The sequence below is a fragment of the Castor canadensis genome, chromosome 15 (assembly GCF_047511655.1).
Source record: "Castor canadensis chromosome 15, mCasCan1.hap1v2, whole genome shotgun sequence".
Classification (NCBI taxonomy): Eukaryota; Metazoa; Chordata; class Mammalia; order Rodentia; family Castoridae; genus Castor; species Castor canadensis.
Window position 1 is genome coordinate 102,453,368 of NC_133400.1, and position 144,179 is coordinate 102,597,546.

At 44.6% G+C, this 144,179-nt stretch overlaps 1 protein-coding gene, 1 long non-coding RNA gene and 1 pseudogene across 3 annotated transcripts; 2 read left to right on the forward strand and 1 right to left on the reverse strand.

Moving 5' to 3' along the window:
* Positions 1–5,378: 5,378 nt before the first annotated feature.
* Positions 5,379–62,093, forward strand: LOC141417583 (uncharacterized). Of its 2 annotated transcripts, none has more exons than XR_012442253.1 (4): positions 5,379–6,695; positions 26,546–26,753; positions 27,705–27,867; positions 36,251–44,608. It is a non-coding gene; the product is annotated as an uncharacterized lncRNA (long non-coding RNA). The 2 variants fall into 2 exon arrangements; XR_012442252.1 differs by lacking the exon at positions 36,251–44,608 and adding an exon at positions 60,992–62,093 and having other exon boundaries at positions 5,385–6,695.
* Positions 62,094–87,700: 25,607 nt separating this feature from the next.
* Rhou (ras homolog family member U) lies at positions 87,701–96,630 on the reverse strand. Its single transcript, XM_020162540.2, has 3 exons — positions 96,235–96,630; positions 94,803–94,861; positions 87,701–91,154 (listed from the first exon to the last, which is right to left on the reverse strand). Exons 1-3 carry the CDS (start codon positions 96,488–96,490, stop codon positions 90,699–90,701), a joined length of 771 nt encoding a protein of 256 aa, XP_020018129.1. The 5' UTR covers positions 96,491–96,630; the 3' UTR covers positions 87,701–90,698.
* A 15,571-nt stretch (positions 96,631–112,201) lies between these two features.
* LOC109685619 (large ribosomal subunit protein uL30-like) lies at positions 112,202–113,073 on the forward strand (annotated as a pseudogene).
* Positions 113,074–144,179: the final 31,106 nt, after the last annotated feature.

Sequence of the window (144,179 nt, forward strand, 5' to 3'; positions counted from 1 at the left end):
TTAATCAGCATCCAGCAGGACTTGTGGAAACTGACAAGCTGATTCTATAACTGATACAGAAATGTATGGAGCTGAGAACTGCTAAGAGAGATTTGAAGAAAAGTTTGCAGATTATTCACTAGTGATATCAAGACACAAGATATCAAGATGTAAGGAGAACATATGGATCAGAATAGCTTTTAAGCAAAAAAAGTTGTGTTCATTGGGCATCTAAACAATATATATATATATATATATATATATTTTTTTTTTTTTTTTTTTTTGAGATAGGGTCTCATTATGTTGGCCACACTGGCCCTGAACTCCTGGACTCTAACAATCCTCCAATCCTCCCACCTCAGCCTTCGGAAGAGCTGGGACCACAGGTGCCACCATGCCCAGCACAAAAATAACAATCTTGGCCTTCATTTTGCACAGAAAGCAATTTTAGCATGTCAAGGGTGAAGATGAATAACAAGGCACATGTAATACAGCAGTGTTGACTATCTCCCTGTGGAGGGGGAGAGGTTCAGAGCACAGACACAAAGGAAAGACTTACATGGGGCTGTATTAAAATTTATAGCTTCTATTCATCAAAATCTGCCACTGGAAGAATGAAAAGATGTCTGCCACAGGCTCGTGTGGAGAAGATACAAAGAACTCCAACAGATCAAGTAAAAAAGGACAGACAGCCTAGTAGACAAAATGCAGAAGACCTTGCTAAGACTTTGCAAATGAGAGGCTCTAAATAGCTAGTGAACACATGAAAGGGGTTAAGCCCATGGACCATTAGAGAAATTCAAATTAAAACCCTAGTGAGACTCCACCTCACTACCACCAGAACAGGGATGTGAAAATACTGAAAAAACCAGTCAGCTAGATGCAGAGCAGCAGGAATTCTACCATGTTGGTGGAGTGTCCATTAACACAATGCTTAATTGCCAGGAGCCAGACACACTTACCCTACCACACACCCTGCAGCCCAGCGATTTGCTCCTGCTCTATCTGCTCCTCTCTCCCCATACACACAAAGAGCTTTTTGTGGTAGGTAGCTCAAGCCCGGACTTACCTGCATGTCCCTCTGGTGCTCTGTTCATTGATGGATCCTGAGCAGCTGTGAAGGTGCTGTAGGTGAGTGTGGGCAAGTCACATAAACAGAATGGAACAGAACACACAGCAACAGAAGGGTGCACACTGTTTGATTTCATTCACATGTAGGCAAACTGCCCAAAGCTGTAGAAGTGAGGCTGGTGGACATTGGGGAGGAAGAGGCTCTGGGCAGGGGGCTGGGAGAACTCCAGCATGCATATGCTGCTCCCTGTATGTGTCTGTGTAGGTGACATGGGTGTGTTCACTGTGGAAATGCATGGGTTGCAAGCTTACGGCTGGTCATGTTTTGCTGTTCCTGTCATGTGTCTACAAAAGTTTATTTATTTATTTTTTAAAATGAAGGCTGGGATGAAGAAGAATGAAATCTTATCGTTTGCAGGTAAATGGATGGAATTGGAGAACATCATCCTGAGCGAGGTTAGCCAGGCCCAGAAGACCAAAAATCGTATGTTCTCCCTATATTCGGATTTTAGATCAAGGGCAAAGACAACAAGGGGATTGGACTTTGATCACATGATGAGGTGAGAGCACACAAGGGAGGTTTGGGGATAGGCAAGAAACCCCCCCCAAAAAAAACAAAAAAAAAAACCAAGATAGCATTTGATGTCCTCAATGCAAAGGAACTAATGCAGAAACTTTAAAGCAACAGAGGCCAATAGGAGAAGGGGACCAAGAACTACAGAAAAGGTTAGTTCAACCCACAGAGTGGGAGAAAATATTTGCCAACTATACATCAGACAAAGGACTGATAACCAGAACATACAGGGAACTTAAAAAACTAAATTCTCCCAAAACTAATGAACCAATAAAGAAATGGGCACGTGAACTAAACAGAACTTTCTCAAAAGAAGAAATTCAAATGGCCAGAAAACACATGAAAAAATGCTCATCATCTCTAGCCATAAAGGAAATGCAAATTAAAACCACGCTAAGATTCCACCTACCCCTGTTAGAATAGCCATCATCAGCAACACCACCAACAACAGGTGTTGGCGAGGATGTGGGGAAAAAGGAACCCTCTTATACTGCTGGTGGGAATGTAGACTAGTACAACCACTCTGAAAAAAAATTTGGAGGCTACTTAAAAAGATAGACATTGATCTACCATTTGATCCAGCAATACCACTCCTGGGGATATACCCAAAAGACTGTGACACAGGTTACTCCAGAGGCACCTGCACACCCATGTTTATTGTGGCACTATTCACAATAGCCAAGTTATGGAAACAGCCAAGATGCCCCAGCACTGACGAATGGATTAAGAAAATGTGGTATCTATACACAATGGAATTTTATGCAGCCATGAAGAAGAACGAAATGTTATCATTCGCTGGTAAATGGATGGAATTGGAGAACATCATTCTGAGTGAGGTTAGCCTGGCCCAAAAGACCAAAAATCGTATGTTCTCCCTCATATGTGGACATTAGATCAAGGGCAAACACAACAAGGGGATTGGACTATGAGCACATGATAAAAGCGAGAGCACACAAGGGAGGGGTGAGGATAGGTAAGACACCTAAAAAATTAGCTAGCATTTTCTGCCCTTAATGCAGAGAAACTAAAGAAGATACCTTAAAAGCAACTGAGGCCAATAGGAAAAGGAGACCAGGAACTAGAGAAAAGGTGAGATCAAAAAGAATTAACCTAGAAGGTAACACACACGCACAGGAAATCAATGTGAGTCAACTCCCTGTATAGCTATCCTTATCTCAACCAGCAAAAACCCTTGTTCCTTCCTATTATGGCTTATACTCTCTCTTCAACAAAATTAGAGATAAGGGCAAAATAGTTTCTGCTGGGTATTGAGGGGGTGGGGGGAGAGGGAGGGAGTGGAGTGGGTGCTAAGGGAGGGGGTGGGGTAGGGGGGAGAAATGACCCAAGCCCTGTATGCACATATGAATAATAAAATAAAAAAAAAAGAAAAGGTTAGTTCAAGAAGAATTAACTTGGAAGGTAACACACATTACAGGAAATCAATGCGAGTCAACTCCTTGTATAGCTATCCTTATCTCAACTAGCAAAAACCCTTGGTCCTTCCTATTATTGCTTATACTCTCTCTTCAACAAAATTAGAGATAAGGGCAAAATAAATTTCTGCCAGGTAGTGAGGGGGTGGGGGGGAGAGGAAGGGGATTGGGGGAGAAGGAGGGGGCAGGGGGAAGAGGGGAGAAATGACACAAACATTGTATGCACATATGAATAAAATAAATAAAAAAAATGAAGGCTGGGGTTGGTAGCGGGCTCCTGGGGTGTGTCTATGGGGTGGGGGGTGGTTTGTTTAGCTTCAGAACTTCTCAGCACTCAGTGAAGTGCAGTTCAGCATGGGAAAAACTTTTTTTTTAACCTGTACCAAAAAATTGTTTATTGCACAAAATTTAAGGGATCCCAAGCATGTTTAGATTCATAAAAAATCAACATGGGTAGAACTTTATTTTATTTATTTTTAATTTTTAATTTTAATGTATGCAATGAAATAATGTATTTTTGGTTTTCTTTTTTTTTTTAACTTTGTTAGAAATGGGTTTTATTAACTTGACAAATACATATGGGGTATGTATACATACATACATTTGTTTTTTTTAATCACTTTTTAAAATTTCTTTTATTCATATGTGCATACAATGTTTGGGTCACTTCTCCCCCCTTCCCCCCGCCTCCTCCCTTTCCCTCCACCCCCTCTCTTTCCCCCCATCCCCTCGCTACCCGGCAGAAACTATTTTGCCCTTATCTCTAATTTTGTTGAAGAGAGAGTATAAGCCATAATAGGAAGGAACAAGGGTTTTTGCTGGTTGAGATAAGGATAGCTATACAGGGAGTTGACTCACATTGATTTCCTGTGCGTGTGTGTTACCTTCTAGGTTAATTCTTTTTGATCTCACCTTTTCTCTAGTTCCTGGTCTCCTTTTCCTATTGGCCTCAGTTGCTTTTAAGGTATCTGCTTTAGTTTCTCTGCGTTAAGGGCAGAAAATGCTAGCTAATTTTTTAGGTGTCTTACCTATCCTCACCCCTCCCTTGTGTGCTCTCGCTTTTATCATGTGCTCAAAGTCCAATCCCCTTGTTGTGTTTGCCCTTGATCTAATGTCCACATATGAGGGAGAACATACGATTTTTGGTCTTTTGGGCCAGGCTAACCTCACTCAGAATGATGTTCTCCAATTCCATCCATTTACCAGCGAATGATAACATTTCGTTCTTCTTCATGGCTGCATAAAATTCCATTGTGTATAGATACCACATTTTCTTAATCCATTTGTCAGTGCTGGGGCATCTTGGCTGTTTCCATAACTTGGCTATTGTGAATAGTGCCACAATAAACATGGGTGTGCAGGTGCCTCTGGAGTAACCTGTGTCACAGTCTTTTGGGTATATCCCCAGGAGTGGTATTGCTGGATCAAATGGTAGATCAATGTTTAGCTTTTTAAGTAGCCTCCAAATTTTTTTCCAGAGTGGTTGTACTAGTTTACATTCCCACCATCGGTGTAAGAGGGTTCCTTTTTCCCCGCATCCTCGCCAACACCTGTTGGTGGTGGTGGTGTTCAGCAGACTTTTATGGAGAGGGAGGCCAGCACTGGCTGGTACACAAACCTCACACTAGGCTCCTGTGGTCCTGGAGTCTCCATGCATCTCTCTGTCTTCTAGTTCTCCTATATTATCAAAGAAGGAAAGTCTCACACAATTGCTTATTTATTTATTTAATACTAGGGATTGAACCCAGAGTCTTGTGCACACTAGGCAAGTGCTCTGTCACTTGAACTATAACACCAGCCCCTACATTTAAGAAAAAAATTTTTTTTTTTTTTTGTGATTAGGGGACTTGAATTTGCTAGGCAGGCACTCACCACTTGAGCCCCATGCCTTCGCCTTTTTATTTTTTGAAGCAGGGTCTCAGTACCTTTGTCTAGGCTGGCCTTGAAATCACCACTCTACCTCCAGGGCAGCTGAGATTATAGCTGTGAACCACCATGCCCACCTGCAATTGCCATGCTTTGACGCTCATGGAAATATACATGTATAAACCTAGACTGTTACCAGGAATAGGAACATGCATACACACACTCCATCTGAGGCAGGGTCACTGAAAATATGGTGTGCCTTAAATTTTCACATTCAACAAGTCCATAGTTTCTACCACTCCCCACACCACAATGACAGTGTGAATCACGTTATTTACAAATACAAATGCCTAACTTCTGATGTGAGGTCAAGGCCAGCAGTGCTACTTCCCTCTACTGGTCACACCCTATGCCCTGAGAGTCCACAGAGGCAAATCTGTTCACTGTAAACAGCTGCAAGAGAGGACATGTCTACTCTGGATGAGTGGCACCTCCTCTCTTTTCTCTCTAACCCTCCAGGATCCAAATGCATAGAGCAAGCATGGCTCCTCCCCCTGGGAAGGCAGCTGCTCAGGGTTGGGTACACCTCTTCATTTTCTTTTCTTTCTTACAGTGCACTGTGTAGTCTGAAGCTGAGATCAGTAGCTTGGAGAACTCACCCAGGGCCACAGGAGGTTTGCTTCAGCTCTTGGACTTCAGCTCATACACCTCCTTCTGTCTCATTTGGAAGACCTGAACTGGACAGACCCACATTCCTTTTTGGTGAGATACCGAGTTCCACACGATGAAAGCAGTTTGCAAAGAAATATGCTTGGAGAACAAATGGCTGGTACTTGAAGGAATGGGAAGTGGGGTGAAATTAGAGAGAGGATTGCTCCAGTCACCAGCAGGGATTCCTGAATTCCGTATCTGGCACATAAGCATTTTTTTTAATAGTAGAAAAAGTCACTCTAGGGGAGAGAAGTGACCTCCACTTCTGGGACTTGCTCAGCCCAAACCTCGCTCTTCCTGACACCCACAATCTTCCCTGTCCTGAGCTCTAACTTGGCCCGTGGCATCAACTGAGAGGAAAGTCTCTGTGACTTGAGCCAGCCCTGCCTGTCCCAGCCCTGCTCATCTCTCATGTGCCCTGCTGTCCACCGACACAGTCTCTTTGGGGTGTCGAGACATCAGGTCACTTATTTGCTCTATAGCCCTTCTCCCTTCACTCCTATCCAAGGATGCCAAAGACCCAGGGAGGTGTCAAATGGGGAGAGAAAAGAGAGCCACCCACAGGATCTTCGCCTCTTCCCGCACACTGTCGCTGTGCAGTAACAATCTTTGCTGTATAGACAGTGTCCTGGCCTGATGACCAGACATGGCCTCTCCAGGTCTCTGTCCTAATGTTTCCCTGACCTCTGCCAGCCAGACTGTGTGGCTGCAGGCTGGAGCACAGCCTCCCTCAGTCCCTCTGTTCCAGAGCTGCTCAGGCTGAAGGCCCCAGGCCTCTAGGACCTTGACTGGGTGGACAATGAGGTGCGGTGTGGTGAGAAAAATGATGTCACCCTCTGTGCCTTGGGTGCCTCACCTGTGATGCAAGCAGGCTGGAGACAACACCTGTGACCAGTGAAGAAAACACTGAGATCAGAGCCTGGGCCGGCCCCTGGGATCCACTCTGTGAATGCTGGCCTTCCCTACTGGATACAGAGGAGGCCCTCATACCACCAGCTGTGACCACCAAAAACCAGAGGAGTTCGGCTGGCATCATCCTAGAATCTCTGGCTCACCTGCTGGTAGGTGTCTTCCCAAGCCAATTACGCCCTCGCCTCCAGCTTTCCTCTCCCCCAGCTTCCCTCTGCCCAGTGTGCCGGTTGGGTTAGGGTAAGACAGACTTGGGACAGTGTGGCCACATGTGTCAGCTTGGAGGGGCAGCGATGTGGGAACAGGGCACAGCCCAATGTGAGTGGGTTCAGGGTGGGAGCCTTCTCAGGTCTGCATGGAGCATCGTGCTGGTCCCCTATCCACAGTGTGTGCATCTGTGAAGGGGAGGAGAAGGAGGCTGGAACGACACTTGTGGTCTCTTTCTACGTGTCAGTGTCATTCTCCACCATACATAGTCCTATTCTGGACAAATATGAAGGTTTTTGGTTTTTTTTTTTAAATTTTACTGCCTCCCTTCTTGGAGGTGAGTAAGCTAGTAAGACAAACAAAAGCAAATGTGAGAATAATTTTTTTAAAGAAAGAAAAGAAAACTTAAAGCAATCCAACAATTAACCTTGGCTTGGAATAGTGAATATTTTTATATTTCCACATGCTATTTTTATTTTTATAATGGAAAAAGTTGGTTATATATCATGCAGTACATATATGAACAGTTCTATGTCTCATCAGTACATCTATATGCTAGATTTCGTAATGGCCCCTCACCAGTGCACTGCTGTGACTAGAATCATAACTGAGCAGAAGGACACTCCAGCTGTTTCCCAGAAGGAGCCAAAGAGCAGATCCCAGCCTGCGAGGCCAGGAGGCACACACTGCTGCTCTTCCATGGCTCCATCTCTCGTTCTCAGGCTCCCTAGTCCCGCAGCTCTGGCTTTCTGAGGCTATTTTCTGAAGGTCAGACTTGGTGATGTGAGATGGAAAAAAACTGAGCCAGGGTGCTGGGCCCTGGAACACACGATGTTTGAAGCCTCTGCACTACCCTCGAGTTCTTGCTTGGCCTGTAGGTCCCAGAATATAGCTAGGCTTGACTGAAGGAAGTGCCTGTCCTGACCTGCTCTGTCCTAGTGCACCAACACAAGCACAGTGCCTTAGCCTTGGGTCTTGGGCTCAGAGTTGCGTCCTGCAGGTCACACAGCTTCCTGCTATGTGCCTGCACCCTTCCAGTCTCAAGGGTCCTTGGGGGCCGACTCTAGACCCGGAGGTGTTACTTCTTAATCATTCGGAAGGAAAAAAATCTCTTCATTTTGTCAATTTAAATAAGGATCACTACATTTCAATGTCCCCAAACCAAATGCATGTCTCAAACATTTTCCATGCTTCAGGATATTTTATTATAGCTACAGATATCTTCTACAGTTTTTTAAACTGAGGCAAAATACACCCCACTTAAAATTCTCCACTTAACTGTTTTTAAGTGTCCAGTTTTGTGGGATGAGGTACATTCACATTGTTTGTGACCACCGTCCATGTCCAGAACTTTCTATCTTCCCAAATTGAAACTCTGTTCCCATTAGACAGCTCCTCCATCCCATCCCTAGCCCCTGAGAAACCACTTTCTACTTTGTGTCTCTGTGAATTTGGTTACTCCAAGTGCAGTCATACAGTGCTTGTCTTCTTCTGACTGCCTTCCTCCTTAGCATAATGTCTGTCCCTCGAGGTTCATCCATGTTGTAGCATGTAACAGGATTTTCTCCCCTTTCCAGGCTGAGTAATACTCCATTGTGTGAGGACCATAGGGGTTTATCCATTTACCCATCAGTGGCACTTACTTCTTTTGCATTTGTAAAACACCTATTTCCCATCAGCCTCATTTCCTTTCAAGTAAAATTTTCAGAAAATTTTGTTCCATTAGTACATAAAATATATCAGGAGAATTACATTTTTTTCTCATTTTGATTTTTAAGAGTGAAATGCAACTGAAAGAGCCTTTTTACAGCAGGCTTCCTGAGCAGAAGTCAGACTGAGAGAACTGAGTCAATTGCCTGCTTGGTAGAGATAAGAAGCTGTTTCTAGATTGTTAAATTAGTTTTTCCTAAAACCACCCCAGTTTAGTAGCCCCTCCCATGGCCTGGGAACCTGGTGCAGAGTCAGCCTGCCTCCCAGTCTTTCATACACTGTCTGTCTGGGAAACACGTGTGCTGCCTGGGTCCTGGAAGCCCAGAGGAGAAATCTCATTTGTCTGCATAAGGGAGACCTCCCTGAACAGCAGACGGTGGTGACCTCATGCATTCTCAATGGCCTCTTGCTCTTAGCGCCTTCCTCCCACCAGAGCCCCTGGAACAAAGGGAAGTGAAGGCCCCTTCCCTTGGCCCTCTAAAGCTTTCACCCACAGCTTGGCTCCTCCCAGCCACAGGGGAGCAGCTGGAGGAAGGGCTGAGTGCTGGGGGATCTCAGAGGTGGGCTGGATTTTGGTGACAATCACCATGATCACTATGACAGTGAAAGGGAAGGGTGAACAATAGAAAGCTGTATTTTCAAGGACTAAAGGTCAGCTGGATCCCTTGGACAGCAGAGTGAGGAGGGCAGTTTGTCGAGACATGCCTCACCCAGCTGTGGGGAACTGCCAGGCATTTTCATGCATGTCTTTTGAAGCATATTTAGCAATGCGGGAATATTTCTGGAATGGGGTTCCCGCATCACCCTGCATCTGCTAAACTTCTTTGTAGATACTGTGAGCCAACCAAAGGATTCATCTAAGGACGGTGTGACACTCTTTGACTTTGAAACACAAACACAAACACAAAGGGAAAACAATACACAGTCCCACTCTCCCAATTGGTAACATGGCCAAGGGGCCTATGACAACTTGTGTAATTGGCACCAAAGTGATGGACAGCCACCTGCCACACAATGACAATTCAGTCAACCACAGACTGTGTACACGATGACCTCACAGAAGTACGATGCAGCTGTGGACTTGTGGACTATCAACAGGGCTGAGGTAACAGCATAGCCATGTGTGTCACACTTGTGATCATGATGCTGGTGTGAGCAAAACTACTGTGTGGGCAGAGGTGTGAAAGTGTTCACGTACAATGATACCCCACACCCAACACTTGACAATGGTGACAGCTGGCTGTTACTGATTTATGTATTTACTACTTATTGGATTTTTGGTGATACTGGGATTTGAACCTAGGGCCTTGTATTTGCTAGACAGGTTCTCTGACCAGTGTTCTCCCACTTAAGCCATGCCTCCAGCTCTTTTTGTTTTATTATTTTTTGAGTGAGGTCTTGCATTTATTCCCAGGCAGGCCTGGACTGAAATCATCCTATTTATGTTTTCTGCATAGCTGGAATTACAGATGTGTACCACCACACCCCAGCCTTTCACTGGTTGAGATGGAGTCTCTTGAACTTTTTGTCCAGGATGGACTTGAACCTCAATCTCCTCCATCTCAGCTTCTTGAGTAGCTGGGATTATAGGTATGAACCACCACACCTGTAATTTCAATCGGTTTTTTAGAGTGTGCTCTTCCCACTTAGGACAATGAATATCATTGTAAGACAGTCTGCTGTGTGAGGCCTACAGCAGCCTCACATGTCTCCTGTTCACTGTGTCTCCTGATACCATGTCCAGTGAGCCATGTGCACTAGGCAGGTTTGTGTGAGTCACTTAGGGCATTCACCCAGTGATCTCAAATTTTCCCTGGTATTGTGACACAGGACTGTAACTGACACTAAATATTATAGATCCAAAGTCACAGGCTGCAAGAGCATGTGACATCAGTGAAGATGGCCTCTAGAGGACAGATGGCCTTGGCCACTGAGCCCTCTCTTTCTCGACGCCATTCTGGGTGATAGTTCTGCACTTGGCTCCTCTCTGTAGAGATCTGTCCCTACCTTCGATTCTTGTCCACACGGACAAGGCCTGGTGGCCTATGAACTAAGCACTGCAAAGTAGAAAACCGATAAAATCATGATTAAGTAGAGATTCTTTTAAAGGAAATTTTAGCCAAGTTATTAGAACCCCCACCCCGGACACACACACAGGTAAGGACACATTTGAAATGTGTCCTTCACAAAATCAAACAGCTGACAAAATAGTGAGGAACTTTCAGGCTGACGCCTATGGTAAGGAGGAGAGCCCAGGCTGCTCTGTTCAAGGACCTCTGGGAAGCTCAGACAGACGAGGGACAGATGTCAAGGCCAGTGCTGAGCCAAGAGGGCACCTTGCACCTGTGTTGGACTCTGAGGCTGTGACTGCAGGGTGAAGGGGATTCTGACACAAAGCTACCCCTACATTCTGTCTTTCCAAGATTTAGGCAGGCATCTTGGTGTGAGCTGAGTAAGGAAAAAAGAAAAAGAATCAACAATGGCCTCAAGAAGTTGTGGTCACTAGCTGACTCCCTCAAGGTCCTGCTTCATGGCCTACATCACCTGGGAGGTTGGGAAACCTGGATCTACACGCTTGTTGTAAAGTCACCCCTGCCAGGCAGGGCCCAGGTACCTGGGGAACCAACCACAACTCTCTCATGGATGAATGTTTCCTCAACATAGAGCCACAAATATTTTCATGAAAGTCCTTGTAAAGTAATAAAAAAACAACCAAAAACACAAGGAAACAGGGCAACATGTGCAAAACAACAACAACAGAAATAAACAGAAGGAATATGACTGTAATATCAAACAATGGCGCTCACTATGCTTAAAGAAATAAAGCAGACTGGAAAAAATGACCCTGCTTTTGACAAAGAATGAACAGAACTCCTATAATACATAAAAGGTGAAACCCCTTTTACAGGGTTAATAGTTAACTAACAGAACCATTTCGTATTTCATAAACTCTAAGATAGCTTTTTTTAAAATTAGAAATCTTACCGGAAAACATTCCCAAACTTCTTTGCAGCCAGGTCTAGTTTGTCTAAATTCTTTGAACACAAAGCCATGCTTTTTTCACTCAATGTTGGGGTGTAACATTTCTCCAAGTGTACCCATGACCGCTTCTAGGATCTGCTTCTGAGATGCCAGCCCCGCCTGCCGGTGTTACACTGACCTGTTTGTGCTCTCCTGACCTGTCCACTAAAGCCCAAATCCATGGAAAGGTTTTTGCTGTCAGCCAACTCCTTCCCTTCCTCCCTCAGCTTGTGCTTGTCTGTTCATTGAAACATCAGAGCTGCAGTTGCTCAATCAAGTGCCATGAATAACAGCCCTGCTCTCTTCTGGGTCACAAACCCAGCTTTCTGACCCTTCTTTGTGAGAAGAGGCACAGACAGTATCTGCAGGGCTAAGGCCTCTGTCCCTGTCCCCAGGACTGCTCATCGGGATGCGTGCTTAGTTGTGACAACAGTGTGAGAGGGCATAAACCCACTCATAATGTCCTTGGTCATGTTTGAGGTAGTGTCTTTGGTCTGAGCAATGTAACTAGTGGATCCAATCAAAACGATCAAAAGGGCATTTTGATTACAGTATGTTTTCTTGCAGCAGATGCTCTTTGGGTCCTGCTGTCCACCCAGACAGAAATCGTGAGGAGCGGAGGACAAGCTCTTCTAGTGTTGGCAGTCCCAGGCCTTTCAGTTCTGAAGACCTAGAAGCTGAACTGGCGGACCCAGGGGCTCACGAGCCCTGAGAGCTGCTCTAGGCTTTAGCAGCCAGAGGCTTATGCCTCTAGATTCTCAGACTGCAGGCCTTTTGCTCGGGGTGTTAACCCCCAGTGACCTCAGCACCTGGCAGGGCAGCAGCAGCAGCAGCACACTCAGGGGCTGCCAGTGTTACAGCTCTGGAATGGCCTTGCTGATGTTGGGACCTTAGCACCGACAGCAACTAGAGTTACAACTCTTGGGCCTGCAGTGTCAACATCCTCAGTTTTTGATAGTGACTAGTGTCAAAAGCTCTTCTGCCTAGGGTGTCAGGACCCTTGGCTCTTAGGGCTTAGTAGCTTCCTGGAACTCTTCCAGTGACTAGGACCCACGGTTTCTCATTTCTGGCTCTTCACAGTCTTTTATCTTCAGTGTAGCTCTCGGCTCTCTCTCTACTTCTGTTGTCCCTCTTTGTCTCCACCGTCTGCTCCCTGCTGTTTCTGTTGCTGCTACTCTCTGGAACTCTTCAGCTGCTCTCTTGTTGCTCCTGCTGCTGTAACTGCTGCCTCTGCGACTGCTGCTGCTGTCTTTGCTGTTGCAATGGTTCTGCTACTGCTTCCACCATCTTCTTTTCATGTCACCATCTCAACCCACTCTACTTACAATAAAGATCAAATGAAGGCAAGAAAAGACAACTCAAGTGAAGCCTTTTATTGGGCCTCATATTGCAACACCAGGGGACAGCACAGGAGGGGGTGTCCCTCTGCCAAGTGAGCCAGAAAGGGGTGTGGCAAGGGTGTTTGCACAAATGCAAAATTCTTTCATGCAAATAAAGGATCATGTTTGTGCCAATCACAGGCCTTCTCCTGGGCCACCAGGGGGTGTGCTTCCCCTCTGGCCTATGTGAAAATGGCTGTTAGAATTTGCCAAGGCCTGCAATGGCAAAAACTTTCATAACAGCCTGTTTGAAACAGTGGTGACTGGTGTAGTTGTGCTTCACCAGCAGGCAGCTGCAGTTGTAGTTCAGTTTCCTCAAGGTGTCCATGGAGTGTTCAAAGCAGCATGGCTGCTATGAGACTGATAAGTCTCTGCTCAAGACAGCTGGGGCACCAAGGAAGGGTGTAAACAACTGTCAATTAGGGAGTTAAATCACCCCCAACATCTTAGCTTATTTAAAGGAAAAATAATATTAAAGGGGTAGGTACTTACAAGCCAGGTACTGGTGGCTCACATCTGTAATCATAGTTTTTTGGGAAACTGAGATTGGGAAGATTGTGGTTTGAGGCCAGCCTGGGTAAAAACGTTTGTGAGACCCCATCTCAATAAAAAAAAGCTGGGCATGGTAGTGTGTGTATGTCATCCCAGCTATGGCAGGAAACGTAAATAGGTCTAGGCTGGTCTGGGCAAAAAGCAAGACCCTGTCTCCAAAAACCCCAGAGCAAAAAAAAGGCTGGAGGTGTAGCTCAAGCAATAGAGCACCTGCCTAGCAAGTGTGAAGCCCTGAGTTCAAGCCCCAGCAACACCTAAAAGAGGGGAGGCTACTTACAATAAATGTCTACCACTAGCATCAACAGTGCTTTAACAGTATTTAACTGTGCTCTGCTCTTAACAGAAGGCTAAGAGAGCTGGGTCCTTTATCTGACTCCATACAGGCTGTGTATGGAGCTGTGGAGAATTCTTCCTTCTCTTTCTAGTTTCTAAGGCTGCCCACCTCCACAGCTGGACCCAGCCCCTTCTCCAGAGCCAGAAGGTGGCATTTCTCTGCACCTCTCTTCTCTAAAGGCATTTCCCTCCGTTCTCTTCTGCCTCCTTCTTTCGCTTTTAGGAGCCCACATTATTACTCTGGTCCCACCTGTCTGGTCTAATCTAACCTCCCTGTGTGAAGGCCAGCTTATTAACAACATCCATCATGGTCACAGCTTCTAGGGACTGGACACAGGGCTTGTGTGGGGATTAGCTGGGTAAAATGAGAACTGGCCAGATTCATGAAGACAGCAGCCATTCAGAACATGTTCCCAACCTGAGTGCAGCCCACAGGGAATACGAATTTCTCTTGGGAATCTGCAGATCACCATGGACTGACACCAGGGGCCAGGTTGTTTTCTCCTTGCCCACCAGTTTCTAGACCCTCCTGGTTCCCACATATATTTCTTACCCCCACCCCCACCCAGGTTTTTTTTGTTTTGTTTTGGGTTTTTTTTTTGAGAGAGAGAGAGAGCCTTACTATGTCTCCCAGGCTGGCCTGGAACTCTCAATTCTTCTTCTGCTGAGATCACAGGCACATACCCAACTCTGAGGACATTTCCTTTTCAAACACACATACCCAGCTTTATATGCCTTGCACTTTTAGCATAGTTTAAAGTGTAGGCGGCACCCTCTGGGTCTCCAAGGGGTAAGTATTGGGGTCAGTGAGAATTGCTGAGACTGAGAAGGTTGAAAACCATGAATTTTCCTTTGTTTTTATGTTTTGCTTTAATCTAGCAACTTACCCAGTTTGCCTCCAGTCTCCACACCATCCTATGTGTCTGTTGATCTGCACAGAGTAGCAGAGAAGACACCAGTCCTTCAGAGTAAGCAGAGGTTTGTTTAGGGTTTTAAATGGTTTCCATAATCGTTGGGAGAGGCAACGAGTAAGATTTGAGGCTCAGATTCTAGAAGTGACACCGAGGCCACAGGGTGAGCTGTTGTCCAAGTTGCCGCAGCTCCTGTAGTGTGGCGCGTGCACGGGAGGTGCGGTGCCCCTTTCCAGCTCCCAGTTGCACGATGCTACTGCAGCTCTCAGAACACAGCACTGGTCTCTGCTGTAGTCTCGGGTGCTCCAGCCCCTGGTCTCCCTGACTCAGCTCTGAGGTTAGCACCTCTGAGAAGGATTAGCTGGGCAGGAGCTAGGCCTGGGAAACATGGGTTAGCTTTCTGGACAGGAGAGAGAAGTTCAGGATGTTGGGGACCAGCCTACTGTGCCACCATCATCAGCTATGGGGATTTTACCAAAGCCCAAAGTGCCACTGGGAAGGAAGACAGTTACCCAGTGAGGCTCCAGGATGGAGCATGGGCTGGATGGCCAAGCCTTGCTCCTTTCAACTGTCCTTTGACAGCACTCCTGGGCTCGGTGTTAGGCTGGCCTCTGTTCCAGTGGCACGAGCTCACTCACCTGTTCAGCATTCCCATGTACAGCTCCCTGGCTGACTCATGAGTTTGGGAATAAATGATCACACCTAAATGCTGGCGTGGCTGGGGTTGCCTCACAGTAAACAGTCTCCGGTAGCAAGCAAAAAAGGATAGAAATGCCCAACCATGGCACCTCACCCTGCATCTGATGGTTCAAGGCCAGGACTACACAAGAGTACAGGGATTTCTGCTGTTTAGAAACAACCCTTTTATGTAGCTTTTTCTAGTAGCCCCTTTGGTTGTAACCCTCACCATTTGGTGGTGCTAGTGGGAGAGGACACAGGCATCTCAGCCCATGTTTTGCTGATTCCCATGTGTTTAGTAGCAAATCTTCAGCATCCAGCCCAGGCGACATAGATGAAGGGAGAGAAGGAAGGGGGATAGATGGAAACAATAGATACATAAGTGATAGATGGATTGACAGATAAATGGATAGATGTAGAGATAGATGACAGATGTGATAGATGATTGATAGATGAATGGATGACAGATGATAAAAAGAGGTGTTAGATGATGGATGGATGATAGATGGACAGATGACAAGTAGATAGAAGTGATAGATGATAGTTAGGTGGTAGAGGGGTCAATGATAGATAAATGGTTAGGTGATAGAGATAGATGATAGAGGTGATAGATGATAGATGAATGGTTGAGAGGTGATAGAGGATGGATGGATGGTGGTGGATAGATAATAAGATGATTTGGATAGTTGCATAGACAGGTAGATAGACAGATGCATGATAGATAAGAGGCAGGACAGATGAGATAGGTAGATAGGCAACAGATAGGCAGATGGGCAACAGATAGGCAGACACACAAATATACAGACACGCATTCACACACATGCATGGATGCCACAGCACCAGTCACTCAGGGGCCTGAATGAGCACATATGTGTCAGCATAGGGCTTCTCCCTCTGCCTCTGGCTCTTACAGAACTTTCTGCCCATCTACATGACTGGGAAGGTGCTGTGACACATAAGAATGGGGCAGCTCAGAGGTTGCTCAGCAAGCTGGAGCAGCTGCCTGGAAGCAGCCATGGAGGGGGCCATGATGGGAACTCTTAGCAGACAGTACTGTCTCCAGCCCCTGCCAGGTGGTACCAAGAGCTCCTGCTCTCAGGCCATCCTTTCTGAACCTCAAACAAGAGTCGTAGCCTGCTACTGTAGCTCAGGTTGCAGGTCCACATGAGCCAGCTCATCTCTAGGACCAGCCCTACTGTGGTGACCACAGTCCTCTCCACCTGCAGGACTACCCAGGCCTCTGAGAATACCAATATGCCAGAACCTGTGCATCTGATCCCAACACAGACAGAGGCAGCCAGGAACAGGACCCAGCTGAGTTCACACACTGTGGAGAGCATTCTTCTTCCCAGGCGTTGTCTTCAATTTCACCAGAGGAAAGGTGGCATGCAGAGAGAAATACTTGGTCTGAAATTTGGGCTTTTGTCTTTTTCTGTGTGACATGAACACATGGACCCAGGGAAAGTTCTGGATTTGATGGAGGGGCCATGATGAAGCCTTAGCTCCTGTTGTTTGTGAGTACTCAGAGTGCATGGAGCCCTCCTAATGGGCAGATCTCCAGGCCTGCTGATGCTGGCCCTGGGCCTGCCTGTCAACCACACCAGTGGACGAGGTCGAGCTCCTGGGAGCATTGAGACCTCCCCCCAGCACTGTGAGGGAATTACAATGCTTGATAAATGCCATGCTCTTCAACCGCCAGCAAATGCTGAAGGCTGGCAGGCAGGAAGAACAGGCAGAGTGTGAAGCAGCCGTTGCACAGCCCTCTCTGGTTGCTTTTGCTGTTGGCTCTGTGCTGCTAGTTGGAACCTGGGCTTGAAGACAGCTGGAGACCCACACTTTAGATGAAGCCTGATGATTCCTTTGGGGTCTAACTTGTGTCCTTTCAGGAGTAACTTCCAACATTAGCTATTTGGGGGTTTTGGTTTTTTTCTGGCATTAGCTGTCAGGGAAACTGAGCTGTGTGCAGCATCTTCACACTGAGCCCACACATGGCTGTGTCTTGCTTAATACTCTGTGCAGTCCTAGTGCTGGGGTTCTGTGCACCCACTTATCCTTACCTTGGAGGGAAAGGAATAAACTCTTATTTCAATCACAGAAATTATCCTGAAGTCAAGCTCCCACTTTTAGACTGGCAGAATGCTTTTTCTGTGTTCAGAGTACTGGATACTTTCTGTGTGGCTCATTGTATGTGACTAGAATCGTAGTTTGCTGTGGCTGTGGCAGCCTTCATTCCAACCTGTCCTCATCAGGAGAGTGTCTTTCATCACTCAGGAGCCTGGAAAAGCTCTGTCCTGTGCCATGCTGCTAGATAATGACCTCATACACCCTGAGTGAAAACAGATCAGCTGCTGGAAGGCAGGAAAGCCCTCCCCATGCCCTTCCCCCAGTCCCACAGATGTGGGAGAGCCAGCAGCAGACAGGGCCCCAGGCCTCTGGTCTTTGTGCAGACCAGCTCTCTACTCATCAGAGCTGCCATGGAGCAATGACAACACTTTCCTCTTAAGTCATGTGATGGTCACATTTCACAGCGGATCAGAGGTCAGGGGGAAGCTACACACCAGCTGCTGAGACACAGAAGGAAGGTAGATCCTCACCTGGTGGCTCTCCTCACCTGTATCTCTGGACAACGATTTCTCCTCCTGCCCCTCTGGCTGCAGCCTGACCTGCACAGTGGACACCTCTGTCCTGTTTCACTCTGTTTTCCAAGTCTTCCACAACGAGTATCCTCCTTTCCTCTCATCCTGAGGCTGCATGTTTTGGTCCCTGGGGATTAAGCGGTCACCTGAGTGCACAGATGACACACATGTGATTGCTGGGCTCACGGAGTCTACCGGCTGGTGGTGCTTTCCACCCTGCATGGAGCTTGCTCTGTGAATGTTGGCTTTGGAGCCACACACACAGCCTCCTTCATCTCAGCAGGTCCTGAACTCCTGCCCCAGGGCCTTCGCACTGGTCCTTCCCCTCTTATCTGGCTGCAGGGCTCTCTGAACTCTGCCAGGCCCAGGCACTCCCCCTATAGGCTGCCTGGGGCACTGCCTGGTGAGGCCTCTACCACCCCTCACCCTCTCTACACTTGCCACTGCCTGATACCTTGCAGCAGGCTGGTCCTCACCCTTTTCTGTTTCTGTCTGACCCCACTCCAGGCAGCCATCTCCACATGGAGGAGACGGGAATAACAATTGTGCCTTCTGCATTTTCATTTATCCTTCCTTTTATCTTTTCTCTTTCCACAGAAGTACTGACTGCTTTTCAAATCAGAAGAACCAACCCACAGATGTGTCTCAGATCTTGGGCACAGAGTCTCTTGTGGTTTGCAGTGGTTTTCTTCAAGTTCTGGTCAGAACCATGTGAGGGCATGACAAATCACAGACATCCTTCCCAGAAAGACACTGCCTGTGCCAGCGCACACAGCCCTGACCACACAGCCTTGGGAGGTCCCAGCCTTTCCTGCCCTGCCGGGAGGCCCCTGAACTTGAGTAGGGGCTCTCCACCTTGCCCATCCTTCCTGCTCAAAGCACTCTCAGTCCTCAGGGCAACTTGTAGTGGCTGTGCGGTGGGGGAGGCATCTGGTGCTTGATTTTTTGTCACCAGTAAAACAAGGAAGTGAAGTCTGTCTCTGGGTGAGGTGTGTGACAGGTGTGATGTGTCACAGCCCCTCAAGCTGGTACGGTGGCGACTATCCACACGCCACATCTGCTTCTTCTCCTTTATCTCGGACTCATGAGGTAACTCCATCTGCCCTGCCTCTGGTGGGCAGATGGACAATGGAGGCCACCTCCACCCTCGGGGCCTAAACCTCCACCCTGCTCCCCCATAAGAAAAATGATCTTTTCTATCAGAGTATTTGTTACCCGCTTAGATTACTTAAAAATTCCTCAGGTCGCCATCTCAGGTGACTTGCATGTTTAAAGGGTCCTTGCTTCTTCTTTCGGATTCCTGTACAACTCCATTGCCTGCCAAACTGCACACCCTAACCTATCCCCCAAGCCTTCTAGCCAATTGGGAAAGACTGTGAACCTTTGACCTGGACAAATCCCAGGTGAGGGGCAGGTACGACTGCGTCAGGGATACGAGGAGGAGCCACTGTCAGCCATTTTGTGCTTGCGTGTTTGCTTAGCTGGAGTGAGCACATGCTTGCACCCTCTCGATCAAGGGAAAATTGCCTGGTCAAGATTTTGTCCCTTGTGTGTCTGTTTTTGGCACCGGAGGGTTATCAATTCCAACACCCCAACCCTGTTTCTCTCTCCTGCTTTCTGTACCCCTTCCTCTCTCTTGTCCTCTGCTATAGCCTTGAGACCACATGTGGGGCCAGTGCTTCCCCACAACGAAGAAGCCAGACCTTTGAACGTGTGTGTGGCAGCATTCCACCCCGTCTGCAGTCACATCCCTGTGTGGCATAAGTAAGCTACGCACTCGTACTGTGAGTAGCTGCTGAGTTAATTTTGTGACACAGCCTTGCCTACTCTGATAGAGGCAGATGTGTTTCATTTTGATTGAAAATCAGAATTTAAGTGGCCTACACCCTTGCCCAGCTTGCCACAGTCTCCTCTGCTCCTTATTGCTTTATACTCAACCCCTCCCCCACAATTTACCCACCTAGCTCCACGAAAGGTTTGAGTTTGAAAGCCTAGAAAAGCATCAGATTAAGCCAGGAGTGGTGGTACATGACTATAATCCCTACCACTTGGGAGGCCATAGGTAGGAGGGTTGCAATCTGAGGCTAGCCCCTGGCAAAATCCACAGACCCTATCTGAAAAACAAACTGGAAGCAAAAGTGCTCGGGATGTGACTCAAGTGGTAGAGTTTATGCCTCGCATGCACAAGTCCTTCAGTTCACACTGCAGTACTAAAAAAAAAAGCTTCAGATCAACCCCCATCCTTTGACCAATGCCTCAAATCCTTTGTCTTTGCCCTGTCCTGCCCAGGAAGGTGGAAGAGGCTTTGACAGGTGCAGGGGCCTCACAGTCCATCAGGGTGAGAAGTGCCCTGTCTTGTACATCAGACACCTTGGCTCTGGTTGGTCTCTGCCACTCACAGACTCCCTCCAGGTTGCATTTCATGGCCTCTATTTTCTAATTTTCAAAGTGAGGGATTTTAAATAAACACTCTCTGAGTCCTCTTTCCCTCTGGAATTCTGCCCAGTCAGTTCAGGCTGCTCCACAAAACATCAGACTGAGGAATAAACCACGAACGTTTCTTTTTCCTCAGTTCTGGAGGCCAAAGTCCAAGGTCAAGGTGCCTGATGACCTCATCTGACCTTTAGCGCCCTCACCTGCTCTACCTCCAAGTACAGTCACATTGAGTGTTGGGCCTCAATGTGTGAGTTTTGGGGAACGTGGTTCAGTTCATAACAGTTCATATTTGTGAGCTATTCTGCAGAGGAAGTAGACAGTCTTTTTTATTTTCTGCAAAGGAAGAGAAACCATTCCAGTTGAGTAGCGTGAGTAGAAAGGAGTGCCTGACCTGCCAGGACTGAGGGAGAGTCACATTAGTTAAAAGTGGGTATGTTCTTAACGTATGCTAATTGTTTTTAAGTGGCTGTTCTCTTCCAGACAATGTTGCCCTCATGAGTCTGGTCTTCCAGGACTTCCCCATAGTGGAGCTGAGTGGCTTAGAGCCCACAGCTGTGCTCCTGGGCTTCTTCAGTGGGCTCTCCCTGGGCACTGGCCCCTGGCTCTTGGAGGCAGGGAAGCAATCCTGACTCACTAACTAAAAGTCTAAAAGCTGTTGCTGCTGCTGACAACTCTGAAATACAGAAGCATTTGAGGAAGATTTCCAGAATATAGAATTGTCTGTCTTGTAACACTCTGCATATTTCAGGGCCCATTGCTTTCTGGTGTTGCTGCAGATCAGAAAGCCAGTGATACTGAAACTTAGGTCAGCCCTCTCAGCACCATGGAGCCCCTATGGACTGGACACCAGCCCTTTGTAAAACAGTGGAATTCTGGGGTTCATTCTTGCCCACCAGAGAGTAGAGACATGAACACTCAGAGAAGCCCCCAAAGTGGAGTCTGCCCAGATGTGTCTCTGTGTCCACTGAGATGCTTCGTGGCCTTCTACATGTGGCAGTATAGCTATCTGGGAAGGATTTTGATGCCTGTTTTCATAAGGGGAAGTCACTCACAACATTCTGTTTTCCAGTGGTTTTGTCGAGGGTTGGTATCAGGGTGACATTGACCAGGCAATGTCCTCTCCTTGTTTTGTTTTTTTAAAATTATTTGATTAGCATTATTAGTTGTACAAAGTGAGAGGTTTCATTGTAATATTTCCATACATACATATAATACACTTTGATCATGTTTGATCATATTACTCTTTCTTATCACCCTTCCCCTGAGCCCCTATTTTTTACCTTTCTTACAAATTTTTAAGTGGGTTTCATTATGTCCTTTTCAATATGCATAAAACGTACCTTGATTATGTTCTTTCCCCACTCTCTCTTTTCCCACCTCCCACTGGTTCTCCACCATATAGTTCCCCTTTTATGTTCATATTATTTTTTTAAATATATAGATTTCATATATAAAAGAAAACACTATTTGTCTTTCTGATTCTGGTTTATTTCACTTAACATGATGATCTCCAGTTCCATCCATTTTCCTGCAAGTGACACAATTTCAATCTTCTTTGTGGCTGAACAATGCTCCATTGTGTGTGTGTGTGTGTGTGTGTGTGTGTGTGTGTGTGTTCATCAGTTGATGAGCACCTAGGCTGATTTGATAGCTTGGCTATTGTGAACAGTGCTGCTATAAACACAGGTGTGCAGATATCTCTACTGCATGCTGACTTATGTTACTTTGGATATATGCCTGAAGGTGGTATAGCAGGATCATATGGCAGTTCTATTTTCAGTTTTTGAGGATATTCTATAATGATTTCCATAGTGGCTACCACCAATTTTTATTCCCACCAGCAGTGTTTAAGTTCCCTTTCCCTGCATTTCTGCTATAACTTTCTGTTGTTTGCTTTCTTGCTGATAGCCATTTTGACAGGGTGAGATAGCATCTTAGTGTTTCCTTTATGGTTAAAGAATTTGAACATTTCTTCATTTGTTTATTGGCCATTTGTACTTCTTCTGAGAACTGTCTGTTCAATTCATTTGTTTACTTATTAATTGGATTATTTCTTCTTTTGGTGTTTTTTTGAGCTCTTTATCTATTCTGGATATTAATCCCTTATCAGATGAATAGCTGGCAAAGATTTTCTCCCATTTGTAGGCTATAACTTTACTTGGATAATTGTTTCCTTTGTTGTAAAGAAGCTTTTTAATCTGATGCAATCCCATTTGTCAATTCTTGCTCTTATTTCCTGAGCAATTGGAATCCCATTCAGAAATGTGGTGTCTGTTCTTATATGTTCAAGCATTTTCCCTATGTTTTCCTCTAATAGTTTCAAAGTTTCTGGTCTTACATTAAGGTCTTGGCATACTTTGAATTGCCTTTTGTACAGGGTAGGATATACAAAAAGAGACAGGGATCTAACTTCAGTCTTCTACATGTGGACATCTAACTTTCCCAGAACCATTTGTTGAAGAGATAGTTTTACATCCAACGTATGTTTTTGGCATCTCTGTCAGGAGTCAGATGGCTGTGACTGCATGGGTATATAGCTAGGTCTTTTATTCTGTTACATTGGTCTCTGTGTCTGTTTTTGTGCCAATACTACACTGTTTTGTCACTATGGCTCTGTGGTATAACTTGAAGTCAGGCATAGTGACACCTCCAGCATTGCTCCTTTTGCTCAGGATTGCTTTGTCTGTTTGAGGTCTTTTGTGCTTCCATATGAATTTTAGAATTTTAAAAATTGTGTGATGCATGTCATTGGGATTTTAATGGGGATTTCATTGTAGAACACTTTTGGTATAAATCCTTTTTCACAGTATTAATTCTGACAATCCATGAACATGGGAGGTCTTTTTATCTTATAATGTCTTCTTCAATTTCTTCAGTGTTTTATAGTTATTGTACAGCTGTTAAGCACCTTTTGGTTAAATTTATACCTAGTACTTTTTGAGGCCATTATTAATGGAATTGTTTTCCTGATTTCTTTTGTAGTGTGTTTGTTATTAGTATATAAAAAAGCAGCTGATTTCCTATCAACCTAGGTTGCTGAAAGTGTTTATCAAATCTAGGAGTTCTCTGGTGAAGTCTTTAGGGTCTTTTACTATCAGATCATATCATCTGCAAATATGGATAATTTGACTTCTTTTCCTATTTATATCCCTCTCATTTCTTTATCTTACCTTATTGCTCTGGCTAGGAATTTAAATGCTATATTGAATAAGAGTGGAGAGAGTGTACACTCTTATTTCTGATTTTAGAGGAAATTGTTCCAGTTTCCTCTTTTGCACAATGTTGACTTACAGGTTTTTCATATCATTATGTTGTAGTTTCTGTCCCCATGACTCAATTTGGGTAGGTCATATGTGTTTAGGAATTTATCCATTTTTCTAGATTTTAAACATTTTTTACAATATAAGTTTTACAACTATTCCCTGACGATCCTCTGGATTTCTCTGATGTGTTGTAATACCCTCCTTTCAATCACTAACCTCTTTTGGTTAGTTTGGCTAAGGGTTTGTCAATCTTATTTATCTTTTCAAAGAACCAACTGTGTTCATTGGTTCTTTGTAGTGTTCTTTCAGTCATTTCTGTCCCCAATTTTATAATTTCTCTCTGTTTACTGATCTCAGGTTTTCATTTCCTCCTCCATTTTGGAAGAGTTTCTATGAGCCTGAAAAGACTTCTACCCTGGACATCTGACAAAATTCAACTTTGAAGCTGTCTGCTGTGGGGTTTTCCTTGTGGGAATTTAATTGTACGTCAAATTTCTTTAATAGAAGTAGATTTTCTGTCTTCTTTTTTTTAATACAAGTAGAATTTCTGTCTTCTTTTGCCAGTTTTTGTAATATGTACCTCTTAAGGAATTTACTTCATAGAAGTTGTTGAATTTATTGGCGTAAACTTGCTCACAGTATTCTTTCTATCCTTCCAATGTCTGTGGGATCAGTGTGAAGTGCCCACTCTCACTCGTGATATTCACAGCCTTCTCTTTTTCTCACTACCTCCAACCACAGGTTTATAAATTTTAAGTCAGTTAAAGACCAACATTTGACTTCACTTGTTACTTTGTCTTTTTTCAATTTCTCTGATTTCTTTTTCCTTTCTTCTGCTTACTTTGGGCATAATTCAGGCCCTCGTCATCTTCTTATGTTTGAACATTGATTTGGGTCCTTCACTGGCCAGATGTAATTATCTGAAGCTGTCAAACTTACCCTCAAGCTTTAGCTGCTTCTCACAGATTTTGATATATTTTATTTATAAATAAATAAAATATATTTATAAATATATTTTATATTTATAAATATAAATATAGTTTTTATTGCTATTCTGTTAAAGTAATTTTATATTGGAGAAACTTAGCAGACTTTCCTAATAAAATAATCAACACAATTTTCATCAGTAGCAAATTTTACCTCTGGGCTACCTGATGAGGTATGAGAGGGATGCAGCATTGCTTCTGTGGCACTGTCTCCAGAGTGACACTGTCTGAACAATGGTGAGGAAATGCCAGGCAAATCCACATTGAAGGTTATAATGTAAAATGAATGCCCTATAATATTAAAATATTATAATCAAAGAGTGATAAACTGTTCCAGAATGGAGACTAGTAATACATAACCACTAAGTGAAACATAATTCTGAACTAGTATTCCTCTTTTTTTTAATTACAGAAAAATTTTATTGAACATCTGAAAAACAATTCCTAAAAGATTGACTTTTCCAGAAAACTGAGGCTACCCAATTCATTGCATCGAACATGTTAAAATGTGCACTAGACACAAATGAAAAACCATGAATCAAGCCACCATTCTTCAACAATTTGAGCAAATATAAAATGCCTGCGGAACAACATGGATGACTTGCAAAGTCATCTTTACTTTAATCACCATTAAAAAAAGGAAAAAAAAGCACAAATGGATGAGTGTGTTCAGTTCAGTTATATACACTAATTGAACCTTTGGCACTAGGAATTAGCATTTTGTCATGTAGCATTAACATGTATCATAAAAGTGCATAGTGCCAAAGGAATAGAACCACCAGCATTCAAAAGCAGCCTTGTCACTAGGCTATAAAACATTCTACAGTGTGTTTTACTCTGACAACATGTCACTGAGTGCACTGGTTGAGCTAGTATCTTTTGCTGTTCAGACATTGCTGGAATTTGAATGGGTCTGAGGATTAGGTGGTAACAATGTACTGATATCAGTATTAGCTGAGTTGGATGGCAGTGTCACAAGAAGCGCTTGGTCTTACCACCCACCTTCCAGCTTTTGCTTGCTTTCATACCTTGCTGTGCCCCTTGCTCTGTATGCAGGGCCCTGTGGTCCTCTCTTGCCTGGCCTCTTACAGAGGTCCCACACACACCACTCTAGAACTATAAAACACTGGTGGTGTCTATTGCAATCTGTTAATCTGACCACAGGGTCTTCCTTCAAACATTCTCCACAATCTAGGACTTCTGTAGCTTTGAGAACCCCCCAGAGATGCCTAAGGATATATGCACAGGATCCCTCCACAGCCCAGTGGTCCCTGAGAATAAGCCTCATGGGCTAAAAGACCAAGAGAACAGCCAGGAACACCATGGAGAGCAACTTCTACCCTTCTTGCACATGTGGTGCCCATCCTGCCCTCCTCCCCCTCCCAGTCTCATTCTGCTCTTGGTAAGGAATTTAATTTTAAGAATAATTTGGGGTTGTATAACTGCATCCTTCTTGCAGTTTGCTGGCTGTTCTTCCTGGTGGGAGCAGGCCGGGCTGTAGGGAGGGTGCAGTCCCTGCTCTCTGAACTGGGTCTTGCTAGTGGGGCACCCTCTGCATATGGAGAACACTGGTCTGGCCTCATAAGGCCTGGTCTGACTGATGAATGACACCTCATTCTGAGGTTTAGCTAGTAGGTGCATTTTGCCCTTGCATTCACCCACATCCTAAAAGTAAACCTCCAAGTGAAAAAGCCCAGCCATGCAATGAGCAGTGATTGTGGATCATGTTACAGTCTGCTTGAGATGTGCCTTTCCTCTATCACAGACAACTCCCAGCCACCAAGAAAGGAACATGGTCCTTTCAGCACTGTCCAGCAGCTAGCACCCCTGCCACCAAGGCATTTCTGCCACATTGCCAGGTGCCATCAACTTGACCTACACTTCTTTCAGATGCCATCGAAGGTGCTGGGCTTCGCTGGAGCTTTCTAAAGACCCAGCAAGCTGACACTCCTAACCTGGTCACCAGCAACAGCACTTCCTGAGGGACAAAGAGTGCAGATGCTCAACAAACACCATGTCCTGCACAAGGTTTACGATTTAATTATACAAAGGACATCTGCACAAAGTTTTTACAGAGCACTGCTGGCCCCAGCCCAAGGTGAGTCACAGGCTGTAAGGTTTGGAGAAGTTTCATGGGGAGGGATGCTTAGGGATGGGGCAGCAGACCGGGTAGAGGACCCAGCCAGCCATTGGTCCCTGCCATGGCACAGGTGCCATGATTGACTGTGACCTTTGCCTTCCTGGCCACTCCCATCACCCTTAGTCATCCATTGCCTGTTAGCTTTGGTTTTTGATGAGAAAACATTGAACCACATCTCTAGGAGAGGCTTGCAATATGTAACGTTCCTATCATCACTTGTCATGCTCATAGGATATTTTCTTGTGATTTTTGAGTGCCCTGGATAGGGCAAGATGATGCTTTACAATGGGGGAAATCCAGTGTGATGTGCAGCTTGGGACTCATGGGCATAAATGTGATGCCCAGGTCAGAGCCTGGCGTTCTAGCTAGCCAACCCTGGATCCTCCCTAGCAGCCCTAGGCTCTGCCAGTGTCACTGACTCCATCTTCCCTTGGATGTTCTGAGCACTTCTGCAGAACTCCAGTCTTCCCCCACCCCCCACCCCTATGCTCCCTAACAGGAAGGAGGAGGGATCCTCTACATAGCCCTGGGAGCTCTTGGGAGGAGCAGGCAAGATGAGGCATCTCACGCCATTAGTCCTCATTATCATTCTCACCAACCTTATCATCATCCAGAGAAACATGGCTGCTGTTCTGTATCATCCAACACATCCATTTATACAACTATCTAAACAAGATTTGAGGAAAACACTCATTAGCTCTTAATAGAAACAGAAGACACAGGCTTCTCCAGTTAAAATTTTAATGTTAAAGTTGGGGGTCAAGATTACAGACAGCTGGGTAGGGCTGACATCTGGTGTTGCTGAGGTCCTGTGAGATGTCCTGGGGCTGCTGTGTTGGGAGTGATTTCTTGCTCCATTGTTCTTAACTTTACTCCTAAAAACCCATATGTCACCTCCTAAACCTGCAGTTTGCAGATGGATGGAGGAACAGGCAGCAGTGAGATGGAGCCCAGAAGATAAGACACAACCAGGCCAGCACAGCAAAGGACAGAACTCAGACGAGGAAGAGAAGGGGTTACAAGTCCTGTTGTCCACACTATCAACATTCAGAAGTTTACATTTCCATCTCAGGTCAGTGGCAGGACTGTTCAAAACTGGTGTGGATCCCTCCTGGGGGTTGGGAAGGGGAAATCAAATAGGAGCTGTGTTCAAAGTCATATTGAAAGACACATTTGGTGACCACATGCACCTTGGCACTTACTTACTGACCTCAGCAGCCAGTGTGCGGATAGGAGCTGTCTGTGTTCTTGGTGCGGACCACAGAGCCCGCTAGCTAATTAAGCTACTAGGACTGTCATGGGTTGGTGGTGACTCCCAGAACCATAGGAAAGCTGGAGGATCATGCACTTTTAGGGACAGAGCTCACCGCACAGGTTCCTCATCCCTTTTGGACCTTTAAAAGCGTTTGACTTTGGGGAAAGACAAGTTAGCCTTTAAAAGACTACCAACATAACAGAGCAAACCCTCCTAAGGAAATCCCTCCAGGCATCCTGTTCCTTACTCCACCACTCTTACCTGGGTGGGGGTCCATAGATTTGGAAGCCAGTGGTCCCTGCCTCATGATTGTGTCCATCTTTGTCCTGCTTGGACTTTATTGTTTACAAATGACCATCCTGTCCAGGTCCTCAGCCTTGCCCTGCATGTGCCTAGACCACAGTGCCTGGTGTGCCCTCACCCAGGGTCCTTGTGATCCCCAGTGCCCTTCAGCCCCTACTTCCTTGGCCTTGTAGCTGCTGCCTTTGTCTCTGCCAGAGGCTCTTGAGAGTCCAGGTTCTGACTGGTGTTCTCTCAAATAACATTTCTCCAAATAGAACTTGAAAAAACAAAGGCTCCATGAACTTTCTGAGTCTAGAACTGGGAGGTGAACTTAGACTCAGACCTGGGAAGTAGGGGCAGTCTGGGGAGCAGGCACAGCCATGGCTCACAGCTGAAACAGCTCTATGGTCTTAACCTGGAGTGCTTTTCTGCCTGGGTTTCCCATGGTCCCAACCATAGCTGGGCCTACTTTTTCTTTTCTATCACCTGCCCTCTTCTTGACTGAGACAGGAATCTTTTTCTCTGTCCTAGCCCTCAGGAACCCTCACAATCCTGAAATAATTACTTCTGGCTGAGTCTGGGATCCTGAGGTGGGCAGTACTGGGCTGCCCACCTGGGAAGTTGCTAAGATCTCTGGGAGTCAGTCCCAACTTCCTCTGAACTCAGAGCTGACAATGCCCCCATGTGGGACAAGATTTACAGAATAACTTATCAGTATGTTGTGGACACAGAATGACCAACTAACTCATCAAGTGAACAGATTCCAGGCCCTATCCCCAGGGATGTTATGTCTGGGCAGGACCTGGGGATCTGCATTTCTAAGGAGCTCTTGGATGAGTCTGATAAATGTTCTGTAGGCTCCATTTTGAGAAACACAGACTTACACTTACTCCATAATATTTACTTGGACTGCTAAGACCAAACTTCAAAGACTGACACCTGCTAGTCATGGTGACTCTTATTTCCTGTTTTCTGATGCTTTGACATCTGGGTCTTGCTTACCATAGAGGACAGCTCCTGACAGTTGGTAATTCCTAGAGGTAATGAAGGACTCACCTTCATGTATACCTGTTATATGTAAGCCAGCCTTTCTAGGGCCTCCTCCTCAGCCCTCTGTGGGCTCTCACACTAGGCCATTGTCATTATCACCCAGTGCAGGTACCAGATAACCAGACCTGTGCTCCAGAGTCTTGAGGTCATTCACCTGGCCTCTCCTCAGGCTCCTTCCATGGAAACCCAAGGAAAGCTCTGGCTATGTATCACCTCATCCGCCTAGCCTTTCTCATAGGATACGGTGATAATTAAGTGTGTTAGACTCTAAAGTGCATGGAACGGTAGCTAGTTCTCAGAATAACCACCCTAATAAGGGTAGTTATTATCACCCTTATTTCACTGTTGGGGTGATTAAGGCAGAAGCAGGATTAAGTTGCTTGCCAGGATCCCCAGTTCCGTTAGGACTGGATGGGATGCACATTTCAGTCATGGAGCTACTGTTTAAGCCATCAGAGAAGATTTTACAACTTGTGTTTAATTACATACATCACTTTGAGGCAGAGGAATAGGAAGTGTAGGTTGGCCAAGAAGGGGGAAATGGGTATTAATCCAAGTTCTGCCTTAGGACAACCTCAAGCTCCGCCTAGGACATGTCCCCTTCAGGAAGCATCTGGTTGGGAACCCCCTTTTTGTGGTCAGCTCAGTGGCTGCTGCATCATGATAAGGAGGATGTTTGCACAGCAGGGAAAATCCTAGAACTAGTGCATGCACTGAGGGCTAGGGAACCTGTCCTCAGATGACCTTTTGAGACATCCCCTACTTAAAGCTCCATACATATGGACTGCATCTCATGCCTATAATTATAACAGCATTACAGATAAGCAAGTACAGTCAAAAATAAGTTATATAACATCCACCAGTCAATCAAATGTCAGTCATAAGGACACCCTCTCAAGCCCCCTTTCAGTTCCTTTCAGCTCCAGTTTCAGCCATAAGTTACAACATGAACAGAGGATTGAAATCAAATGCATTTATGGGAATCAAGAGCATTTATGGGAATGTATTTCTGTTTCAGTAAATCTACACTTTGCTTGCTACATCTGTGTGTTTTGTTCAAATCTTTGTTCAATTCGCTAAGAACCTGGATCACTCACAACCAAGAGGTGCCCAGATCCAAGGACAGTAACAACTTAATTTCCTCTGTCAACTCCCTCTGTGCATTACCCACCATGGTAGACAATTGTTAAATCAATAGAAAGTGATGTAGCTTGAGACTGGAGAGTAGTTTTCATTTGAGAATCTGAGAGCAGAGAGGTGTGACTGGGTGGACGTGGGTAGTGGGCAGTAAGGCCAGTCCCAGACTGAGGTGCGATGCCCAACTGAGGAAATGAGCTGTTGCCACATCCTGTATGTCAGCATCTAGCCTATCTTCTAGCCCAGTTTTAATGTGCAGGGTGGACCAAGGAGGCAGAGATGTGGTTGGCACTCAGGACAAAAGAGGAAGGCTTGGGGCTTCCGGGAGAGACCTGAGAGCATTTGGTGGGTGATGAGAACACAGAAGCCAGAGAAGAGGGGTCCCTGGTGTTTCCTTCCTTTTCCTAAGTGCTAAGTTAATAAAAAATGTAATTCTCTTTCCTTCCATTTTTACTTGTAATTTAGGCTTAGTGATGGATTCATTTCAAGGCAGAGCACATGCTGACTCATCCAATCGCCTGAACTTTGCTGTCCCCGCAGAAATCATGTATGTGGTAGGCGCTGGCAGATGCAAACCCCTGGGCTTGAAGTGGTCTCACAGCTGCAGTATAGCCTTAGCCACTACAAAGAGGCTTCTCCAGTGCCCAGCTTCACACTCACTCTTCTTCATATCACAGAAATTCCAGGGACTCTGTATTCAGACCCTAGGGAAGGCCCCTTGTATTGCTTATTTAATGGCAACCTGTTCTACAAATGTCAGAGATCAGGCAGCAGAATGATCTGGAATCAGGTAGCCAACCCAACTCACTTTTAATAACTCTGTGACCTTTTGCCAGATACCAAACCTTCTAGGATGTGATAAAAGGATTGCCAGAGTACTTTGTGCCTTGTAAACCCACACACAATTGCAAATCACCATTGCAGATGACACAGGCCTTAATTCCCCTCAGGCAGCACTGCTTTTCCTGGATCATAAATTCCGGCAGGGGGCTGTGTACTTTATATAGTAACCAATTCAGGGCTCGACAGTTTTTATGGTGGTGGCCACATTTGTGAATCTATGACATGGACCGTGTAATTGGCTGGCCTTTCTTTGTAAAGATTTGCGTAATATGTATATCTAAAACCACTTGTATTTTACCATAGAAGCATCTTTAGATGTGCAAAGTGTCCACATTCATGCTATCAAGTAAATCCTGATTTCCTGAGCACATGCATATACAAAAGCCTCAACTGAGCTGACAACACAGACGGGTCCCCCAGGTGCTCTGATAGTGGCAGCAATTTTCATACTTGGATATTCTTTGCACACTGCAAGGGGCCTCCTCCCAGGGACAGCAAGTCCAGTGTGTTATAAGGCAGCAGGTCAGAGTTGTGCTCACCCATGTGTGCAGCATGGCTACCCAGAGGCTGTCGCCTGCTCTCAATAGCAACAACTGGTACCTTTCTCCCATTAACAGTCAGGAAAGAGGAGAGGAGCTTTAAATATTTGCAAGACCACCTATGAAACGGTATTGAGATCCTGTGGGCAAACAGCCTGTCCTGCTCCCACGTAGGAAAGATGTAAACACCTGAGTGCCCATTGGTCTTCTGGCCCAGGGGTTTCTCAGGCTTTCTATTCTTTTTCCTCCCTTCCTGTTCTGCTTTTCTTGGCAAAGTACTTTAACAAAAGTAGTTTGGGTTAGAGAGGATGCAGACGAGCAAGGGAGTTGATGACTTCTACTGCAGAGTTGTTCCCTGTCTCTTTCTTTAGAGGATGTCATTGCTAAGTGGAGTCTCATGGGCTGCAGCAGACTGTTAGAAGTGAAGGGTCAGAGCCCTCATGTCCATGCTTACTTGAAGCCAGGCTGGGCAATGTGCACAGGCAGGGGACAGAAGCAGGCTGTGTGGACTGGGGCTTATGTCCATCTGTGCTTAGTGTGAAACTCACAATGGGAATCTCCAGGCCAAAGACAAATCAATGGGAGATATTTAGAAGGTGAGTTTGCACATGGCCTTTGGCAAGGCGAACTCCTCTGCTAGAAACACAGCTGTGCAGACTGCCCAGGTGGATCTCTACATCTGACTGCAGCAGTGACCCCAGGAGGCTTGTCTCGAGTCCCAGTGCCATGCTGCCTCACTTGGACCTCTGTTCAGACCCAGCTGGCCTCTCAAATCACCAGCTGTCTTGCTCTGTGCACTTCACTGAAGCTGGAGGGATTCCTTCCCTCCCAGAACAAGGTCCTGCAGGGCCTGGGGACCTCTTGAGTTTGTTCCACAACTCTCTTGTCTTTCAATGTTGCCTCAGAACTTTTGAATATATTCTTCTTTCTGGAAGGTTCTGTGCCCTCCACACCCCTCCTGACCCAGTACATACTAAAACTTCCCTGATCTTCCAGATTTTAGTTCAGTTTCATTTAAGGAAGCTCCCCAACCTCCAAGACTGGGTTAGGCCCCAATGCACGCCTCATTGTTCTCTTTACAGCCTTTCACTACAAACCTAGAACCCTGAATTTGTCACAACTGTCCTCCAAAATGGGAGAGGTTGAGACATTTCCTGGTGACAGACACCAACGGATAAAAAGGACAGCTATCTCTGGACCTGTTCCCCAGGAAGGGAACTCTTCGGTTGATGACAGACACTAGACAGGGACCTGCAGTTTCGTGAAGAAATGAAGGTCTCTGGTAAAGATGAATGAGTGGACAGTGATAAAAGCTTGTGTTGCTGTCGCCTGGTTTATAACTCCAGTTTTATTTTCTACATAATATAGGAGACTAAGGCATAAAAGTGACTAGTATCTGTTTTTGCACACACAACGTATGAAGTTGTAATTTTGTGACATCAATAACTGGACAGGGTGGGGCTGGAACTGTATAGGAGCCTGGTTTTTCTGTTATTGAAGCTAAGCTGGTATAAATTCACATTAGAGTGTTATAACTTTAGGATGTGAGATACAATCCCCATGGTAACCACAAAAATAGCTAGAGAATATGCATATGGATATGAGAAAGGAATTAAAATGGCACAGTACAAAACACCAACTAAATACTACAGAGGCCATGATGCAGGAAATGAGAGCAAATTGAAAAAAATAGCAAGATGACAGAAGTCTGAACTTCCTCATTAGATCCCTTCAAATGTAGATGGATTAAACCCTCCAAGTGAAAGATAGAGACTGGCAAAAGGATAGAACCTCTCCCCCGCAGGACCCAATGACATGCTGTCTATAAGAGTCTCACTGTTGGTCCCAAAACACAAATATATTTAGAGTGAAAGGACAGAGAAGGATATCCCATGTAATTAAAAGAGCAGAGTAGGTAAAGTAGAATTTAGATCAGATGAAGTGTTAAGTCAAACTTTATGCCAAAAAGGATTTTAAGAGACAATAGATTAACAAAGTGTTCAATATAGCAAGAAGATATAACAATTATAAACCCTTATGGTCTAAATAAGAGGACCTGAAAATGACAGGCAGCAATAGTTGGAGACTTCAACACCAAATCTCAATAATTAATGGAACAGCCATCAGAAGGAGAGTGAGGAAACAGGACGTGAATAGCACATCAGGGAGGTTGATCTGGTGGATGTTTGCAGAGCACCACAACACATGTTTTTCTTCTCAAGTGCACAGGGACACTGTCTAGCACAGGCCATATGTAGGTCAAAAGTAAGTCTTGGTATATTTTTAAAGATAGATATCACAGAAAGGATTTTCTCTGAACTCATAGGCATGAGGTCAAACATGAACAATGAAAGTAATACTGGAAAATTTGCAGATTTGTAGAAACTAAATAACATATCCATTAGTAAACGGGTCAAAGAAGAAAACCAATAGCACATAAAATGATACTGAATATCACTAGTCACCACTAGTGAAATTCAAAACAAAAACCACAAGATATCAACGATGGTGGTTATAAAAAAACTTAAAATGTTGGTTCATGCTATGATGTGGACATGGCTCAGAGTCCCCAAAGGTCCATGTGTTGGAGGCTTGGTCCTGGATGATGGTGTTGGGAGGTGGTTAACCTTTATGAGGTGGGGCCTGGTGGGCGGTGCTGACCTGGAAGGGATGGAGGCCCCTCAAGAGGGTTGCTATCAAAGTGTAATTATCAGGCTACTGCTGATTTGATGATGATCACTTGATCTCCACCCAGGTGTTTCTACCTTTCATCAGATGGAACTGAAATTGAGAACTCCACAAGGGTGTGAAGTTCCTTTGCTATAGTAACAGGAGGTATAGCCAGACCACGGCAAATGATCCTGAATGGTGAGCTTTGTGCTCTCAGAGGGTCTTTTGGGATGACTTATTGCAATGGTAGAAGTATGGTTTATTTAAACTCCACCATGCTGCTTGCTTTCTGTGTAATCTTGGACAAATCACTTGACTTTTCTGTGCTTCTGTTTTCTATGAAGAAATGGAACCATACACTTTCTGATGTGGCTTTTTTTTTGTTTTTTGTCTTTTCTTTTTTGGTGCTGGGATCAAACCCAGGGCCTCGCACATGCTAGGCAAGTGCTGTACCCACTACATCCCAGCCCATTGTATGGTCTTCTTACCAGTCTATAGGTACAGACAAGGTCGCACTGATGGCTTGTCTACACATTTCACGCTCAGAATTCACCAGTTCATCAGACAACTCGTGCTGTAAATTTATTATGTGCTCAACATGAGGCTGAATTTATCAATGTGAGATACATTTGTTCAAAAAAGTACAGACAGTCTGAAAAGCCATATATATGCTAAATGTAGAGAGGCTATTCTATTTACTGCTCTAAAAGGCATGTCAGGTTAAGGTGAAATGATGCCAGTGCTAACAGTCTTGTAGTCTGGACCTTATTTTCTTAACTACTCCCCGACATCTTGAATGAAAATATCCTGAACAGCAGGGTGCATATCTTAGGATTAGAAGACTTTTCAAGGCCATACCACACCCGGGCCTGTACAGGAATCAGTGTCAAAATCCCTGGCATCTACTTGCACTTTCTATCACTGATCTGTCTGGAATGTGCCCATGGAATGTGCCTGTGGAGAAGGTGGGGTCCTCCTTTGCTGCCACCCATGCAGGCAGCCCTTCAACTTCACTCTGGTGTGTGCCCAAAGCACACAGGTCTGGGTGCCTGAAAGACCTAGGCAAAGACTGGGTGGACGGTGGGAAGTGTTCTCTCTCCCCCAGTGCAGAAAAAGGATCTGATTCCATATACTAGAAGGACACTGGAGATGTTTTTGATGGTAAATTGTTAAGTAATCATGTAATTTTGGTATGTAACTCAGGAAGAGTTCAAGGACCTCAAGGGGACTTTTGAGTCCTTTTGTCTCCTTCTCTTTAACTGAGCAATGTTGCTCTTTTTTTTCCTTTCTTCTTTTTTGTTTCATTTTGTTTTATTGAGACAAAGTCTTGCTATGTAGCCCAGACTGGCCTCAAACTTTTAACTCTTCTGTGTTCGCCTCCCAAGTGCTAAAATTACAGGGGTATGTCACCATACCTGGCAGATTTGGATTATGACTTTCTTATGGGAAGGCAGAGAAGTAAAGTGCCCAAGTGAGGCAATGATTATAAAAAAATGGAGCTGTGTTTAATCTGCTTTGGTTTAATGGCCCTCCTCGAAAACACATCTCCTGGGTAAGCCATGTCCAACGCTCTGTCCATTCACACTGCTCCCACGGGGACGCCCTGGTGGGGAAGTCATGTTCCCAAGTCCCCTTTTGCATTAGCTGTGTTACAAGTTTTATGTTATGTCTTGGTGTAGGAGGACAGAGGAACCCTCAGCAGGCTGGAAACTCCAATAGGGAATATTTTACATGAGCAGGAACTGCAGGATTGTGTGTTTGATGTCGGCAAGTTTTATTCTTCACATCGGAATCCTGCTCCTGAGTGAAGATGAGACATCATCTGCAGGCTGTGGGATGGGAGGCGGCCATCTCTGCCATCATCACTGTAACTCTTCCTCTGCATGCTGCACCAGACCCACTGAGAAAATCTGATAAGCCCAGCTACTAAAGAGCTAATTCACATTTTCCACATACAAAAGGGCTCCTTACCTCACAAATTAATTCATGGAAGATTAATTTAAATAATGCATTCAAATGGTTCTGTTCACAAAATGTCCACAAACAAGTCTCTGGAACCCATTTTTGCAAGTTAAAGGAGGCATGCCCTGCTCACTGAGTACTACTGTCTCCCTAAGACTGTGTAGGACCAGGGCAGGATTGAGGAGTTGTTTAGATTTTTAGGATGTCACATGGAGGTCAAGAGACCTGCTAAGAAAGACAATATGCTGCAGAGGCCAAGGGATGGAAGATTCTTTCTTGTCTGTTTTGAGGACATGTGTGACTGTTTCCTGAATCCTTTCTCTATACCATTTGCATTGTCCCTCTCTCTCACTCCTGTGGTCCAGGTAGACAAGGCCTCCTTGGGTTTGATCGGAATAAACCTGCCTAGGCCTTCTAAGGCAAAAACTGAGCCAAAGTTGCCATGGGAAAACCCAAGAAAAATGTTTTCCTTGAAAGTATAGTTTAGTCTCTAAGTCAGCAAGGACCAAGCACTGTGGTGCAAACCTGAGAAGTGTAAATGTACAAGGGTCCAAGGGACCTTCCGTACCTCAGACAGATACTTGGAAGAAAGAGGGTTCTGAGTAACCTTGTAACTGAGTCCCCACAATGACACTGGGTCATTTCAATGGTTGGGATACTGGATCTTTGTACGACCGAAGGAAAGCCCTTAGGAATTGTAAGACTCTATGAAATACTGGTTTTTCCTTCCCAGAAGACCCTAGGAAGAGGGTAAGGTGAGGTTGACCTGTACAACGGCAGGAAGTGCCAGCTCCGTGTGGGGTGGCAGCAACCTTGCAAATTGCAGGGCAGTTAGAGAAAGGTTCTCTTCTCTACACCACCACAGCTGCTCCAGAGGGGCTGAAGGGCTCTCTTCTTACTCTGTAGGGAGAGAGGCTCTCTGGCCTCCTGGGACAGCTTCCATGTGAGGGTGAGAAGGTGCTTTACGATATAGCATCCTCCCTGGTGTGAATGGAGCCTGTGTAGTCCCAGCTCTTTGCCTGTGGTGACCGTAAATGAGACAGTGTTCCTTATGAGTTTTGTAAGGGTCTGGATGACAGTAAGCTCTGTTAGGGCTGCTGCTGTTTGTAGGCAGTGGCATTAGTAGGAACTTGCCCTGCTAACTCTACCTGTTATCTGTTGTTCTTTGATGTCTGCCTGGCCTCAGTTTGTTGACTTTTCACTGACTTTGAGTGGTCTAGGAATGGCCTTCCTGCCTGCTCTACTTGTCCAAGCGGAAGAGCCCTTTGTACTGTGTCTTTCAGCAGGAAACAGGGTGGGGCTTCTGTTGTGGCAAGTGCTTCTCTTCTGAGCCAGATGAGTGCTGAGTAAGCTCTCTGGCTGCAGAGCCTGCTGAGATGGTGATTTTTCTCAGCTTTTTATCTTCTCACCAGGTTTAAAGACTACCTTTAAAGGACTAAGTCTTCTCCTTTTTTGATCACTTTAAAACTAATTGGAATACAATGGTCTCTAAAATAGAAAACAGACAAGGAAGTTTTTCAGACAGAAGCTGGAGAGCTCCTGATACCATTCTGAGATAGGTGAAATGACCCCACTCTCCCCAGGGGTGTTGGCTAAGAGTAGAGCATAGTTAAACACTCTTAAAGCTCTGTTAATGCAAAGGATAGGCCTTTAATGTAAGCACCCCTTTTAATGTTTATTTTTCCTCTAAATAAGTGAAGATGTGGGGCTCCGGGGTGATTTGACTCCTTAATTGAGTTATTAGACCTTTCCCTGGTGCCTGGCTGCCTTGAGCATAGGATTGTCCAGTCTCATAGCAGCTCAGCTCCGCAGACGCCTTTGAGGAAGCTGCACTGTAACCACAGCTGCTTGCTGCTGAAGCACAACTGCAGCTCCAGAAGGCACTGTTCCAGCCATGGTTGTTTCAAATGACTTGGGATGGACATTTTTACCATCACAAGCCTCATTTTCACCCAGGCCAGAAGGGGAACTACTTCCTCTGGTGGCCCAGCAGAAGGCCTGTGTTTGGTATGAATACAGTTTTTCATTCTGTGTGATTGGTCTGCTGTGATTGGTGCAAACACCCTTGCCATACTTCCTTTCTTGTTCTATAAGCAGGCCGTCTGGCTCACTTTTTTAGTCAACAGGGAGACATACTCCTGTGCTGTATCCTAGTGTTGCAATAATATTTTCAATGAAAGACTTCTCTTGAGTGGTCTTTTATCTTCTTTTGCTCTTAGTCATTAGAGAAGACTGAGCTGGTGACACAAAGAGGAGAAAGAGGAAGTAGCATTAGAGAGGCAACAGCAGTGAAGGCAGCAGTAGCTGCCACCCACACCCAGGACTCAGGAGCAGCAAGGGTAAGAAGTGGCAGCATTAATGACAGGGAGAAGGAGCAGCAGAGACAGTGAAGAAGGCAGAAGTAGAAATAAGGTGAGAGAGGGCAGAGAGCTGAGGCTAAAGAAAGAAGGCTGTGAAGAGCCCCAGTCTCTGGAATATTCCAGGGAACTGCCAAGTTTTAAGGGCCAAGGGTCTTAGACAACATAGACCCAGAGTTGTAGCACTAGTTGCTGTCAAGACCAAAGATCCCAACAGCAGAAGCTCATTTAGAAGCTGTAACGGCAGGCCCTGCCTGCCGCTGTTTCCTGGTCATGGCTGCTGGAAGCTGAGGATTACAACAGCTGCCAAGTGCTGAGGACACTGGTGGTTAAAGCTCAGAGCAATAAGCCTCCAACCTGACTATCTAGAGCTGACTATCTAGAGCCAACTATCTAGAGCTGACTATCTAGAGCTATCTAGAGCCGACCATTTAGAGCGGACTATCTAGAGCTAACTATCATCTCCTCTAGACTGGAGCAATAGGCCCTTAGGCCTCAGGGCATAGAGCTGTAACTCTCTGGGTCCACCAGTCTAGCCCCTAGGCCTTGGGACTGCCAGTCCTAGAAGAGCTTTTCCTTTCCTACTCATGATTTCTATCTGGGTAGAATAGATGGATCCTGGACAGCTGATTGGTAATGAGTGGTGTCTACAGACAGTCAGGAGCTATGAGGTTCTCACTCAGGAGCATGGTATGGTCAGATTGGCTCTGAATCTGTAGGTCACAGGTGAGGTGTGGCAGTTTGGGAATCACAGGTTTATAGTGAGTAGTTGGCTGCAATCTCATAGTCAAGGCTGCTGAGGGCCCTGGCAAAGGCAGAGCCAGGAGCTCTGTGAGGAGCCCAAAAGGGCTCTGAGTCTGGTTGGGTGCAGGGTGTGATAGATCCAGCCTGTGTGACTAAGAGGCTGGCATCTGTGTGGGAAAGGCTAAGTTTTCCATTTTGCGTACTTAGATTGCAAGGTTACAGTGGCAGCTCAGAATCCATGTCTGAACCACATTAAGCCCTCTTTGGAAGGTGCAAGAGCAGAAACAATGAAGGAAGGAAGTCTACAAACTAAAGCAATAGTAAAAACAAATTTAAAAAGTATGAAGCAAGAAGGCGAGTTTGGGGTGACCACAGTGTCATTGGCCTCGGGGGATCACAAGGACTCAGAGGGGCTTCCATATGTGTGCTGCAGAGACAGACTGGCTTGAAACATGCTTTTAGGAAAGCAGCTGCTGAGAAAGGGAGGTGGAGACAGGACAGCCCTGAGGGCAGCAAGGCCAGTGAGGTTTATAGTGGAGCCAGGGAAGGAGCAGCAGGTGGGCAGGAGCTTTGCTGGGCAGAACAAGGAAGAAGAAGGGCTGCAGACTGTGAGCCAGGGCTTCTCTCATGCAGGCTGAATATGTGAGTACCCAGGAGGATGATAAGAAGTCAGTTCTAACCCCAGGTATGACAATTTGTAGAGTTCAGATGAGGATGTGGAACATGGAGAATGAAGAAGAGTAGGTAGGGTGAGAAGGGTTCAAGTGGTGAGGAGAGCAGGCAGTGCTTGGACTTGGGGCCTGTGCTGGGATTGTCCATGATGCACAGCGAGGGGCAGGTGTGATGTGTGGTGTGCAGTAGCCATAGATAAGAACTGGGCCAGTTGGGTTGGAAAGCCTGGGTAGTGACATCCACCTTTTGCTAAGTGCCAGGTGCCATACCTTTCACAATTCCCACATGGAAATTATTGTCCCCTTTTCTATGTAAGAAAATCAGGGTTAGAGGATAAGAGGGACTCCAGGAATCCATCTTCCTCAGGGTAATGGCTGCTCTTGTCTTGAACATGCACCTGTTCCTTGCTGGAGCTCAAGTTGTTTTGGCTACTTCTGCTCAGGGACCTGCCAGAGCCCCAGCATGGAGGAAGCTCCATCAGGAACAGGTCAATGACAGACTTGTGTCAGACCCTCAGCTGTGCTGATGACTTTCTCTCACTGTTGGGTTTCAGCCATGCTGCATAAGGCATCACAGAGTAGATGTCAGGCATTCACCAGGCTTCCTGAAACTCAGGACACAGTTGGAGCTTCATGGTCTGTTAGGAAAATTGTGTAGGCCCTCACTGCTCCGCCCTTTTCCTTCCTCTAACGAGGACAGTGCCCTGTCTCCTCTGTCTGCTGCTTTCTCAGCAGTGTGTGGAGCGTGGATACAGGGGTCCTTCCTAGGTGCATTGAACTATGCACTCCCTCTGAGCAGTGGAGGAGCTTGGGCCAAAGGGTACTTCACTCTTGACCCACACATGTGGAGTGGCATTGGATGCTCAAGGCTCTAAGAATTCATCTGTGGAATGAATGAACAGCAGACTGGCTTTGTGCTGCTCAAGCACTGTAGAGCAGATGTCAGATGTGCAACCATGCAGCTTATCCTGCCAGTGGCCACAGGGCTGTGAAGCTTCTGACAGTGCCAAGTACCGAAATGCTTTTCTCTGAGTGGCATTTTCTTTTCAGTTTCAATAGAAGAAAAAAATCATGAGACTAACATCTTTGGGTGGAGTGGAAGCTGTGGACTGTTCTGCAGGCCAAGGTCTTGTGGAAGGTGGGTACCTGTCAGTGACTGTCAGACACAGGAGGAGCACATTTGGTTTCCCCACTGGTCACTCACAACACAGAATGCTGTGTGGCCATGGTCACCAGTGGGTGGGGCTTTCCTCAGGTTCTCCAGTGGATGCTAGATGGCATCCTTTGATCCAATTCAGTTCTGAGCCTGTCTACTTAGAGACAGGGTCAGAACCCACACTTGGTCGAGACTCCAACCCTGAGACTAGAGGCTAGTCAAAATCCTGGTGTCTTACCTGACTGAATGTTGTGAACCAGGGCCTCCAAGATCCTTCTTTGTGTTCAATTAATTTGATAGAGCAGAATATAGGGAAATGGTTACATTTACCACTTTATAATAAAGAACATTTTGAAGAACACAATTATAAAGATGTCCAGGGTGAGGCAGGTGGGAAGGGATGGAGTTCTATGCCCTCTTGGGGAGTGCCACCCTCCAGGAAGCTCCCAGAATTTGTCCTTTGGGTTTTCATGGAGGCTCCATTATGCAGGCATGATTGGTGATATCACTGTCCACAGGTGACCAACTACCTCTAGTCCTACCCCCACCTCTGGAAGAGGATGTAGCTGATCCATGGCTGGTGATCAGCCCAGTCAAGGCATTCAGGGACACCAAGAAAACAAAAGTTGTTCCTCACATCCATCACTCAGGGAATGACAAGGGGTAAGGAGCTCTGTGCCAGCACCGATGTGTATTTTTTTAATTATTTCACAGTGTCAAAAACAAGTCATGGCAATGTGTGTGTGTGTGTGTGTGTGTGTGTGTGTGTATGTGTGTGTTGCATCTGTGCGTGTGTGTGCATCTACATCAGTAGAGAGCAAAGATCCAGGGAACTTGAGAAGTGTAAACTTAGCATTTAGCCAACTTGTTATCAAGTAACTATTGCCCCCTCATTCCTTACTCGAAGGTCCTGTGCCCTCCAGAGTGTTCAGGGGCAACTCACACAACCTCCACTGATCTACTCTCAGCTGTGGTCCTATTGCTCTCGTGAAGAGTGACCTCCCTCCCACTGCTCACAGCCTAGCATCTGAGCTGTGTCCTCACCATTCAAACAGCAAGCAGCAGATGGTGTGGGCTGTGACAGTCAGCTTACTTTAGAGCAAGGAATCCATGAGTCATGGTGTGGCTGTGCTGCAGAACTAGTCTTGGTCAGGTTATTCAAGCTCTCTTAATCTCAGCTGCTTCACTGGGACTGAGAATTCTATCCCTCTGGTTTGGTGTTAAAGAGGTCAGAACAAAGCAAAGCCCAGAATGGAGGTATTGGGTCATGTGCTGGAAGACAGCATATCCCCAGGGTGTGGCTGGCTTGCCTCTCTGCCTGCACCAGGGCAGTGCCTTAGAGCAAGGACCCCAGAGAAAGTCAGGTGAAAGCCAGTTTCCTGCTCTCCAAGGACCTTCTTTCCCTGGGAGTGTCTGTTCACAAGAGCACTGTCAATGTGAACAGATGGAAAAAAACAGAGAGCCCCAGGCCAGCTGGTTATCATGGTCTCTTGTGGAAACCAGGTAGGAAGGTGGTGCTTTCCAGTCTTGGTGCAGTACAGCTTACTGACCACTCAGAGTCCTTCGAACTCATGGATGAAAGCATCAAGGATTCATTTTGCTTAGGATTCTGGAATTGCAATCACACAAGACACGATTTTCAAATCTCCAAACAAAACCATAGTGTTTATAACCAGTGCAGAGTGGTCCAGCCCGGCCCTGCCTTGCCCTCGGATAGCAGGAATGACTTACGTCAGGGACACTAGGGCTAGCCACGCTCATGGGGCCAGTAGCATGAGTCATCAGCCCCTGAGGTCATTCTGGCTCTAACGCAAAGCAAACAGCGTTCTGATCTGCAGATCAGATGAGGAGTGAAGAGAAAGAAAAATACCAAAGCCAAGAAACTGACAGTGCCCTGTAAGCTGTGGGACGAGTAGGTCCCTGGCGTGGTCCAGGCCAGCACATGGTGGTTTAAGCCTTTGCGAGACTGTGTGATGGGGGTGCTTTGGTGGACACTTTGCTGAAAGATGTTGCCAGCAGATATCCTGGGGTTTCCCTTGTTCTTCTGTCTGATTGATGATAATTTCTCAGTCTGTTCCTGGAGCACGTTCCAAAGCAGAATCTAAAACTGTACCACAATACACCTCCCAGCAGTGAAGTCTGCAGTCACAGAAACGTGACCTTATCACAGAAGCTTCTGGGCTGTCCCCAGCCCCTCAGGAGCTCAGAGCACTCCCCTGTGTCCAGAGCGCCCACTGGAGATTAATAGGCTGGAATCTTAGGCAACCACTGGCCTCCCCATGGCTAGCATCTCCTCTCAGGGTAAAGGAGCTGTGTGGGGAAGGCCCAGTCCACGTGATGGACAAGGCCCAGAGTCAGGCAAGGTGTCCCAGACTCACTCCCTCTTAGCCTCTGTGGCCTCTACTTCCTCTACTCCCAGGCTGGGCTAGTGCCTGACCCACCATCATGCATGAAGGCAGAGGCAGCAGAGAAGACTCACCAGGGACTTGGCTTCCTTCTGCTGCCCTGGAGGCCCTAGACCCTGCTGCCCCACAGAAGGCCAACCATGCACCCACTTCCATTGGTGGGAGGGTCTGCCATCCTCCAGCTGCCCTTGGAGACCTTGGAGGGTTCACAGGAAACACAAGTCTCTGAAATGCTTCATGAACTGCCACAAGTGCTCCATGAGATAATTGAACAGAAAGTCGAGTTTGGCTCCTTCTGAGGAGCAGCCAGGAAAGTGGCCCTATGTTCTTTTCAATGAGCGAGTTTATGAGAATTCCTATGTTTTAGCACATGTCCCTGACACCACTATTAAAATGTTTAAAACATGAACTTCTACCTCCTGCCCGGGGCTCACAGGAGTTAGGTATCCTCAGCCTGCAGATTTGTTAACTCAGGACAACAAAACATATCTCCAAGCAATTCGGAGACCTTCTCTTCAGGCCAAATGTCCGGATTCTCCCCCAATCTGTACCTTTCCCTCCCTCTTGCCATAAGCAAACTGAACTTGGGCAGGTCCCTCATTTCTGTCCTGAGCAGGTGGAAGCTTCTCATTGCTTGCTGTGTGGTCTTGACACACATCCCAATTAAAACAAATTAAAACAAAAGTGGTCCCATAACCACTTAATAAAATACCATGTGTCTCTTTGGCCTACCCACCCCACACGATAGCTGAGCAACGTCCAGGGCTGGGGCCTCTGAGTAACTAGGACAGAGCCATGCAGACTGCCAAGGCTCCCCTCCTCAAACGGGCCGAAACCTGAGAATGAATGTGTACCTTAGTCCAAGGCTTTTCTCATCCTGGCTTGCACAGCCTTGCTCTGTGCTCTGGGTCATTAAAATGCGTCAGTTGCTTATCAGGGACCTTTGAGCTGAGGCCTGTGGAGGCTGTGGGGGAGGTGCAGAGGAAACAAAGGACTGGATTCCAGCCCTTGGGGAGTCTTCCTTCTCAGAAAGAGACAGGCAAATGCACACACAAAACATATGTGTGGTGACAGATGAAGAGAAACCCAGGCTTCTCTATGTTCATCACGCACCTGCATCCAGGGAATACAGGATTCAGGAGCACTGCGGACCAGTGCCTCAGGGAGGCTTGCCACCCCAGGAGCCTAGGTGGGCAGGTGCTGGGCATTCAGTCAGCAAGGGTGTGGTCTCTATAGTGGACACTAGGCACAGGTCTGGGAGGAACTTGTAAACTGTGCTGGAGCAGAGTGGGGGAGGGGTAAGCAGTGAGGACTCTAGGAGCAAGGCCTTGCCCACATGGAACGCCATCATCCTGTCACATATCTGCCATTTAGTGAGCACTTACTGTGGCCACAGCACTGTCCCAGGCCCTCACCATCACTTAGAGGTATAGTGGTTCCAACAGGCGGTCAGGACCTGAGTGACCCCCCTGCACAGCACTGGAAGCTCTGTGTGCAGGGAGGCTTATAGGATCATAGCTTGGAAGTGAAAACACATGAAACAGTAAGACTTGGAGTTTTATTTAGGAATAAAAAGAACCAAAACTTGTAGAACTTTGGCCTCACTGTGCTGTGATCTGTTCAATTAGCCTAAGATGTTAGGAGTGGACACAGAGACAATGAGGTGGATACTTTTCAGCATGAGTTAATTTAAATCATTATTTTCCATCAAATTTAATAAAACCTGGACCCCATAAAGTTCAAAACAAATGATATTACTCTAAGTGGTCGCAGATTCCACAAGCTGCCTATTTACCTGCCAACTCCACCTCACATTCCCTACTTCAGGCTGAAGATAAAATGGAACAGCAAATAGCAGATGATTGAGGGAAGAGTCAGGTCCCATGTCTGGAGCCTTCAGAAGAACCTCAGGCCCATATTTCAGGTGCTGACTTCAGTATACAGCACTGTCCTCCCCAAAACTCTCGCTGCTAGCTTCCCATGACATCCTTCCATGCTTACCTTCTATGGGCTCACCTATCAAAACTCCCCCATGCACAAACAATGTCCTTGGACTTGATGGCACCACATCCTGCCCAAGTCACAGCATCAGTGCCTGGCCTGTGGGTGTGTGTTGGATCTGCCTGCATCGTTGGACAGCCTCAAGCAGGTGTTTCTTCCCACACTCTCAGGCAAAGGTTCAGCAGGGAGGCAGCCACCACTCACTTTGTTTGGCATGCTTTGAAATAGGCTGGCCAAGAAGCAATGTACCTACAATAGCTCACAGGCTCCATGAAGATGCAAACTGCAGGAAAACTCAACAACTTAACAGGCTGTCAGTCAACAGAGATACTGGTCTTTTATATTACTGCTCCATGACTAATCCTGTCAAGCTCACAAACTGGAACAATGTTTAGCCAGGGAAACTGCTAAGAACTTCCTCCATTCAGTAGAACAGCCCTGCTGCCAGCCTCATAGATTCTCAGGTTGTTATGCTGGGCTTGGGTTGGGAAGGAGATGATGTTTCAGAGATGCCTCACCTATGCAATTCCTGAAAACTCCAAGACAATTCTGCTACTGGTTGGACAAAGCCCAGAGGCTGGACTGCACGTAAGCAGGGCTTTCAGGTACTTTCTGGAAAAGACAAACAGGATTCCCCAAACAATGCATTGTATTTATTTTTACAGCCTTGGAATTGCAACTTATGACCAGAAGTATACAAAGATTCTGAGCTTTCTTCCTAAGCAAAAGAGGGCAGGCAAGAGTGGCTGTGGCCCCTTTCTATGCAGGAGGGTAAAATGCTCTCTGAGCAACTGGGGCTCACATGAGCTTGCCATACAACAGACATCAGGCTCACTGTACAGGAGACAAAGGCAATCAGATGTAGCTGTCTGGCCACAGCAGCTTCCGCTCTCCTTTGGACTGTTTCCCTGCTCTGTCATGTCTTGCCATATGTATACACATATACATGTGCACACATGCTCATGCAAACACATCTATGTGTACACACACCTGTGAGCACGTGAGCATGTGAGCACATGCTCAAGAAAGCATGACACAAGCACTGTGCTCTCTACTTCTGGTCTGCTCATACTCCGGACATACATGTGCACATAAACACGCATGCTCATGCCCCCCTGTACACAAACACTCAATGCAAGCACACACATCCTTATGGGAGGGGAAGAGACAAACATGCATGCAGACCAAAAAGGAGAAGCAGAGCAAGTGCTGCTGTCTACCAAAGCAATTTCTTACAAAGGGGCAGGATCTGGGTCTTAGGGTGTTGCTGGGGAACCATGCTAAGAAAGACCCATTCAAGATTGTTAGATTATTGACTTAGAAACCAGACCTCTTTCTTGTAAAGTGAGGATGACTCCTATCTACTCATATGATTTTTTTGAGGATTAAATGAGATGGGATGTGTTGAAACTTTTTAAGTGAACTGCTAGGAACCAAGGAAAAAGCTTAACACACCTGCAGAAACACCATGCAGGACACTGCATGTCCTGAACAAGGGAAGGAAGTTAACAGAAGCTAGATAATCAGAGAACATGAGTTCATAAAGCCAGCATTGCCAGTCTGTTTGCCATTGCCATCCTTGTGTGTCACCTGGTGAGGGATGAACATGGGCCTAACCCTGGAGTGATTGGAAATGACTGTTCATTGCCCAGTGAACAGTATCATAAACAGTATCTTGCCTTTATTTAAAGTTCTGATATTCTGTTCCTCAGGGATTTTTTTTTTTTTGCTTTAAAAATAAATTCTATTTTAAGACACTGCATCAAAATACTATCTATCTGGGTTACTGAGTTTTGGGTGCCCCTTAAATTTTTCATGGAAGCTGAGCACCTCAGTCACCCCCCTGGCTCGAATCTCAGTGAGCTGTGGAAAATGCTGCGGTCACCACCACATTCAGTCAGTGGTTCTGACAGCCACATCTCTTTCCTCCTGCACGCCTTATCAGTAAAATAATGAAAATTCTGGGAAGAGTGGGAAGAAAAAAGGAAGCTGGCCCTTGATGTTCAGAACCTTCTGTTTTGTCAGGACCTGGCCTGGCAGTGCAAGGACAGTTTGGGCTAGAATTAGGCAGTGACTTGGGGCAGTGCAAACCATCCTTGGGACTGCAGTGGGAATCCAGACCAAGACTCTTGGGCTCCTGGATCTCACTGCAGCTGGTGCATCCAGAAGAACCTCAGGAGAGATAAAATCTGAATCACCCTGAAAAGCAGAAAGGTGTTTACACCTAGGAATTTGCAGGACCATGAGGACACATACCTCCTTTTCTCTGCTCTGGGGAAGACTTTGGTTCTCAGCAATATTGATGAATGACTTGAAATGTCACGGCAAGAGAGAGCAGGGCCCAGCTTTCCAGCAGCTCCTAATTTTTAGCAGCTGACACTGTGTTTTGCCACTTTTTCACCAGACCTAAAAATTGATCTGAAAGATGTGGTTGGAAGAAAGAAAGAGAGAGAGGGGCAGGGAGCAGGGAGAGAGAGAGAGAGAGAAAGAGAGAGGAGAGAGAGAGAAGAAGAAGGAGGAGGAGGAGGAAGAAGAAGTGAAGGAGAGAAGAGGAAGGGAAGGAAGGAGGGATGGAGAGAAGGAAAGAGGGATGGAGAGAAGGAAGGAGGGATGGAGAGAAGGAAGGAGGGATGGAGAGAAGGAAGGAGGGATGGAGAGAAGGAAAGAGGGAAGGAGAGAAGGATGAAAGGAGGGAAGGAACTGGGGGAAAAGTTTGAGACCCCATCTTAACTGAAAGAAAGTTGGGCATAGTGGTGCACAACTGTCATCTCAGTGATGGTGAGAAGCTTAATATAGGAGGATTGCTATTCAGGATGTTTTGGGTAAAAAGCAAGACCCTATCTTCAAAATTCAGAGCAAAAAGGGCTGGGGGTGCAGCTCAAGTGGTAGAGCACCTGCTTATCAAGCATGAAGCCTTAAGTTCACGAAAGTAATAAGAATTGCTTTAGAAATTTCAAATAAATTATTTTTTCTAACTCATTCCTTCTGTATCCATTGGCTGATATCCTTCTATAAAGTTTTCCTTTATCAAGAGAACTTTTCTGGCTACCATGAAAAGTCTTTTCTGTTAGAAGGGCAAGATTAACATTTACTATGCTTCAATGACCTTCAGATAATGTTGGCTATTCGCTGCAGGAATAGGGGAAATGGGGGACTCTCTGTCTCTCTGACTATTGCAAATTCACAGACATAAAGCTGAAAGACAGGTTCCTGTTCAGCCTCATGTAGCAATACACTTATTGCAGAGCTGGAACTAGGACCCGAGGCTGCTTCCACCCTCATTCCCCTCTGCTCCCTGTGTTTCTCTCAAAGTTTCCAGGTGCTGGGTTTGGAAGGTGGTCTTTGCAGTTCCTTGGTTAGTGCTGGACACAGACACCTGGGTTGGTGTGGCTGCCCATCCTAAGTCTGATTTGTTTGGTCTTCATCAGCTCAATTTTCAACCCTCTTTACTGAGAAGAAAGACAGAATCCAAATGGAATCTGTGCTCTGTTTTTTGCTAACCTCACATTTCTTTCCCCAGCATTGGCCTACCTGTTTCTCATTTGTTTCTTTTCTGTGAACAGAGCTACAAAGGTCTCAGATGTGATCCAAAGAACTAAAAGAACTTCCAGGAAATGCTCATTCTGTTCCTCTCTTCCAAGTATTCTCCTCTGCAGTGGTTTGGGGACTTCCCAATCCACTCTCTTCTGGGGTCTGTTAAGTTTCTTTTGAAGCAGCTACAGCTCTCTGCACAGTATCATATTTGGTTCATATAATAACAGGTGTCTGTCTATTTCACCTCACATCTGTGTCTGTTGATGCTGACTGACCGTATGATGACCATGAAATGGGCTCTCTTCCAGTTCCAGGGTGAGAAGAGAGGTGGGCCTGTGGGCTGGAGCATTTTCCTGTTGAAATAAAATCAGAAGTATGAGTCACAAATAAGCAAATAGTTAATCAACTTAGGCATTTGTGAGTTAAATAAACTTTGTTGACTGGATATAAATCTTTTATTTAGAACATTGATGTTGGGTACTAGTAGGCAACCTTGTCTTCTTGTACCATGTGTCAGGTGCCAGGCTATGTCTTCTATCTGCTTTGCCTCACTTTTTCCTTACTACAACCCTTTAACATGAATGTGCTAACACACGATTTTATAAGCTAGAAAAACCAAGGTTTAGAATAAAAATTTACCCCAGGTTAGTAAGCTGCAGAACCAGCCCCTGCCTCTGGAGCTCTGAGTTTGACCACTCTCTTCCTCTGCTACTTGGAATATGTTGGTTGGTGGAAGGGAGCTCCTGACATCAGACCATGCACATGGCATGTGGTCACAGGGACTCTGAGAAGCAGACTTCTGCTTTCAGTAGGATTATGTACTTAGAGGCAGACTAATATTCCTGCTCAAAATAACTTTTAAAGCTGGCACAATATTTAAGAAAACCACTTTCCATGCATCAGAGAGCAATGAAGTGAAGAGAACTGAAGGATCCGAGAGTCTAAGTAGGAAGGAGCAGTGAATGGTGAGCCAGCTTGCAACTGCTGGCCTCTGCTGGCCCCCAGCTGGTTCTGGGGTCCTACTGGAACTGGGACTTGGGACACTGCCTGGGCAGAGGCTGCCTCTGAGAACAGGGCCTCAGCAGGGCTTTGGAGGTTCTTGTGGACACTTAAGGGGGTGGGTGTCTGGGGGTAGCTTGACTAAGGTTAGGTCTAGCCACCCTGTGTGGGCTTTGCTGTGAGACCACAGGGCTTTTCTGTGGAGCTTGATGAGGGCGAGTGCACATGTATAAAAGTCTCCAGTCTTGACAGCTGCCCTCTCTGGCCCCTAGCTGGAGAAAGCAGGCTTCTGCTGGGAAATTCTAAGTTGCTGGCTTCTGAAGCTTCAATTATGGGATATACAAGGCAAATAAACAACAGACTAAAACCAAAAACCAAGCCAGCCAAGGGAGCTCACCACCATGTCATTTGTTGGGGCCCCAGTTCCCATCTGCCTTTTCTATGTCTTTCAGTCTTCTCAAGTTTTTTGTTTGTTTTGTTTTTTTCTTTGGTGGTACTGGGTTTGAACTCAGGGCCTTGTACTTGCTAGGCAGGCACTCTACTGCTTGAGCCACTCTGCCAGCCCAGTATCTCTGTTTTGATCTATCTGTATCTTTGGGGATTTCACAGTTACTCATAATAAATGACAGAGCAGTGATTCTCCTCATTTATATGCACACTTGAAGCAGCTTTTCCTTTGGTGTAGGGCAGGAGTGAGAATTATTTCCTTAGAAGTTTTCTGGAAGCAGTATTCTGGGGTGAAAAGGAATGAATGTTTCTGTTGTGTGGATAGCACTGCCTTCTTAGTGCCTGTCACATAGGTTTGGTCAACGTAACTTTGTAATACGTGTCACTCACCACCAGTCTTGACAGCTTTTACTATTACCATGTGTTTGGCAAAGTTAATGAGCATAAAATGGTTTGCTCCCAATCCTTCCATTTGCAGAGATTTCATTAGAAGCGAGGATAGACATCTCCAGATGTTTGTGGGCTAATTGTAACTTTTTAATAAATTTCTAAAACAAAGATGTTTTTAACTCAAATCGAACAGTGACTGCTTGGTGAGGTTACTTTTCTGTGTCTGCTACTGAAATGGTGGTCAGTCACATCAGTGCCACTTTTCCAACTATCATCCCTTGTCTAGAAACAGCAACTGTTTCAGCTGAGATTCTCAAATGTTCTCCTACCATCTTCATCCAAATGTTTAATTAATATGGTGATGATTAAGTAATGGATACCATTTCTGCAATCTGGAGTGAGCCCCTCCCTTTCCTGGCCTTACCACCTCTCCAGCTGAGGTGAGATCTCTGAATGCCTTGATCTTCTTTCTCTCCTAAACCTCATGTTTCTCTTCCTCTTTTCTTTTTAATGGTCAGTGCTTGTGAGAACTCAAAGTAGGAAAACTGCAGTCTGGAATAAGCCTCGGAGAATTCAACGGTATTTTCTGCACCAATGCTACCAAGTTTTGTCACCTTACAGAGTGGGCCAATACTTTATTGTAAGTGTGTGAAGTTGTTTATTTGCTTCTTTTGTCTGTGAAGCCATGTAGGTTGTTCATGAGAAAGCATAAAGAAACATCTGAATAACAAGGCTTTGCTTGCTCTATCAGCAGTCTGCTTTTCCAGCCCCTTTCCTAACATTCTTGTCTGGTCCCTCCTGGACCTGGTTTGCATTGCTACATGCCCTTGTTTCTGCTGGTCCTCTGCCTGGGTGTTCTCTGCCACCTTGTCCACCTTCCTTAAGATACCCAGTACCTTGATGAGGGCCCTGCCAATAGGCCAGTGCTTGTTACTCCTTCCCCACTTTCTGTAGGATGAGCACCTTCCACAATGTTTTGTTTTGAGCATCTGTCACAGCATAGAATGGGATGGGATAGGTTTGACACTAAGTCAAATCAGTTAGCAAACTTTTTCACTTCCAACTTCTGAGTCAGACCTCCTCCTGAGTAGTCATCAAAAACAAAACTCAGTGACTCTTTTTGCCCAAAAGCATCCAGAAAAGCACCATAAAGCAAGGTGTAAATTATAAATGCTACCATTTAAGGCTTGGCCCCTGTGTTTCAGATCCTAGGGGATCCTCCATTCCACCTGCCACTCTCGCCATGGTTTGGGTAATCTGCAATGCTCTCCACTCACACAAGGAAAAGATCTGACCATGTGCCCTGTTAAGACATGCTCCATCCAGGACTGGACTAAATCCCACTTAATGACCCTTTCCAAAAGCTAAGAGTGATTCTTTTTTGTTGTTGTTTTTGTTTCTTGAGATAGGGTCTTGCTATGTAGCCCAAGCTGACATAGAACTCTCAATCCACCTGCTTCAGCATCCTGAGTGCTGGGATTACAGGATATACCACCATACCAATTCATGTGTCTGTATAGCATACAATCTTATTGGTTATTTTGGTTAAAATTGTATGTGTTGATAAGACTTTAATAATTTACAGTGCTTTCCTTAGACCAAGGTAGTTGGTGTTGTTTCAGTATTTTCACATCCTGCAGCATCCTGATCTGACCTAACCTGGGAGTGGGGCTCACACCAAGGCTCCCAACACTACCTGTTAAATAGTACAGTTATACATGCTGCTTGCTCACTGTCAGGCTCCCAGTTGGACTGCATGAATGACTGTAGACAGACTGGAGGAAGGGGAGCAAAAAGAGGAGTGGAATTAACCTCTTTTCAGAAAGTAATACTGAATACAGAAACAAATGCAAAAGTGACCATAATGGGATTAAGTACTGTAAGCAGTCTTATTGAGAAGAATGAGACAAAAGTAACCTGGATTGGAGCCACTGAAAATCTCTTTTGTACAGATAGGACACTTAATGTTGAAGACAGCCCTGCCCTTGAGAGGCCCCACCTGTCAGGGGTTGAAGCACAGCTCCTCCTGGCTTGGTGAGGAGCATGGTCCAGTTGTGTGCTGACTTATCCCTAATTAGGTCTCAACACCTTCATTCAGAACTCTTGTGACAGAAAGGGGGATGAAGCTCCCATCAGCCCAAGTCAAGATTATGGATCACTAACTGTTTTTGTCTATTGTCTACAATGAGTGAGTAGGTAGTCCTTCATCCAGAGAGTTCTTAGAATGCAGGATGAGAGGGAAATAGAGGACTCACTCTGCTGTGGGAGTCCATCCCGATCAGCCAGCCCCCGTGAACTCTGGGCCTTGACTAGATGGTGTTGACTCAGAGAATGAGATGAAAAAACCAGAAAAGTAATAGAATTTAAGAGTTCACTGATAACAGAATGTTTGGTTAACAAAAATAGGTTTAATTACACTTTGTCCAAGGCAGTAATGAAATCACAAAATAGCACTGAATGTTGTGAGCATCTGAGGGTTGATGGATCTGGATATTCCCCAGCTGAGTCTTTTAAATCTCAGACATTTAAAAATTAAACAAAAAATGCATGAAAAGTACACTGAATATTCTCTACCCTAAATTAATCAATCATCCACCAAGTTATAATAGGACATAGGATTATGGGTAATATTTTCTAAATATCCTAATATGTTGCTTGGCTAACATTTATAATAAACAGGTACACAAGAAAGTGATAGATTAACCTAAGCACTTAATAAATGCTTTCTAGCAATGGCACATGAAAATAAAAAGAAGAAAATCAACTGTTTTTCCTTACAAAGCAACATTGTGACATTAAAATTCCCAATGCTCTTCAAGATCCTCCATCAGGTAACAACCTTAACTGAGTGGGATGCACCTTAAATTCTGTGATCAGATGTTACATAAATATAATATTTCATTGTTAAAATGAACTCATGAGGCCAGGCATGGTGGTTCAAGCCTGCAATCCCAGCACTCAAGAGGCTGAGGCAGGAGGATAGTGGGTCTGAGGCCAGCCTGTGCTGCTAAGTGAGATCCTGTCTCAAAAAGAACATATGAAGAAACAAACAAAAAATAATAAAATGCAATCATTTGTGCATATGGAATTGTCTCCAAATTTTCACTTTTTTGTGCATCTTTGAGGCTAAATAATTATTATTTTAAAATGTTCCCATTCTTTTCTTCTTTTGTGATAAAATACATATAACAAAATTTCCCATCTTGGCCATCTTCAAATATACAGGTCAGTGGCATTAAGCACCCTCACTGTTGTGCAACCATCACCACAATCCACCTCCAGAACCTTTCTATTTGGAGACCCAATGGAACTCAGTGCCCGTTTAGCACTGACTTCATTTTTCTCTCAGCCTATCCCCTAGTGACAACAATTTGCCCTCTGTGACTATGAGTGAGACTGCTCTGCACCTTTTGTGTGAGAACAGTCTTACAGTACTTGTCTTTCTGTGACTGGCTCATCTTATGTAGCGCAATGTCGTCAAGCTGTATCACATTACCAAGTGTATCAGACTTCCCTTCCTTTTTAGGGCTGAGTAATATTGCATTGTGTGGATATGCTACATTGTCTATCTAGTCAGCCACTGACGAACACTTGGGTTGCTTATTGGGAATAATGCTGCTATGACTGGCACACAGAAATTTCTTTGGGTCCCTGCCATATAGTTCTCCTACCTCTAAGTTGTGGAGTTGACATGCTGTTTTCCATAGCAGCTGCACCTACCAGCAGGGCACATGACTTCCAGTTCTCCAATCCTAGCCAATGCTTGTTCTTTTCTCCCACTGTCTTCTTTGAGAACACTGTGTAGTACACAAAACTCTGGGTTAAAGGAGCCAGTCCTCCTGACCTGGGCCATGGGGCCCTCTGGTGTGGGACACTGAGGCACACGATGGAGTCATCCATCTCATGAGACAGTCCTGGCTCTTGAAAGGGAAAAGAGACACCAAAGGTGATGAGGAAAGTGGAGGCTTGGTTTGCACTCTGTTGGAGACCCACAGTCTGATTCAGCAACCAAATCCTCAGCTGTTTGGCCTGTCTGCCATGTGCCTGAGGCCCTGAGCCCTCAGAGGAAGCCACAGCCGTGCATATAACCTGAGCCCAGGTCAGACAGCCAGGCCTGGAAATTCTTGCATAGCTACCAAGCGAGGGTCCAGTGACTCCCTGTCAGGAGGCTAAGCTGTCATTGGCGTCCAGCTCCAAGTGATCCAGAGGGCAGTGGCTCCACATCTGCCACCCTTATTCCAGTCTGACCATCAGTGCTGCCTTATTTCTGCACCTCCAACACACCTTCTGCCTCACCATGGAGTCCCCAGCAGCCATTAGATGGCACCACTCTACCTGGGCCTCTTCCAGCCCTCTAGTACAGGCCAGTGTGGGGGTGAAAGTGCTCCTGTCTAGCATGATGGGGGACACATGTAGGAACAGTGAGCCACAAGCTGGCACCTTTCCTCCAGGAACTGACAGCAAGTTGCTCATTTCCAACCTGGTATTCTGAGGGTAGGAGATGAGAAGTCCTGTTGGCTGTGAGCCAGAGTCCTAAAGCAGTGAGGTTTGGGCCAACAGGCTCTTAGCAAAGCAGGAAAAACAAGAACTGGTTTCTTTACTTTAGTTGGCTGCTCAGAGCCCTGCTGGCCTCCTTGTTTCAAGCAGCAGCTGAGAGCAACTAGCATGGGAGGTGAAGGGAAGGGCACCTTGCCCCACCAGGCAGGCGCAGTTGCAGGGATTGGGGCCAAGGAGAAAAAGAGAAAGCTACCCTTTCCTATGGGCAGACAGAGAGACCAGCTTCAGAAGTCCCAAAGCTTGTGTTCTCCAAAAAGTGATGTGTGGAGTCCTCACCCCAAGATGATGATGTTGGGTAGAGCCTTTGGAGGGGATATGTCACAAGAGCAGAGCCTCAGGAATGGGATTTATACTCTTAGAAAAGACTCCAGAGAGCTCCTCACCCTTCAGCATTCCATAGTCTCATTCTGACAGACTTGCCCCTCCTCCCCAAATCCTGAATGGCATTCTACTCCGCTTGCAGGGAGCATTGTTAGTTAGGTGTGCCCTGGAGCTACATGCCTGGGTTCTCAAGGCTCTCCAGCCCTGCTGTCCTGCAACCTCTGCATTCATCCCTAACTCTTTCCCACTTGGTCAGTCTAGGGCCACATGTAGCCAATGGAGAAAAGCTGAGAAGTTGGCTCAAAAGCCCTGCCTAATGTTATGGAGCCTGAACGCAACATGGCCCACCTCACCAAGTCCCAACTCACCCTGGTTGAGGAGAACCTGGGAATTGTTTTAATAAAGGATGGAAGACACAGGCACAGAACAGACTGTCATGAGGAAGAAGTTATACTCATAGATCCTTGGAAATTGGAGGCAGGGCAGTCATGCAGGGTTCCAAAATTTACCACCTGGATTTCCTACTTCCTCTCTTACTTTCCCAACACAACTTTGAGATCTTCCTGAAGTATGGATTCAGAAAGGGTTACACCCTTCTAAAAATTTCTTGGTAGCTTCCCATTGCCTTTAGGATAACTCCAAACCAGGCACATTTGCCTCTTCTATGAAATGGAAATAAGACTTTCATGAGGACAAAAGGCCACATCACTTGATTCTTCCAGCTCAGAATCTGGAACTGGATGTCTACCATCTTCATGGTGCAGATAGAATTCTTCTCTCAGTCTGGCTGTCTGTACCACCCTAACCCCTGCTCCCATGGGGCCATCCTCCTTCTCTGCTTGTATCTTCTCACTCTTTTCCATTTTATTTTTGATCAGCCTGTTTTATGCAGGACTCCTGGCCAGATTCCCTCCCAGGTCTTCCCACTGCAGCTCTCTGCCCTCCCTTATCCTTGCCTGGACACAGAGGAACAATTATTCAGATCAGTAAACATTTCTATGTGCCAGGCACTGTGTCAATTTCCCACAGTTCTTCTTTAGAAAGCAAGTAACATTATCCTCATCTTGTAGCTGAAGGGCCAGGCCTGCATTAGTGAGGCAACTTGCCTAAGGAAACAGACCTAGGTTCCTCCCCCAGGGATGCCCTGGGCTTGAAGGATGGAGCCTGAGAGTGGCACCATTTTGCAGACATTCTTGTACCTCTTTTGCCCAGCACACATCTATACAAAATAGTATGTGGACAGGGGCCCAATGCAAACAGAGCCTAGGGTGTGATTGGGCTGATATTACTCAGTTCAATAGTTAACATGGTGCTTTTGTGTTCATGTGCAATTTAGAATTACAGCAGAGGCCTTGCTGATTTACTTACAGACACTGAAATGATGCTAAAAGTTAGTCATCAAAAGAAAAGGGAAACTGTGAGTAAGAGGAGGCAGCCAACCAAGGAAACATAAACTAAACAAAGAAAAAGGCTTTCAGAGTTGTGGGAATGGCTAGTCATGAAAGAGTGCAGAGGAAAGACAGAGACCAAGCTGGCTGAGCAAATTATCTTTCCATTGTTTCAGGGAAAACTTCATGCCTGTACATTCCAGTAAAATGCCTAGGTTAGTCCTGCGGGACATAGAAGCCTGACCTTGTCACAGGCCTACACTGTCTAGCTGGTCCTTTCTTCTTCTTTGAAAGGGAGAAAAGCTGAGGCAGGGTAGCCCCAGGTTCTGTGGCTCAGGCAGTATTGGCAGACTCTTGATGCACCTGGACAGCAGATGAAGGAAGGAAGAATCTCTTCAGCAAGATGCCTGAAGAGTAGCACTTTGAAGATCATCCAAGGCCAGGAAAACCAGGTGCAATGGGCCCAGCTCATGTGACACAGAAACAGTGGGGGACCCTGGCAAGACCTGGACATCAGTGTGGATGGTAGTGCAGAGTGAGAAGGAAGATGGGAGAGGAGAGGAGGGAGGTGTGGGGCATCCATGTGGCCCTGTGGCATTGCCCCTGGCTGGTCTGGACGGCTGTAACCTGAGCAGGGAGGGGAGGCTCCACATGCAGTCAAGTGTGTGGGATAGGCACTGCTGGGCTCAGCACCTCCCAGTCCTTCATATATCTCCTTGCTCCAAATCTTGCCTTCAGATCCCAAAGCAGGATCATGATCTTGGCTTAGCTTATGTTTATGTTGACATGAACACAGGAGGAGGCCTGAGGCAGAAGCCTCAGCCAGTCACAAAGGGATCAGTGTTACCACTGAATTCTATGAAGCAGGAGGCAGGGTGAAGCCACCCTCTCACTTATGAAGGACTTTGCAGCTTCCTGCACCAAAGCACAATGTTCTACTTCAGGAAAGGAACACGTTCTGTGGAACTCTATCTGAGGGCAGCTGGGAAGGAAAAGGATGGCCATGGCGGCCAAGCCCTGTGGCAAATCATGTCTCATAACTCCAAATCAGCAGCCTCAGCCAGACCAGCAAGAGAGAGGCCACTCTCCGCCATGGCCAAGGATGGTCCCCACGCAACTACAGCCACGCTCGCTCAGCAAACACCGAGACATTAGCAGACTTCAGAGGATGAGAAGGTAGAAGTGGAAGGAGGTGAAGTATGGAAACAAATGACATTCTCCTTTCCAGAGAGCAGTCTTTTCACCTGTAATTCCTCACAGAATGCAAATCCAGCTTTCATAACCTTAAGTGTACTCATGTGGTTGAGAGCAGGGAGGCAATTCCTCTGTCCTTCCCAGAGTGGCCTGGATCCAAATGTGGGACCACAGAGGATCTGGGTATGTACAGCAAACATAGTTCAAAGACTCCGTGGCACGTGGACATGAAGGATGGACACAACACAGATGCCTCAGCTGCCACTATGATTTTTTTTTTCATTTTTCTTTTATTATTCATATGTGCATACAAGGCTTGGTTCATTTCTCCCCCCTGCCCCCACCCCCTCCCTTACCACCCACTCCACCCCCTCCCGCTCCCCCCACCCCCTCAATACCCAGCAGAAACTATTTTGCCCTTATCTCTAATTTTGTTGTAGAGAGAGTATAAGCAATAATAGGAAGGAACAAGGGGTTTTGCTGGTTGAGATAAGGATAGCTATACAGGGCATTGACTCACATTGATTTCCTGTGTGTGGGTGTTACCTTCTAGGTTAATTCTTTTTGATCTCACCTTTACTCTAGTTCCTGGTCCCCTTCTCCTATTGGCCTCAGTTGCTTTAAGGTATCTGCTTTAGTTTCTCTGCGTTAAGGGCAGAAAATGCTAGCTAGTTTTTTAGGTGTCTTACCTATCCTCACCCCTCCCTTGTGTGCTCTCGCTTTTATCATGTGCTCATAGTCCAATCCCCTTGTTGTGTTTGCCCTTGATCTAATGTCCACATATGAGGGAGAACATACGATTTTTGGTCTTTTGAGCCAGGCTAACCTCACTCAGAATGATGTTCTCCAATTCCATCCATTTACCAGCGAATGATAACATTTCGTTCTTCTTCATGGCTGCATAAAATTCCATTGTGTATAGATACCACATTTTCTTAATCCATTCGTCAGTGCTGGGACATCTTGGCTGTTTCCATAACTTGGCTTTTGTGAATAGTGCCGCAATAAACATGGATGTGCAGGTGCCTCTGGAGTAACAGTCTTTTGGGTCTATCCCCAAGAGTGGTATTGCTGGATCAAATGCAGCTGCCACTATGATGATGCTCCTATGTGCCAAGTCTCCATGAAAGCTGTTTCATGATGGGTTCTCTTGGCAAGAGACAGAACTATGTTTCTCCATCGACTCTAATGCCTCAAGCAGGTGAGGCCTGGTCCTGGGTCTACTGTTGCACGTCCGATGGGAGGAATTTACTTGACTCCAAAGTCGGAGGCATAAAGCCCTGTCTGGGAATGAACAGGTTAGGTGACTCATGCTGTCTCTGGAGGCCCAGAGGCTGGCAGGTAGATGTAAGAGTGCATGACAACCACTTTCTCCTACGAAAATTAGGGATTGTATTTCATCAACAGACATGTTATTTACTTCCAAAAGTAAACAAAATGTAACATTTTGAGAATGACTTCCAAGTTGGGTAAAGGAAACCTGTGTCCTTTGTTTAGTCAAATCTGTAGTTTTCCTTTATTGTGTGGAGATGACTCCAGTAAAGCAAACTAAAGAGATTCAAGAGGACTGATTGGTCCGATCAGTCCAAGAGTTAGATTTTGAAGGGGGCTTCAGTGGAAAAGATGGTGTAGATTAAAAGAAGTGGACAGTTTTAAAGACATAAAAACCAATGGGGCTGTTCATTGGGAACAGGGTCAAATTGTGGATTCCATATTTGCAAATTCTCCCAAGCACTGAAACTTATTTGTAACCCAAAAATAAATATTAATGTGCTCTCATAGTCATTCACAGAAATTTGCAGAACAGTGAACAATGTATTGCTTGATGCACACACTCCCAGTTGAGGTAGAACAGGCGATAGCCTGCCCCTTTGTCTCAGCTCTCAGACTATAGCACTGTCCTTGTTACAGGTTCTTTCGTAGCAGCTTTTAAAATGCTTTTTTGGGGTGGAATTGTTTAAAATGGCATACTGAGTTGGGAGCAGCATGGGGTTCCAAAGTCTGATGGAGAAAACATGTATGTTGGACGAATTTCTGTCAGGCATATGTTGGAGTGCATTGAATCTGATGTTAATGGATCAACACTGTACATTGAATACGGTGATTTAGTAGAAACAAGCACACAACAAAGTCATGCACTGATTTCTTGCTTGATAAAAATGTGACTTGTTGCTCATAGTAACTTAACCCTGTGGATCCCCTAGAAGCAATATGCTGACTCAGGATTCATGGGGGGAGGACAACCTCATGAGGCAGGACACTTAATAAATCTTGGAATGTTCCTTTTCTCTCAGGACTCCTGGTCCTTGTTTTGGGACTGTGAATACCTTTATAGATGGACAAGTCCCACCCTGCAACATCACCTGGATCAAGAAAATCAACAGACCAGCCAGAGCGCTTTACCCATCTTAGCACCTACTGTCAGTACTCCCCCACATAGTCCACATCTGAGCTGCCCAAGAGAATCCTCCAAACTTGAAAGGACAGAAAGAGATGCCATCAACAGGATGGGAACTTTGCAAACAGACTTTCATAATGAGCCTGAGGTTCAGCAATGAGACAGCAGAGTGAGAGAGCAATTTGCAGAAGACTGAAGAGCAAGATGGGAAAGATGAAACTCTCCCCAACCAGGCCAACATTCTGGGAAATTAATCCAGCCGAATGCATGGAAGACAGGCCAAGAGGAAGAATTCCAAGGAAATAGGCACAAATTTGAAATATTAAAGAACAAAGGGAGGGAGGGAAGTAGGGAGAGGAAGAAAAGGAAAGAATAAGAAAGAGACTTACAAAGAGAAATCTGAAGCTGAGTTGGGTGGCTTTGTCGTGGATCTGAATGTGAGACCACAGGAAGGCCATTCTCCTTGGGATCCTTGCACTGTGGTAAAATGGAGCAGGGGTTGGACAGCCATGTCCCATAGGCCAAATCCACTAACCTGTCTTTGTACCACCCATTGACTAAGAATGTTTTTACATTTTCAGGCTGGGAGTGTGACTCAGTTATACAGTGCCTACTTAGCACACACATGGCCTGGGGTTCGAACCCCAGCACCCAAATAGTTAAATGAATAAATAAATAAATGAATAAAAATGAACTGAACTGCATCCCTTTACAGAAGAACTTTGCCTATCCCCAAGGGGGAGCTTGTCTACTTAGCACATGCTTTGATAGGCTTCAGGACAAAGGGGGACAGACCAGGAGGACATGGAAAGGAGGTGAGCACAAAGACACAGTGTGAAGTCGGGGTGTCCTCTACTTCCTTAGATAAAGGCTGCAGAGCCATCACTGAACACAGGAGTATGTCTTTGGCATTTTTATGGCCAAATGTTAGTCAAATGTTATTTTAAACACATACATACACACACGCATACACAGGCACACACAAATAGAATCTCAGATACCAGTACCTATCTCTAAAAGGTTTCTCCTTTAAAGAAAACTCTCATTCTTTCATCATATGAGACGACAAAGTTGAGATCCCTTTCTGCTGTCAAAGATTAAAGATGTGCTCCTTCTAACTGGCCTTCCCTAGAGTACAGGCTGGACATGCCCGGTGACCCCTAACCCACTAGATCTACTTGGAGACAGGTGGCTCACTAGTTGTGCCTCTAGTCAAAGGCTTGTTCTATGTATGAGGCTCTGCTTGGTAACAACTGACTCACTAGTTCAGGCTCTCCAGTCAGGGAGGGGCCTGTGCTGTGCATGAGGCCCACCTGATGACAGCTGACTCACTGGCTTGGGTTCCTACTGGTACTAATCAGCCAACTGGGGTCCTTCTCTCTACCCAGATAGAAATCATGAGTGAGGAGAAGCTCTTCTAGTGTTGGCAATCACAGGCTCTTGAGTGCCCAAGGCCTAAGGGCTGGATTGGAAGATGCTGAGGCTTGCAGATTCAATCTCTGAGGCTTAAGAGGCCTATTGCCTCGGCCCTACAAGTCAGACATATACTCTAGATACTCAGGTTGGAGGCTTATTTCTCTGGGCTTCCACCACCAGTGGCCTTAGCACTTGGCAGCTATCGTAATTCTTAGCTGCCAGCAGCAGTGAGTGGCAGCAGCAGCAAGCAGCAGGCAGTGTCTGCTACTGTTACAACTCCCAAATGGACCTTGGATGCTAGAACCCTCAGCTTGTACAGGGGCTAGTGTTATAGCTCTTGGGCCTATGGTATCCGAGACTCTTGACCCTGGTACTCTTACAGTGACTGGCCAGTGGTTTCTTGCCTCTTGCTCTTCAATCTTCTGTTTTCAGCCTCACCTCTCCACCCTCTCTCTACTGCTGCCATCCCTTGTTGACTCTGATGCCTCTTCCCTGTTGTTTCTGCCCCAGGTGGTTCCTGGAACACTTCAACTGTTCTCTTACCACTTCTACTGCTGCTTCCTCCATCTCCTGTTACCAGCTCAGCTATTCTAATGATAAAGATCAAAAGTAGGCAAGAAAAGACCACTGGAGAGAAGTCCTTTATTGGGCTTAATGTTGCAACACCAGGGGCAGCACAGGAGGATACCTCCCTGCTGGCTGGAAAAGTGAGCCAACCAGCCTGCTTGTATCACCAGAAAAGTATGGCAAGCAAATGAAGGACTGTATGTATCAATCACCTTTTGCTGGGCCACTAGGGAAAGGGCTCCCCCTCTGGATTAGGTAAAAATGGCTGCTAGAGTTCACTGAGCCTTGTGATGGCAAAAAAGTCCAGCAAAAACTGTTTGAAATAGTCCTGACTGGGACAGTGCCTTCTGGAGCCAGTTGTGCTTCAGCAGCAACAGCTTTTGTTGCAGTGAAGCTTCTTCAAGATGCCTGTGGTATGCTCAAAGCAGCTGGGCTGCCGTGAGGCAGTCAGCCCTAATGGCTGCCAAGGAGTTGCTGCTTGACCCACAGTCCTCCACTCAAGGTAACTGAGCACCAGAGAAGGGTCTAATAACATAACTGCCAAGTAAGGATTCAAATTGCCCCAGCCCCCAACATTTAAGCTTATTTAAAGGAAAAATAAACATTAAAAGGGGTGTCTACAATAAGACCTCTCAGGGACATTAACAGTATTTGGGTGAGGTGTGATTGAAGTGGTAGAGCGTCTACCTAGCAAGTGTGAAACCCTGAGTTGAAACCTCAATACTACAAAAAAACCCTACAATATTTAAGAGTGCCCTAACAGTGCTTAACTCTTGCCCCAGTTCTCTGGGGAGAGGTGAGTCCCTCTAATCTGTCTCACGATCACCCCAATATCCTCCTTGACCTGAAAACAATCTCTCATGCAAATCAGTCCCTATCAGACCTCCTGTGGGTTCCTCCAGGTGGGTTCTGAGGCTAATACTATGCATTATGCATTGTAGAAATTTCTACATGAGTTTTTCTTGTCTTGCAGTGTACGTGGTGCTGGGTGTGTATTGATGCAAAACAGATTTGACACATGACAAAGATGCCCTGGATGTCTGATGCCTATGCACTTATACTGTTGAGTTTATGTGTTTATAGCCTGTGCACAACCACTTCAGCACAGATGCTCTCTGTATGGGGATGTCTATCCATACACAAGCTACTATCCATTAAAGTAAAAGTCCCAAAAGGGAATAATGCTTATTCCTCTCTGCAGCAAATCTTTTCTTAGGAGCTAATGTACTTGATTTGATTTGCTTTCCATAACTCTTTCTGTTCTTTTGGGTAGGGTGGACACCAACCCTGTCAATCAATCAGGAAAGGGACTTTGCTATAATATCATTCTTGAGATACTGTAATTTTTTTAAATTAAAAGTGACATGAATAATTTTTATTACAAAAATTATAAAATGAATTTAAGATCTTTTTTGCCATAAGTACAAATACATATGCACAAATACATTTAAAAATCCATCATATACCTGTATCATGAGAAGTTAGACCCTGGCCTGGCCTCTGAGATGGCTATCCAACATGCTGATCTGACAGGTTCTGTAGCTAGGGCTGTATGCACATCCACAGGCAGACCCATGTGTACTAATGTGAGTCTACATACATGGACTCTTAATGCACACATGTGCATCCTCACATTGGTAGGTGAAGTCATTGCTACCCAGACAGTGTTCCAGTGTGCAGCCAGAGGCCCCTTTTGTAAAACAATGACCTTTGTAGCCACAGCTCCCAGAAGAGGGGAATCCATAAGTTAAAAGTAATCTGTGAGTGTATGTTACAGGAGACAGTGAGAGATCAGAGAAGGCCTAGAAAGTTGACTAATGCTAGATGAAGTAAGTCCCATGACAAAGAGAAGCAAGGTGGAAAAGCAAGGGGATTGCCCAGTTGCCTCTATAAGAAGGACTAACAGGATGGGGAGACATGTAGGAGACACTGAAGAAATGCTTATTCTCCAGAGAGTTACCATAAATGCAGATGAGCAAGGATGCAGAAGGTCAAATCAGAATGCAAAGCACATTATAGGCAGTTGCCTACAGGCTAGTGGAGGTGAGCCTGTCTAGTCCATGGGCTAAGGAATTAAGCCTCTTTTGGCTTGTGACTGCAGTGAGAGATCGGAGGGACCCACCTCTCTCCAGGACACTGGGATAGAAGGTAAGCCCTGAAGGAGCACTGAGAAATACAGTTAAACCTCTGTTAATGATAGGTCTTTATTATAAACATCCTTTTAACATTTATTTTGCTTTTAAGTAAGCTAAGATGTTGTAGGCCGAGGTGATTTGACTGTCTGATTGATAGTTATGTTGTTAGGAACTTTCTGGTGCTCAGTTACTTGAGTGGAAGACTGTGGGCCAAGCAGTTCCTCATGGCTGCTGCCTGGACTGCCCTCATGGCAGACCGGCTGCTTTGAACATGTTTTAGATGCCTTGAGGAAGCTTGTTGACAAAGCACAAATGGCTCCAGAAGAAATTATTCTAACCATGACTGTTTCAAATAGCTTGCACTGGACTTTTTGTCATTTTCACCCAGAAGAGAAAGGAAGTACATCCCCTGGTGGCTCTGTGATTGGTGCAAACATAGTCCTTCATTTGCATGAATGACTGCTGCGATTGGTGCAAACACCCTTGCCACACCCCCTTTTCTGGTTGTATACTCACTTTCCTAGTGAGCCAGGATACACCCTCCTGTGTTGTCCCTGGAGTTGCAATATTAGGCCTCATAAATGGCTTCTCTCCAGTGATCTTTTCTTGCCTATTTTTGATTTTTATCATTAGTAGAGTGGGCTGAGCTGGTAATATGAACAGGTAGCAGTTGATGGTGGCAGTAGTGGCAGAGGTGACAACAGTAACAATAGTGAAGAGAGGGAAGGTGGGGAAGAAATCATAGGAAGTAGAGGTGGCAGAGACACTGAGGAAATGTGGAGGTAGAGAGAGGGCAGAGGGCCAAGGCTGAAGAAAGAAGGCTGTGGAAGAAGCCAGAGATGAGAAAACGTGACCCTGGTCACTGGTAGAGTCCCAGATTGCTGCCAAGCCTTAAAGGACAAGGATCTCAGATACCATAGGCCTCAGACTTGTAACACTAGTTGCTGCCAAGGTCCTAGGGTCCCAACACCCGAGGTCCATTCAGGAACTGTTAACACTAGCAGCACTGCCTGTTACTGCCTGCGGCTGCTGGAAGCTGAAATTATAACAGTTGCCAAGTAGTGAGGAAACAGGTGGTTACAGCCCAGAGCATTAAAGCCTCCAACTACAATCTTGAGTCTCTGTCCTCTAAAACCTGGAGCAGTCAGCCCTTAGTTCTTAGGGCTTGGAGGTGAGTCTCTGGGTCTGCTAGTCCAGCCCCTAGGCCTTGAACACTCAAGGACTGAAGACTGCCAACACTAGAAGAGCTTCTTCTGACATACTCACAATTTCTGTCTACACAGACAGAAGGACCCCAGCCAGCTGATTGGTAACAGTAGAGATAGGTAGGTATGACCCTAATAATAGGAACGAGAGGCCTGGTATCTGTCCATGCTGGTGCTCTACTTTTAGCTCCATGGGAGATAGGTGGCAGGCAAGGAGGGAAGCTACCAAGTGCACCAGATATACCTTTGCTGCCAGTGAGTGGAATGAGGACACTGTGCCAAACAGAGATACCCCATATGATGCCTCTGAGGTGGTGTCTTGGGAGGACAGCAGCCCCACCCAAGAGACTCCAGGCAGCAACTAGACAGAAGCAGCACTCCCAGAAGGCAGTATCAGTCACCCAGCAGAAGCAGACCAACATTATGTAGCATCGGCTTGTTTGTGAACTCACATAACACATGTGACACCCTCTGACAGACAGAAGTTAATGAACCTATAGAAAAACTGCTGGATGGGAAACAGAAATACATTTTGACATGATTCAGAGGCCCATCAAGCCCAAGATTACTGCTGTGCCCCAGCCAGCTAGAAGTCTAATATTCACACTAGTATCATCCAGGAACCACAATCTTTTAGGGAGTCTCAAGGGGAAGGTCTCAGTGGCTCCATCCTGGCTAGGCAGAGTTTCTGGGTCTGGGTTCAGTAAGTTCAGGTCATCTGAACACAGAAAAGCAGGCCTGCAGATGCAGTCCTCCACTCTACCTTGTAGGTGATTGCTAGGGTCCAGATCACTCATTCAGGGCCTATTTGTAACATATTACTCACATAGAATCTTTGTGACTCAAAATTTCAAAGAATTCTTTTCCCTTTTTGTAGTACTTTGGATTGAACCCGGGACTATGTGTATGCTAGACAGGCACTGTTCTGAGCGACATCCCAGTCCTCAAAGGAGTCTTAGTGACTATTTCCTCCCTGCCTACTCAATGGTCTCTGGCAGAATGAGATGGGGATAAAAAGGCCTTGGACTAGAGCTAATTTTTCCACAGCTGTTTAGGGTTAGGGACGCCATTTCTCCACCTCCCTTTCCTTTTGGTATCGGGTTCCAAACTCCACCCCATAAGAGCAGATATACACAGGCCCATCATTACCTTTGACTAGCTCTATACCCAGTAGATAATTAAAAAGAAGTGAAATTCCTGTTGCTTTCAGCTTATGTAGCTGGGCTCCTGTCCACAGCAGTCTGGGAGGCCTTGAGGATCACCTGACCCAATCGATACTTTCCCATGTAGATTCTACTTCTGGTACAGCCTCAGCCAATTCTACTGTTACCAGATTCAAGGCTGGTTGCTTGCTGCATGACAGGTCAATTAAGTCAAGAGACAAGGTGTGGAGGCAAGGAAGCTGACTATTTGAATATGACTGGACAAGAATATGGAGGACTCTTATTCAATGTCCATCTTGCTAGGAAGCTGATTTGGGAGTGGTTTATATAGGTAGATGATGGGTGTTCCTAGACCAGTGGGTACCTTCTCACAGCAGGAGGCCCAGATGATGCACATCTGATCTCAGTCGCCAAGTCATAAGATGCTTTTCAGTTCTGCAAATCTCAAGAACAAAGGTCACTTTCCTCAGGCTATTCTTGTCACTTGACTATTTTACCCATGTGAGTTATTAGCATATTACACAATGGACAGGTAGGAAGGGGTACCTGCCGTGAGGCCTTCTTGCTGATTTCCAGACTCATGGTAATGAAAGAAAACATACTTTACCTGATTATTGTGGAAGACAAGAGTCAGGTGGGAGATCTTGTCTCAATGCTTGGCTTTATTTCCTGCATCTCCAGCACAACACTGACTTCACTGTGGGTCTCTCTGATCCACTCTGTCCTCCACTTCCAGGAAGGAATATCTAAACTCAACTCAACCAATTATGTTTCTTGGGGGCCTGAATAATGACCCCAAAGACACCCAGGTACTGACTCCCAACCCTTATAGTGTTTCCTTACATGGAATGTGGACTTTGCATAGGTGCTTGAGTAAAAGAGTTTGAGATGGGGGATTGTTGGGGATTGTCTGGGATTGTCCAGATGGCCCTGAATGCCATGACTAGTGTTCTAAGAGAGAGGTTAAAGGGAGACCACTGTGATGGAAGGGAAGGAAGTGACAGAACCAGAGGAGGAACCTGGAGTGACACAGCCTGGAGTGACACAGCCATACTGAAGAAAGCTGGTGGCCACCAGAAGCTGACAGAGGCAAGAAAGTTTTCTCTAGGAGCTTCCAAGGCTGCACAGACCCACTCTACCTCCATCTCAGACTCCTGGCCTATAGGGTTGTGCAAGACTACATTGTTCCTGTTTGAGCCACCCGGTTTACATTTGGGCACAGGAAACTCACACGCTGACCCAAACCCTATTCTCCAAGCTGTAAAGCCCATGGTCTATTCTCTGCACTCTTCAGAATCACATCTCTCTGCCTTCACTGTATCCCTCACCCCAGCCTCACTTACTGCCAGTGCTAAAGGCTCAACAGCCATCTCCACTTGGACTCTGTCTACCTGGAGATAATCTACTATAACTCCCATCTGGCCTTGTCACTTCCTCTTGTAAGATGTGACACTCCACTCCACCTACTTGATTCATTTGGCTCTGAACTCCCTGTGGACACTGCAGTATCCACTGGCCTATTTATGCCCATTTCTGCTGCTGGTCTTTAACAGGTTAGGGCTGAACCTAACTGATTTCTGATAATACCTGTGCCTAGCACAGAGGGGAAGGCTAGTAAGTGCTTTGATGTTTTAATGTTTAAGTAAACTTACCTTGGTGCCACAGTTCTGTAGAGATGCTCATTACTCTCCTTCTTCACATCTTGGTTTCTCTTCTGACACTGGTCTTTCCTTATTTCCCTTCCCTGTCCTCTCACGCCCCATCTACCTTATGCTTGCATGTTCACATTTCAGGCTTCTTCTCTTTCTCTCACTTATACTCTTTATAAACAATGCCATCATTACTATGTGCTGTTGGCTTATAAGCCCTCCTTTGAACTCTTTCCCACCAGCCTACTAGAAATCTTTGCACAGATGTCCACAGATACTGCAAGCCTAACATGTTAACAATAATTTTCTTCTCTTCTTCCCTGCATATTAATCTGGACAAGAAGAGCCCTTGGGTAGGATTCTGGAAGCAAAACTATGACACAGAAATATCAGGACAGGGCTGGGCAGGAGCTGGAGGCTTGTAACCAAGGACATCCAGAGCAATGTCTTCAGGAAAATTCTGATGAAAGTTCTCTTCGGAAGGCCCTGGCAGAGGTGCAGAAGGCAGACACCAGACGTACTCAAGCCCGAAAGCAGGCCAGCAGGGAGTGGGGTCCTGAGTGAGTGAAACAGACACTCCAGGGCCTCCTCAAGGGCACTGGAAGATGTTCATGTGGATACACTCATTGCTGTACCTCCTTTCCTTCCACCTCCCTTCCTTTCCCTTCCCTTTCCCTCCCCTCCCTTTCCCTTCTGCTCTCCCTCTCCCTTCTCCTCCCCTCCCTTCACCTCCTCTCCTCTTCCTTTTCCTTTCCTTTCCACCTTCCTTCCTTTCCTCTCCTCTCCTCTCCTCTCCTCTCCTCCCCTCCCCTCCCCTTCCCTTTCCCTCAGCTGTCTAAATGAGAAGCCTTGAACTTGTTCTTCATCTTGCTTTTCTTTAACCTACCCCAGTTGTGGGATAGTCTCCAGGGTCTTCTGCCCAATCCTATTGCCTGTAAGGAAATCCCTGCACATAGTCTCTTCCCACATCAGTCATGTCCAATATGGTCACCAAAGTTCAAATGTCACTAAAATTGCTGGTGGTGTCCTATTGCTTCTAGGATGGAATCCAAACTCCTACTAGGGCACTTGAGTCCTTTACCTATGCTTCCCTTGCCTCAGGTCAGCCTAGTCTGCTGCAATCCTCTCTCTGACTGTGACCTAGCCCAGCATAGCTGCACATAGGCCCTCAACAGGCCACAGTTTCACACCTGGAAACCTTTGTACCTGCACGTTTTGCTCATCTTTAGGACCCAGTCTGTCCTAATGCCTCCTTCCTGCATTTTTCCTGTGCCTCTGGTCAGTCCCATGTCCTGGGCTACCATGTTTGCAATGGTCCTGACTGTGGACCATATGCTTCTGTGACATATCCTCCACATCATATGCTATGCTAAGCGGTGGGCTTCTTGAAAGCATTCAAATTTCTGGTCTTTGGCTTGGAACCTGGCATGTTGTGGACACTCTACAAATACTTGTCACATGATTGAATAGAATACAAGTAAAACTGGGCACTGGTGGCTCATGCCTGTAATCCTAGGTAGTCAGGAGGCAGACATTAGGAGGATCAGAGTTCCTAGCAAGTAGTTTGTGAGACCTTATCTTGAAAAAACCCTTCACAAAAACCCTTCACTGGTGGAGTGGCTCAAGGTGTAGGCCCTGAGTTCAAGCCCCAGTACTGTAAACAAAAACAAAAAAACATGTAAAGATGATAGTGAAGAACAGAAAGGAAAGAAGCTTGTCAACCCCATGGCTTGATGCCTCCCAGCAGGTCCATGGCTTTTCTCAGGCAGGGAATTTCTATAGCTCATTGAGGGAAGAGGACCAGAGGTTAGAGTGAATGATCTCTGTGATTTGTCCAGGACTGGACTCCACAGGTTACAGCAGAGAGACTGACCAAGGGTTGGAGGTGGGGGACAGTGGTTCAGATTTCAGAACATCAGGACAGGATTCCAGCTCTTGCTGCCCTTAACTTACAGTTGAGAGGAAGGTCTAGGACAGCCACCTGAGCCCTCAGGAGTACATCATTCCTCTATATCCATGAGGGTTAATTCCAGGACCCCACCCTGCCTGTGGATAGCAAAATCCATGGATGCTCAAGTCCCTTGTATAAAAAGGCACAGTATTTGCTTGTCACCTGTGTGCATCCTCCTGCATACTTTAAACAACCTCTGGGTGACTTGTAACACCTAAGACAAGCTGTGTGAATAGTTGTTACATTGTATTGGTTAGGATAAAATGACATGGAAAGCTGGGTGCTGGTGACTCCCACCTGTAATCTTAGCTGGGAGGCTGAGATCAGAAGGATCACAGTTCAAGGCCAGCACAGGCAAATAGTTCCGAGATCCTATCTCCAAAATAACCAGAGCAAAATAGCCTGAAGGTGTGGCTCAAGTGCTAATAGTAACTGCTTTGCAAGCATGAAGTCCTGAGTTCAAACCCCAGTCCCACCAAAATAAATAAATGAATGACAAGGAGAGTCTGTATGTGTTCAGTATAGAAGCAATTTTTTTGAGTATTTTTGACCCGTGGTTGATTGAATCTGCAGATGTGGAACCTGCAGAGATGCATGGAGTACAGACAAAGGGCTCGGAACGATGGTGGAAGGGGTTGGCAGGAGGTCCTACAACTGCCTCAGCTGTGGTTCTCTCCCTATGTACCCAGAAAGTCTGAAGATTCAATTCAGTCCCCACCTACCTTTGTACCCTACAGTGTGACACGTGGCTAGAGTAGAAATCTGATAGCCTCAACTACAGTCTGATTTCCTAGTTCAGACATTTTCCTAAAACTGAAATGCCAGGGGTGAAATATAACTAGGCTCCTCCATAATTAGGCTCAATTATTATATCATGTTTCTGGGTAATAAAATTATTTCTTATGCCTATGATTTATACTGATAGCGATACAAATAATTAGCCTTATTGCTTCAACTCTGTGTTTAGTAATAGGAAAAAAAAATCCCTAGAATGACTCAAATTAATTCATTAGTTTGTTTTTTGCATATTTTATGTTGAGTATTATGAAATTGTTGCATTTTGACCATTTCTAACTTGTAAAACGAAAACTTCATATATTTCAACCCAGTATCTTTAGCTACTGATGGAGTCAGTTGGTGGGGTGGGTGTGGGATGAGCTGCTTGCTGTCTGGGCAGCAGAAGGATTCGGTTCCTCTGAGGCAAGGAGCCTCCTCTGGGGAAATACCTTAAGGGACTTTCCAGTTGTCAGATTAGAGAGTAGAAAAGACCAAAGCCAGCTGGAATTGCTCTGCTTAGTCAATTGGCGAGGTTCTCAGGGTTTGGCTTTGCTTTCTTGTTGTCTCAAACAAGGAATTTCACATCTTGTGGCTGGAGGGTGAGATGGCAAGGCCAGGCTCAAGGGAAGCCAGGCCTTGGAGGACAGAGGAGGCTGGGGAGGGTGGCAACCTCATATCACGGCCTCCCAACACTTGAATCTGGGGCTGGACTGTGCCTGTGCTGTCTTCACATCCAGTTTTGTTGATGATACATTGATGGTGTTTGGAGACATCAGTGCCAGAGCACTGCTCATCTGGAGCCCAGAGAAAGGACCTCTTAGGGACAGGGTTGGAGGACTGGAGGGCTGGAGAGGTCGATGGCAGGGGCTCATGCCCTAGTGTAGAACCCCACAGGCTACTTGACACAGTGCAGGATTGGATAGGGTCACCAGGCACAGAACAGGCCACCATACCTCATGCCTCAGCATGGCAGGAGTGGTTTGAGCCCCAGACACTGTGACCCTGGAGATACCTTGTGATCCTACTCCATGAAAATGAGACAAATGAAGGCTCACATGGGGAATAGCGTTGAGGGAGGACTAAGGCCTAAGGAACTTGAGAAGGACAAGGGCAAGTTGAGGGGCAGGTCAAGAAAACCCAAGCTGATGTGGGTTCCTGGAGGGACGTCAGAGATGATGTGGGGTGTGTGCTGTGGGCCCGAGGGCTGGTGGGCAGGGCATATGAGAAGCCACCTCATATCAGGCTAACCTGGAATGAGTTCTGGTCCTCAGACCTGCAGCAGGCAGTGCAACAGGCAGGAGCCTTGTCAGAGGCTAAACCCTGGGATCTTCCCATAGTGCAGATGATGGGAGGACATGAGGGGCACTGAGGTCACATGTGGAGCCTAGTGGCCAGGGGAGTGGAGGTGTTGGTGAGGAACAGGGAGCCAGGATGAATGGGCTCTGGAGGTCACAATGTCCTGGACTGGGGGCATGGGCAAAGAAGAGGGATAAAATGGAATTCTTAGCACTTTTTTCTCTCCTGTTCCCACTTTTCATCTGCAGGACAGGACAAGCGAGCCACCTCATTTCTGAGGAATGAAGAGTCTCAAGGGGCAAAAACCTGGAAGCAGTGACCATTGTCTTGACCAGTGTGACTCATGGCACTCTGAGTTCAGAGTCCAAGGTGCAGAGCATTGAGTCCCTGACAGCTTTGGAGAATGACAGCATAGATCAAGTACCAAACCCAAAACACACACTCACATGCACACATACACCCCACACATACACCACACCACATTACACACACTCACACACACGCTTACCTGGAGTAATTTTGGGATTATGTCTGTCACAGGAGGCTCTACCTGATACTGCCGTCCTGGTCCCAGCATGGTCTGTCCTAGGGGAACTGATGCCAGCAAGGAAAGCCATTCATCTGACCAGGTCACCTGTGCAGAAGAGGAGGCAGACTTTCACTGGAGACAAAGAGTTTCTGTTTTTGTAATTTGACTCTGTAATCTGGTAGTTTCTTTAATTCTGCAGCCTTTGAGAACTGAGGTATGATGAGTTCATCTTGTCAATCATGCTTTTGTCTGCCTGGCTGCTCTCTTTGGGAGATTGTAAAATGCAGATTCTTTGGTTATAGCCTTCCCCAACAAGTCATCGCAGGACCCCAAGGGCAGGTCCTGCACCCCAGGATGAGTTGCCTGCTCGGGTCAGGCTAAGCACTGGATGGGCCCCCCAACCTTGCTCCAGAGCACCTGCTTGAACCCCAGATGCCCCCAGTCCCATCTCTGGTGTCACTTTAAAACTATCTTCTCTGTCTTGGTTTCTCCATGTGCACTTGACACTCTCATGCATGTAGAAAAAGATTTGCTTGCTTTCTGCTCAGTTTCTGTCTTAATTACTGCCTTTATTACCCAGTTTGTCTTTATTACTCAGTTTGCCTGGTTCCCTGTGATTTTGGTGCCTACTTTTGTCTTTCCCTTTACAGTGGGCCATCTAACCTGGGACCCATTTCCTTGGACACCAACTACTGTCTAATTTGACTCCACCCATGGGGCAGGGAGGAGGATCTCTTAAAGTACATGATTTAATCAGTAATGAATATTCCAGGTCATGACCTCCAGCAAGGACCACAGTACAAAACTGCAGGCTCCCTGTGACTTGTGGAGTGCAGCTATTGGGCTGTACTCCAGACTTCCTGAATCAGAACTCTGGATGTGGAGCCAAGGAATGTGGGTCTTACAACCTCCTGGGTATGAGGTTTGAGAACAACTAAGCATGTATTTTGGAGGTTGTGACTTTTCAATGTTATATCAGATAAGATTTATGTTAAAATTTTAAGGACCCCAGCAGAGCATAAGGGCCCTCAGCATCATTGCAGGGCCTTTCTCCAGTGATTTCTGTATAATAATGCTGACAATTTCTGAGACCTTAACATGCCAGGTTAGACCCCAAATCCAGTCCTGACCCATGATGTACAGACAGGAAACTAAAGCTGAGAGGGACTGAATTTTCAGAGTCACATAGCTGGCTATTCCTGTAGTTAGCATCAAACCCATTGAACTTTGATGGAGTTAACCCTGGACTGAGATACTCTCATTTATGCTTTTCACTGTAGCTGGGATGACAGGAACATACCACTGTATCCAACTATTGGTTGAGATGAAGTCTCACAAGGTTTTTTCCCTTGGCTGGCCTCAAGCCATGATCCTCCAGATCTCAGCCTCCCAAAAAGCTAGGATTAAAGGTATAAACCACCATGCCCATCTGTGTTGGGGCTTTTGATGCAAATAACTTGGTTCCCTCACCCTTTCCACTCACAGAGTCCTGGCTGCAAGAGAGGATGACTGGCCCAAGTGTGCAGGGCAGGATATGGGTGCCTGGTTCTTGTCCTTTGTTCTGGTAATAAGCAAAAACATTCCTTTGCTTTCATTTCTGCTACATATTTTTTTGTGAATTTTCAAGGGCTCTTGTTAGTTCTGTGAAGGTTTCTAAAAATAACATATTGCTTTTGTTGCATGGATACAAACTCTTATCTCTTGTTGTTCACTACAGCTTTTTTTCTGCATTGTCTCTTGTTTCTTCAATACTTTTTCTTAATCTGTGGTGGTCCCTGCCTTTTGTGTTACAAGGCTTCTTGGTGTCTGGTGACACTGCCTGTAGTAGAGGTGTCAGTGGCCAATGGGAGCCCTGTGCTGGCTATCACTGGGTCTCCTCCCAGCATTACCAGGCACCCTTGGGAGCCCCTAAGTATTCACATCTTTTCATCTCCCTTGGGCTGCACTTTGTCTTCAACCAGAGTTCCTCAGGGCATTGTAGAGTCAAATGGGGAGAAGTGACTGAGATGAGGGCGGACGAGGACCCTAGAGTGCAGAGTTCACTCATGCTCTTCTTAGTGGGTGCCCCAGCCCTGCCCTTTGTGCTATCACCAAGTCCAGCACCACTGGGGCTGGTTTCTCTGCAGAATCAGCTTCTTTCATCTTTGCTGTGAGGGTTAATGGTGGATTCAGAGTAGAGGTGAGGAAGGACATCTCTAACTGTCCCTTACACATTTTGAACCAGTCTTCCCTAGTCAGTCACCCTGCCTTTTGAGACCCTGGTCACCCGTCCTCTGGCTCTGCAGTGAACTTGGTTTACTTCTTGCTTCATTCTTTCTCTTATCTGCTACCAATTCTGGACCTGATTTCATTTGTCAAAACTTTGCTGAAGGTTCTTTTATTCTGTGCTCACCCCACTATCTTCTTTGTCCTGGTGGGTCTATGGTCTCCATCTGTCTTCTCACTGCTGTTTTCATGGGATTTTGGCAGGGAACAGGCTTTCTGCTTTTGTGGAAGCCTTGCAGAAGTGAGTCAAAGTTGTGCCACAGGTTACGGGGAGAGAGCAGACAGCATGGAAGTTCCAACAAGGAAGAAACTCCCCAACCGTTCAGCTTGTCCTCAGGCATCAGAGCAGATGAACTGGGATCTCCCAGTTCCAGTTGAGTGAATGATGACAACCTGAGGTGAGTGTTCTTGGTGAGAAGAAGTAGGGTCACCCCCACATGGTGGTCAGAGAGACATTTACTGGCAGAGTATTACTTAGAGAGTCAGCTATAATTGACTCTCTGAGACTCCCAGGCTCTGTCTCAAAGAGAAAAGGATCTACCACACATTCCCAAGAAGGAAGCAATCTCCTAGGAATGGGCTGTCCTCCCACTCACCTGTGAACACCTCCAGCTGTGACAGTGTCCAAATCTATTTAGAGTGGGATAAAGGTAACATGTGTGGGCAGAACAGGGTGACAACAAGTTGGACTGGCTATGAGAGTGCACACTTCAGGTTCTGATGTCCTCTTTAATGGGAGTGAGGGACATTTTGTGCTTTTTGCTTCTCCTCTTATCAGACTCAGTGTCCAGAGAGTCTGGCTTCCTCCATCTTTCTGGATTTTGCTGGCACTAACAGTGGTTGTCCACCAGTGGCCTGTGGAGGGTGGGATGCATGCTGGGTGCCAAGGGACAGGCATGTTGGATCTGCCTTAAGATACCGGTAGCCACAGACCATAGTTCTGCAAGACCTGTGGGGCCTACAAAATGGGGCCTCACACTTGGATGCCTCCTGCACAGGTTGTCATCATCTATTTCATTGAATGAAACAATTTGCATAAATATGTTTTCTATGTGTGTGGGGAGGATTATTTCCTTTTCTTTTGTTTATTCATTTAATTTTTGGGTTGAAGTGCCAGTTATTTATAAAAAACAAAAAACCGCGAAAACTCACAACTTGCAATGACTCCATTGAAAGGGAGCAGACCCAAGACACGAAACAATATTACCAGGTCATCCACTCCCTTCCTGTCCCATCCCTACCCCCATCCCCAATCTTCGACCATGCAGACTAGTTGTTTATTTAGGTAATTATTATGCAAATAGAAAAATGTAGTGTATATCTTTTGGGTCTGGATTCTTTTGCTTAATATTACATTTCTGCGATGCATTCATGCTGCCTATAGCTGTCATTCTGAATGATTTAAACCCCGTAAAGCAGTAGATCAAATTACGTTTTATCTATACAATTCAAGTGACATTTAGAACAATCATTCCTTCTACTTGTCTTATAAGCCAACAGCAAGACCAACAATACTTGTATTTTAAGCATAGTCATGTAATGGATCTGAAATTCTTTTCTTTATGCAAAGCAAATGTCGAGGGACCTGGATTTGTCAGTTTATTGCACCTGTCAGGGTCTCCAGGGGCCTGATGGGTTTGCCTGAAGCCTCTTCAGGCTCTACTCTCTCAAGTCCTGGGAGATCCCTTGCTGGAGGCAGGGCCGTCCTCGACGAAGCATCCTTGATCACTCTAGAATAGCTAGAGTGATGACTCTATCCAATTGCAGTGCTGTTTTTGCCTATAGTTACGCACTGTGTGGATCGGCAGAGTCGTGCTGTCTCTCTAGGGAAACATAAAGACAACGGAGTGGGAATAGCATCAAACCTGCTCATACCAGAGTTTGTGTAATTACCAGGCCACTAAAACTAATGAACTTCTATTTAGCTAATGAAATGGCCTGCGGCAGATCAAATAGCAACAAAATTCATTAACTTCTAATCTAGGGAGGAGGAACACTAAATTGAATTTTATATGCTAATGTTTTCTGAAACAAAGCACATTCAAACTGCAGCAAAAAAGAAACAAGATACTTGAAACTTGCCAGCAATCTCCCAATTGTGTGGTCCTGAACTCTGCCTGGTGTAGTCACAGTCTCCACTAACCAAGGGGCCCCATAGGTGTTATATATATAAATATCTTTGTGAAGGAGTAAATCACCGAGGACAATGATGGGGTTTCTATCAGGCAGCAGTTCATGCAAACAGCAGTGTCTCCACAGACAGAACACTTGACGACAGCTTGTGACTGCAACTCACAGATGCTGTGTTGCAGGCAGCAAGGAGCACTGAGGGAGGAGGTTCCCCCCACTCCAGCACTTATAACTGATTATCTAAATGCTACTTGCTTTTACAATATGTGCTCTAGAAACTGATGTACCCTTGTGGCAAAGAACCCAACTCAACTTCTGAAAGAGGAACCCCAGTTGGTACAGCATTTGAGAAAAATGAGCACAAAGGCCCTGAAGACAGACTGACCATGGCATAGATCTCCTTGCTGTCCACACACTGGGCCAGCCCAAAAGATGTGACAAAGCTGCTGTAAATATCACCTTGTATAGTTGTGGCTCCGCAACCAGCTTCCAAGTCATTGAAGACAGAAGTGACCAGTGAGCCGCTGGAAGGTGCAGGATGCAAAGTCAAGCAAAGACATGGGAATGAGGATGGCAAAGTGCTCTGGAAAGAATCAGGTAAGACAAAAGATACAGATGAACATTCACCTCTGCGCTTCTCAATGATATCAGAATGTACAACAGCTCTGGGTGTCTGGGGGTAGAAATGGCCAGTCCTACCTCACATTTGTCTTTGCATTTCTTGTTTCCATTCCTTGGGGCTCACAGCAACAGGAATGCTGCTTTTTTTTCTTTTATTCATATGTTTGGGTCATTTCTCCCCCCTTCCCCCGCCTCCTCCCTTTCCCTCTGCCCCCTCCCTCTCCCCCCTACCCCCTCGCTACCCGGCAGAAACTACTTGCCCTTATCTCTAATTTTGTTGAAGAGAGAGTATAAGCAATAATAGGAAGGACCAAGGGTTTTTGCTAGTTGAGATAAGGATAGCTATACAGGGAGTTGACTCGCATTGATTTCCTGTACATGTGTGTTACCTTCTAAATTAATTCTTCTTGAATTAACCTTTTCTCTAGTTCCTGGTCCCCTTCTCCTATTGGCCTCAGTTGCTTTAAAGTTTCTGCATTAGTTTCTCTGCATTGAGGGCAACAAATGTTATCTTGTTTTTTGGGTGTCTTACCTATCCTCACCCCTCCCTTGTGTGTTCTCGCTTTTATCTTGTGATCAAAGTCCAATCCCCTTGTTGTGTTTGCCCTTGATCTAATGTCCGCATATGAGGGAGAACATACGATTTTTGGTCTTCTGAGCCTGGCTAACCTCGCTCAGAATGATGTTCTCCAGTTCCATCCATTTACTTGAGAATGATAAGATTTCATTCTTCTTCATGGCTGTATAAAATTCCATTGTGTATAAATACAATTTATACACATTTTCTTAATTCATTCATCAGTAGTGGGGCATCTTGGCTGTTTTTATAACTTGGCTATTGTGAGTAGTGCTGCAATAAACATGGGTGTACAAATGCCTCTGGAGTAAACTGTGTCACATTCTTTTGGGTATATATCCCCAAGAGTGGTATTGCTGGATCATATGGTAGATCTATGTTTAGATTTTTAAGAAGCCTCCAAATTTTTTTCCAGAGTGGTTGTACTAGTCTACATTCCGACCAGCAGTGTAAGAGGGTTCCTTTCTCCCCACATCCTCGCCAACACCTGTTGGTGGTGTTACTGATGATGGCTATTCTAACAGGGGTGAGGTGGAATCTTAGTGTGGTTTTAATTTGCATTTTCTTTATGGCTAGAGATGGTGAGCATTTTTTCATGTGTTTTTTGGCCATTTGAATTTCTTCTTTTGAGAGAGTTCTGTTTATTTCACTTGCCCATTTCTTTACTGGTTCATTAATTTGGGGAGAGTTTAGTTTTTTGAGTTCCCTATATATTCTGGTTATCAGTCCTTTGTCTGATGTGTAGCTGGCAAATATTTTCTCCCACTCTATGGGTGTTCTCTTCAGTTTAGAGACCATTTCTTTTGTTGAGCAGAAGCTTTTTAGTTTTATGAAGTCCCATTTATCTATGCTATCTCTTAGTTGCTGAGCTGCTGGGGTTTCATTGAGATAGTCCTTGCCTATACCTATTAATTCCAAAGTATTTCCTACTCTTTCCTGTACCAACTTTAGAGTTTGGGGTCTGATATTAAGGTCCTTGATCCATTTTGAGTTAATCTTGGTATAGGATGATATACATGGATCTAGTTTCAGTTTTTTGCAGACTGCTAACCAGTTTTCCCAGCAGTTTTTGTTGAAGAGGCTGTCTTTTCTCCATTGTATATTTTTAGTGCCTTTGTCAAACAAGTTGGTTATACTTGTGTGGCTTCATATCCGGGTCCTCTATTCTGTTCCACTGGTCTTCGTGTCTGTTTTTGTGCCAGTACCATGCTGTTTTTATTGTTATTGCTTTGTAATATAGTTTGAAGTCGGGTATTGTGATACCTCCAGTGTTGAGTATTGCCTGGGCTATTTGTAGTCTCTTGTGTTTCCAAATAAATTTAATGGTAGATTCCTCAATCTCTTTGATGAACGTCATTGGGATTTTGATGGGAATTGCATTAAGCATGCAGATTGCTTTTGGGAGTGTAGACATTTTTACTATGTTGATTCTACCAATCCATGAGCATGGGAGATCTCTCCACTTTCTATAGTCTTCCTCAATCTCTCTCTTCAGGAGTTTATAGCTTTCCTTGTAGAGGTCATTCACATCCTTTGTTAAATTTACTCCTAGGTATTTGATTTTTTTTTTTGAGGCTATTGTAAATGGTATTGTTTTCATACATTCTTTCTCAGCTTGTTCATTATTAGTGTATAGAAATGTTAATGATTTTTCTATGTTGATTTTATATCCTGATACCTTGAGCTTTTGAGTAGAGTTTTTTGGGTCTTTAAGGTATAGGATTATATCATCTGCAAATAGGGATATTTTGACAGTTTCTTTACCTATTTGTATTCCTTTTATTCCTTCTTCTTGCCTAATTGCTCTGGCTAGGAATTCCAGTACTATGTTGAATAGGAGTGGAGATAGTGGGCATCCTTGTCTCGTTCCTGATTTTAGAGGGAATGGTTTCAGTTTTTCAAGGAATGCCGCTTCTGATTCCTGACACTCCTGAATACCATCACCATTGTCCTGCTTCTGGAACAAGATGGCCTCCACCCAGCACTACTATCCTGGATCCTCTCATTTGGTGAGCCAAGCTTCTTGCTCATAACACAGGCCCCTTCTCAGGCCAATCCCACATCCTCAAAGGCCCCTCTCAGTGACCCTGCAGACAGTGTCTGGTTCTAGGCTTAATCAACTTCCCCTCTCAATTCTATTGAACCCTGGTAGCCTTCACAGGGTTACTTCTGTCTAGTGTGGATTTGGTAGGAACATGAGTCACAACGAGGGGCTTTGGGTTCTGGGGCATTCCAGGGACCAGACTGGACTGAGGTGGTACCCACCCAGGTGGGTTGAGAAAAAGTCCAAGTCCTAGCCAAGGCAGATCACAAGGTTACAGGAGACTGAGGAGACTCTGAGCTTCAGTTCAAGGCAGGGAGGGGCAGGCTAGGCTGACAAGCGCCCTTACACCTGGCAGGTCTCATACCAACCCCACATGGGTAAGATGTATAGTGGGATCAGCATTGACCAATGAAATGAGAACACAACTCTGATTCTAAAGAAGCATTATTTCTTCTCATTACTGTGCCTTGTTTTATAGAATATTGGCTTGTGCCATTTCACTTGATTTCCTTTTACCCCACAACTGCAGTTGGTAACTTCTGTAAGTTTGGTCCTTCCTGGCCTCAGTCTATTTATAGGTGAAATACAGACTTCATTTGCTTTTGTAATCTCATTATGAGACTGGGTGACAGAATCTGCTGTGAGCAAGTAGCTCTGAGTACTTGGGTCAGTTCTATCAGTGGAAATGGTATGTTTCTCTTTCAGCTTAATTTAAATAAATCTTCTACTTTGTAAGATGTTTTAATTTACAGAAAAGTGGCCAGGATGACAGCATCCATACACCTGCCCTAGTCCCCTCTACATTTACATTTTACAGCACCAGGCTGTCCTGTTCTAGCCAAGGAACAGCCTGGGTATGTCACCATTGATAGAGTCCACATGGCATTAGGCTTTATTGGCTCCCCTTCATTCTTTTATTAGGGCCATCCTGGGTCCCCAGCACATTTGGTGGTCACCTCTCCAACCTCCACTGGTCTGTGAAAGTTTCTCCACCTTTCCTTGTTTTTGATGACCTTAGTTTTGTATTTTGTTTTTTTGTGGTACTGGGGCTTGAACTCAGGCCCTGCTCCACACTTTGAGCCACTCCACCAGCCCTTTTTTGAGATTGATTTTTTTCAAGATAGGGTCTCGTGAACCATTTGCCCAGGCTGGCTTAAAACCATGATCCTCCTGATCTCTGCCTCCTGAGGGTTACAAGTGTGAGCCACCAGTTTTGAGGGGTCCTGGGCAGATGTAATATGCTTCAATTTGGGTTTGCCTGATGCTTTTTTCTCATGATCAGACTGGGACCATGGGCTTGGGTGGAGGTCACAGAGGTGAGAGTTACTCTCATTTTGTCCCACTGAATGCTTGCTCCCAATGGATTCATTGCTGATGCTGGCCTTGGTCACTGGCTATATGGTGTTTGCAGGCTTTTCCCTTGGAAGGCTCCTCACTACTACAGCGAGAGTGAAGAGGACACAGCAGCTCCAAGGGCTAGGAATCAGAACCCTGCCTAATTTGCTTCATGTGGAACCCTTCTGCACAGATGTCTCCTATCCCTGTGCCCTCTGGGTGGGACTTCAGTGCAGAGCACTTCTCCACACCTTTCCTTCCTGAGGCCATGGTGATTGCTAATGGTAGCCCCATTAACTGGACCCACAGCAGGGCAATGGTGACATGGAACAGTGTCCAAATGACCTGTGATAGGTGTGAACAAGAAGTGGACTTTCACTGGGTTGAGCCATGGAGAACCACAGTGCTTGCCATTGTACTGTAGCTGAGCCTGTCTTCTCTTCCTCTCTCAGGAAAGGCTGAAGCCAGCTTCCCCCTTGAGGGCAGACATGGGAAGGTTGGAGCCATGATGGGACTAGTATGTCCCTTTGTGGTTTAGGACTGAGGTTTGATGGTCAGAGTGGGTGGGAGGTCTGCTTTGACACCACTTGGCTTGAGATGGGCTAACCTTTCAAGCTGGGCCCAGATGATACTAATCCATGCCAGAGGACATAACTCTCTTCACAGAATCCTCCTAATCACCACAATACACAACATTTCTGTCACATTTCAAGTCCCCAATTACACCACCATCCTTCCTGACAGTGTGCTTCTGCTCTGGTATGTCCTCTCCCCTCTTGAGTGCAGAATCAGTGCTTTTGTGGACTGCAGTTCCTGCCAAGACCAGCCATTCCTGGAGACAGTGTTGTGCTCATCCTCATCTCTTGACTCCTACAGCCCCATCTCCAGTTCAAACCTCACCATCTTCCTAGACCACTGTGACAGTCCTAACTGACCTGCTCTCCCTCCCTCATCCTTCTTCCTCCCAGGTGTCCGTCCCTAACCACAGGCCAGATCGATTTTTCCACTCTGTGACCTGCCTAACTTGGTCACTGGAGGTCTTCTGCCTGATCACAATGATCTGTCTGGTGTCCTTCCTCAAGTTCACCTTAGATGTACTATGCATCCACTTTCCATATTTTCACAGTTCTATGTAAGAATCTCCCTGTGTCACCCTCTTTTCTCTTCTATGTGGTGAATTCACACAGCCCTGTCAGGCTTGGTTCAAATGTCATTGCTTCAATGAAATCTTTTCTGATTCTTTATTACAGGAAGAGTAATTATTCCTTCCTCCTTTTCTAACTTAGAAATGTCTGATTCAAGAATCACCTTATTTTATGTATTAACTTGCTGGAGATGTCCCAGCAAATACCACAGGCCAAGTGGGTTAAACATAGAAATCTATTTCTCACATTACCAGAGATGGAAGTCGAAGATCAAACTTGGTCTTCTTGCTGTGTCCTCACATGGTCATGGCCCTGTGTCTGAGTTTTAATCACCTCTTCCTATAAGGACACCAGTGGGATTGTATTTGGGTCCACCCTAATGACCTAATTTTAACTTTATCACCACTTTCAAGGCCCTGTCTCCATCTATAGTCACATTTTGAAGTACTAGGGGTTAAAACTTTAACAAAATATAAATTTCAGGGCGGCAGGTGTAGCTGAAGTGATAGAGTGCCTGCTTAGCAAGAGTGAGGCTCTGAGTTTAATTACTAGTACCACCAAAAAAAAAAAAAAAAAGAGATAAAACAAATACATGAATTTTGAGGAAAACAAGTTTCCATTCTTCCTTTATCCTTCTCTCTCTTCCTTCTCACTCCCTCCCTAGCACCCTTCCTTCCTTTTCTACAAAGCATAAGTTGAGTCTGAACTTTTGGTAGAAGTAAAAGAACAATGAAGGCATGGTCTTTGTCCTGAGGCAGTACCTACTAGGCCAATGAGAGCAAGATCCCATAACAAGAAGCTACTGCAGGGCAGTGGACCCTGACTGCTGCTACAGCTCTCCACACATTGTGATAGAAGCCATGTCCAGCTTCTTGTCTCAGGGATGAGATGTGGCTTTCTGTAGGACCACCAGAGTCATCTCTGAGTTTATGGTGCTTAGAGTTGTGCCTGGATGTAATGAAGATCAACAAACACTGGTTAAATTGAACTCAAATAAACTGGTATCATATTTTTACTCTTCAGTGGTTTTTGGCTGATTGATGGACTTTGTCATCAGACTTATGGAACAACTTTCCTTGTTAAAATCAACTCAAAGTTGAGCAATTCCATTTTATTTTTGCTTTTAAACAAATAAAAATATAAATCTATGCCTAAAAAGAGGTGATGTCTTCACCTGTTTGGGGAAAATGGCTTCTGAGTTTTCTTCTATTTAGAAATCTCATAGTCTTTTCCACTGGGATGCATCATGCATCTAAAATTGTAACTGCAATGATGAATTAACATGTTACAGTTGATGTGAGCCAAAAACAAAAATAGGCCTCATACTCTGAAGATAATGAGCAAGTTAATTGGAATTTTACAAAGACTTGAAAATTTTTGAGGAAATAAAAAGTTCAAATTTAGAAGTGTCCAACTTAATTATTGTACACTTAAGTTTCAACAACTAATCGGTAGTGCCAATATCCTGGTCTAATTTAAGGTTATTGGCAATAGCATTTATATCTGGCTGTTAGGTCAGAGCAAGGTTTATATACTACAATCTCCAAGAAGTCATTCTTGCCTTTTTCTTCTCATTTGGAGATTGGCAGTCATTTCTCCTCAGAAATCATCTCTGTTTTCTGTACATGACCACGTGCAGCTATCTGGCCAGTGGCTGAGCACTAATCAGCAGGGAGCTGCCATATTCTGGAGCTCCTGCTTGAGCATGGCCCTTTATCCATATCCTATTTGTTCTTTCCAGCTTCTTCCTGTCTCTGTAGAAGTTGAAGCAAGTGTAACTTGCCAGGTGGCAAAAACTGCCTATGTGAGTGAAGAGTCCTGGGCGGTCATATTGCCTAGGGCGGTGCTGCCCACTGCCAAGGAGCAACACTGGATCTAGACCTGTGCTGATCAGGCACGCCCCCCCCGCCCCTGCCAAATACAAAAGATTCCTAGGAGCTACCTCTTTCTGGCAAGACAGCATTTTCCATTAGGGTTCCTTAAAAATCTATTTCTAGCAGATGAGTGGGGAGAAAAGAGCAAGCCCTACATTAAGAAAGGCTAGCAGCACTGCCTAGGAAACTGTTAAAAATCTGTTATGCCATTTATAACAACTCTGCTTGGACTTAATAAATTTTAAGAACCAAAATAGGTTACATGACCAAAAGCCAAATTCTAGTGATGGTCATGAGCAAAGGACACACAGTGTACTGTGTGAAGTGGAGTGAAGCTGGCCTAGGGATGCCTCATGTTGGAGCTTCTCATCGTGGACTGGCAGGCAGCTTCACCAACAGGAAGCCTGATTTAGAATTCACTCTTGTTGCAAACATTGCTGCTGAGCTTTAGCAGATTCCAGAAGGCTACAGGCACACATGGCAATAACCTAGGTGGAAACCAACTAGGCCATCTCTGTGCCTCACTCCCAATGTCTGTTCTTCAATGCATTCTGACCAGGGGGCAGACCAGTTTAGGAACTTCTTCTGGCTTGAGGGCTGTGGTCAGCAAATCTTTCTCATCTCAGTTAAACTCTGTTAACTAGTCTAAGGTTTTTCTTTATTTTTTTGGTGGTACTGGGGTTGAACTCAGGACTCTGCACTTTTAGGCAAGAATATTCTTTTGCTCTGGATATTTTAAAAATAGGGTCTCACTTTACATCCAGGACAGCCTGGACCATGATACTTCTATTTTTTGCTTCCTTCTGGGATGACAGATGTATACCACCATACCTAGCTTTTTCCATTGACATGGGGGTCTCAGGAACTTTTTGCTCAGACTGGCCTCAAACTGCAGTCCTCCAGATCTCAGCCTCCAGTAGCTAGGATTACAGTGTGAGCCATAACACCCAGCTTAAGCTTTCCTTTGAATGATTGAGACCATAATGATCTTTCTGAACTTCATGCTCTTACAAAGTTTCACTCACTCAGAGCACAATTCTTTTCCTCATAGCAGCCTCCTTTGCTCTTAGGGTCACTGGAACAAGTTTGATCCTAAGAACCTCTAAGCAGACAAAGCAGCCATTGCTCTTGAACGTGTCTTCTTATGACCCTAGTTGGTGCTCTTAGCTCTTTCTTGTATGTCACATATTAGTGTGTGTGTACCTATAAAACAGAACATGTTTAGAGGAATTGTGTATCATGTAGCTCAGCAGTGGATGGACTTTGCATGGCTGTCCAGGTGGACAGCACTAACATGTTCATTCATAAGCAGGCAGTTCTCTTAGGATGGGCCTGGTCAGCCCTGTGGGAACAAGCCATGTGTATACTGGCCTCTTTTCTCCTTGGAGGATGTCCACATGCAGGTTGCTGTGATTCTTTCTCCTATTGTATCCCATTGCTTCTACATTTTTGTCTGTGGTTTGGAGTTTTTTCCCGTTGGCTTATAGGCCTGCAAACAATAACCGTGGGAAGTGTGGTGATAATCTTCCAGCAGAAAAGAAATGACCCACCTCAGGGCAGCCGAAGACACTTGAGTGGCAGCTATCTGAAAACAGAACAGGACTATGTTGCCAGTGAGTCCCAGGGACCAGCATGAAGTGAAGGCTCTTATCAGCCTAGGGTGTTGGGAGGTATGGGCACTACTGGAAGTTCAAAGTCCCTGTGCAGAGGGGCCCATGACTGGACCCAATTCCACTGCCACAAGGAAGGGGTTGGCAAGAACTCTAGGTCCTTCCAGCCCTTTTCCAAGGCCCCTGGGACCAGCCAGGGAACATGAGCACCTTGAGCTTCAGCTGGACCATCGGGGGTTCACAAGGCCTTCAGCTTCTGCTTTCTTCCATTGTGCTTTACAGACCCTGGAATCCTCAGAACTCAGAAGGTCTGAAGGGAAAGGCAGGGTGTTCACATGAGGCTTTTGGGTCAAGTCCACTCAACCCTAAACTACCCTGAAGCCTGGGGAGACAGCACTGATCTGTGGGGAATGATGACTCAGAGGGTGCTTGTCATCAGACATAGAGCTCACAAAGCCCCATGTTGAATAAGTGTGGTATCAGTGGGATGTGTGCCCCAACCCATGCCCTGCCAAGGTGTGGCTGAGCTTTTGCTGCCTTCAGTAGAAGAAGTAAACACAGTTATGTCCACAGGTCAGAATTTATTTCATACCATTACACGAATAGCATTTTCAAGTACAAGATTTTGCCCAATGTCATTGACACATGATAACAGAAAAGCACAACTTGGTAAGGCACCAGGTTACGACAAGTCTGCAGAGGAGGCCTGGCTCCCCTTTTGGCTTGTGAGACTCCTGGGTAGCTGCTTGCCAGTTTGTCAAGCAGACAATGAGGTTATAAAAGGTTCATCTGTGTACACGTGGTGAAAAGAGATGATAGTTTTGGAGCCCAATACAGTGTGTTGTTCAGTTATGGTGTCAGCCTAGACTATGGAACTTAGGCTAACCAGGCATTCTCTGCACCTAAGTCTCATTGAATCCTCTCTGAGATACCAAGCTTCATGTTTAGCCATTTTTTCAGCTTTGAATAGAACAATCTTTACATTTAACTCAAACATACACTTTAAATTTTTCTCAGTTCAAATTCCTATTTTCACAAATAAATAAAAATGGTGGAAAATATCAAGTACAATCACACCATATAAAATGCAGCAACATATTACAAACTATTGCAGGTGTCAACCCACTAGATTTGTGGCACAAATGGTCCAGGTGTATTGAGCCATGGAATGAAGCTTCCAGAACTGGCCACACAGCATCCTTCATACCACTTACCCAATGGCCCAGAGGCAGTAAGTGTAGCCTGACAGTCCTGCTATAAATTTAAGTTTTTGTTCTGCCTTAAAAATTAATATGCATGTACTCCATTGTATTTGTTTTAATATAACATTTAAAATTGCTTGCCAGTGAAATAACTCGCCCCTCTAAATGCCTGTGCACACAGGGCACACAGAACCCCTCCTGGGAGCCTGGCCCCCATGGATGGGAAAGCCAGACATGGAAGAATGACTGTAACAGTTACATCTGATAAAATCATTTCCACAAATAAGTAATGTCATTCACTCAGGTTATAACTAAACACTTCAGGAAACTATGATATCAAGTTTAATGTGCTAAGAAATCAATACCAAACAGTCTATGGATTTTAGTGGCTTGATGATTAATCTTTGTTCAAAAAAGAAATTCTCTAGTCCTATTTACTAACAGGAATAAATGAAGCCCCTAAACTGAAGCATGGACAGATCTTTTCCTTTTCTATTAAAAAACCCAACTAGATTTTTTTCAATATAAAAAAGATAACACAAAATCCACAGAAACAAGACTCTGCTACCTGCCAGCTTCACAGGTAGTGAACAGCTATCCTTAGCTGGTCACTTATCCTGGTGACTGCCTCACCATGGCAAGCTGGACACTGTGATTCAGTGGCTGGCCACTTCTAGCACTTTGGAAGTGTCACTGAAGTATGAATGGGCTCCCCTGACATGGGGCTGTCCTCAGAACAGCCAGCTTTAAGACTCTTACCTTGAAGGACATGTGCCTTGAGTGTTGCCTTTTGACTGTCTCACAGCAAGGAAAGCGCTGAGTGGGCCATGGCCCTGCAAACAACTGGCCTGCAGTACTATTTCTGCTGCAGGGCCCTAAAAGCACCAGAAGCTCAACTGGTTGCTTTGACAGTCTCAAGAGATGTTCGTGTCACTTTTTTAAGATGGTTTCAAAAATGTGCAAATGAAGATATGTTAATATCGTACCTCGAGTATCAAAAAGATCTCTGTTCAAAGAAGTGGTGACAAGAGGAAACCACATTGCCCTGATCTATGGCCATGCTTTCCCCACTAATGGTCTAAAAGTCTGATCAACAGTAAACCAGACAGCTACACAATCGTGTGTGTGTGTGCATGTACATGTGCGTGTGTGCCTATGTGTGTTTACAAACAAGGATATTTTGGCTGACTTAAGAAGAAATGGTATGTGTGTGTCTCACAAGCATCTGCTGTGGGCTTTCAAGGTGTCCAGTGCCCTGCAGATGAACGATGTGAGTGAGGAAGCTTACAACACCCAGACAGGAACTCCCTCTGCTCCACTTGACAGGACACAGGTGGCTTGGTGTACCAGCCAGAGTCTGAGAGCAAACACCACACTCTCATCTCTGAGTTGCCTGAGCTGCTCCCTAAAACAAATGTGTGATCTAGACTGGCACATTCCTACTGCAGGGCATTTCCACTAATTTACTGTAGTGTCAACACAACTGTTCGAAGAATGAAAAACCCCAGTGAACAAGTTTGCTTTTTTGGTCTACACAGTGTCAGTAGTTAGTGGGATGTTTTTTGGTTGTTTTAAAATATTAAGCAACTGAGTATCAGTAAATGACAAAAGGGGCAGTGTGAGGTTTTGTAGGTAGAGGTCTCTCATTATTTTCTCAGATTTTCGCTCTTAGAAAAACAGGTATGGTTTGTGTGGTTTCAAAGCTGGGAGCTGTTCTCACCATGGCTGGTTTTGCATGTAATACACTGAGCGCTCGCTCAATAGCCCTTAACCAAGAGAGGTTATTAGTCACAACATTCCCCCTTGGTCTGTACATCAAAATGCAGCAAAATTTCATCCTTGACATCCAGCTTTGAGGAGCCCTTTTCATATCAGATATAAATTAATCCAGAAGTCTAAAACTCTACATTTCCAGAGTTTATGAACAACTTTTAACTTAAAAACTTCTTTAACTTATCTTGCTTAAAAAAAGTCTCATCCTAAACTCATACAGATAAGGAAATTAAAAGAAGAAAGAATACGTGTGTTGAGGGCTCCTCCTATGACCACACACGTATGTTCTACACGAGTCATTGCAGCTAACACAGCTTCTGACAGCAGCATCTGTGAGCATCACGCCAGGCAGCAGTACTTCCTCCACCAAGACTTGGACAGATCCCGCACTTTGTCCGGGGTCCTGTTCTTACACTTCTTTGGCTGCTGCTGGGAGTCCGAATGCTGGATGCCAGCGACAATAGCGGCGTCAAAGACTTCTTTGAGATTTTTCTGAGTCAAGGCTGAGCACTCAATGTAGGAGGTGGCTTTGATTTCCTCAGCACACAGCTTTGCCGCTTCCTCAGGCACTGGCTTCTCTTTGCATTTGTCCAGTTCAATGAGCACTTTGACATCTTCTCTGAGATCTGACTGTGTCCCAACCAGGATGATGGGGGCCTTGGGGCAGTGGCACCGAATCTCAGGCACCCACTTCTCACTGACATTCTGGAAAGATGTGGGACTCACCACACTGAAGCAAAGCAGGAAGATGTCTGTGTTGGTGTAGCACAGGGGCCTTAGCTTGTCAAACTCATCCTGCAACCAAGCACACAGCCAGAGTTTTCCTCAAGTCAGCTCTCACCAGCAAAAGACCACCTAAACACATGTCCTGAGAGGCCTGGTTGGTCCCAGGAAGCCCATAGTCCTATGGGGAAGAGCAAGTGTCTCAGACCCAACCTTGCCTGCCTAGAAGACACAGGTGCACCTGCCATCTACTCCCAGTGCTAGCATGGTTCTAGCACTGCAAATGTGCCTGTATCTCCTTGGTGTCCGCAACCGACATGCTGCATACAACAGGAAGTCCCTTGAAGTACATGGGGTGAAGACAGTGAGCTCTATCTGGCCTTTGGCCCACACTGACCCAGACTCATTCTCACGGGACTTTGCTACTCTTTTGGAACTCAGAGTACACCCTCATGCTGGCCCCAATACTCCAACCTGACCCTAGCGAACCTCCATCTGTTAACACAGCTCTTAGACCCGAGCCCTGCCCTTCCCTACAACAGCTGTGAATGATGCTGACTCCTCCCACCTTCTCTGAGCACAATGCTGATCAGACATGGGGGCAGACCCAGAAATGGAGTTGGGGAACCTCTGTTATGTCACTGGCAACTCAGAAAACTTGTCACCCATGTGCATTAGTTAACACATTCTTATTCTGGATGTCTTCTTTTCCTACCTCCTTCACTTTCTGTGGTTTCTTGTTCCTCCCTTCATCTCTACCAACACTGAGGCTTTATATACAGTGCTGTGGATAGATAGTGGACCAGAGAATGGACACATCTGCCCTATGGTATAGAGAACTGGACCAAGTAAATGACAGTGGATTATAAATGAACCAAGTAGCCTGCTATTGGATGCTCTCCTGCAGCCATCACCAACAGACTGAACACCATTCAAAGTCAGGCACATGCTAGGCAGGAGTTTTGGTTCTGGACAGGTAGATGCTGATCTCCAAGTCAGCATTTTCTCCTGTCAAACATCCTACAGTGTCTCATACCCAACCCACTGGAAACTTCCACTCAACTCTGTCCTAGCAAAGTGTTCACATCATCATCTCATTCTTATCTAAAATGTGTATTCTACCTGGGTGTGGTGGTACATGCCTGTAATTCCAGCACTTGGGAGCTGAGGCAGCAGGAATGCCTGGGATATGCAGCAAGAACCTATCTCAAAAATAATAAATCAAAACAAAACCAAAAATCTGTACCTGTGGGCACCACTGTGCTCAGACATCATGTCACTAATGATTTCCCAATGTCATGGAAAAGTTAAATGTTATCTGTTTCCCATTTATTTGGTTATTTACAGAGTCCTACTTACAGGCACATTATTCTCCAACCATCAGTCTTATTTTAATGTCTTTTCTTTATCTGAGGCTCTCTGTTTCCACTGTGGGTCAACAACCTGCTAACTACACTATAGTTGACAGCTAACAAGCTTGAGTTGAGCGTGGCAGCTCAGGGTGTCCATGCCCTTTGTGAGGCTCCTATAAGTGAAAGCTGAAAAAGAATAACTTAAGATCTTTTCCTGCCAACTTTGTTCTGAAAGAACAAATGCAGAAACCTGGCCATGAGACCAAGTCAACTCTGAAGACCTTTCCATGAGATGTTCTCCTGTACTGAGGCTTTGAGGAAGAGCACAGAAATGACTGCTCAGGTACCCCTGGGGAGCAACTCCTGCAGGGGAAGGCAGTCTCTTGGCCATGCCCTGGAATCTGCAGTGGCCTTGGGGCCTGGTGACCGGGCTTTGGATAGCTGCTCCCTAGATCTTCTGGGACACTGGCCAAGGGGCTTGGGAGGTAAAGCAGAAACTGAGCCCTCCTGCTCAGTTTGGGGCCAGAAACCTTAGATGTGTGGATAGTAATGCACCTCATGCATGGGCACAAGGCCAGCTGGAGCACCCCGGAGGAAGGGGTTCCAAGGCCAAGCAATCACATGCACTCACCAGGTCAGCACTGTAAATGCCAGAGAATGCCATCAGGGCAGGATGGGTAGAAAGAGGAGACCAGATTCTGGTCAGGTTGTACCTTCATTTTTTATTCTTATTCTTTTTTAGTATAAAGATTTTTCCAAGCAACTTGTGGGTCAAAAGGTTGAATCATTTTCATCTCCTGCTCACTACTCTGTGGTGGACCACCCCTCCTTCAGCAATGCTCCTGGTTCCTGTGTTAGAGGCATGTTTCTTACAGCCTTCTGTATATAACCTGCCCTATTTGCAATCGAGACCATGAGTCCACCGTTAAAAATCCTTTTGACATTATGTAGACTCACCTACCCTCCCTGACAGGAAAACTCAAAGTTACCAGAAGTGAGTTCTAGGTCCTTTCTTGGCCAGCAGAGCTGTGCTGGGCTCCCAGTTTATCAGCTCCCCAGGATGCCCATGCTTGTGCTCCATGATCTAGCCCATCTGTGCTACCATCCCTTCTCACGCACACAGGAGGGATGTGCTCTTGGCTGAACCACAAGAAAACATGGCAGGGGTCATGTTAAACCCCTCAAAAAGTGGATTACCAGACCAGGACCAGAGAAGGTAGAACTACTGCTTTAACTAGAAAACAAGTGCTAACCTAAAGTGTAAGGGAAGTCTCTGCCCTTATCTTACCAGTATGTGCTTTTCATAAACAGCTTTTGAAGTTGGTTTTCTACAGATCTCTAGATGAATCTTCTATTTGTTATTTACTACGGTATTTTCTGTCAACTAGTCCAGAAGTATAGTACCTGTCAGCCTGACATTCTGGCTTAAGGCCTCTAAGTCTTAAGTTACTTTGAGGTCTAATGAATAAGGCCTGCCTCCTGAGCCTTGAATTTGTTGTTCCAGAGTAGTGGGTAACATGGAGGTCCTGGCTTTGATGAGGCTTGGGGCCTACTGGACAGCACTCTTCATAAGCTCAGACAGTGATGTGATGGCACCTTAGAGAGTGAAGGGACACTTTCACCCCACCCACAAAGTACCGATAGTACTTCACCAACTCAGACATACTGGAGAGACTAGTTCTTTGACCGTCACTTGGGCATACTCAGTCACAAGACACCACGTGACACTGGAACTCCTATTGTGGAAAGGATGATGCTGAGCCCCAAGCTCTTCTGGAGACACTGAGAGGATCCCACTCCTGTGTCCCTACCTCACTCCCTGGCTGTTTCCTCCAATGCCTGGCCCTTAAGACAAGAACAAATGGTCACAAATGAAGAGAGTCTAGACGTTCATTCCTGCCTCCAGCTTAGGCTTCCCTGGTCACTGTGTCTCTGCTACAGGACTAAGGCTGGTCCCAGCAGGTCAAACCACAGCTGGAAAAGAGAGATAATGCTCATAGATGTAAATTCCAGCTTTTCCTTGAGTAAATTTCTTAAATATCTTGCTTATTGGCCTTGAATAAAATTATTTTATCACTCTGAGAAATGATTATAAAGCATTGCTGCATTTTTTTTTTCAGTAAAAACAAGAAATACATCAAGATAAGGGCTGTTTCTGACACTGTTTCTCCTTCTCTTGGCCAAAAGAGCAGGCTGAGATGTCCTCCTCTGCCTCCTCCTGATGCCCTCAGAAGATCTGCAGCCAGGGTGGGCCTACTTCAGGAGGCTTCAGAATGACCCCGTTACTAGGGGAAACATGTCAGAGGCTGTTTGGAAACCTTTAAAAGGCTGTTTCCTTTCCCAGAGCTGAGTGTAACATGATACTGACCTGTCCTGCAGTGTCACAGAGCTGGAGTCTCACAGGCCGCCCATCTACTGACACCACAGCTTAAAAACAAGAGCAAGATGATTATCAGGAGGTCTTTTTTAACCTCTCTCAGAGGACTGACAGTTTCAGTTTGCACTCCCATTTCTCACTCTAAACCTTAGGCTCCTGTTTTGGGTCTTCTAGTGAACTAAAGACCTAAAGATCTGGCTAAAACCAGGAGGCCATGGAGGTGTTTTTGTGTACAAGCCCTCCAGGCCAGCAACTCCCTCCACACCAGGAATGAGACAGTGAATCCCTGAGCCCTTGGATGGTGCCCCAGAAGATTTATTTTCCTGTCACACTTGTTTCAAAGGACCTAAAAGCAACACAGGAGGGTGGGTGGAACCAACCCTGCAGTTTTAAATCAGTGAAACCTCACAGATAATTATGTTTTCCCTCGGGAAAAGTCCCCTGACTTCAGGGTTCATCAGAAAACTCTAGCTACTTGGAGAACTTTTGCAAACACAGGCTGCTCCATTGCCCCGCGCATAGAAAAGGGCACTGTCCTCTGTCAGTTCAAACAGAGGATTAAAAAGGAAAAGCAGAGGCAGGAAAGCCACCCACCTTTTCAATAGGGTCTGAGTATGGAGTGGGGCAAGGCTGACTCTAGGGCAGCTATAGGGGTTTCTTTGGTTTGCCTCTTTCTGCACAACCTTTTAATTGTTTACAAATGTTTATCCTAGTCAGCTGGGAAAAGTATCAAAGCAGGATTGCAAGGGAACCTCTGCAACGCTCCATTTTACCCAACAAGCCATAGGGATTGTGAAGAAGGTCAGCGAGGTACATTTTTTAAAGAACAAGATGAGGGTTTCACATTAGCTTCTTTGAAATTTAACTTTTCCTTAAATTTCAAAAAGACTTGAAAAACCAAGATAAAAGATTTCTTCATCTTTGTATGACACAGCACCCCATAGGTAAGAACTTGCCGCACAGAAGGAAAAGGCGACACCAGTAATCTGAAACCAAGCCCGTGCGGGAGGAGCGCGGGCCGGGTAGGCTGGGCTCAGAAGAAAGGAACGTTCAGGGTAAAGCCCCGTGCACCGGCGGTTCACCCTACAAGTAATCCGCGGCTGCTGCAACCGAGGACGCGCAGGCGAGCCGAGCCGAGCCGCGAAGGGTCAGGGCGCGGGCCACAGGTGAGGCCACCTGTGTGTCAGCTCGCGCCGAAACCTGCGGCGGCGCCAGGACGGCGGCCCGGCGCCCCTCTGCACGCAGCGCACTTCAGCTAAGGGGCTGAAGGCCGGACCCCGGCACGCAGCCCCGCGCCTGGTGCAGGGCTCCCGCGCCTCTCGGCCCCGAGGCCCGGAAACGTCCGGCACTCGCGCGCTCGGCTTCCCGTGGCCCTGCGGCCGCGGGGCCCGCGCCCTCCCTTGCGCCCGGCCCGGCAGCTCACCCGAGAAGTTGTCGAAGGCGGTGGGGATGTATTCGGTGGGGTAGCCGTTGGTGGTGTAGCTCACCACCAGGCTGGTCTTGCCCACCGCGCCGTCGCCGACCAGCACGCACTTGACGCCGCGCCCCTCAGCCCCGCCCGCGCGCCCCCGGCCCCCCGGCGCCCCGCGCCCCCCGCGCTCCCGGCGAGGCGGCACGGGCGGCGCGGGCATTGGCTCGCAGCGGGTAGGCAGCACGGGTCGCCCTTGCTGCGGGGCCATCGCCGGCGGCGACCGCGCTGCCGCGGGACCAGCTGCCACCAGCGGACAAAGGCAGCGTTAGGTCTCCGCTGCGCGGGGCGGCTCTGCCAGTGCGGCCGCGATGTGGCTGAGCCTGCTCCGCCCGGCTTCCCGGCGACACAGACGGGCGGGGAAAGAGGCGGGTCTGGCGGCGCAGTCCCCGCGCCGAGGCCACAGCGCCCCCGCCCGCACGCCGCGCCCCTGCACCGCGCTGCCGACGCGTAGGCTTCCCGTACAGCTGGCCGCGCCTCCACCCCACAGTGGATCCGAGCTTCCCCTGCGCCTCCTGCTCGCCTCGCTTCCTATACCGCTCCTCCCCCTCATCCTCCTCCTTTGCCTGCTCCCCCTTCTCTCCCTGTTTCGGCCCCTCCCTTCTCCCCCAGCTTGCCCCCTCCTCACCTGATCTCTCTCATCCTCGTGGTTCTCCCTACTCTCCCTGTTCCTCCTCCCTTCTTGATCCTGGGCTGCTCTGCCTCCTCCCCACCCTCCCATAACTGCTCCCCTTCCTCTCCCTTCTGCCCCTGCTTCATCTGTTCTCCCAGCCCACCTCCCGTTCCCCGTGCTTCTCCACTTCTCTTCCTGCTCCCCTCACCCTCTTGCTCGCTATCGTCCCCCTGCTCCTCCTCTGCCTGATAAAGGGATTATCCAAAGGGAAGGCAGAAGTTCTCTGAATAAGACTGAATAACAGGCAGCTTAGGTCTGACTACAGCTAATTGTGTGGTTTTTCCCCCTCTAAAATCATTAATTTTTTTTGTTTTTGGGGGGAACGCAAAAGGGTGCCTCACTTGGTTGGTGCTCCTTTGAGCTTCTCTTCTGCATGCCCTAAGCATTTATACAGTCACGGTCCACCAAATTTCCTTATGGCCCAGATTCCTTCATTTACTTAAATGTAATTTGGCCACGTTAGTTTATCTAAAAACAAATAATCCATTTACCATTGCTTCTCCCCTCTCTGCCCTCCTCCTACACGTGGTCACAATAGCGCTGCCCCTTCTGGGTATGGTTAGGGCACCAAGGCTCCTGGCTTGCATGTGGGGTGAGAAGAGACATCTGCTGTTAACATAGGTATGATTCTACTAGAAGCAAAGAAACAAGGGCTAATAAATATTGAGCCTTTATTACATACCAGAAAGCACTCTGCCTAAACTAATTCCTCTACTATTAGCATTACCCATACCCATTTTACAGCTGGGAAAACCTGAGGCACAAAGATGTTAAGCCACGAGTTTGAATTCCACATAGGAAGTGACAGTGCTAGGGTCCAAATCAGAATGGCCTGGGCTGTAACACCCTGCATGCAAACATCAGCAGCACCACCAAATCAGATTTGGAAGGCTTGTGTGGTTGTGGGAACACAGAGCTGGGTTTGTCAAATGGTCGGAGCTTGAATTCAGAACACCTGACTGGCAAAGAGCACCTTCCAAGGCCCTGGCAATACAGGACCATTAAATGGCAATATAAGTTGTTTTCAGGATGTAGGTACAGAACCCTAGGACCTGACCTAAAGTGACCTTAAAAGCCTTAGGAACCAAAAGTTTCCCCGCGAGGAACCTGAAGAACAAGAACAAGGCATCATGGACCTAGATTAGAATCCAGGGGTGTTGTCTTCTGATGCAGGATGGACCAGAACAATGGACAGAATGGAAACTCCCCAGTTACAACCAGTTGGCCTTCATTTTCCCTGTACCTTTGGGCTGCTTCAATTTTTCTTCGCTTTCCTTTGCCTAATCAGATTTGAGTGTGCCTCTTGTCTCGATGGTTGACTACAATGAAGTTTTTTTTTGTTGTTGTTGTTTGTTTTTGTACCCAGTGCTGTAGTATTGGCTTCTATGCATGTTTGGCAGCAAGGCCTTGCTTGGTATCATTGGGAGACCTAGCAATGTGGGCACATGGTAATATGTTCCTGTAAATGTTGTAAATGCATTTTCACTACCACGGGTTAAGTTCATGGTCTGTTTTAACTCTAACTTCCCCTCATATTGAGTGGCCTCAAAATGGCTGTAAACATTTTGGGGACCAAGCCAGGGAAAGTAAGTCTGGATAGACATTTTTTGGGGGTGGGGCTTAATGGAACACAGAACCAGAAGGAAGGAGGTAAAGGAGGTACCAAGTGGACCCTTACACTCAGGGCCAGCCAAGAGCCCAGGTTGCTTGGTGTGAGCCTGAGCTTAGTGCTTGCTTGCTTCCCCGAGTCCTGGCCCTGTTGGGATGTATTTACATGCTTCACACTTCTTTGTAGTTGTAGACTGCTAGTCACACAGGTTTAGGAACACTGATGAGGGACATATATGCTGCCCTCTGTGGGTATCCAATACCCATCCACCTGAGCTTCCCAACAGTCCACAGCACTTGAAGGTGCAGTAGCAAAGACTTGCAGAGTTTGGATCTCATCTGCAACAATTCTTCCAACAAAACACATGCTATTGCTGGAGGGCTTGGCGCTCTCAGCTATACCTGGTCTAAGTGAAAGTTTTCTCCTGGCAAAAATACTATATGAATTCAGTAGATACAATTATAAATGCACCATCCCATGATGTGGAATTGATCTGAATTCCCATGTTTTGTCAAGCAACAAGTCTATAGTAATCCCAGAAAGCACAAGTTCATCTGTGTGTATCTTTCTATTCTTCCTATAGGAAATATATTGCAAAAAAAATATAGTCACATGACCACTCATTTTGGCCCATCTGTCTAGGTTCAGTCCAGTCTAGATTCAACCTAATGAACTCTTTGCAGCTTTCTCTAAAATGTCCCTATTAGTAAGAATTTTTTTCAGACAACATAGGAAACCTGTGGAGCATAGCTCAGTATTTCACCCAAGTCTAAAAGTAGAAAGGTGGTTGGCAGCAGAAAGAACAGGAACAGAGTGTGGTGGACCTAGATTAGAAGCAAGGATTGTTGTGTACTGCTGTAGGATGGACTAGAACTATGGAGGTGGGGGCTGTGAGAAGTCCCTCAGGGTCGCCTGGCCTCAAACTGTATGATCTGTTTCCTTATTTGTTTATTGCAGTCTCTCCACACAAGCTGTGTGAGACCAGAGATTTTACTTTGTTCATTTCTATATTCCACACTTAGCAGGTGTCCATAAACACTATGGAAGGCAAGAGGAAGGCATTGATTGCTGAGGGTGCAGCTCAGCAGGAGAACATGTTTAGTATACGCAGGGTTGTGGGTTCCATCCCCAGCACCAAGGAAACCAAAACTGTTTTCTATGCTCTTATAAAATAGTTTTAGAGCTTGTGAGTCAGTGTGACCACTTTATACAGTTATTATTATGAAGTCATGTTTTTGCTGATTTTTTTTTTTTACAGTCTACTGCACTTTATCTCATGCATTCCCATGTGTTTTCCAACAGGAATGGGTTTAGTAAATTGGGGAGTACTGGTACTTGGGAGGGTGCAGAATTTCCAATCTGAAGATCTGGTCTCCTAAGGGCTCTCCCACCCCCACAACTCCTCCTGGCCCCACAGGTATTATTGTGAACTTTGTGAAACTGAACTGTCTGCAGCCATGTCTGTGTGGCTGACTGGGTTTTCTCTGAACTGTGGCTAATACCTGAAAGTAGGGCTTTAATGGGCCATGTTGGAAGCTTCCCTCTGATGCAGCTTCACCAGCAATTCTTCTCTGAGAAAGTGTTCCCTCCAGTCCCTGGACCTTGGGGTGACTGCTTTCCTACTGAGCTCCAACCAATAACTGTCTTTACTTTCCTTTTCTACTAGGTGCCATCCTAGAGGAAAATCAAATAGTACTGACACTTTTCACAAGAGAACATGGGAGAATCAAATGAGTGGCACCATATGAGCAGTCAGTGGGACCTCGTCCGAAGTCACAAACACCAGGCTGTATTGTGGTGAAGGCTCTGGGTACACAGTCTGACCTGTTGATACTGGCTTCCCCCTCCAGATGCCCTTTGTCATCTGCTGTCAACTTGTTGGTAATTAGAATGGATAGACTTAAGAGCTCCCATTGGAATCATGGAATTTTAAGGTATGAAAAAATCAATCAATTTTGATTTCAAAAAGCATTTTTAAAGATAAAATATTGGTTTCATTTTTATTAGTCAGGTTAAGCCATTCTGTCCTGCAGTAAATAAACTTAAAATCTTAATGCCTGGAAACCTAAAAGTTAATTTTTTGGTCACGCAAAACCTACAATAGATTTTGCACCCTTCCATGTGGTGACTAGGGGATCCAGTCTGTTTGCATCTTGAAATTATGCCATTGGGATTTGTGCATTTCTGTCCTTCTACAAATGAGTCTAACAGAGATCCTACAGGAGCTCAAAACTGCAAATAATCTATGTCCAAAGCAGTAAAACGGATGTGTTAGCTGTAGAACACTGTTACACTATTCAACTACAAGTCTTACTAACACATTGATGAGTGAAAGAAGCCTGACACAAAATACAAAGTTCAGAAATGGGAGACACCAAGCTGTGCTAGGTATCAGCATGGTTGAGGAAGACTGTCATGTCCAGGAAGAAGGGCTTCTGATTTCTTGATCAGAGTGCTGATTTTACCATCAGTCTTCACAGGAATTATGACATATATTTGTTTTATTCACTTTTAAAACTATGTTATATTTCAAAAATGTAATGGATACACACATTCAAACTTATATGTCATACTAAATAGGACTCATGGTTATTTGTACTTCAAGGAACTGTTTGCTTTAGCCTAGCACAGTGTGAATCACATATTGTACACTTATAGAATTAAAAAATACTCTTATCACTAAAGTTGACTAAAATTCTACTGGTTCAAAACTTTCCCAGGAGCACATATCACAAAGTACTGCTGCACATTATTTACATCTCTAATATTTATTTTTAATATGGGTATCACCAACCAGGGATACTATTTATAGATATTATAATATCTTAATCAACTGAACTGGTTCTTCAGGATTATTACAAAAGAGGTAAGCAGCAATTTATACACATAACTTCTGGAAGCAGAATGAAAGCACCAGCAAGTGTTTAGAGGGATGGCAGGTACAATGGTCCTGGAAGGGAAAGGCTTGGCTCACTGCTCACATGAAAAGCATGCTGCAATAAGGCAGGCCGAGCTGCCCTGGCGGCACTTTTCCTCCCTCAGTCTTGGTTTGTTTTCCTCTTTTAAAATTCCTGCTCCCAGCTGTTGCAATTCGGCCATTCACCCTTGATGGGAAACCCCACTTCCATTCTCCTCAGAGCTGTCACAGTGTCTGACTGGTGGACTGCCTAGCTGTCTGACCCCTCCACAGAAGAGCCTCTTTCCCAGACCTTCACAGCAATTGATACACTTCCAACTCCCCTCCCAAACACACCATAGAAACTCCCAGGCAAACACTTCCCAGCTGCCAAGTCCTTGTGGATGATAAGAACTCTACAAACTCCTCTTAGCTGTTGCAAAACCTTGACCTCCCTAATGGTGCAGTCACCCTGAAGATAAGAGTGGACTGTGTCAGCATTTCCCAGCAGCCTGAAACACTCTTCCCAGAGCTGTAGTCCTTTTTCCCTGCTCCCCCCAGCTGAGCATGAGTGTGCCCATCTTCCTGCAATGCAGGAGGAAGGGGTATGGTATCCCAGTGGTTGTCAAAATTCACTGCTGCATTCACAGTGCAGATGAGCTACAGACAATACTCACAGTACAGTAGCCTTAGTCAGTTTGACTAGTGCACTAGATTTGTATCACTTGGAAGATGGTGGTAGTGAGGACCTGTTTGGATCCTGAGTTGTACCAAGCAGTTGCTCCCCTGTGTCAGAGCAAGGTCACTTGTGTCCCCGTCCAGAATCTGTCTTCCAGAACTGGAAGGAATGTATGGATGCCCAAATGCTATCTCCATCTACCCACATCAGCCTTTGAGAAGGCTGTTGTACCAGGAGCCTGTTTTGGCTGTCATACATGTCTTAAGGAAATGCCCTAGAAGGTAACCATGGAAGCGATCTTATCTTAAAAGGGTAGGGACACAGCTGTAGACTGCATTATTGAATGGAAGGGCCCAACTGGTGAACTCAGGATGATGATGTGTGAGCAGGAGAAGTGAGAACAGACACACTTAGAGGAGTCTGAGATTCCAGAAGAGAGAAGAAGTTCATCAAATAACTGAATACTAGAAAACCTGGAGAGGCCTGAGGAGGTAGGTATGTGTGCAAAAGGCAGAAGGAAGTCAGAAGTCCCCGAAGACAGATTCTGGACGGGGACACAAGTGACCTTGCTCTGACACAGGGGAGCAACCACTTGGTACAACTCAGGATCCAAACAGGTCCTCACTACCACCATCTTCCAGGTGATACAAATCTAGTGTATTAGTCAAACTGACTAAGGCCACTGTACTCTGAGTATTGTCTGTAGCTCATCCGCACAGAATCTAAACATGCACTATTATTTCTCCAGTTTCACACAGTAGAAGATGGAAACTCAGGAAGATTGAGTTTCCTAAGGTTGCCCAGCAAGTGACAGGGTCAGGACTCAATCCTGAAGCCAGAGATTTTGCCTTACCTTGCACCAGACATCAGACCTACATGAGACAAAAGAGCAACACAGTTGTTTCAATAATAATATGTTTTTAAGCCTTTCAAAAGCATGTTCACAGGCCAGAAGCATGTAGCACCCGGAATCATGAGTGCATATAAGACGCATAGCTCACAAGAGCTGGCACTGTGCAAGGGACACAGCACATGAGAACAAGCACTGTACAGTTACTTTGGCTCACCTTGGTCCTTATCAGTTAATGCCTTGGTGGGCCAAGGGCTGTGTTTAGTATTTCAAAGGATGGAAACTGGTGTAAAAGGAAGTGTGCCCACACATATACATGTAATGTCAGTAAAGACTTTGCCTCACCCTAGGAGAGAACTTCAGAAACAGCACCTGCTGGACACAAAATTTCAAGCCTTGGCTAGAAGGAGTGAGTTCCAGCAATCTATCCTACAGCATGGTGACTGTAGTTTATATGTCCTCACCAAAGGAGGGGAAAAACAGGTAAGTGTGTGAGGTGATGAACATGTTAATTAGCTTAAGTTTGCTAATCATTTTGTGTGCATACATATATCAAACCATCCTGTTGTATACTGTATATATATGATATTTATAAATTATATATTAATGTTTACATATATATAATTTTATTTGTGATTTACACCTTAATACAACTGGATGGGAACAAAAGGAACTTTTTCAAGTCCTCATGAGTTTACCCTTCTCAGGCAGTGGTGCTTTTCTACTACAGAGGAGGAGCTGTGCTAATTCCATCATCCAACAAGCATCTATCAGACTGCTCTGCAGCAGTGGGATGCAGAAGGAGAACATCACTCCTTCATGGACGTGGTGTTTCAGGAAACATTCAACACAGTAAATGATGAAAACATGTTCACGATGAATGCCAAGAGGAGGAAAACACCTAGTGGGGTCAGGGAAGGCCTCATACTGGCCACATTTGGGCAAAGACTTAGAAGGAGCACAGGAGCAAGTCCTGTGTATCTAGAAAGGTATGTCTGCAAAGGGGAACAGCAGGAGCAAGAACTACTAGTGGGGATTGTCCATGTGGTCTAGTGTGGACCTAGGAGAGGAAAGTCACAGAGGAAAAGCAAAAAGAGAAATGGACATAGGTCTGGTAGTGATGAGGTTGACTTTGCATGAACCTGGGAGCCTTTAGAACATAGCTGAGTATTGGGTGACTCAGGCTCACAGGATCCCTTCAGCTGCTGGACAAAGAGGGACTGTTGGGGGGCAAAGTCAGTAGGACCTGGAGGCAGAGGTGGTGGTGGGAAGAAGCTGGGTTTTGGACCTGATTCGAAGGTGGAGCCAGCAAGAGCCTCCTTGTGTATTGGGTCTTGAATTTGTGTGAATAATGCCAAAGATTATGACCCGGCAACCTGAAGTCATCCTCAACTGAGATGAGGAAGATGCTAGCCAATAGGAGGTTTGGGGATGAATTTGGAATCTCAAACCCTGAGTAGCTTATGACAAGTCTGAGAGGAAATGTTGGGCAAACAGTTGCACATGGAAGTTCTGAGTCCAGAGAGGGGAGCTGGTGACAGGTGTAAGTTTCATCAGCTATGGATGAATGATGAGGGAGTGTAGACCCTGAGCAGGAAAGGCCCAAGGACTGAATTCCATGTTAAACGAAGAGGATAAATATTTCAAAAAAAATTGATTAAGTATGGCCAAATATCAGACATTAAGCAAGAGATGGAAAAAACATCCACCAAAGACTCTTTGTAAGAGCTATCAACACAGCACTCAGCACCTGACTGGTTAGTTGCTCAGATCTATGAATTTGGAGCAATCCTGATTCCCTTGCTTAAATGTGGCCAGCAATCAACCTGATAAACACAAAGGCCACATATTTTCTCTCATATGTGGGAGACAGACACAATACAAATACAAATAATATTATGAAAAACAGGTTACACTAAGGGGAGGTCACTAACAGGAGAGGGAGGCTAAAAGAAGGAAGTTAAGAAGGTGAATATGGTTGATGTACTTTCTATACAAGAATAAATATAGAATATTGAGATCACCATAAGAAGGGGACTAAGGCAGAAAGGAGGAAAATAGAGGGGATGAATCAATTCAGGTTATAATACATATATGCACAGAAATGTCACAATGAAACTCCCTGTATAGCTATCCTAAACAAAAATGCCTTTCTTCAAAAACAGAGAACAGGAAGGTAAAACAGGTCCTGTCTGGGGGTTGGTACCAGAGGGAGGAGAGAGGGTATAAGGAAAGGGTGTAAAAGGGTGAATGTAGTAGAAATATTATGTACTCATACATGAAAATGGGAAATGAGACCTGTTAAAAATATTCCAGAAATGGGGGGAGGGGATAAAGGAGAATGATGGAGGAGGTGAATTCAACTATGGTATATTGTAAGAACTTTTGTAAATGTCACAGTGTACCCCCAGTACAACAATAATATGATAAAAAAAAAACCCTGATATGGCCCCCGTTTGGCACTATTTTAAGGGTTTAGCTCTGCCTATCTGTCAGTTGATTGTTTCGCAGGTTCCTGGTACTGGGCTAGACTCAGAAAGGGATGAAATAATGACAGTGAAACACACGGTATGGGCAGCTGTGGGTGAGTCCTCAGCACCCATCCCGAACCAAGCACAAGTCCTTTGTCCACATACCCACTGGGCCTGGACATTGACCTGGCTGAGTCAGTAAACAGACCTGCTGGAACCAGCTCTGCCTAACATGGCCTGTATGCTCCAAGCTGGCTAGACTGGAGGTGAAGCCAAAGAGACAATGCAGAGGTGTTAGTCCTTGGCTTTGATAATGAAACTCTAGCCAGATTCGCTTCCTAAAAATACCAAAATATCTTCTGCCTTAGGAAGAAAAATATCTCCTTGGGTCTTTGAATTATGTGTAAAGCTCTTATGTGTGCTGTTTTTAGAAGCCAAGGTGACAACTGAGTCTTAAGCCCACAGTGGGATACTCAGGGTACCACTTCTTATACTCACTTCCCAGATACTCACTACAATTTCTAAGTTAATCTGAGAAAGTATACCCAAGGAAATGGTCTTCTGGAATGCTATCTTTTGATACTGAGCTATCTTGAGCGTACAGAATAAGAAGACAAAGGATGATAACTCAGATAAAAAGACCTATATGTTTAACCTGACCTGCTGGTTAAGTGTGGAATCACCCTGACCTTTTCCTTGTGTTCAGTTCTTCTTCTGAACCTGAATAAAGTTTTTAAAACAGTGCTGTTTGGTTCAAAAACACAGAGCTAGATTAAGCTGAGAAAGGACCAGACCACTACTCATATTGACTGAGATGACTGATTACCAATAAAGTATCTGTTTCTGGTAAGATTCTTCCTAAAAAGTTTATTCTCACCTTTTCCTTAAACCAAGATGGCAGAGGGCATGGATCCAGTGCAAATCTGTGACAGTGCCTCCTTGGTGCGGACTTTCATAGTAATGAGGTTGGTGGTAGGCAGCAGATGGGCTTCTCCTCTTCAGCTCACAAGCCCCTCCATGTTTGTGTGGCTCACAGTGACTTGGGTCTTTTCCATGTCATCTAGGAATCTGTGTTCAGATGACATCAATATACCATAGACCTTAGAGCACAAGAGAGGTCATTTTAGTCCTGGACAACAGTTGCTATGAATAATTTGTGTGCATAACTTTCTGGCTGTGTCCTTGTAAGAAGCCTTGGGCATCTTTGCAGCAGATTGACTGGCACATAGGGTTATCACAGTAGCAACAAAGTAAATCCAGCACCCTTCGACAGCAGATGTGCCAAGCACACATTCTGGACAGTATTAGAGATTTGAAATCTTTGTTCTTCTGAAATCCTCCCAGGGAGACAAAATGCTTTGTGTCAGTAGCCTGCAAAGACTAACTCTTGGCTCATCAGCATCACATAGGCCCTGATGGCAAGATCCAGCACGGCCTTCCTGATGACACCAGCCAGAGCCCTGCCAGACCCTACAGGAGTGCAGCCAGGTCCAGGCCTTCTAATCCCTGGATGTAAATGTGAAAATGAGCTCATTTTGCCAAAGGAGAGCTGGAATGTTTGTCTGAATAGAAAAACGAAGCCGTCTCTCTTTCTCTGTTACATTTTTTCCTTATGGATTTCAGACTGCACCTGGGTGAGAAAAAAATCTCATAGTTGAACTGGAAAAAGAATAGTTTTGAAGTGAGTGATTTTAACCAGCTTCTACTAGCCTGCAATATAAACACACATAAAAATATATAAAATATAAATATAGAAAGATATATTTTGCCTAATACATTAAACAAATACTAGTATTTTAAATACTGAATATTGACCCTATGATGTCCACTGTTTGACATGCTGGGAGTGGAATGGCTCACATGGGACTTATTGACAATACACACGCACATGGTTAAACTCTGCAACAGTTAGGGAGCAAGGACTGGGGTGCGAGCCCTGCCTGAGGGCAGTCCCTGGCTTTGTCTCCACTGCTGCTGTCTTGATGACTAGAATCAGGCATGGACTATTTTTCAGACATCTACACAAATAAATTTGAAAGATTACGTGAAATGGACTGTTATTATAGAATGAAATGTATTATAGAATACACTGAAAAAGATGTTAAGGAATGAAAATTATAGACCAGTATTGTGTATAAATTTTGTGGCAAAATTTTAAAATGAAAAAATGTCTTGCTTCACTTAACAACAGGATATGTTCTTAGAAATGCACTGTCAGGTGATTTTGTCATTGTCTTAATAACAAGTACTTGTACAAACCTAGACTACTACTCACCTAGACTATATTATAATCTCATGGGATTGCTGTCTTATACGCTGTCTGTTGTTGACTACATTGTCATTGTGAAGCTCATAACTGTATTAGTAAACACAATTCCACACCATGTTAAAAACATAATACAACATGATGAAGTGGGAATTATTCTAGCAAATCAAGATTTGTTTAGTATTAGGAAACTCATTAATAAAATATACCATATTAGTAGATCAGAGAGAAAATGCTTTAAGAAATTTTATAATATTTAACATCCCTTCCTGGTTAAAAAAACCCAGAAATTAATTGATATGATTAATTTCTGCTTTGGTTAAAGCTAGATTGATAGAAATAAATATTTGTCTTAGTTGTTAGCTCCTAGGCTAGCATCTTGCTTAGTGGAAAGGCACTACAACACTACAGTACTACAGCATCTCTTCCAGGGTTAGGAACGAGGTCAGGATGCCCATTCTTAGCACTTGCAACATTATCCTGGCAGTATTAAGCAATGCAATTGGGCAAGAGGAAGAAGTGACAGATTGTAAAGAAGCTAAACCAGTTATATTTGCAGATATGATTTTGCACCTAAAAATTCTAGATAATCAATGATAAAAGTGAAGCAATAGAATTCCATAAATAGACTCTAATACTACAACATTAATTTTGTGTGTGCTGCAAGCATCAGTTTTCATACACACAAACAATAACCAGTAAGCTGATAAAATGATAGCAAAACCCCATTTACAATAGAAACAAAGAAGATAAAAGACCCAGGAGTGAATTAAACCAAGAAATGTGCAAAATCTCTCTGAGGACTTTTTAAACTTCTGAAAGCATTAAAGTAGACTTAAACACATGAGAAGATGCCATTTGTTCTTAGAGAAGATGACTTGACAGCATAAAGAGGCAGTTCTTCCCAAGTTACTTCATTGATAAAAAGAAAATATTTTTTTCTTTGTAAGACAATCCCAATAAAGATTTTTATTGTTTTTGGAACTAGACAAGTTTATGCTAAACTTCATACAGAAAAATAAACACACAAGAATAGTGAGAAACACACTACATAGAGAAATACATTCTACAACCCCTTGAATTAGAACAAGGTGTCTCAGGCATATGCAGTGACAGAACAAACAGCCAACCAGGAAGTAGGCCTTGTGGAACCACATGTAGGACAGAGGCTTTTCAATATGTGGTGTAAAGACAACTGGGTTGTCATTTAGAAAAAGATAAAGTTAGATCCATATGTTACACCATACACAAGAATAAATTCTCAATGAGTCAGGAATCTAAGAAACCAGACAAATACAGAAAGAAAACATGGGTGAATTTCTCTTTAATCTGGGATGGGTAAAAATTAACAACCTAAGTAACTGTGGAGCACAATATTTGGAGTATGTATCCTAGGCTTTCTAACATGACTTAAAATCCAAATACAATAACAAGAAGAGAATGATAAATTTGACATTAAACTAATTAGTAAAAACTTGAACACAGAATTAAGATGCCCAAAACATCATAAACAAAATTAAAATACAACTGGCAAACTGGGGGAAAATATTATGATACATATCATACCTACAGGACTAATCTTCCTCAGATGCAAAAGAGTTTAAACACTGAAGGAACAGTGGACCCAGTGGTGCAAGCCTATAATCCTTGCTATGAAGGAGACTGAGGTAGGAGGATTAAAAGTTCAAGGCCAACCTGGGCAACCTAGTGAGGCCCTGTCACAATTTTTTTTTAATTTGAAGGAAAAAAAACCCCAAATCTAAAAATAACAGGCAAATGATATGGGGTGACAATTCACACAAAGACATACAATGAATGTTCAATTCACTCAATATGAGAGAAATACAAACCAAAAGTTGCACGAAGAGGAGTGACAAAACATACAATGCAAATAAGCCATCAAATGCTAATCAAAAGAAAGCCAGAAGGCTAAACTGATAACAAGAAAGTAGACTTCAGAACTAAGACTATTACAGGGATGAAAAGGAATGATACATAATAACAAAAATGCTAGTTCACCAGGAAGATGTATTTATGCCCCTCACAAAACACTCTAAAATATAAGAAGAAATATACAAATAGAACTGAAATCAAAAATAGACAAATCCACAAATACTTTTGAACATTTCCATACTTTTCTTTCATTACATGATGGAACATGCAGACAAAACACCAAGCAAAGATATAGAAAAAGTGCAGGATGACATCAGCCAGCTGCATCTTATACTGACATTCCACTCAACAGCAGACAACCTTCTTTTCAAGTGCACATAAAGTATTGAACAAGATAGACCATATTGGGGCCAAAAAGTAAACTGTAACAAATAAGAACTGACATCATGCAAAGTTTGTTGTCCTTTAACATTAACAGAATTAAATTTAGAATCAATAATGGAAAGTATTGGAAAATCCAGATGTTGGATTATCTGAAAGTTATTTTAAAATTAAACAGCTCACTTCTAAATAACCAATGAGTCAAAGTTTCAAAGTATTAGAAAACATTCTGAAACAAATGAGAATGAAAACACAGCATATCAAATCCGTGGCATGTTGACTACAGCTGTGTGAGAGAAAGTTGCAATATTTTTGTAGACTTCGAGCACTGGGCACCTCTCTAACCTTCCCCTTGAGAAGTGACTTGCACAGAGCATGTTTAGATTCCTACTTCTGGGAGCCTTCACATAATGGGCACTGCAATTTTCCTTACATGCTTGGGTTTATGCTCGTGACTCGGTTTTTCAAAACTGAATCTTTTATTCCTTGGGGCTCATACATAGGTGGTAAAGCTACTGGAAAAACAAAGGAATTATTAATAAAGAAGTCAGGATACAGTTACCTCTTCAGAGCAGAGAGTAAGGATCTTTCTTACTATCATGGTAACCTGACCACTGAGGAAACATCTGTTTGTTTTATTATTCTGTTTAAACTACATATATCCTTTATGTAGTCTTGGGAACATGTGATATAAATTTGAAAAAAAAATGAAATGTATTAAACATAGAATCTCAAAAAAATTAGAGTCTCCCTACTCTGTCACATATAGTGGCATATATCTGTAATTTCAGGCTGAGGCAGGGAGATCACAAGTTCAAGACCAGCCTGGGCTGGTCTTAAAAACAAAAAGGCCAGGTGTGGTGGCTCATGCCTGTATTCTCAGCTACTCTGCAGGAAGAGATTGGGAGGATCACGGTTCAAGGCCAGCTGAGGCAAAAAGTTAGCAAGACCCTGTCTTAACAAACAAGATGGGTTTTGTGGTAATCTCAACTACATGGGAGGCATAGGTAGGAGGCTGGCCCTGGGCAAAAATCGTAAGACCATATCGGAAAAACAACCTACCACCACTACCACCAAAAAAGGAAAGAAAAGAAAGAGAATCTCTCTGCCCCAATTTTTATTCATCTTGGGGATGTTTCTATGTGACTATGAAACTGACCCCCAGAATGGCTCAAACTTCCTAGTTCTTGTTTCTAAGTAACATTATATTTCTAATCAGATTTTTCCTGTATTCCTTAAATGGAATAAAGAGGAAATTATTCTTCCACAAATAAGTGGTCTAGTATGGATTTGGGGCTCCCAAATAGCCTCTGGCAGGCCAAAGTCCAGTAGGAAACAACAAATGCAGAAAATATGTTGCCCACAGACTCAGGTCCATAGCAAATTTCCAGTGGTTAGAATTTGCTATTTACCCATCCTCAATGGGACCTTGCCCTGGTGTGCTTTGCCTACAGGAAATACAGCACAGGTGAAGGCTTCTCAGCTAGGCCTGGGAGGAAAGCCAGCTGCACTGAAGCAAGGTGAAGGTGTTACCCAGGTGTCTAAGAGGGGATCAGAGACGAGCACAGGCTGCAGGTTAAACTCTCACAACCACAGTCTGGCTCCCACACCTTCAGTGTGCTGTCCTGGACTCCATCTCTCCTTATGAATAGTCTATGCAGGGACAAGATTAGTCAGGGGTGGTCAAAGTGGGAAGAACAACTTTGAAGCTACAATTTGCCATGCATAGTATGGCTGCTTAAGGTCCTCCCTGAACAAGCAAGGAAACAGAAAGAGAATTTGTCATTTCCAGCCCTATTCTCTATATTCTCTACCTCTGCAATACATTGGAAAAATCCAGATGGATATTAAAATTAAAATCTTTAAAATTCTTAGGAAAACAAAAAGGTTTAGACCTGAGGCAGGGATCTTGAGTTTTAGATAAGCCTGAGCTGTATAGCAAGACCCAGTCTCAAGAAAAGGAGAGAAGAGGAGGAGGAGGAGGAAGGAGAGGAGGAGAGAAAGGAAAAAAAAAAGTAAAGTATGCAAGTATTTCTTAAACAAGATATAGAAAGCACAGGTCAGAAAAAAGGACCAACAGATTTGGCTCCATCAAATTTTAAATCTTCTTTGCTTAAAAAAAAATAATGCCACAAGTAAGATTAAAAGTCAAATGGACAGAAAGAAAATGTTTGTGTTTTTTTTAAAAGTTTCCAGACTCGACTGGAACCATGGAGGGTGCCGAAGAGAAGAAAAAGAAGGTATCTGCTGTGCCCAAAACCCTTAAGAAAAAGGTTCCGGCTGTGCCAGAAACCCTTAAGAAAAAGGGAAGGAACTTAGCAGAGCTGAAGGTAAAGTGCCTGGGAAAGAGGTTTGCTCAGAAAATACTTCAAAAGGCAAGAAGGAAGCTCATCCATGAAAAAGTCAAGCACTATCACAAGGAATATAAGCAGATGAACAGAACTGAGATTCACATGGCTAGGATGGCAAGAAAAGCTGGCAACTTCTATGAACCTGCAGAACCCAAATTAACATTTGTCATCAGAATCAGGGGTATTAATGGTGTGAGCCCAAAGGTCCGCAAGGTGCTGCAGCTTCTTCACCTTCGCCAGATCTTCAATGGCACCTTTGTTAAACTCAACAAGGCTTCAGTTAACATGCTGAGGATTGTGGAACCATATATTCCATGGGGGGTACCCGAACCTGAAGTCAGTAAATGAACTAATTTACAAGCATTGTTATGGCAAAATCAATAAGAAGTGAATTGCCTTGACAGATAACTCTTTGATTGCTCGTTCTCTTGGCAAATTTGGCATCATCTGCATGGAGGATCTGATTCATGAGATCTATACTGTTGGAAAACGCTTCAAGGAAGCAAATAACTTCCTCTGGCCCTTCAAATTATCTTCTCCATGAGATGGTATGAAGAAAAAGACAACTCATTTTGTAGAAGGTGGAGATGCTGGCAATAGAGAAGATCATATCAACAGACTTATTAGAAGGATGAACTAAGACGTCTACCATGATATTTTTCTAATCTGGTCAGTTAATAAACAGTGACTGCTGGGCAAAAAAAAAAAAGTTTCCAGAATATATTAAGGACTCACTCAAATTAATAAGAACATAAATGACAAATTAGAACATTGGCAAAGAATAAAAGGGCAATTTTATTGAAGAATAAATAAGGATGACCAAAGCAATGAAGATGCATCTTCACCTGTAACGAGGGAAATTAAAGTTAAAATGAGGTGACTTTCAAAGTCAAGGGAGATTTACATAGTTAAACAACAAAGAGATGAGGGTGGAGAGAAGCAAGGTTTCTCTCAGAACTCTGTCCAATGAGTGGACGAGGATGTGACGAGCTCTGACTTTGGCAGCACACTTTGGGGACTGAGTCATGGGAGATGGCAAGTTGTTTAGCCCTTTAATGACAAAGGGACACCAGGAGAGAAGAGTTGAAGGGAGGTTATATGACCCCAGCCTTAGACTCAGTTTTCAGGCAACTGCATTGGAAGTCAGTCTCAGAGAAGCCTGGAATGGTGTAAACCTGGAAGTCATATTTCTTGAGTTCTAATATTCCAGCCACAGAAGAACACTCTAGCTAATTTAAACAAAGGAAACTTTTGAAGGGTTTTGAATGACACTAGGAAATCAAGGACAGCAACCTGTCCAGAAGGTACAAGCAGCAGCACTGGACCCAGTGGTGACATTTTCCTGTGGCCCTGCCAGTCCTACATACCAAATCCTGTATCTGGGACTGCTACTTTGGCCACATCTGGAAATCCAGTGTTGTGCCACCAGGTAGACTCTATGAAGGCCTGTCTGATGGTCACTGTGCACTGATTTAACATGGGACAGTACCTTGTCACACTTAGGCTGCAGCATTTACATTTTCTGCAGAAGAAATTTCTGCCTCAAAAATCTCAGAAATTTAGGAAGAGAGTACAGCAACTGGGCAGCAAAAGGGGTGAAGATAAATTGACCACTACCTGGGGATTCTGTGTGTACAGTTGCTGTGTCTCTGGACCTGGGTAGAATCAGTGAACGGGGCTTAAGAGGATTAGGAACCTGGACATAGAATCATGCATTGAACATTGACCTGCAGAGGAAAATAAGAAGGGGTCCAGGAATCAAAGGAGCAAACCAGCAAGGCAGGCATGCTGAGAGAGTAGTGGAGAAATGCTCACAATGCAGGCCACAGTATAGAGCGAGAGGCTGCAGAGGGCATGGCAACCTGTGTGGGGAGGGAAGTTCTTAAAGTTCTGTGCTTTATGTTAAAAGTTTGATCACAATCGTACTTTAGTGTTCGGTTGTAACCACAACACTTGTCTCTTCCTTCTGACTGGGACTACTAAGCAATGTCAGCTCTTAAAAGAGCCAGGTGACATTCTGTGGGGAAAATGAGATCACAGACTGCTTTGCAAGTTTGTGCACGGAGGGAAGGGTTGACATGTGCTTGCTTCTTGGTAGCTGCTGTGGGAAAAGAAGCATTTTCTAGGTAGATAACTGCATGCCAGGTGGCACAAGCAGCATCCAGCTCCTCCAGCAAAGATACCATAATGAGCACAACAGTACTTGCAGCTAGACCCATAAGCTGACCACAGCAAGCTTTCCAGCATTCAGCTGCCTTCCATGCAGGCCAACAGGTGGCTTTCAGTTTGGCTGTGATTGGAGTCACATTCCCTCATTTTCCATGTTATTATTGGGGCCCTCTTCCCTTCAGGGGTGGGGAGTAAATTTAGGTTTACTTAGTTAAGAAATTTTCCCTGGTTTGTCCAACCCTAAACACCCACAGGGCAGGAGCTACCATGAAGCCATTACTGAGGATGTCTGTTCCAATTATACATTTAGGACCCCAGAGCAGTAGTAACCACAAAGTACACTGCAGACCCTCTGAGCCCCCTGTGAGAAGAATGAGGGTCATAACTCCTGTAGCCCTGTAGCCTCCAGAAGCTGCTATATCTAAAGGGACAGAAACTGCGCAGTTTGAATATCCAGGTGTATGTGCTCATGCAGAAGCAGTATCTAGGATTACCCTGCAAGGATGAATAGCTTCCCTTCTCCAGTGGACATCAGTGTACACAACCAGGCTCAACAGGTACTTCATCAGGATTTGTGATTCTGGGATTCTGTGTGTCCTCTCCAGCATCTGTGATAGCAGCCAACATGGGAGAACGTGGAAGGAAGGACTAAAGAGTAGAACCCAAAGCTAAGGAGGCCAAAGTGAAGCTTCACAGTCCAAATGTCCTAGCAAGGTGTTCTGTCAGTGAGATCATTTCTCAGCCCACAGACTGCCAGCTCACAATGATCTGCTGCAATTCATGCAGGAAAGAGGTGGTGGAAGGAGTCAGAAGAATCCATCACTGCTACAGAGAATAACTGTCTAGGACACAGAAGCCATGAGAGGCCTGAGGGTGGAGAGCCTCATCCTAAGCATGAGGATTTGTTTCAGCACCAGTACCAGAAGCCCAGCCATAGAAGCTCATATCATTGTTAACCAGGAAATATGAACAGACTTGGTTCTGCACACTTGGGATCCATTGATAAATAAGCAAACAAAATCCCTGCTCTGGAAGGGAAAGAAGGAAGGAAGGAAAGTAGGGAGGGAGTAGGGATATGCTGGAAGGGGATACGTGTTTGGGGAAAACAGAGCAGAGGAAGGAGGGCCAGGAATACCTAGGTGGGACAAGTGCAGTCCACCAGATCCAGCTAGTGCTATTGCCCTAGGACTCTCTGTTTCTTGACAGTGAACAATGACTCACTCAAACAGAAATAATGTAGGAGTGCTTTCCCCTTACTAGTCAGATCACTATCATTTCATCATTTCTTAATTACTCCTTTCTTTTTATCTTTGCTTAAATCTTTTTCTTTCTTTTTTTTTTTTGGTGGTGGTGCTGGGGTCTGAACTCAGGACCTCAAACTTGCTAGGCAGGCACTCTATCACTTGAGCCATTCCACCAGTCCCATCCTTTGCTTCTTCATAGTTACTATCAAGGCTTAAAAAATTAGGAACTTGAGATTTTTACAGAAGGGGTTGTAATGACATGTGCTGCCTTAGAGGGCAGAATGCTTACATGATGAGGGCTTCAACCTTTTCAACAGACCATTTGCTTCAAAGGCAGGTACTCAGGGTGCCTACACTGTTAAATACCATGTTTTATTATGCCCACTAGGCTGACCCCATACCAGACACCAGTCGTAACACTGGGTCGCCCATATTCCTGACCAACTGCATTGGAGTTCCCACCACCTCTGCTTTGGGTTTGATAATTTGCTAGGATAGCTCACAGAACTCAGGAAAGCACTTTACTTACAAGTTGGGTTTTATAAAGATTCATATAGAAACAGCTAGATCAAGAGCCAATAAGGGATAAGTCTAGGAGGGTCCCCAAAATAGGGGCTTCTGCTCTTGTGGAGTTGAGGACACCTTTTTAGCTCATGGGTATGTTCACCAACATGGAAGCTGTCTCAGCCCCACTGTTCAGGGTATTATGGAGGTTCCATTGCATAGGTATGACTGGTTACATCATTGGCCATTGGTGATCAGCCCTGTAATCACATGGTTGGTCCCCTGGTTCCGTATCTGGGAAGTCCACATGAGTCATCAAGTCAGCATAGAGTCTGGCACAATTGAAGGACACTTACTATGAACAACCAAAGACTATTGCTCAGGAAATCCCAAAGGTGTTGGAAGATCTGTGCTAGAAACCTATGGCAAAGACCAAATATTTACTTTTTATTATCTGATAATGTCATAGTTGCAAGTTTAATTGCCATTACTTAAAAATGTCAAGTTAATTGCTTTATTAAACATGGTACTGGTAAAGAATAACATCATGGGGCTGGGGATGTAGCTCAGTGGTAGAGTAGTTTTCTAGCATGTGCAAGGCCAGGGTCTTTTTTTTTTTTTCAAATTCCAGCACTCCCCACAAAAAGAGCAAAGAAAGAAAAGAATAACATCAAATATGGAAAGTGAAAACATGGATCGATTTTCCAGAATCTAGTCAAACTTGAAGGACTTTGTGAGGCACAGGTCAAATCAGAGGTCTGGGGTCAGAAGAATAAGGAAGGGGGCTTGCCTAAACTAGGACATCACAGCTGAGCAAGGCACTCTGCTGTCCTGCCTCTCTGGTGGTACGGACTGGATTTGAGTGTGTTTGACTCAATGCTCTGTACCTCCTACCCCAGGTCTACCTCTTCACAACTTTCTTCTTCAGAAGCCCTAGCCCATGGACTCCTGGGCCCTTCCCTGACTCCCTCAGGCAGTCTCTGGTCTGAAAATATGCATAGATGACCTTTGCCATTATGTATTGACTTCTAATTTCCCTTCATTTGGCTAGGTGCTCCCTGGATGGGGTTAATCTCTCACTCCTTGCCTTGGGAGCAAAGCCTGGGAAAGAGGAAACACTGGAAAGTTGTGAATGGACCTATTTTGAAGTTATAGAAATTTCTTAGGTGGACTGACGGCAAGCTTGTGTCCAAAGTGTGTCCTGCTACAGGGAAATAACTTTCTTTTTCTTACTTTTTTTCTAATACTGGGGATCAAACCCTGGGCCTTTCACATGCTAGGCAAGTGTTCTATCCCAGCCCTTGATTTTGTGAAACAGTATGTAGCCCAGCTTGTCCTTGAACACCTGTCCTGCTTTAGCCTCCTGAATGCTGGGATTACAGGCAGACTCCATCACACACAGCTAGGAAACTACTTTCAATGAAGCCAGCTCTTCTGTTGATAGTTAAAAACAAACAAACAAACATGCAGCTAAATCACATTGCTAGAGGAGACACAAGTGAGGAATGTCAGCTGTTGGGTATATCTTGAGCCCAGCCAGCTGCATGGACTGTACTCCCTAAGACTGGGTGGGGGAAGCTCTCTCCTGCAGGGCAGGCTTCCTAGTCTCATCATATCTACCAAGAATTGCTAAAATATTTCACTGCTAATGTTAGACACTTCTTGAAGGACACAAGTTTTCCTCCACGCCACTTTCTCTGGGTCTTAGCTCATAACACTGTACCATGGCATCTGCATTCTCTGGTTGAGCCTTCAAGTCCTCAATCACAGGGGTGGGTACATGTGCCCTGTGACCCCCAAAGTGCTTACTGCACCAACCCTAAATAGGATGAGAAAGTAAGTCAGGGTGAGAAAGGCTGGTACATGCTGTATTGACTTTTTCTGTGGTATTGGGGCTCAAACTCAGGGCTTTGTGCTTGCTAGGGAGGTCCAGCCCAATCCTGACTTCTTATTCTGTATTTCTTATGCTTTGATCTCCTGGGGCCTTGCTGACCTGGAAGGACTGTCCCTGGCAGAGTAATTCCTGGAAATAGCAAATCACCAGCAAGCATGGTTTTCAAATGCAAACCAATTAATCCAGAGCAGACATCTTAGCTACCTCTTTTGTTAGGCTTTTCCAATCTGCCACTGTTTCACTGTCCAATCACCCCAGGGCCAGAAACAAACTTTCAGGGGTAGTTCCTAGGCCCCAGATCCCTGAATATTCAAATTAGCTCATCCTAAGCCCATTTGCCCTCCTTTTCCAGGTCCTTCCCATGGAAATCAGAATGAAGGCTGTTGCACATGTTTTCCCTAGCTCCCCGTGCCTTCTGACTGATTGGTGCTTCCTATATGGCCCCCATGGTGATGTGCTCCTCCTCTTGGGAACTGAGTAGCAGATTATTTTTCAACAGTAAGTATCTGATATGTTGGCCTCCCTGCACCTGAATAATAGTAAGAGCTACATTTTAAAGCCATACACTATAAAGCCTCAGTTTACTCACTGGTTTATACACACACACACACACACACACACACACACACACACACACACACAGTTCTCTTTCTCTATAGAACACTAATACAGGGAGGGAGGGCACAATCACATTTCCTATTTCTTCAGACCCTGGATACAGCAGCCCTACCTTCTTATGCCCTCACGCCAAACAACTGGGTCATTCAGAAGCTGAAGGACAGAGGGACTCACTGGAGAGGTGGCACAAAGCACTTGTCTTGTATGATGAGATGTGGATGGGAGGACCCTCCCCTCCAGGCTCATGCGGAGTCCCCATGGCCTTTCCTGAGCCTGGTATAGAAGTATGGCCACAGTCTGTTTTGAAAATCCTGGCTCAGAGAAGCTCTCAGGGCTTCCCAGAGGTGTGAATAAGCTTTGACACCAGTTTGAAAATCATAGCTGTGTATGATGATAAATGACATGCTGAAGGAAAAAAAATAAAGCACTACAGAGATGAAAGAGCTGCCAGGATAGACCAAGAATAGTTATTATTGTAATAGTTTGTGTTTAGGAGGCCAAAGACTCCATTCCAGAAAAGTCTCTTCCAGCTGTGGAAAACAAGACCAGAGCCAGATGCAACACACACACGCACACAACACACGTCTTAAACAGACATGCACTCATGCATACACACACACGTCTTAAACAGCCCTAACATGGGTGTGGGGCTGTGAACACCCTTTCTTCAACAGACAAGCAAACATGTGTCACGTGTTTACCTGTGTGTCTCTGAAGCTGTGGTGGAACTAAGGCTCTGGTCATGCTCACTCTGGCTTTCCAGCATTCCCACACCTGGAATTGCCTGAAGGTTTCTCCAACCCAGAATGCTGGTTCTCCTCACACTGTCCCTGAATCTGGAGGAATAAATTCTAGAAATTCTAGTAATTTCCTGGAGGTCACTGACCGGATGTTTTGACCTGCCACCATAAGCCCACAAGTAGAGGGCAGGGCCAGGGCGCCACTAGGTGGCAGACTTGAGCCTGAAGGTGGGAGTTGGTTCTGCATGCCAATAGTTGCCCCCTCATTCCCTTCATTGCTATCATCTCTTGAGTTTGATTTTGTTTAGTGAATGATTTTAACTCCCTTATTTCCTGTTGTGTATATTTTATATATTTTTTTCTTTGGAGTTACCATGGGAATTACATTAATGATCTTAACGTTATAACCTTCCAACTTGAATTTATACAAGTTTAGCTTCACTATCAAATGGAACCTCTGCTACTCTACTGCTCCATCTCCACCCCCTCTCAGTATTGTCACAAAATTACATCTCTATATATTATAACTCAAAAAAGTAACTAGTAATTTGTATGCAAATTATTGTTATAATTGCCTGTGTGTTTACCTTGCTGAGATCTTTGTTTCTAGCTCTCATTTTAGCCTGTGAGTTAGATTCATTGATAATGAACTTCCTCGGTGCTTGTTGGTCTGGGATCGCCTTAATTTCTCCCAAAAGAGAACAGTCACTGTGCTGAAGTTCTGTGCCACCAGACCAAAACTACCATGCTCATCTGACCTTCAGAGACATGATGGCTGAATTCCTAAGCAGGTCACTGTTGGCTAGCATGATAAAGAGGTCGCCTCTGCTTTACTCCTTACAAGGAAAATCACTTCCAAGTGACTAATCCACTTTTTGTCCCTTACTTCTTTCTTAGGCCTTTTCCTTTCTATAAACACTAACTGCCCATATTGAAGAGAGGAGTTCTCTGAATGTCTTTGAGTTCTTATTTGTGAATTGGTCTTCATTTGATTAAACTATTAAGTTTATTTTGCCTAAAGTTTTTCTATAAGAATCTACATTACCTCAACTAATGTAAGTTTTCTGAATCCTTGCTAATTAGATATGTAAATACTAATATTGTTTTACTTTCAAATCCAGGTGTAATACCTCAGGGAATTTCTGCCTGACAGGAGTAGAGGAAAACAATCTTTGCAAGGATTTAGATATGATGTCAGTGAATAATCCACTTCTTTCTTAGAGAAACCCAATACCTAGCTCATAGCTGGGCCTGTGGCTGCCCAAGACTATAGAGCCTCCCAGCTCCCTCTGCAGGAAGGTTGTTGGTGTGACTTTGCTCTCCCCTCAGGTTAGGAAGGAGTTGTCATGGGTTCTATGGTTTTTCTGCACACAGACAGGCCTTCTTCCTCTCCCATCTGTCTTTTAGAAACTAAGTGCTGAGGTGGGAGCACCACCCTGGCCCGTGTGCATAAGGGCAATTCTCCTGGAATGACCGAGCCATGAGGCAGAGGAGCCCCCTGGAGCAGCCCTGCTAGACCATCCATGGACTGTCTGCTTCCACACAGAGACTTCCCAGAAACACAAGCTTCGGTTTGTTCCTCTCCTGTGGGGCTCTGTGTTTCACGAGCAGCACCTCACACTGACCAGGAGTCTTCTCTATGCAGAGCCCTGTAGTCGGGCTTGTCTAAGGACCACAGCCATCTGACATCTTCAGCCCTGCCCTCCATGTAGTGTCAGTTAAGCTCAGCTACCCGTGCTCTGTTTCCCATGGGGAAACCTGCATGAAGACAGATACCCCAGCTCAGTACTCTGTGGCTGACTTCTTCCAGGCCCCCAGTTGGGCTTCATGCAAATGAAGTAATATGCTGCTTGCCTCTTGCCCCATTGATATCTGCACATCTTAATTACATGACTCAGGGAACAGACAGTCTCACAAATGCTGTGACTTGATCCTTGCTAGGAAGATGAGTTTGAAGCCAACCAGTTTCCAGCTAAGCTGAGACATTTAAAAGGTTAATTGGGAAAGCTGATGACATCACATTTTCCATTCAAAGGCAGAAATTGGGACCTAGTGAAGCTTCACCATTAACTTAGTTTGGGAAAACAGATATTTAAGACTTCCCAAGTGTCTGGTTTTGGCTATAATTTCTTACATATCTTTAATCCTTATGGAGCCTGAAAGTTTATGGGCGAAAATAATTCTAATACATATTAAAATATTAAATTTGCTGAGAACATGGTAAAAATGGATAATTCTTTCCTTGCTAATTTGTTCTCTCTTTAAACCATTCTTGGAATGCCCTGTCATATAGGGCAGTATATGTATGAATACATGTGCTAGAAATGTATTCATATGGTATTCATGATGTTAGATATGTTATCAATTGTAGACATATGACCAAATATGGTCATACCACCTCAAATGCACCAGATCCTGTCTGGAAAGCTAAGCCTGGCTAGTGCATGGATGGGATTCTGCCTGGCAGCACTGGGTGTGGTAGCTTTTGGATTCTCTTTTGTCCATGCCACCCCCACCCCTGACCATGGCCACAATAACAGTGCCCTGGGTCATTTGGGGAAGGGTGGGACCCTAGCTATTTTTAAATGTAGTGTATCTACAAATAGAAAAATCTGAGGTAGAGTAAAGGCAACTGATTAGAACCTTATGAAGAGGTAGTGTTTGGTACTCACCTTCCCAAGAGCAGGGCACACCACAGCATGGGCTGTTACAGGAGGCTGCACTAGGTCTGTGGGAAGACAAAGCAGAGGAGGGTCTGTGGGCTGCCACCTCCACTGTGGTTTCAGTGGGAAGGAATTGGAAAAGCGAGGTGAGCAGGCTAGAGATCGACAAGTTCAAGTAATTTCTGGAGTCTGAGCATGGCAGTCTTTCTTCCTGGTCTGGGGCCTGGCCAGAGGTGATTAGGGCAAAAAGAATGGTCCAGGGTTGAAAGCCCAGGAAAGCAGCTGGCCGGGAGTGTAGGGAATGGTTTGGATTGTTTGTATTTGAAAAGTATGTTCTAGAACGAGGATTCCTTCCTATGGGATGAGAGATGAGGCAGGAGGCCAAGGCACAGTGATGAAGGCACATCACTGGGTTGTCTAGAACAAGAGATGTCTGGTGGATGCACTCAGGACAGATGTTAGACTCTCAGGCTTACAGAAGCATGGAGTGTGGTCCCTACAGGGCTCAAGTCAAGTGTCAGCTCCTTAAAGGAGCCTCTTGTGCCCATACTATGGTGACAGTCCCCAGGCCTCTACTGCTTTATCCCACTTCATTTCCTTCATGACATTTGGGTACTGTCGCCCTCTGCTCAGCACCTGGTGTAGCTGTCACCCACCCAGAATAAAAGTTCTCCCAGCAGCCACCAGCTTGGCATGATCTGGGCCCCCTACCTCCTTTTTAGTCTCCTCTCCCTCCACTGTGCTCTCTCAGCCCACACCAGCCCCACCCCTGTGCCCAACTTCCTTGGGCCCTGTTTGGTCTCTATAGCATGCATCCCTCCCAATACACTGTGTTATGTTCTGTGCTTGTCTCACCTGCACATGTTGGTTCAAAGGGGCAGCTGATGTTTGGGTTTCAGTTTTGTGTCACTGTGGTGTCACAGCCTAGGTGAGGGGCATGGAGCAGCAGCTCAATGTATAAGACAGGAATCAAAATACTAGAGAGAGGAAGTGAATTCGAGGCAGAGGTTTAGCAAATGCTGGGATGGTGGTGAGAGAGAACTGGGTGAAATGAGTACAGCAAAAGACCAAACAGTTAAAAGAGAGAAAGGAAAAAAACCCAAAACATCAACTGTAGCAGTCAAGCAGCAACAGCAACTATAAAAAATAAACACTAGTCACTATTTCCTCCTTGATGAGGGAAAAAGGGTGAATTTCTACCCTCTACCCCCTGCCTTTTTTTTCAGTTTCCTTTGTGGAGAGACAGCATTTTTCTGTACGCTCATTTTTGTTTTTCCTCTCTGAATTTGCAAGAAATTAAAGCAGTGAAAGCTGCTTACAGGCTGAGTCCTGACCTGCCTTCCCTGCTGAATTCAGGACAGTGTTGTCTGTAAACTGGCAACGTGGGGGCTGGCGCCACCTGTTCCTGCCAGGTGTTGAGGACTCCCAGGTTGAATGTCCCTAGGGACAAGGCTCTCTGCCATGTGAAATAAAGGCTTACCATGTGAAATAAAATTCTGAGCAGTCACTGCTGTCTGTCAATCATTCTGGTCATGTGGGCACATCTTTTTTCCTTTTTAAAAAGCTATTAACATTTTTATTAGTGAGTATTAATTGTGCAAAGGTTTCTTTGTGATGTTTCCATGCATGCACATACATTATAGTTACCCTCTCCATCTTATCCCCTTTTTAAAAAATTTAGTGCATTTCATTATTCTGTTCTCACACATGTATACAATGTAGTTCGAGCATATTCATCCTTCCATCACTCTCTCCTTTCACCCTCTCCCTTCAATTGGTCTCTGCAGTCTTCCTTTTCATTCATGTCATTGTTCCCTGTATTTTAATGTTTGGATTCTACCAGTGGGCAAATTTTAATGAGTCTCAGTTTATCATGGGGAACAGGCCTTGGGCACATTTCTAACCCATAAGACTGATGGAAGTCTCCTGGAGGCTTTAGGGAAGTTTTCTTTGGGGTTAAAACAGGATGCAGAAAAGGAAATTGATCTCTCTTTTGTTCTTCTGATGTGTGAGAGCACAATATTTAGAGCTGTGGCAGCCATCTTTGGCCCATAAGGGGAGAGCATGCCATCATTGTGGACGGAAAGAACCTAGATCCTTGGTACTGCTATTGAGCTGATGAATTAACCACCCCTGGACTGCCCTATCTTAAGACACATTGCTTGAACCACACTGATTTTTGTCTTTATTTACTTACAGCAAAAATCATTGGTTTTTGTTGTTGCTGTTGCTGTTGTTTTTACTGGGGATAGAACCCAGGGCCACATGCATGCTAAGAAAATGCTCCACCACTTTACTAGGTCTTTTATTTTTTGTGATAGGTTTTTTTGAGATAGGGTCTCACGAATACTTGCCTGGGCTGGTTTTGAACCACAATCCTCTTGATCTCTGCCTCCTGAGTAGCCAGGATTACAGGTGCCTGGCATTTTTTTTTTTTCTTGATAGTGGAGGTTGCGATTAAGAGCAGCTTCACAAGATTTGGAAAGCGTATCCATAAGTATCCAATGCAGCAACAGCATCAGAACATTTAATCTGGAATGACTTCCATCAATCACACCAAGAATCCTATAACCTCATTCTCCAAACTATTTCCTATACTTTCTGCAACTTCAAAAGTATGTGAAATTTAAACACTCCTCACACTGCAAAGAAAACACACTGGTCTCATTTCTGACTTTATACAAAGCTCAGCCTCTCTCAAAGCACTAAAACATACCTGTGTCAAATGCAAGTGGGAATGCGAAAGAACTCTCCACACACACAACCCCAAATGCATACACTCATTGTTTATCCCTTGTCCACAGGACCACAGGATATGTATTAATTATAGCTCCAAAGTTATGTAAGATGCTCAAAAGCCTTCCACAATTCAACATTCTTCCTCTTTGGTTTACAGACATTCAATTTTTGCTCAGCAGTTAAGAATATGGTGCTTATATTATAAAGCTATATAATTCTCCACTCCCATTCAACTTCTTTTTTTTTTTTTTTTCAGTGCTGGGGACCAAACTCAGGGCCTTGCACTTGCCAGGCAAGCACTCTTCCACTAAGCTAAATCCCCAACCCCATAACTTCTTTTTGTAAAAGAAAATTATTTTCTCAGGGAACTTAGAAGGCAAAGGCAGATGAAAGCTGTACACTGGTGCATACAGCATCTTCTTTTACAAGTTGGAGTTCTTGTCCTGGAGGACTCCAAGAGTCCCAAAGGCTTAAAGTTTCTGTTGCCCTTGTTTGTCCATCAGTGACCCAATGCTTTCAGCACTCTGCAGATCCTTTCAAGCAGAGAATAACCTTGGGGCTTGGGAGACTGAGTACTTGGTGTAGCACAGAATGTACTATTCATCTAGCACCAGGGATAAGTCCATACTTGTTGGAGCCTTGGGGTCCTCAGTTGGAAATGAGACTGGGACATTGCCCTGGCTGTGGTAAGATCTCACGACTGAATTGAACCCAAGAGAGCTACTAGGTGGAGAAGATTCTGAGGCCCCATAGCATTGACCCTGGAGCCTATAGTTCTTGGTTCTTTGTCCCTCTGGATCCTGGGAGAGCCACTGCCTTGAGGACACTCTAGCAAAGATCTATGCTTATTTTCTGTTTTTTCTGACCTGGGACAGACACCAGGGGAAAAACTAGAGGCAGACTGAGGCTCGTGGCTCAGGGTAGTTGTAAGCTTGTGGGGACAAAACTGGTTCCCTGGCAGGTAGAGGGCCAGGGATATGGGACCTAGACAAGAGCACAGGGAGGGATGCTTCTGCCTAGAGGACAAGTGAAGTTAAGTAATAAAATGGAGTCATTGTGTCAGGGTACATTTGAGTTCTCCAAGATCACTTGATTAATTTTCTCATTCACAGGTCATGGTTGTGACCTCATTGCTACACTCACGGTCATCTACTTTCTCTGTGTTATCTCCAGAAGTTCTGAATTTTGTCTTTTGCATTTATGTTTATGATCTGTTTTAATTAATTTGTGGAAGTTGTAAAACTATGTCTAGTTTCCATATAGATGTCCAGGTAGACAAATAGCATTTGTTGAGAGGACCATACTTTCTTTCCTTTGTTACTTTGTCCAAGATAAACTGATTATAGTTTTGGGTTTATTCCTGGGCTTTGCTTGGTTTGGCTTGTCATTTATTTATTCTGTCCCAGGTAGTACACTGTCTTGGTTACTGCAGTTTACAGTAGCTCTAAAAGTCAGGTAGTGTCAGTCCTGTGTACTCATTACTCTTCAGTGCTGTGTTGACCATACTGTGTTGTGCATGGACATAAATCTTTGGAATCAGTTTTCTGTTATGGATAACATAACTTGTTAGGAATTTTTATTGGGATTGTGTTGAATCCCATAATTGAAATTGAGAACTGACCTCTTAATACCAAAGCTTCCTTCCCATGATTATAGAGTATCTTTCCATTAATCCTTTAGCTTTTTCACTGGAATATTTTTTAGGTTTTTTAAAATACAGATTGTTGTTAGATTTACATAAAAGAACTTGTCACTTTTTACCCTTGGTGCTATAAATGTGGTATGTTTAAATTTCATATCCAGTTGTTTATTTTTGATTAGAGAAAATGATGGACTTTTGTATATCAAACTCACAGAATACAAGTTTGCTGTAACATGTTATTAGTTCTTTAGCTTTTTGTTAGTTCTTGGGAGTTTTCTATGTAGACAGGTATGGTATTTGTGGTCAAAATGTTTACTTTTATCTGAATCTCAGTGGTACTCCCCTCTCCTTTTCATGTTACATAGTCTTTCTAAAATTCTTGGTATGATTTCTTTCCCCCATTCCCCTTCCCCCTCCTTCCTTCCTGTTTTTCTTTTCTTTTTTCTTTTGCTGTACTGTGGTTTGAATTCAGGGCCTCACTCTGCTCTATCACTTGAGCCACACCCCTACCCCTTCTTGCTTTAGGTTATTTTTCAGATACAGTATCCTGTTTTCGCCTGTGGCTGCCATTCTCCCACTTATCACCTCCCTCATAGCTGGGATCACAGGTGTGAGCATTTCACCTGGTTTATTTGTTGACATGAGGGTCTTGATAACTTTTTGCCCCTGGTGTACTTGAACAACTTTCCTCCTGGTGTCCACCTTCTGAGTAGCTGTTGTTACAGATGCGTGCTGGCTTGACTCTGACTCTGCACATGCGCACAGGTAAGGCAGGTGCTGTCTCTGCACATGCGCACAAGTGAGGCAGGCGCTGTCTCTTTTGCCTGGTGTGCCTTGTGCTTCTTTGAAAAATTTGTTTTGGGCAGTGCTGGTGATTTGGCCCAGAACTCTATGCATGCTACACACATGACCTATACAGACTGACAACCCCAGTCCAAAACAGTTTTTCTTTAAAATGTTAAGGCCCTGTCACTCTCTCAGAGTATATTACCAGGAATTCTAAAACAGTATCAAATTTATAGGGCATAGTAGCAACAGCATTATTGTACTTGAAAACATTTTTTAAAATGTAAAGTGACATAAAATAATTGTATGTATTTATGGGATACAATGTAACATTTCATTTTCTTGAGACAAGGTCCTGCTATGTGTTCTGGGTTTGCCTGGACTCCATATCCTTCTGTTTCAAGCTCCGGAGTGCTGGGATTACAGATTGTGTACATCCACACCTGGCTATGACATTTCAATACATGTATGAAATATGTAGTCAGCTGTCAGGGAAATTGGCACATTAATCAGAGAAATTAGTTCACATTAATCACCTCTGAGTTGGGAAAATTCTGAATCCTAATCCTCTTCACTTGGAATTATGATTTCTCTTTTTGTTGATACTGGTGTTTGAAGCCAGGACTTAGGATTTACTAGGTAAGGGCTATACCACTTGAGCCATGCGCGAGCTCACCTTTGTTAACCTTAGTTTTCAGATAAGGTCTCCCTTTTTGCCTAGAGCCTGCCACAGAGAGTGATCCTCCTTAGAGTTAAGATCATGGTTAGAGTCAGGTAAGGGGTTAGGGTGAAGGTTAGGGTGAGGGTAGGGTGAGGGTGAGAGTCAGGGTGAGGTGAGAGGGTGAGGGTGAGGGTCAGGGTCAGGGTCAGTGTTAGGGGCTTAGGGTCTGGGTCAGGGTTAGGGGTTAGGATTAGGGTTAGGGGAGTTAGGGTTAGGGTCAGGGTTATGAGTTTTGGGTTAGGGGTCAGGGTTAGGGTTTTAGTGTGAGGTAGATGGTAAAGGTCAAGGTAGGGTTAGGGTTTGGGTAATGGTCAGGGAAAGGGTATTTAGGATTAGGGGCAGGGGCAGGGTTAGGGTTTAGGGTTAGGGTAGGGTCAGGGTTAGGGTGTTGTTTAGGGCTGGGAGTAGAGTGATGGTAGGGTTAGGGTGAGGGTGAAGGTGAGGGTGATGGTCAGGATTAGGTGGCTAGGGTTATGGTCAGTGTCTGGGTTAGGTTAGGTTAGTGTAATGATCAGGGTTAGGGTTTGGTCAGGGTAGGGGTTACGGTTACGGGTTAGGGTCAGAGTCAGGCAAAAATTAGTGAGATTCTTTCAAATAAAATAAAAAAATAAAAACCAGAGCATCCTGGTATACACCTGTGGTCCAATTACTTGGGAGGGATAGGATCATGGTTCAAGGCCAGTTTAGCCGAAGTTAGCGCCAGACCCTCTCAGAAAAACAAGCTAAAAGGAAAAGGTCTGGGAGTGAGGCTCAAGTGGTAGAGCACCTGTCAATTGTGAAGACTTTTCAATCCCCAGTACAGCAAAAAACAAATACTCCACATAAGATTTATATAGATATCACATGCCTGTGGTATCTCACATGTATGTATGTTTTACACAGGAAATATGTAGAATTTATGAGAAAATAAAAATTTATAGAGGAACATAAAGACTGGATTGCACATATCGTGTAGAGATAATAAAACTCGTGACTACAAAGAGGACCATTTTCTCATAAATATTACCCCATCAAAATTTCTACATGCTTTATTTTTAATGAAGGAATCAAAACAAAAAGTTCTAAAACTTATCTGAAAAGTTTATATGCATGTATATGTATTTATGTGTGCATATATGCACATATACATACATACATTATAAGAACAATAGGAGTAGCTATCATGACAGTAACATATATTATAAAACTATTATAATATCACAAAACAAAGACGAAGGGAATCACTATACAAACAAAATCTACAGATGTACCCATATGAACAAAAAATTGTATTGTTAAGAGCAACAGAAAGGCCTATATAAGTCCAACCAAATCAAGGATAACATTAAATGTGAATGGATAAAACAACCTATCTAAAGGCAGATACTGGGGTTAGGATATAGCTCAGTGGTAGAGTGTGTGCCCAGAATATGTAAAGGTCTGGGTTCAACCCCAAAACAAAACAACAAAAACGGCCAGATGTTAAGGGGTGATGATGTTAGAAGTATAACAGAAAAGGAGGCTCCTGGCTCTCCTTCTATCCATGAACAAAGTGAATAAACATTTACTCACATTCAAGTCCATCTAAGACAAGGTCATAAATGAGCAGAGAGACTTGTGTACACTGGGCAACTGAGAAAACATCCACATTCAAATGAGAGGAAAGCTGAGGCACACTTGGCCATTAATCCTGCCTTGGACAATGTGGTATATAATTGAGAAAGAATCCTCAAACACCCAGCATCACCCCGAGAACAAGACTGGGATCATATTTACAGCACCTTAACTCTAATGTTCCCTGTGGTTTGGCTCTTTGTACACCTAGTTCTGGGAGAAGCAACTAAGCATACATAAGTTGCCATGCTGTAAGACAAAGAAGGTGGTTTTACCTGTTCATGTAACAACTTCCAAGGGCTTCAGCCCTTGAAATCATGGTAGAGGAGGGTTTAAAACTCAAAAATCCCATTTTCTTCCTGGAAGAAGATGTGGCTTACAGTTGGGCTTCCATCCAGATGCACCAGGGAATTAAAAAGGAAAAAAAAAAAAAAGGCACACTTCTGACAGGCTAAGTGGGAATGCAGCACTTCCCAAGCCCTCCACCCCAGCCTACCCCACTGACAACTCAGGGCCAGAGTTATCACCCAACTGATAACTCTACCAATTCTCTTTGAAGGAGTTTGTCCACGAACAGTATCCCATCCTTAACATCTTCCATTAGGGAGACTATAGTCTAAACCTCTAAGCTCTGGGAGCAAAGTACACTGGGCCTGTGCAAACCTTCCTGGATCACAGACACACGAGGTGCACAGGCACTTTCATGGGCTACCATGTCCAGCAGTAGTGCAGAGAAGGGGTTAAAAAGCACAGATTCCTGTTTATTCCCAGAAGAGGTTTAGAACACATTCTTCCACTAGCTAGTAGACAGCCTGGATCCTAACTAACTTGTTTTAATGCAGCAAACAGCAACCCTCCTGCAGCCTGAGTACAGCTTTACAACAGCTATTATTAAAAACATGAAAAATAGCAAGTGTTTCAAAGGATAGGGATAGGAGGAAAAGAGAACCCTAGTACACTCTTAGTGGGAATATAAATCGAGTACATCAGTTTTGAAATACTACCAAGGTTCTTCAAAAACTAAATAGTTAACTACACATGGTCCAGCGATTACAACTATAGGTGTAAATACAAAAGGACTGAAATCAGAGTGCTGAGGAGAGAGCTGTATTCCCATGTTCATTGAAGCACTATTCAGGGTAGCCAGGATATGGAACCAACTTTCAGATGAAGGCTTACCAGGATATTCCTCCGAGTCCCAGGGCATCAGCTGCCCCCTGCAGTCTCCATGCCCACACCCAGGGCTGTTCTCTAGAACTGAAGACCCAGGGGCTGATATTCACTAGAAACACCAGGTGTCGGGCAGTTCTGAAGCACAGGACCAGAAAGATTTGGGGGTGGGTAAGGGCACATCACCCTGTAAAGTCTCCAGGGTAGACGTCCAACCCCAAGACATTCTGATAAGGTGTCTGTGCCTAGGGAGGACAAAAAAGAGGAGAGACACAAAGAGTTTTTTGCAGAGTCAAGTGATTCTTCTACACTTTCTTCTCATGAAAATGATCACAGGTGGAAAACAAATACTCTAAGAGGTGCCATCCAATACTTGGAGAAAAGTAACAACAAAGTACTTGTCCGCGTTAATATAGCAAGGGGAACAAATAGTTGATAATGTCGAAAGGGGAAGTTGGTGTTTGGGAATGTGGGCAGGAAACTGGAATTTTAGGAGGAACTAGGCTGGAGGGATTGGGTGGGGAGTGGTGTTAGGTTCAGAATTTGAGACCCTGCTACCACACATCTAGAAAACTCAGTAGAGAACGGTGACTCCCCAGGAAGGAGGGCCTGGGGATCCTACAAGGGGCAGCTCCTCTCACGCAGGGACCCCACAAAGTCGGGGTTCTCCCATGAAGATCTTCCGCGTCTTCACCGCACAATCTGCGCAGACAGTGCTCCGGCGGCAACCGGGAGGACACCCGGGTCCCGAGCGCCGGCCCAGCCTCCGTCCGGCAGCGGGGACCCAGGGCCGGCCGCACAGAGAGGGCCCCAGGGCTGCCGTCTCCCAGCAAGGGCAGCACGGGACGGGACAGGACAGCACAGCACAGGACGCCCGAGTCCCGGGCGCCAGCTCAGCCCTTGCGGGAGCCTCTGAAAACGGAGGACGGAGCTGTACTCCGCGATTGGACACTCACCATTCCCTGGCTTTCAGGGTGCCCTGCGTCCTCCGTGTGGACCATCCAGCAAGACGACAACGCTACTGCAGTGTCACCCGGACTTTCTGAGCAGACAAGAACCTGGAAGAGGAGCCCAAGCTGGCAGCTCTAGAGAGAGCCCGCGAGATTTTGAAAGCCTGCCCTCTCCACTCTGGCTGTGTGCCTGATTGGACAGTTCTCACTCACAGCCTCTGATTGGACAGGGCTTCAGGCCCCACCTCCTCTTGCTCTGAGCGACGGTTGATGCCACCAACCCGTGTCTGAATGAGGCCAGAACGACAAGTTTTTTTTTTCCTTGTTTTTGAGACAGTGTCTCCCTATGTAGCCCAGTAGCCCAAACTGGTCCAGAACTCATAATCCTCTTTCCTCAGCCTCTGGAATGCGGGGATTATAGAAGTGCACCACTACGCCGGCTTTGTATGTGTGTTTTGTCCCATAAAACTCAATACAGCCTGTTATTTAAGGCTGACTTTCCAGGGGGACATTTACAGGTAACCTTGTATATAAATCATATCGATTTATGAATTATATTTATGGGTCTCTATTATTCACAAATAGAATATAATGACAATTATTTTTAAATTTCACTTAACTTTTCTGGTCTCTAGTGCAGTTTTCTGAGAAGGCAGCTTAAGCTATGAAGTGGGAAGCAATCCCCTAAGGCAGCAATGTGCAAAACAGATATGTGAGGCATAAGTATAACCTTAAATTTCCTGCTATTCATATTTTAAAAAGTAAAAGGTGCAGGTGAAATTGATTCAAATAACTTAATCCAATATATCCAAACTATTAACACAGTAATGTGATCAATATAAAATTAGTGAAGTGTATACTTTTTGGTACTATATCTTCAAAACTCACTCTCAGCCTCCAGTTTCCAGCACGTCTCAGTTCAGAATAGCCACATTCCAGCTGAGGGCTATGACTCCCCTAACTCAGGGGGGCGAAGGGTCTGAACCCCTCTCTTGTATGCCAGAGGTGACAGAACTCCCTTCCCTACCATTATTTCTCCTTGTGCTCAAGGAACAGAACAGTGTGCTGACAGACAGCAAGGAGCTCCAACTAGGAAGTTTGCAAAGGTGGCCAGTCCACTGCTTCCCACCTGCTGCAGAGATCAGACAGAAAAAGCAAGATGGGCCTGTGTCTAAAGATCCATGCACAGCCTCGACTTCCAGAGCTTTAATAGATTAAAGGTAAACTTGTTTTTCAATGTGGCCTTGGTCCTAATGGTCAGGTGTGGATGTCTGTTTCTCCTGTGGTGTGGGTACTGTATGAGTTTAAACACCATGTCTACAGGTATGGCTGTATAATTCAGCACCATTGAATAACAGGTTCAATTTTCAATTAGGGGAAAAGGAAATCAGCATCTATAGGGCACCCACTGTTTGCCAAGTTACTTGCAATCAACATATCATTGAATCCTATAATGGGTGTATAAGTTTTCTATCACTGGATAACGAGCAACTCAAAACATCAGCTCATGGTGGGGCTGGTCAGAAATCTGGCCTGGGGTCAGGAGGCTCCCTCTGGTGTGTGTGGTTAGGTGATGGCTGACACGTTGGCTATGCTTAAAAGGGTGGGCTGGCTGTCGACTGGAACACCTTGGTGCCCCTACCCATTAGGCTACCGGGGGCTTTTCTCAGGATGACGGCAGGGTTCTGAAAGAAAAAGAAGAGCATTCTGACTACAGGCCTGAGCCGCCATGGAGTACGCGGAGGAAACACATCGGGAATACCGGCAACATGGAGAACATAGCCCATTAAACACCGCAGTGCACAATCATATTTCCTGGGTGTAACTTTAGTCACTGCTGAAGCTTTACAGGTCACAGAAGAAATTGCCTAGCAGGTGAGAAGCCCTAGGTTCAATCCAATTTCATCTCCTGGCTGGCTCATTGGGAGGGGGAGGGGAAGGGAAGGTGGAGAGGGACAGGGGGAGGGTGAGGGGAGGGGGAAGGAGAAGAGGAAGAGGAGAAGAAGAAAGAAGAAAGGGAGGAGGGAGGAGGGAGGAGGGAGGAGGAGGAGGAGGAGGAAGAAGAAGAAGAAGAAGAAGAAGAAGAAGAAGACGACTACTCCTAGGGATATACCCAAAGGAATGTGACTCAACAGCACCTGCACACCCATGTTTATTGCAGCACTATTCACAATAGCCAAGCTATGGAAACAGCCAAGGTGCCCCAGCCACAAAGAAAATTTATCATTTGCAAGTAAATGGATGGAACTAGAGAACATCATCTTAAGCGAAGTTAGCCAGTCTCAGAAGGCCAAAAATCACATGTTCTCCTTCATATGTGGATTATAGACCCAAAACAAATGCAGTAATATTATTGGACATGGGTCACGCACTAAGGGGAGAACATGCACAGGAGAAATAAGGAAAGGAAAGGAAACCTAAAACTTGAATGTGGTTGATGTGCTCCCAGTTGATGAGTGAATAAAGTAATCCTAAAATAGCAGAAGCCACTATGGGAAGGGGACCAACAAGTAGCAAAGAGGTCTGGTAAAAATGAACCAATGTGGGCTGCATGTGCATGGAAGCAACACTAGTGCTTTATAGCTATCTTTATTCCAAACTAGCAAAAATGCTATGTCTTTCTTATTATCTCTTATGTTTTCTCTTCAACAAAATTGGAGAAGAGGGCAGAACAGGTTTTGCCTGGAAGTAGGAGGTTGGGGGTTGGGTGGAGATAGCACAAACAATGTATATACATGTAAGTAAATGTAAAAATGATAAAAGGAGAAAGAAAAAAGAAGAAGGAGAGAAATGTCAAAATTGTCATGAATTTCTCATTTTGTGTACGTTCCTCATCCTGTGGAAGTTTTGTTAAGTTCCCATCAAACTTGGCATTTATCTTCAAGATAAATCACACCCTCTATGGGATTCTTTTACTGTAATTTTCTAATGTAACTTACCTGCTCTTAATCTTGCCCCATTCTCCCTCCCCCATCTGATAGCCCTCCTCATGACTGCTTAACATTAATGAATAAATTACTAACCCTTGTTTAGACCTGCAGAAAACATCTCTAGATAATGAAGAATTAATAATCCACTCATTGAAGGATATTGACTGTGCAATGAGAATGGACTATAGAGAGCAAGACATGCCACAGTGTCCTTGACTGAAACTACAGAAGCTGAGCCCATACCTGAGGCTACCTTAGTCCCATAAAATGTTTGCCTTAATGCCAACGTCAGTGAAATGAACCTAAAATTTCAAATATGTACTCTGATAACAAATATGATTTTGGAGTGGCTCATGATTTTAGTATATTTTGGAATCAAAGTCTTCATGATGAAAGAAAAAAAGCTACTTATGTTTTAGATATTTGGGACTCCATTCAAATGCCCAAAGCATTAGCCATTAGCATTAGATGTGGAGGAAAAGAAAGGAAAGACTTTGGTCAATGCTGCATCTAACTCTGCATTCCAACCCTCCTTTAGCCAAAATTTCATTAGATTTAAATGAGAAAATAACTAAGCACAAGTAGTTATCAGTTGGACAGAATCAATAGAAATAGGTCAAACAAAAATCATTTGGTAGGGACCAAAAGGTTGACCTACCTTCCCTGACCACCCACAGCAATTCCATATTGAACATGTGCACAACTTAATCCACTGGAATGCTAACAAACAACCCAGCAGGGCAAACAATATCATCAAAAGCCATCTCCTAAAATGGCTCTCAATTTATCTAAACTGTCAGATCTTTCCCAAACATAATCCTGAAAGTCTGTTCACACAGAATGTGTCTTTTCCCTTAATTTCCAGGATTTTTAAATTTAAAATTATTCTTATTTTTAATTGACACTTAGTAATTGTAAACAGTTGTGGAGTATAGTGTGACATTTCAATACAAATATACAATGTACAATGATCAGATTAGAGTACTCGGCGTATTACCTCAAGCATTTCCTTGTGCTAGGAACATTCAAATTCCTCTCTAGTATGTATTTTAAAATATTCAATTAATTGTCATCAGCTATAAGTTATACTTCTGTTCTATAGAATACCAGAAGTTTTTCCTTCTACCCAACTGTAGCCCTGAACCCACAAATCATCCTCTGTCCTCCCTTCTGGGTTTTAGGTATGAAAAAAGGATTTTATAGAGCTTCTACCCTCACAAGAATACAAATATGTGTCAGTATTGATTTACATGTTTTCTCATTGGGTGAAAGCCTTCCCCTGTCACAGAACTACTACCATGGCAGTCATTAAGATACCATTAGAAAAGATTATCCCATCTTGGTAAAGACCCTCTGAACTGCATAATAACAGAGTATATTTTACTGGAAGAGTAGTTCCATTTGTTTGTAAAGTTTGGCCAATATTGTAACATTTCTATTATGTGTGTCATCCTCAGTCCTCAGGATTGGTAGAACACAATAATGCAATTATAATAATGACTAAACTAATGGAAACCCCTAACTTGTGCTGGGTGTTACTTAATCTCAGATACACTCTTTCAGGTAATTCTAAACTGTTGCCTTTTGAAATAATCAGTGGCTGACATATGAAACTAGATGAAGGACTAGAAGAACCTCCTATGCCCAAAGAAACTCCCCTTACTTGTTTGCAGGAATTGATGAAAGCACTTAAAGTAAATTCATAGTTTGCAGGACAATCTTATGACAATATGCTTCTGGGAGATTTTAAAAAATCAGCACCACACAATCGTCAACCCAGCAATTATGTGTGCTGGAAATGAAAATCTTCATAAAAGCCTGATCAATCATCTTTGGAAAGGGCTTTATTAGTACTGGTAACTAACCTTTGTGATACGAAACTAAAAGCCATTGACTTGTGGATGTGTGTTTCTGAATTCAAGAAGACTATAACACCTGGGTGGTCCAGTGAAGACACCAGAGACCTTAAATTCAAATTTACAGAAGATAAGTCACCAGATTTAGAGAAAGCAGATGGCATCAGATATGGACAATGCTCCAAAAATTGGTCCCTGGACTGTACAATCTTTCCTTTCTCTGTATATCTCCACATGTTTGTACCTCATGATTTTGGTGGTTTTATCCCTCAGGGGACTCACTCATATGCCTATTCTAAAATAAATCCAGTTCTGGCTTATGGTGGGTTGTCTGTGTACAGCACCTTCAGACTTCCCTAGTGGACATCTTCTTATAAGGAAATGAGAGGTGAGCATTAAGACACTGCATTTGGGGGCTGGAAGTATAGCTCAGTTGTACAGCATATGATTAGCATGCATAAAACCCTAGTTTCAATACCCAACACTAACTCCCCCATTTTATCTGAGGCCCTGGATTCAGTATTTAGTACCAAAATCTCCACATTTTTTCTGAATGAGGCCCTGGATTTAATACCCAACAACAAAACACACATGCGCGTGCGCACACACACACACACACACACACACACACACACACACATTTCATCAATGATGACAGCCTTATATTTTGCAGTATTCTGATTTTACTGACTGGGATCTCTTTAGCTGGCCTATAAATCACACTTGATTGATTTCTTTGATGCAATTTTATATTTTCATATGATAAAACCGTAAGATCACTAAAAAGAGCAGGAAATAAAGCCCAAGGGTGATTTTGCCCGTCCCATAGGAGGAAATATTTCCCAATTGTGGGATGAATTCATGTGATTTATTTTTGAATTTTGACACTAAAATTCTAAGACTCACTTCTACTGGGAGCAATGTAATCAAACTAAAATAAATCAACCAAATGTCACTCACCAAAACCTCTGGTTTTGGTCACCAAAACCCTGACTGGTTTAGAACTGATTGAGATTGATGACCTAGCACTTGCTGGTCAGAACCTAATAGAACTTAATGGGACTTTTGGACTAATCTTTGGCCCTGGATTCCTCCCTCTATGCAGAGGGTTTTCTGTGGACATAGGAGCTGATCAATTCACTCCAGCTAGGTACCTTTCCATATTTAATGTCCAAATGGTTTTGATCAGCATTTCAATAAATGCTTTAAATATTTAAATAAGTGGAGGCAGCAAAATCTATTCTCTACTGCAAAAAAGAACAGAAAAAATATAAAATGAAGTTATAGAGCAATAGTTATTGCAGGCAACTTTATCTATTCTTTTTATTATTTGCTATTTACCATGGATGCAGAATTTTTAACTCACAACTTCCTCTGAAATGACACTGGCTTATAATTATGCTTAAGGTTCTCAGATAGATGAGCGCATCCATGACTGAATGCAGTGAAACGCAGGTGAATCATAATTTTCTGATGAGCTGAGGGATTTGTTTCCTTCTTCCAGTGCACACACAGAAGAGCCTGGATACACTGCTTTCAGGATTGTGAGAACTAAGGGGCTGGCAGTTAGGAAACAACCATTGATTAAGGCAAAGACGTTTATCAAATGTTTCATCAAAAAGAGCAATAAACATGAATGGTATAAGGGAAGGTATAGAATAATATGAAGGCATTCACAAGGACAGGATTCTTTGAGCAACTCATCTCAAGGAAAGATTTTGATGAGATGCTGCATCTATGCATGTGTGAACTCACTGCTTGTGCCTATGTAGTATAAAACCATGAAACACTGGTTTCACTCATGAGGACCAAATACAAAATTTCATGGAAGAATAACAGTTCTCAGCATGAGGCTCTTAGTTCAAACCCGAGTACCACAAAAAAAGAATAGTAATTCTCCAAAGTTGCACCTGTGTCATTGTCATTATATGTAGATCGATTAAAACCACACTAAGATTCCACCTCACCCCTGTTAGAATAGCCATCATCAGCAACACCACCAACAACAGGTGTTGGTGAGGATGTGGGGAAAAATGAACCCTCTTACACTGTTGGTGGGAATGTAAACTAGTACAACCACTCTGGAAAAAAATTTGGAGTCTACTTAAAAAGCTAGACATCGATCTACCATTTGATCCAGCAATACCACTCTTGGGGATATACCCAAAAGACTGTGACACAGGTTACTCCAGAGGCACCTGCACACCCATGTTTATTGCGGCACTATTCACAATAGCCAAGTTATGGAAACAGCCAAGATGCCCCACCACCGACGAATGGATCAAGAAAATGTGGTATCTATACACAATGGAATTTTATGCAGCCATGAAGAAGAACGAAATGTTATCATTCGCTGGTAAATGGATGGAAGTGGAGAACATCATTCTGAGTGAGGTTAGCCTGGCCCAAAAGGCCAAAAATCGTATGTTCTCCCTCATATGCGGACATTAGATCAAGGGCAAACACAACAATGGGATTGGACTTTGAGCACATGATAAAAGCGAGAGCACACAAGGGAGGGATGGGGATAGGTAAGACACCTAAAAAATTAGCTAGCATTTGTTGCCCTCAACGCAGAGAAACTAAAGCAGATACCTTAAAAGCAACCAAGGCCAATAGGAAAAGGGGACCAGGAACTAGAGAAAAGGTGAGATCAAAAAGAATTAACCTAGAAGGTAACACACATGCACAGGAAATCAATGTGAGCCAACTCCCTGTATAGCTATCCTTATCTCAACCAGCAAAAACACTTGTTCCTTCCTATTATTGCTTATACTCTCTCTTCAACAAAATTAGAGATAAGGGCAAAATAGTTTCTGCTAGGTATTGAGGGGATGGGGGGAGAGGGAGGGGGTGGCATGGGTGGTAAGGGAGGGGGTGGGGGCAGGGGGGAGAAATGACCCAAGCCTTGTATGCATATATGAATAATAAAACAATAAAAAATGTAGATCGATATCCAAAATTGTGATATTTTACTATTCCATTTGTCAGTCATAAGCATAAGAACTCAGACATTCACCAGTGTATACAGAACCCAGCAAAAGGCAGTGGAAAGGTAGAGAAGCTAATGTACTTTAGGAGGCATCCCTTAAGCTCTGCCCAGCTGGAGTTCCTGGTACTGATGGAAGTCACTCAACAGGCAAGTGGTGATGAAGAGAACATCTATGGTCACTTGTAAACAAAGAAAAAATGTCTACCTAAAAAATCATTGAGAAAATGTTCTACTGGGTGCAATGGCTCACACCTGTAATCCCAACTATTCAGGAGGTGGAGATTGGGAGAATCACTGTTCAAGGCCAGCCCCAGCAAAAAGTAAGTGAGACCCATCTTAACAAATAAGATAGAAATGGTGGTACAAGCCTGTGATCCCAGCTATGCAGTAGGCATAAATAGGAGGATTGTGGTCCCAGGCCAGCCCAGGCAAAAAGCAAGACCCTATCTAAAAAGAATAACCTAAAGCAAAAAGGACTGGAGGCATGTGTCAAGTGGCAGAGTTGGGACAAGTGCAAGTGCAAGGTCCTGAGTTCAAACCCTAATACTGCCAAGAAAGAAAGGGAAGGAAGGAAGGGGGTGGGGAAGGGAAGGAAGGAAACAGAAGGGAAGAGAGTGCTGCTTCCTAAGAACCACGGACTCAATTCTCTGCTGCTGAAATAGGCAGTGATTTGGGCTATCTGTACTCTCTGAACATCTGACTTAAAAAAGGGATTATTTTTCTTAGATTCACTGGGATACATTATCCTTACTGACGTTAGACTCTGCAAGAGCACTTAACACAATGGCATAACATACACCTTCTATGGCACACCTGATATCTCTCACCTGAAGTGCTTCACAGGTAGCCTTATGAGTGGACAGTGGACTGTTGGTGCTGGGGGCTGTCTTGTATGAAATGCGGTATGGCTTGCCTCCTTTCTGTAGCCAAACACAGCAGAGATACATGACAACATTCTGAACAAGTATCTCCAGTTGAGGGTGCCTGCAAGTCACATCCTGGAAGGCCTCTTGCTGAAAGACGGGACAAAGAGGTCAGCGCTATGGACGGTGGAGATAAGAATCCTGTCTTCTCCCTAATTAACTTGAGAGTGTTCTCTCCATCCTTCACCTTTTAATCCTTCTGTCAGATGATGGATATATAGATTTCTTCCATTTTTGTCTACTTTGACTAGTAGACAAAATGAGGAGAGTACCGATGTCTCTTGGAATGCTGATTTCATTTTCTTTGAGTATTTGCACTCAGTAGTGGGGTTGCTGCAGGGCAACCCCACTATCCCAACCATTAGTGTTACTCTACCACTTGAGTCATGCCTGCAGCCCTTTCTGGCTTTAGGGTCTTTTGTTTTTGCTTGGGGCTAACCTCTAAAGGTAATCCTCCTACCTACAGTCTCCTGTGTAGTTTTAGAAAGTTTTTTTTTTTTTTTTTTTGGCAGTATTGGTGTTTGAACTCAGGACTCTGTACTTGCAAGGCAGGTGCTTGAGCCATGCCTCCAAACCCTTTTTGCTCTGGATATTTTGGAGATAAGGTGTCACTTTTTTACCCAGGCCTTCCTTGACTGTGATCCTCCTATATTTTATGTTCCCTGTATGTAAATTTCACTTTGCATTTGTATTGTCATAACTTTTACTTTCATAATTTTTTTCCATCACCATACGATAAGATACGTCATTCTGAAAAGTGTCCCTTTTGCCAGAGACCACATACTATTCATGAACTAACATATTCAAAATTGTAGTAAAAAAATCTATCCAGAAAACAAAATTATTTCATGAGATCTTTTTTGCACATTTTCTCCCATTCCATGGGTTGCATTTTATGCCATTAGCAGTGTTCTTTGATATGCCAGAGGTTTTAATTGCATGAAATTCAACTTATATTTTTTTCTTTTGTTATTTGTGATTTTGATGTCATATCAATTATCACTAATCCCAGTGTTCATGAAGTTTTTCCCCAATGTTTTTATTAACTGAACATTTCAAATTCATAATTATTTTTATTATAACAGAAAATGAGATGATTGTTATTCACTTATTTAAAAAGTAATTTTCAATCTAAATTTCAATATTACATATATTCAATTAAGTTATATTATTTCAAATGACTGCATTAGTATTCTGAATATGCCAGGTTCTATTGGTTAAGCAAGTTGCTAAAGGCAATCCACCTTCTAGAGGAATTCATTTACAGTTCAAAGGAAAAAGTGTGAAAGAATCTGTGACAACCCTTAATGTACTCAAATGTCACTGTTCAATACATTTTGTTCAAGAAAGTTTCATTTCCCTTGTGATTTTTTTCACTGAAGGAATATCTAGAAATAAATATGTATATATTAAGCATTTCAGTGGGGGGATGAGTCCTAAGGCCCCTAGTAGATGTCTGAAACAGGACAGTATCAAACTATTTATATATATGTGTTTTTCTATACATAGACTGGTGATAGTTTTACTTATAAATTACTCATAAGACATTAGTAACAATAATGAAATGTTACAATAACGTACTGTAGTAGAAGTTATGTGTATGTGGTCTCTTCTTGTGATGAAGATAGAACACTAACAAAAAGAGATGAGGTGACACAGATGATGTGGGCATTGTAACTTGGTATTAGGCCACTACTGATCTTCTGAGCATGGGTCACTGAAACTCAGTACTAAGCAAGATGGCACATAAGAGAGGATTACTATATTTAATTTTTAAATAGTTGAGGCTCTTCTGGGTTTCTTTTTCCTGTTCATTTCTAATTTAGTTCTATTGTGGTCAGAGAAATCATTCAAAGATTACAGTCTTGACACTTGTTCTAATTTTTCTGGAGAGTGTGACTTTGAAAACCACTCTCCATGAGATATGTGGTTACATCCTTTTTTTGCTGGGTAAGAATGCAGCATGGCCTGGCCTTGACAGCCAATATTTACCATCTATTGTTCTATTCCTAAAGAGGTACTCACAGTAGGTTGCATGTGTAGTGAGTCACGTGTCAGACCTAAAGGAGGAAGGTGTTCTAAAGACCTCAAAATGACCCTCCAAAGGTATCAGGGAGAGGATCAATTTTCTTTATACTTTCATCTTTCTATCCATCTGTCCATCATCCTTGTCATATCCAGAGCAGGTGTCCTACGTTTTTAATAAAGAGGACCTAATTTTTATTTTCCCCAAACCTAGAGATTCAACAGAAAGACTGCAGGCAGTACTGGATGACTAAAAAAGGGATTTACAGCTGTTGTCTCTTTCCCGCCTAACTGAGAATCGCCAAATTGTAGAAACAGGGTAGGGCACATGATATCCAGAGTGGCTCTATCCAGAGGACTTCCTTTGACTCCAAAAACAGCTTAGCAGATGCAATTTAGCATGGACATGACCTATATCCCCTCAGCATCCTTGGCAGCTAGTTCTTTTCTGTCACCTAAAAACACCATCCCTTCACCCTCCTGCCTTGTGTAGGGCAACTGAGATCCTGTCTTTGGTGTTGATGCAGCTTGTCTTTCTTTTCTGACACTGTAAGTTGAATTTAGAATATTCTGCTTATTAAAAGCATTACTGACCTTCCAATGGCCTCCAAAAGATGCCAATAGTGTAACTTTGTCTCAAGTTGTTTATTGTGGCCCCCACTCCCAACATTGACATGGCTGAGTTGCAAGGGGACGGACATCTTCCAAGGACAGCTCTCATCCCAGGGGTTCTCCTTAGGGCCTACTGAGGTTCTGAGAGGTTCAATCCCCAGGGCTGAAAGATCAGAAGTATATAATGTGGCCACTAGAAAATTTCCCCAAATGTCATCGTTTTATCATTCAATGACATTGTGGATAGAATGCCTTGCACTTGTGCTTACATCCTAGAAGTTTCAATCTGTTTAAATATTTTCCTTATTTCTACACTTTGGTAGCTAGTAGAATATGGAACTCAGACAAGGTTTTCATTAAAGAAATTGCAAATCAGTCCTCTTTGACCAAATTTCTGCTGAATGGAAGAAACCTTACTAGGATAGAGGGTACCAGAAGACAGCTGCGACAGCTGTAGAAGTGGCTCTGAGCACAGACTTGCTGATGGGGTCCTGCCACCCACCCAACTGTCCTAAGGATTTGTCATCTGTCTGGTGGCTGCATTCAGACTTACTTGTTCAGTACTCCAAAGATGATAGGATGCTGGGAACCTTGAATGGTGGGCTTGTGGAGGCTGTGAATTCTGATTTGATCTGACTATGCAGATACCCCAAGAAAGTTACCTGGCAACCCAGTGGATTCTGGTCGTTTGTTTCTTATTTTTCTGATCATCAAAAATCAACTTTTTTTAAATGGATTTTTTGAAGTAACGGTAAATCAACTCCCCACCGCATTATCCATTCAAACCCTGTTACCTGATGTGATTTCAAATACACCCTCTCTGTCACCGTTATGTGGGCACCTTACAGTAAGCCTTCAGGGTGGTCAGAACCTGCAAGGGTTCACTATGTCCATGTTCATGGAAAGCTTACCCTGTTACCTTACACGACTCCCCAGTGATAGTTGTGGGAAGAAGATGGCAGTTTTTCTACTTTAAAGTTTCATGAACTGTTGGAAAGGGGGAAAGCTTTAAGTGATATGCCACTGATCAAAATTTTTTTAAGGTTGTATCTGATGTGAG

Coding starts and splice junctions, on each gene's coding strand:
- Rhou (XM_020162540.2), bottom strand. CDS start 96,490: ATGGCCCCGCAGCAAGGGCGACCCGTGCTGCCTACCCGCTGCGAGCCA. Junction 94,862..96,234: donor CGCCTTCGACAACTTCTCGG/GTGAGCTGCCGG, acceptor CTTGTTTTTAAG/CTGTGGTGTCAGTAGATGGG. Junction 91,155..94,802: donor TCTGTGACACTGCAGGACAG/GTCAGTATCATG, acceptor GCTTGGTTGCAG/GATGAGTTTGACAAGCTAAG.